Source organism: Talpa europaea (genome assembly GCF_964194135.1).
Source record: "Talpa europaea genome assembly, chromosome: 4".
Taxonomy (NCBI): domain Eukaryota; kingdom Metazoa; phylum Chordata; class Mammalia; order Eulipotyphla; family Talpidae; genus Talpa; species Talpa europaea.
This window is the reverse complement of record NC_140070.1, coordinates 112,071,379-112,215,557: the sequence shown is the minus strand read 5'-3', so window position 1 is coordinate 112,215,557 and position 144,179 is coordinate 112,071,379. Positions and strand designations below refer to the sequence as shown.

General features: G+C 38.8%; 2 protein-coding genes across 2 annotated transcripts; both read left to right on the top strand.

The window, feature by feature from the left end:
• Nucleotides 1-26,731: 26,731 nt before the first annotated feature.
• Nucleotides 26,732-129,670, top strand: TPRG1 (tumor protein p63 regulated 1; the record flags this gene model as incomplete). Its single annotated transcript, XM_084232507.1, has 5 exons — nt 26,732-26,956; nt 36,576-36,667; nt 57,205-57,381; nt 118,207-118,360; nt 129,476-129,670. 5 exons carry the CDS (start codon nt 26,732-26,734, stop codon nt 129,668-129,670), a joined length of 843 nt encoding a protein of 280 aa, XP_084088633.1.
• LOC311170136 (small ribosomal subunit protein uS13-like) lies at nt 111,347-112,064 on the top strand. Its single transcript, XM_084232508.1, is given in 2 exon segments — nt 111,347-111,596; nt 111,600-112,064. Coding segments are annotated over 2 exon segments (456 nt in total). The 5' UTR covers nt 111,347-111,368; the 3' UTR covers nt 111,828-112,064.
• Nucleotides 129,671-144,179: the final 14,509 nt, after the last annotated feature.

The following is a 144,179-nucleotide window of genomic DNA, read 5'->3' as shown; positions in this document are numbered from 1 at the left end:
GCTCAGTCCACACCGTGAGGTGACACTCAGATGGAACAGGGTGACAGCCCAAGGATACCTTCCTGATTGGCCTTATTGGAGCCAACCTCACCTTTACTGGCCATTTTCTGTGGTCTGGCTCCATTGGTCCAAGAAGAAACAGAAGAACTTTGGGGACTGGCCACAGCCTCATCAGGTAAGACCAAGTGGCTTGTCAACAGTTCTGCAGAGATGTGTTTGTCTCTTGAGCTGATTGCTCTTATCTTTCGCTAGGTATCTGATCGCCTCTACACTCGCCTGCAGTTCTGTTTAGGCTCATGGTTTTCCAGGCCCCTCTGATAGTCCTCCCTTCTTTCTTACTGCCCAGGGTTGAGGAGGTTTGTAGAATAGCATTCTTCATTCCATAAAATCAGTTGATATGCTTTTCTATATATTGATTTTGATCTTAACGGCCCTGTCAGAATGGTAGGATAAGTATAATTTTCTTCATTCTGTGGTTTAGTGAACTGAGGTTTGGTGAATTGAAGTGATTTGTTCAACTCTGATCAGCAAGCTAAGGTCAAGATTAGATTTGATTCCTCCGTTCTTCCTCCTCTGTACAACCCTGCAAGTTACACCTCATTTCAGACAGCCGAGAAAAGTGAAAGGACTATCTGAATTGTCAAATGGCAGCAGAAGGTGTTGTTTCCTTGTGGGCAGGTCAGGGGGAATATTTTGAATTCACCTGAGAGATTTTATAATGATATACAGACACTATCAAATGTTTTTGGAGAATAAATGAGAATATGTAAAAAGGGGCCATGACTATAGGAACCTTAAACTTGTTCTGGCTCTCTTGTGATAGGCTTTCATGTGGGACTAAACCGGCACTCCCCTAATGTCAGCAGCAGTGTAATGTGGCACAGATCACAGAGGCCCTGAGAACATATTTTAGCTTTTCTGTCTTACTGTGGAATGTGGACAAGCAAATCTCAGTGGGGGGAAAACACTCCCAAATCCTTTCAAAATGACTCCCCCAATTTCCTCTCGTATGACAGCTATCATTATATCTCATTGTTCTATAGTTTTAAGAAAATCTCATCCTCAGTGATTATGTGGTTTATTTTATAAGATGCTAATTTTAGCTATCTTTTTTTCCCTTCATGCTCAAAAGGTTGTATCATTCTTAGTTGGGTAAGGAAATATTTCCTCTGTGTGTACTTGTGTGTGTGTGTGTGTGTGTGTGTGTGTGTGTATGTTTGAATTTGTTATAGCATATTAATATTCATCCCCGTGGGCCCACCACAATGTACAATGTTACACTATCTGTGGCAGACTTCTGTATATTCCTAATATCTTTCTGGTTGTAAGGGTCTTGAAGATATCACTTAATTTTTTTATTCAAAATGGAGACAGAAAGGCTCAGAAAGATGACGTGATGGCTGTGAGGGCCACAGAGTCAGTGATTCATGGAGCTCAAAGTCAAGCACAGGTCTTCTCCCCGCTCAGGAGAAGCTCTTTAGGGCAGGTTTCCCTAAAGAGAAGAGTTATTTGTGTCATTTTTAGGGATTGTATATAACTGACCTTAAGATCCCTTTCAATTAAAAATTCCTTTCAATTAAATTTCAATTAAGACACAAATTCCTTTTTTCAATTAAGTTTTAGAGCACTTTGACCTCTTCTTAGCATCCAGTGGAAATCCAGTCATCACATCCTGTAGAATGGGGACTTTTCCATGGAATTCTCTTTCCTTATTAACTTGGTCCCTGAGTAATATTTCTTGCAAGAAAATTTTGGAGTTCTCCTTAGGTGTATAGTGGGGAAATGGGTAAGTGGTGGTGGTATCTTTATCTTCTAAAGAGGTGTTGCTCCATTCAGAAATTGTCAGAATACTTCATCTTTTTTTTACTCAAAAATGTAATATCTAATGATAAATTTCAGTCTATGAGTTCATTTAATCCAGGGAATCATAGTGAATTCAGTATGCAGATATGGTTATTTGTACTGCAGTAATAAACAAAATGGAATAAAATAGCAAAATAGAAAAAAAGATGTGTACAATACAAATAACTACAAAAAAGTATAAAATATGAGGGGTCTTATAAGTAGAAGGAAGAATATGTAGTTGCTTTCGCTGAGGGGCAGGCTTATAGCAACTAGGTAGGTGGCCACCAGGGATGGTTGTAAAGAAAAAAATGGTATTTGCTCCAGGCTTGGATAGATAGAAGTGAATAGAGTTCCTGGAAATAAGAATTTAAGAAAACTCATAAATCAGAACTGTCTGAAGAATTCTTGATGGACTGAGAGCATTCACTGTGGCGTTAGATAGGGTTGGGGGACTGCTTGGGGGAATGAGGCTGGAAGTTTGGGTCTGCACCCCATCATGGGTGCTGAGTTCCAGGCTCAGGATTTCAGATCAGGCACAATGTGGTAGATTTGAAGAGCACTGCAAATATTAACCAGACATTTAGTCCAAGCTCATAGCTATTCAGGTCCTTTATTTGACAATGACAGCACATCTCTCTGATTTATGTTTTTCAGCAGAATTCACAGATTAAAAAAAAAGAATTGAGCACTTCTAAGCTCAATGAACAGTATCATTCTTCTCAACTCAGTGGATTCTATCATATGCTTAGTGAGAAAGGCAAGATGTTAATACAGAGGAATTAGAAAGATGGGTAAAATAGTTAAAAATTGCACAGAGCAACTCATAAGGAATAGTTTGAAAACATATGGCTATGATTGACTTTAATATATTTTAAGAAAGTCTATTTCTCTGAGTTATCTGAAAGATAGAAAAGCGATGTTGCAAGTCCTTAACTTGTGAGATGTACAGGATTATTGTTGCTAAGCTTTATCTTTTGGTCCAGGAAATAGTCATTCCCTAAGGAATAATTATAGAAGGTTCTTAGATGTCCTCGCCCTGACTCTTCCATAACAAACACTGTTGATGAATTGCACAAGTATGTGAGTGCTCTACATTGAGTTTCAGAATTCTTGGTGGTTTAAGGGGAATGTTCTGGTCTTGCTTGTGTCCTGGTCACCAGTCACCAGGACGATGTTTACACATATGCCCTAAAGTATTTGTGTAACTAACCCGCTCTTTCATGTTTCCATACACATGGTTGTACATGAGTTTGGTTCAAAATTATACCTATATCTCAAATGTCTGTGCTTCAAGGGAGTTAGGAAGGTAGGTGATGTGGCACAAAGTAAAGTGAGGTGTTTGAACAGATCCATTTATTTAAAACTATTTATTGAACATCTGTTCAATACAAATATCAAGTCTCTCAAAGTGAAGATAGCATTGTGACAATGGAGCAGAGTGGGACAGAGATAATGCAGAGCCCTGTAAGACATAGTAAAGTCTTTCACTTTCACTCTGAGTCAAAGGGGAGCCTTTTGGATATTCTGGACTAAGGAGTGTCAACCTCTGACTTATATTTCAAAGGGCTCCCTCCTTCTTTGTGTTGAATATAGGTGAGGGTGTGGTAATGAGAGGACAGGCAAAAAAAGGAGTTATTACTAGAATTCAGATGAGCGATGGGGAAGCTTGGTCAAGTGGGTGGTCGTGGAGGTGATGGCAAGCGTGGTTGGTTGATTGAATGAGGGATAATGGGATAGGAAGGAGGCAAGCATGACTTCAAGGATTTTGTTGAGAAACTGAGAGAAAGGAGTGGATTTCACCTGTCACAGAGAAGACCAGGATAGGAAAAGGTGTTTGAGGAACATTGGAAACTTACTTTTGGACAAGTTAAATAGGAGATGTAAAGTAGTGAGTTAATGTGAGAATCTGGGCTTCAGTGAGGATATGTGAGCTTAAGAAAAAGAGTGGGAGTCATCAATATATGCGTGATATTTACAGAAATGAAATTAAATAAGCTCAAAAGAATTTGGATAGACAGAGAAGAGAAATGTAAGGACTGACTTTGGGGTCCTGTGAGGTTTTGAGGAAGTAAGGAGGATCCAGTCCATAGTACATCAAAGCGAAAGGGGGCGTGGGAGTGGCCCCACACCAGCAGAGAGGCGTATTTCAGTTGTGAAATTGTTTAGAATTCCTAGCACATGAGGATAGCAAAAGCATTTTTCATTTATGTTTTCTATAGCTAGTACCCCCTCCCCTAATACTCTTCTGGGGAGCAGAGCACTGACTCCTACTGTCTTCTGTTCCTGTTTGGCTCCATGGGAACCGTAAAAGTAGCAGGAGTCGAGGGCACACACAGTTGAGTGGGATCCAAGTGAAGACGCCTTCCAAGGAAGAGAGAGCAGTCAGGGGGCACTGATGCTGCTGAAGGGAGACATAACATTTGAGGACCGAATATACACAGTATGACTGGAGTTGGTTCAGGAGAGAAAGGAAGAAGGGGAACTGGAGGAAAGATTATTTATAAAGGACACTGAGAAAAATCCTTTATCTGAGAAAATGGACACTAGATTGAGGGAAAGAGAATTTTTTTTTTCCTTAAGAGGGAAGAAAGTTAACAGAAATGTACTTTTGTACACATTGTAACTTGATTGATACATATAGAGTATTTTATTTTATCTTTTCAACAACTCTGGAAAGCAGAGTAAGGGTGATTACATTTGTTTTTCATGGGAAGACAAGAATTTCAAGGTTATAATCATCTGCCCCAAATCACATAGCAAGTTTATAGCTGATGGGATGTAAACCTGTCTTCTCAAAGTCGAGTTTACTCTTCTCTTCACTGCCTAATGCCAAAGGATGATTTTGGAAATCACTCATAGCTTTTGAACTCTCTATAAAGTTCTATGACACCTTCTCTTCATCACTACTTAAAGACCTTGCATTAGCTCCAGGAAACTCACAGTTCCCAGTGATATCTCCTGAACTGCATGCAGGTGCATAGTACCCTATCTAGGATATAAGATGCAGATGCTTGTGATTCTGGGAGGGGAACTAGATCTCTGTTGGCAACATTGAAAATGTGCCATATTTGGAGTTTTCCAGTATGTGTGATCAACACAGGGCCCAGGCTGAACCATCTGCATGACTGCAGGGTGGGAATGTAGTTTCTTATGCCTGTCATCTTGGACTGATTCTTATCTCTCTTTCTTCCTTTAGTGGTGGATTTGTGTCTAATTATTGTTATCTATAATATAGCAACATCTATGTCTATATCTATATCAATACTGATGATTTCTTAGGGTCATCCACTGGAGGGTCAATCACTGTTAAAGTTCTTTCTGTTTATATGGGGCTCCCACCATACATGCTGGGTCTTCCACCCTGCCTGCTTCCCTGTTAGGACTTTCCTACTCTATGCAAAGGGATATATTGAATCCCAGATTGTTTGACCCAACTCTGGACAATGCACATCCAGAATAAAAAGCTGTGCACACTATTTCTTAGTCCCCAGTGGTGGCTGTCCTCTCCTTATTGGTAACTGCACCAAAAGCAACCTCTAGAATTTCTTTCAGTAGCAAACCATTTTGGGTCTGTCTAGTATTTTCCTTTTGGAAGAGCTCCTAGATTCATATGTATTAGCTCAGCATGACTCTGAAGTGTCCCCTAAAATATTCTTATTCTACTTTGCAGAGATTACTATCTATGCCTTTTCTAGCCTTTTCTAATTTCCATCTTGAAATTATCCACTTGCAGATCTGATTATTTCACAGAGAGTGTTCTCCTCGAGGGCAGAAATTGAACTCCTTTTCCACTTTCCATCTTTCTCTTTCCCCAAGCACAGTGCTTGGCACAGCCGAGTCCCTCCCCCATCCATGCGTGAGTTAATAAATTAAATGAAGCACTCTTTTGTACAATGTGGTGTGGTACTACGGAAGTTAATCTTGTAACACAGGAAAAAAGTTGCATAACCAAGTTGCAGATATTTTCACATGTAGAATTAATCAATTAGGCAAGTCAAACCTACAACTTTGGAAACTGACTGGTGTGGTTTGTTTTGCTCTGTAGTCAGGGACACATAAGCTTTTATAATTGATGTGTCCATTTTGAAATTTTTATGCTGTCATTACATGCCTGTATCCCTCAGTAGTATCAGTTTCAGCATAGACAGCTGTTGGCATCATAAATATTTGCATACTTATTAATATAGTTTATAAATTAAGACCTTTCAATCTCACAACTAAGAAAAGCAGTCCAAAATATATACATATGACTCACATTTTTTAAATCATTAATTACAATTTTTTTTAAAAAAATATAAAACCTTGTCTTGACCTTCAGGTAAAGCTTAGTGTATTCTACTAATTTAAATGAGCACAGCTTTTCTGGGAAGGGCAATTTGGCCACATATACCTACAAATTCTTTGATCCAGCATTGCCACTTCTAGGAATTGGTACTGAGGAGAAAAATGAAGGTTTATGAAACGTTTTACCCACAAGGCTCTTCAGGGAATAGTCATTCCATAAGCTGCGTGAAAAGAAAATTACATGAATAAGTAACATTAGGGCATGAGCTAAGTGGATATGGATGCCTGTGCAAGGGAACTACAACTGCTGTTGCAGACAATTACAAACTAAGCAATTATGAACTAAGTGTAACTCAGTGGTAGGAAACAGGAACTTGGGATCTGAAAGAACTTTGATCATTTTAGAGCTTTATCATTTACTGTGTGAGCCTGGGCAAATTTCTTAACCTTTCTGAGTTTGAGTCCTAATGTGTAAAATGAAGATAATTATAATACCTAAACCATAAAGCTTTGATGACTTTGAAATGAACTAATGCAGTTATGTTTGGTACACAGTGAGTGCTTAATGAGCATTGCTGCTATTGTCAATATCGGTATCTTCATCAACATGTTAAGGCCTACAACATAATAAGCAAAATTAAATGGGCCCAAATAATCATAAACAATTATCCTTACAAAAGAACATCTAGCAACACAGTCGTTCTTGGCACACATTGTCATTATTATTGTCACTGCCAGCTTGCCAGCATTTCTCCATACCACTGCCCTCAAGGACATACATCGTGGGATTGATGATGCCAGGCTGATTGCCTCCAGGTTCCTCCTGCTCCCTTGTCCTTGTGCCATATCCCATGTGGTATACATCATAAACACTTATTAGGCTCATCTATCTTGAGTGAGTTTTGGTGAGGAGGGAAATCCTCCTTAGGGAGGTAAGGCTGAGGTGGACCCAATATTACCATTAGGTGGACTTTAGAAACAATATCCTGCGTATTGTTTATTACAATATTATAATATCCTGTATTGTATTACAATATCCTGCAGGTTTCCTAATCTTTGACCAGGATGGAGCCCTTCCAGGCTCCTTTGTCACCATTACCTTGATGAGATTTCTTGGTCGATTGTCGCTTTACTTGCCAGCTTCTGGGTCACAGAATATGTTTTTATTATTATATTTAAGAAAATTCCTTTTGTATCCATAGCCCTGAAAATGACTTATAGTTATTTGGCACAGTTCTCTGAAACATTATTTTTCCTTTTTTTCCCCCCAATACAAAAAGATAATATAAAATTTAAAAAGAGAGTCAAATCATCCATAATTCAGTCATGCAGAGATAATCATTCATACCATTTTGGTGCTTCCAGTGCATGAGGGGATGATTATTAAAAATGAAAGATTTCACAATCTGTATTTCTGCTTCATAATAATATAACTTTTCATGTCATTAATATTTACTTACATAATTATTCTATGATATCTTTTATAACCTCTTTCCCAGAAATAAACTACTTTTAGCACTTCAATTTGTTAATTTATAATATTTTTGCTTCCCTATTTAGATGATCTTGAGTTTTTTTTTTAAAGATTTATTTATTAATGCATACAAAAACTGGGGTACAGGCCAGAGGTACGGGGGGTGAGAAGATTCACCAGAGACAGAGTGGGGAACAGAACAGGCAAGCTGACAGAAAACCACTGCTGAGGGGAGCTTTGGGCGAGACAGGAGAGGTCTGCTGTGCCATGTGGGTGGCTCCCTGGCTGCCGGGGATCAAACTTATGCTGCAGAGGTTTCGGATAGCTTCACAGTGCTATGCTTAACACTTGTGCTACCTGGGAGGCCCTGTTCTTGAGGTTTTTAAGCCAAAACCTGAAAGTATGTGTAACTTACAACCCTGATTTTTCACTTACATTTTTCTGTGAATTTTTATTTGTTATTTAATTACTTTAAAAATATGATTTCTAAGGGTTGTATTATATTCTACTATGAGTCCATACAAATAGTGTGATACAATAATTTCCTCTAATGTTCAATCTCTTTAATTTAGGATTAATGCTTAAGTCATCTCCTGTGTACTTAATTCTAAACTCCAGACAAGAATATCTAGTTTTAATTCATTTTTGAATTATAGTTGTGTATTCAATTGACAAGGATAAAATCCTTTATTCCAAATAAGAGGATCTCTAAATGGAAACTAATCATAGGTCATTTCAGAGATTGGAGAAGAAGGTGCAATCTACAATGTCATGGTGGTAGGGATGGGGTAGAGAATTTCAAGTCTTATAGATGAAGCTCTAGAAAGGTCAGTCTTCTCTGGAGGGCCACTCTCATGAGTCAGTCTCATGAGACCAGACAGGAAGTTCCAACCATTCAATATTCTTTTTTTTTTTTAAGATTTATTTATTTATTTTATACAAGAACAGGCGTACAGACCAGATGCATGGGAGGGTGAGAGGATTCACCAGAGCCAGAGAGGGGAACAGAACAGGCAGACTGACGAAATACATTGCTGAGGGGAGCAGTGGGCAAGACAGGAGAGGTCTGCCGCACCATGTGGGACCCTCGCCAGCTGGCAGGGATCGAACCAGTGCTGCAGAGGCTGCAGACAGCTTCACAGCGAGGCGCTCAACCACCTGCGCCACCAGGGAGGCCCACATTCAATATTCTTACTTGTTGAATTAAAACAAAAACAAAAGCAAACTAGTAACTTCTGGAATTTTTCTCTCTGATGTTCTCAAAGATGCAATGTTCTATAAATATAACCAAGAACTAGAAAGTTGTGGTTATATTACAATAAAGGTGGTAAAAATAATTATATTCCAGTTGTGCTTTTGGTATCTGAACTACTTTGTAAAGAGCCCTTAGTTCTCCATCTTTATTTATTTTTTTAATTTATTTATTTTTATACAAGAGGTGCGGGAGGGTGAGAGGATTCACCAGAGACAGAGCAGGGAGCAGAGCAGGCAGATGACAGAAATACACTGCTGAGGGGAGCAGCAGCCGTGACAGGAGAGATCTGCACACCATGTGGGATTCTTGCCAGCCTGGCTGGGATTGAATCCGCACTGCAGAGGCTGCGGACAGCTTCATAGCACAGTGTTCGATCCGCTGTGCCACCGGGGAGGCCCTAGTCCTCCATCTTGATTTAAAATGGGAACTTGTGGAAACTTAGGCTAATAGAACTGTCAGGAAACTGGGGAATCAAGTAGTTCAACAACCTCCTAAAATAAAAGAGAAAAAATGACTTAACCTGAACCTGGATTTCCTGGCTTCTCCAAGGTTTACACCACTATTTATCATAAAGTCTGCATCCAATATTTCGAGTTCCTTGACATATATTAGTAGATTCTTAGATCCTTCTAAACTTCCTTTCTCCCAAACTTTTAAAACTATGTTTTGAAACCCTACTCTATTTCACTAGGTATTTTGCTAGGTCTTTAGATCCATTAACTCCTCTAATTATATCCACTTCACATTTGTGAAAACTGAAGCTAAGGATTTTTAAATTGCTGCCTAACCTCAGGCGCTGGTAAGTGGTGGAGGCTGGATCGAAGCCTAAAGCTTTCTCTACAATGTCAGACTATTTCCTGATACAGGAATTGATTACATGAAATGAATCAATTTGTGTCTTTCCTGCTTCTTGTCCATTATCTTGTGGAAAGGTTGACCTAATTAATTATCCAAACATTTGTGCCTTTGAGTTATAGGTGAGTGATCTTGATGCATCACACACAAAGTTGTGTTTAAATCAAAAGTAAAGACATATTTCAGGCTCTGACAGAGGAAGCTAAATTGTGTGGCTTAGCTACTCCTACTGATTGGCTGAGCTCCCAAACAGGATTGAAACTTAACAACTGAAAACAAACAAGAATTAAAGTTTTGTAAAAGTCAAAAGATAAAAGCAAAAAAAAGAAGAAAAAGAATGCCATATATAAGTAACATCATCTCTATTAAGAAAGATGTATTTCAGGGCCTCCCTGGTGGCACAAGGGGTTAAGACACAACCTATGAAGCTGTCTGCAGCCACTCCAGCACGAGTTTGATCCCCTGACCACCCAAGGAGCAACCCACATGGCGCAGCAGACCTCTCCTGATTCACGGGCTGCTTCCCTCAGCAGAGTATTTCAGTAGATCCACCTTTTCTGCTCCCCACTCTATCTCTGGTGAATCCTCTCACCCCCCATACCTCTGGCCTGTACCCCAGCTCTTGTATGCATAAATAAATAAATCTTAAAAAATAAAAAAGAAAGAAAGATGTATTTCAGAGAGAAGTACTGATATCAGAAGGTACACTGGAAAGTTAGCAAGCATGAACAAGGTCTAAGGCTATGCTTTGGGATAAGCATTTTCTTACCCAGGTATTTTCCCTTGATCTTTTCTCATAGAAATGTGGGTTACGTGTCACTTGTAACTCCTTCGACAAAATGCTGAAGGAAGGAAAGACTTTTACTCTGGTTTGTTTTAGACCAATGTTTTGAAATCTGACCCATGTCAAAACCAGGTTGGTGTGGAATAACCCCCCTCAACAAGCACCCCTCACTATCCCTCCTCCAGGCTACTGTTTAAAATAAGGTCACTCGGTCGCAATGCTGCCATATCACTGATTGTATAACTGTTTCAATGCCTTGTGTTCTAATTGTCTGTTTGGCTTATGGTCATTCCATGTTGATATGTTCCTTAAGAGAATAGACTAGACTTTCCTACCCTGTATCCCCAGTTCCATGGTCTTCCTGGCAGAGTTGTGCTAATTATCACTTTTTGAATGGAGTTCAGTTTCTTTACATAGACTTTAATTAATACCAATTACTAAAGAGTGTTCAACTGAATGTTATTTGAGTTCATTAAAATCACTTGTCTCCATATGAAAATAAAATAAGATCACTGCCACCTCTTCCTTCTCAAACTCCACTAGCTACTACTTTTACTGGGAATACTAGAACTTCTGTCAAATTACTCTGTCCAGCCATCTGTAACTAAGGACTTTATTTTCATTGGCAGTACATTTGATTCATCTCTCTAAGACAAATATTCTCGGCTCCTTCCCCCGCCCCCTCCCCCACCGCCCTGTATATAATTTACATAACAAGTTTGTAACTTCTTGACCTATATAGCAGCTCTGTAACTTTTTATAATAAAACTTGCCCAAGAGACACTATCTCTCTCCATTTCTCAAAGCTTCTTTTGATTTTATTTCCTGGCCATAGCTTTGCATATCAGTGGGCAGATAAAAGTCATTGCTCAATAACCGAACTTTCCACATACAGGAAATAGGATCTACTTGGATATAAACATCAGTCTTCTGACTTTAATTTTTGCAGAATTTTGAAAAGCCAGATTTTGATTTGTTTTCTCTATGAGACAGAATATATTTTTTTCTTAATGGTGGGAATTGGAGAATGGGAAATCTGTGATGAAAATGTGTTTAAAAAACACCTTTTAACTTTTCAAATGTCTTGACTAGAAGTAACTTTTTTTTCTCATTTTATCCTTGTTATAATACTTTCATTTCAGAAAATTAGAAAATATAATTAAGCACAAAAATTATAATCTCACTATCTAGAGAAAAACATAGTTGACATTTTGGTGAATACCTTTGTAGATTTTCTTTCATACATTCATACATGTATCCATATTTTATTTTTATAAAAAATAGTATAGTGCTATGCCTTATATTATAATTTATAATATAATATAATATACCATGGATGTGGTTCTTAAAGCTACAGAATATTCAATCTAAACTACATTTCGGTAGTTTAGCTTTTACAAAAATACAAATATAGAAATGTCATTTTAAAAAGGAGTGAGGTTGGATTTGTGTCTGGAAGATAAGTAAATAGTTAGAGATACCCCTTCCTTATTTACAATGATCTCTCTCCATATTTCATATATTCAAATATTCTAACATAGCTTCCGATGATGGACTGGTTAATTCCATTTCTTTATCATCAACCCTAATTTATAGTTAGGTAACATTATTAGTTAGCCAAAGTAACTATCTTAGAGTCGTCTATAGCAGATGTGATGTTGAACTCACATGTATGTAAGTTTCCTTCTAAGTTGAAGATTTTATATTCGGTCACTCCTAATAGGAAAGTAGGTTGCAGGTACTCTCTGTAGCATCTTCTTATAGGTTTATGCACTGTTTTAGTGTTGTTGCAAGAATTACGGAGTTTCACAGTCAAAGATTAATGGTATTTGGAGCCCGGCATTGACTATTTTTCTTGGGATACCAGAGAAGAAGTAATGAATAATATTAACTAGGAATAGAACTGGTTATTATAGATTGGCCCAGATCATTAAGAAGGGAAGATAGAACTTCCCTCATAGATAGCAAGAAACATGTTTTAGAGAAATGTCAAACATTTCAATGATCTCTTCAAATGCTATGAAGTTCACATAGATACCACCAATCAGTGATACTCTGCACCAATGCTCTAACCTACTTTTGGTGACACTTATTCTCAAAAGAGAAGTTCTATTGAGTAGTCAAATGTCTTCATTCACTTGAATTTCTCCACTCACAAATAGGACTCATTATATAAACCACAGATGTTCATTCACTGTTTTTAAGTTCTGAAGGTACCATCCAGCAGCCCAGCTCTACATAGGAAATGTGTGTACAGGTGCCTTGGGTGGCAGTGAATTCTCATCAGTTTCTATCTGGTTCTCTGGGTGAAGCTGAACTCTTGCTGTCTATGAAGTATTGGCAAAATCCTGGTCTAAACAGATTGCATTTCCTAACTGTTAGCCTCTTCATCTTACCAGTGATTTTTTTTTTAAGATTTTTTAATTTATGCATACAAGAACTGGGGTACAGGCCAGAGGTGAGGTTGGGGGTGGGGTGAAAGGATTCACCAGAGACAGAGTGGGGAACTGAACAGGCAGACTGAATGAAATAATACTGCTGAGGGGAACAGCGGGCAAGACAGGAGAGGTCTGCTGCGCCATGTGGGTTTTTCCCAGGCCAGCCAGCTAAGGATAGAACTCTTGCTGCACAGGCTGCAGATAGTTTCACAGTGCTGAGCTTAACTCCTTGTGCCACCAGGGAGGCCCCTTACCAGTGATTTTGATTTCATCAAGATAGGAATCAGTCTTTTCTAAAAGCTCTGGGTGTCTTTTCAAAAGGTGGGAAGATCAAGGTATTCCATAGTTTACGAAGTACATTGACAAATATTTCACTTAATCTTCACAAAAATCATATGGAGGAAACAGGGCAGGCATTAACATGCATATTTTCACAGATAAAGAAATTGAGAGGCTTTATTACAACATGTGTGCACACTTAACAAAGGAAAATGGTGTTACTGATCACATTTAGTAATCACTGTTTTGATTGATTGTTTCCTGATTTATAATCTTACTCCTGATTGCTTTGTGATTAAAGTCATAAATTTATAGAAAGGCTGATCAAAAGCAAACATTATTCTTCCCCAGTATGCTGGGTGGGTGTGAGAAACACATTTACAGAGTTGAGGAAATGTGATTATCTCAAGTAGAGTTTTAATTTTCTCAGGGCATTTATTGTCTCTTCTGGTTGATGTTGCTCCTTGCTTTCACAGTAGTTGTAACAGGTCACATGTGGACAATTTTCCTTACTGTGTAATATTCCAGCTTCACTTATGCATGATGTGCATGTATAATTATGTTTTCATAGATACAAATATGTTTTTTGTTTGTTTTGTTTTCTTACTAAAATACTAAAAAGGGGGCCTTTGTTATGGATATTATTGTTTCTCATCCTTTTATCTAACTACCTTTAACAAGTTGAGAAAATTTTTTCCTTTTAGTTTTATTCTTTAGCATCCTGTACTGTTTTGTTTTTTTTTAAATCCTGTTAAAATGAATTCAAAGGTAATTCTTGAGTCAGAATTGATTTCTTTCCCCCATTCTTGTCTTTTGGTGCTCATTATTTAATGAGAACTATCTCCATTATTCTATCTCTTACCTTCTCTCTCTCTGGGTGGAGCTCTCTGATTCATTTAAATCTTCACAGCATCTTGTAGAACAGGTTAATTCCAGGTGTTAACATTCTCACTGAGGTGGAGTAAAAATGGATCAACTTTGTCTTAGATTGATATTGTATCAAGTTTTTGTGTCTAACTATCTTGTCAAATTTAGTGTCTAGTTTAGCAGTCACCATTTTAAGAATTTAATGTAGCTCTCATTATAATACTGCTGTCCTTGAGTTATATGACCAATAAGAGAGAAATATCTGTGTTGTATTTAAGACCTGGTCTTGAAAGGCTCTCATATTTGTCACTCACTCCTCAGGGTAGTTTCAGGCAGAAGCAACTTTTTTCTTACTCTGTCTCTATTGGCTCAGACGACATCAGTGACAGCCTTTGTGACTGAGGTCACTGTGATACAGAGACATGTTGAAGGGTTAAGCATTTCATGGACTACTACAAGGACAAATGAAGATGTGGTTCCTCTCCTCACAGATCTCCAAACTGCTCATGGAGATCCATCACAGACAATGACTACAGAATGGGTTGATGAAATATCATGGTACAGGGCCTCCCCGGTGGTGCAGCGGTTGAGCGCTGGGTTGCGAAGTGGCCCGCAGCCTCTGCAGCTCCAGTTCATTCCCCGGCTGCTCCCTGACCACCTGAGGAGGAGGGTCCCACATGGTGCGCAGACCTCTCCTGCCACACTCGCTGCTTCCCTCAGCAGTATATTTCATCAGTCTGCCTGTTCTGTTTCCTGCTCTGGCTCTAGTGAATTCTCTCACCCTCCCACGCTTCTGACTGTACCCAGTGCTTGTATAAATAAATGAATAAATGAATGAATGAATAAATGAATGAATAAATAATTCTTAAAAAAAAAAAAAAGAAATATCATGGTACAATAAGACCAGAAGAAAATGGCATTTCTAAAGTGCCATTCACGTTAAATTTGTGGAAATTGAAGCACTTAGACTATGACTTAGAAAAGTTTCTCTTGTAAAGTCTGGTTCCATCGCACCTGAGGAGAGATATCCTCTCAGCTGAATTGCCTTTACATTTTCTGTCATGGGTGCTCCATGGAGTGAAGATATTTATTACTGATCTATTTTTTCCAGCTTATTCATAATAAATGATTTTTTATGAGCTCTACTTGGTGCAGAGAATACACAGAACCCTTAGATCAGGGATTATAAGTACTAGCAGGGAAGGCAAGCTAATAGGCAGCAAGATTGTCACAGGGATACACATGATCTACCAGGAGAGGCGTATAACTCTGAGACAAGGTTTGTTAAGGAAGCCTCTACCTGCCCTCTAGCTGAGACAAGAAAGGCAGTAGGGATTATCAGAGAGAGAAAATGAGGAGGATTTTGGTGGATTTGAGATACTAAAGGTGTAGTAGCAAGTCTGAGGCAAAGAGTATGAGTGTGTGTATGAGTATGTGTTGGGGCAGCAAGAAGAAAAGGGAAGGAAGAGATGTGATGAGATGTGGACACTTACAGGTAAGTTGGGTTTCAGATTGTGAAGGTCTTGCCTACCATACTCAGGGGTTGATATTTTATTTGAATCACCATGGGAAGATTAAGTGAACAGTGACCCAATCTGACTTGTATTTTAGGAAGATTAGTCTTCTGGCTTCATGCTATATAATTTTGAGAGTAATATAATAGAGAGACCACTTAGAAGACTTTTAAAAATGATTCTCAAGAGATAAATTGAGGTTGTGGCAATAGGAGCAGAGAAAAGTAGAGAAATCAGTAGCTATTAAGGAATTAAAAGCGAGAGGACTGCTCTCCTCTTCTTGCTCAATTGTTACCCAGAAGGCAGCTTTCTGGCCTGGGAAACTGTGTAACTGTGATCTCATTCAACAAGTTTATAGGGAAAGTAAGATGATGATAAGTTTATCTTTGGATGAGATGATTTAGCAGTACCTATGGGTGAGCAAATGTGCTGTAGTAGACTCTTGTGAATGGATGTGGACTTGGGAGAGATTTGACTTGGAGATATGGTGTGGGAGTCATAGATGTTTCGGTGATGTTTCATAGATGTTTCAACAGTAAGGAAGAAGTTTGCTAAAAGAGAGAATTTGTGTGTATTCTGATAAACACCAGCTTGTGAAACATAGGGGGATCTCCATGACGGAGACTTTAAGTTATAAACAAGGAAGTAGGAGAAAAATGGGAACCTTGCAGTTCCCAGGAATAGAAGGAAATGAGAATTCAAGAATGATGATGTCAGCAGTAACAGTGCCAAAGTCATTAAGGAAGAAAGAGTGGGAAATATCTAATAAACTCAATTACATGAGCTTGTTGAGAAAATTCCATAGATAGGCTGGAACTAAAAAAAAAAAAAATTCTGTGGATTAAAGTGTTAGATAAAATTAAGTAGAGACAGCAAGTATGAACTTACTTTTTTTTTTTTGTCCAACCACCTACTTTATTAAACATTTCTCCCTCCCGCTGCCCCTTTTGCCCCTCCCTCTTAACCTGAGATACCTCACTTGGGATATCAGTGTCCACTAGTTTGCAATTATTATGCCTTATCAGTCTATCCACTTTGATTATCTATTTTACTCATGTCTATGAAATGGTCCACTATTTGCCCCCCCCTTACCTTGATACATAGACTCTAGCTGTAAATGGTAGCATTTCATGTTTCCTTATAGTTGAATAGTATTCCATTTTTCTTTACCCAGTCCTCTATCAGTTGAGCTTATTTTTTATTTTTGAGAACTTTTTTTTCATGAAAAATAAGAGATCCATTCACCCTTCTTGTGCTTTCTGTGGTCAAATGGAATCTATGTTTTTTTTTTCCCTCCTGACAAAACTTATTTGAAGAGAGTCAACTTTGCTCTCTACATTTTCTCTTTCATCTATTGAATTTCTCCAGTTCTCTCACTTCTCATATGATACAGTTAGTGGTCCAAGTCCATCCTTCTGATAACCTCTTTAGAAAAGAGGAAGTTCATCTTATAGGCTACTGGACAAAATGACCAGTGTAATAATGAAAATAGCAGAGGGGAGAACTTGTGTGGATACTCTAAAGAGCCTCTTCATTAATTCACTTCACACGTATTTTGTCATGCGCTGGGAGCCCTGACAGAGATATGATGGTTTTTGTGGCTTCTAGAGTGCTGTTTATTGCCTCTGCAACAGCTTCTCAGAGCCTGGTTTCATGTGGATAAGAAAGAGCTAACCTCAGACTTCTGGAAAAAGGAGTCCTCATGAAGAGCAGGTTTCTCTTGCTTCACTGGCTGGTTAGCTAAGACTTCTTAGGAATTTGAGATAATAGAAACAGGAAGAAGGAGCCTGAAACCCTGGCACTTCCTCTAACTTGCTTTGTGACCTCAGGAAATTCACTTCCCTTCCTGCAACTGAGTATCTGTTTTCTAGTTTGTAAAATGAATTAGAGTTGCATTAGAAGGTACATAAATTACCTGGGAGTGCCCTTGGCTTCTATCATGTGAACACAATTTAATACTCACTTTGAGAAAAATAATCTTGTCAGCACCCAAAATATGGTATTTCTTGATTTAATTGATGGGTACAAGGGTGTGTTTATTTTATGATAGTTTTGATTTTATTGATTTGTACATTTATAATTTTTTGAAAGCTTGTCATACTTCAATAAACATGTTTACTAGAATAATGTCAGTAAAATAATAAAGACTGTGTTTTTATTTGGGAAGGATTACTATTGTCAGCATTTGGGTAAATGCCATTTCCTAAATTTTGTGAAACTCATATGTGAGAAGGCACACTTCCTGGCAGACACTAAAACTGGGGTAGGACTTCCTTAAACAAATCTCCTGGCACTGGGATTAGTGCTGGGGAGGTGATAATCCCTGGTACCCATAGTCCCCACCCTCCCCAAGGATGTCCTAATAACCAGAAAAAAGTAACTATGTTCTAATTTGTAAGGCAGATACTACTTCGATTGTGAATCAGCAGCGTCAGACTCAGGAGTCCTGTTTACTTTGGAGAAAGATGCTAAGAGTCTATGCGGGCTGAATTGATGGCCTTGGTTCATTCTTTCAATTTATTTGCTCCTTTCTTTTTCACTGGTACATGGAGAAAATATTTTAGAGTTTATAGATTTTTTCCCCAGCCCCTGACCAAAGCACATCATCAGACCCAAAATCTCTATCCTGGCCAGTTTCTGTGTGTTGCTTTTTTTTTTTTTTTTTTCCCCTGGGTGTTTTGGGGAGGCTAATAATCTAGCCTTAAGTTTTTTCTTTCCCAGGAGGGCAATTTCACCACTTTTCTGTCCCTTCCCTGCCCTAGACTCTTCATGCTCAGGCCAATTGTAAAGCAAGACACGTCTGCCTGGATAAGTCATAAGCCTGATTCCTGCCTTACTCATTGACTTTCTTCTATCTGCTCAGATACATCAATTAGGACTCTGCAGACTCATAAGCCCTTTTGCAGGTTGAAATGAATTGCTACTTTCAGAATTTATCTTTGTGAAGGAACTCCATTTGCTTTGGGAGGTTGAAGGAGAGAAACAGAGACTTGGATATTGGGTGAAATAGATGTCAACTGGATGTCAACTGGTAAGCACACAGAACACTGAGTTAATTGTTACCTTCCAATGAGAGAAACAGATGAATGATCTAGTAATTGGACTATAGGCAATGTAATTTCTTTAAGTCTTTCATGAAGTTGTTAATCTCATCAAGTTCTGGAGGCAAGTGGAATTCTTAGAGCGCTCAGCCCAGACTCAATATTTGGGTTGACTGTGAGAGCTGTCCCAGCAGAGTGGGAGCTGTAGTGGCAGAGAGGAGGGAGGCAGAGCAGGTGTGAGAAGAACCTCAGATTCTCACCCTGCTGAAGAACAGTAGTTGTAACCAAGTGTTACTGGCCCTTCAAAGGATGGGTGTTGGAGGTCGGCAGCTGATGTCAGTTATACATAGTACCTGACATCTTCCAAACACTTGCTCCTCCCCACATCTCACACCTCTGCCTGAATGTCCTCACCGGGCCTCTAATATGCAGTTAGTGCAGAGGAACTTTTTCTATACCTCTGACTTTCCACATCTGTAACTCTCTCTCTCCTCACCCTGTTATTCCTAATTCCCATCCCTGGTATGTTCTATGCATATTCTTCTATATACAGTTGTCTGCTCATGTTTCATCATTTTCAATAGATCGTGAGTTTGCACATGTCAAAAACTATGTCACATGTTTCAATGTGTGTCTGTGTAAGTGAGTGAGTGTGTGAGTGCAAATACACAGGTATTTCCACTAATGCCTCACACAAAGCTTTTTTTCTCAGTGCACTAAACTTAACTGAGCACTTGTGTATGAGTTTTGAGGAAATGTGTAAATAATGATGGATCCCACATAGGCCTTGCCCTTCCTCTCTCAGACCTGAGAGAAAACCAAGTGGGGCATCCATTCATTTGTTGGAGAACTTGCCTTAGCACCTTCTCTGTACCAGGTCCAGGCCACATGCTGTGCTATTAAGATGATCCCAGCACAGTTCCTTTCAGTGCTGGAGATCCTCACTGCCAAGAAATAGAGAAGAAAGTGCAGGATGATTGAAAGAGCAGCATGACAGGTGCTGCTGGAGTCAGGAGCTCCAGTGCTGTCATGGCCCCTGCTGAGTACGGAATGGAAGTATTGACAGAAACATGAAAGAAAAATTAATCTCAAGGAGTCATGAGAGATTGTAATCTCACAAAATTCACTATTCAACATGCCTGTCTTTATCATTTATTTTCTTTATGTATTTTTCAGAATACTTCTCTGAAAATTAATACCTGTATGAAGAGCCCAGAAAACCTCTGATATTTTTACTTTGCAAAGACATCTGTAGTTATTGAGGTTCTAGTGTTTCTCTTGTGCTGGCCTAGGGGAGGTGCCCAATGCTCTACCAGAGATGTTTCTGGCAGCTTGGTCAAGGTGGATATGCATTTGCATGAGAGGAAAGTCAAAAACCCAGAATCTTGGGCTTCCCTAGTGGCGCAGGGGATCATGCTCAGTGAAATAAGTCAGAAAGAAAAAAAGAAAAACACCTGATGGTCTCACTCATAGCAGGAATTTAGAAAACCTAAATAAGGGACCAGGAAAAAGACTAATTAATAGAAAGTAAAAATCAAAATCAACAAGCAACTATAAACCAGAGACACACTATGGGGAGGGGGGGTGTTGGGGAGAGGAAGGATTGGGGTCAAAATAAGGAGGGATGCAATTGTATGGGGAATATAACCAAAATAAAAATGTATACATTGTGCAAAAATGAAAAATGATGTAAGAATTATATAAAATAAAATATTAAAAAAATAAATAAAAACAAAGACAGTGCTGTCAAGCTATCACCAACCACTGCAGCACGAGTTCAATCCCTGGTGGCCAGGGAGCAACCCACATGGTACAGCAGACCTCTCTTGTCTCACCCGCTGCTTCTCTCAGCAGTGTATTTCAGTACATCTGCCTGTTCTGCTCCTCTCTCTCTCTGGTGAATCCTCTCACCACCCAAACCTCTGGCTTACACCCAATACTTGTATGCATAAATAAATAAATATTAAACAAAAAAACAAAACAGAATTTCCATGATGGCCACCCAAATTCAAGACTGCCTTCACAGTCCTCTTCTTCTATTGCCACAGCATTTGAATTACAAAGGAACTAACTTGTTCGGGGGCAGTTATATAATGGAATCATATGTGAGTGACCTCCATAGGTTTAGATTTAAAATATTTTGGGTATTGGAGAAAAGTTTATCTTCTGGAGTGATTATGCTGGAAGGAAGTTTAGGGGTCACTTAATCCAATAGTTCTTAAACTTCAATACCCCCACTCCTGCCCACACACATGAAGCTTCAGCTGCTTTGATTGTAGGAGGTTAGTTTGCAGGAGAGCAAGGGCTAACCATCAAGTCTGCCCCTCACTGCAGAGATGAGGAACCTGTAATGGAGAGAAAGAGGAAATTGTCCAGGGTCAATTGTCCAGAGTGAGTGAGGGACCCACATTACCTTATTCTTCCTGGGACCTCTTCACCTCTGCCTGCCCTGGGAAACCCTAGTAGCAGAGCAGAGGCTCTGCCTGGCAAAGGAGGAGGAGGTGGGCCGGAAGAGAATCTCCATCAATTCTACTTCCCCTGGGGACACAGAGCAACCTCGCAGGCAAGTTATCACTAGTGTATAAAATGTGAAATGAAGAATTGTTTGCCAATTTCCTTATCTCTACTGGCACAGAGGAGCGCCTGTTGGAGAGTTTCGAGTTGTCGGAGTATTGTTGCTAACCCGCCGCACATCCCTCGGCTGTTCTCACAAGGAGACTCAGGAAAGGCCGCACACATAAATTCACATAAATTACCTTTACAAAATGTCAAAATTAAATGTGGATTTTTATTTTAGGGATATATGCCTTGAGAATGTTAACCCCTTCATGAGGATAGAGGTGTCCTATCAGAAAAACACTGTAGAAGTTTCTGAATGCAGCACAAGTCACAGAAACTAACGCACCCACTCTTTCCCAGCCCAGCAGCAATCCGCCTGCAAGAGGGTAACAGCATTTGTTAAAACAAATACAGACTTTTCTAACCTCTTGTGTGCCACAATAATCCCTCTGGATGCAATGTTTTCAATCCTGTGATGGCTATGACATGAGGTTCAGGGGTGACATACAACCCATCTGGCCTCAGTTTCCTCATTTGCCAAATGTAGCCATTAGAATGATGAGTGTTCCTTAACTACACATTTTGTCTTCCCAGGGACCCAGAGATGTAGTAGTGGGAAATACACAGTAGCTATTAATATTCAAAAACTTTGTGGAAATCTCAGATCCAGCCAGAGGGTCGCATGGGTAGAAATAATCCTGAGGAAACTGTTGGCGATAACTGAAGAGAGACTAGCTGTGCAGTCTCACTAGGAAAGCAGAGACAGCAAGGAACCAAGAAAGGGTTTTTTTTTTTTTCTAAAGATTTATTTATTCATGGATACAAGAACCGGGGTATAGGCCAGATGCATGGGAGGGTGAGAGGATTTACCAGAGACAGAGTGGGGAACAGAACAGACAGACTGACGAAATACACTGCTGAAGGGAGCAGTGGGAGAGACAGGAGAGGTCTGCCTCGCCATGTGGGATTCTTGCCGGCTGGCCGGGATCGAACCCGCGCTGCAGAGGCTGTGGACAGCTTCGCAGCGCAGCACTCAATCCACTGCACCACCAGGGAGTCCCCACCAAGAAAGGTTTTTTAAAACTAGGTGAAAAGGGGGGTTGGTAATGCTAAATAAATGGGGAGTGGTGTGATCCTTGAGAAGAGGATTACCTTGAAACAGACTTGAGTTTTACTGGGACTTCTGCTTAATGTCAATTCTTTTTCTGGTGGAAACTTTGACTTCCTTATTGAAGTCTTGTGAGAAGGAGACAATCCCCTATGTCCCTGTTTCTCTGCTTCTGGTTGGAGTCATGGTCACTCAGCATGGTCGGTCACTCTTGTCAAACCCATTAGAACTTACCAGGGTAGGTAGTGAACACCTTCTGTAAGAAGCAAATACTTACTGGGGATCAGCTGTATAGATTCTTGCTTTGATTTTAAGAAAGCAGAAATACCTTTCTTAAGGTTGCAGTTTGTCCAGAGGACAGAACTCTTTAAGTACATAATGGAGAAGAATCTTTTTATGACACAAGATGGGAAAGCCCTGCCCCAGGGGGCTGTTTCTCTCTCTGATGTTCTAGGATGGAGCCCCAGAATGGCCAATTATTCAGGGCACATGAATAGTGGGATGTGCATTTCAGTCACTTTATGACTTTTGTGAGCCCCAAACTGTTGCTTCTATAGACATCTACACAATAATATTGATGATATTATTGACAATATTATTGATAACATTCATAACAACATAATATAATGATGATAATATTAATAGTATCGATACTAATCAATACTAAAATTGATATCTTTATAACTTTAAAGAGTTATTTTTTCAGACAAAATGTAACAGATTTTATGTCATATAATTTTTGCTTTTATTCTGAAGAAAAATAATTAAAACATTTTCCTTGACCATAAAATTCGAGTTTTTTTTTTTAAACTAAACATTCCCTGGGTCCCTGAAAGTTTTGTGGACCACAGATACAGTGCCTCCTGGACAATCAGCCTCCTGTCTGCAAAGGGGAAAGCTTCAGCTTGCAGCGCGGGGTGCAGGTTGCTGAGGTCCAGGAAGCTGATGTGAGCCTGGCGTCATAGGGGCTCTAATTCTAATTCCAGAATAAAGCTGACTAGCTACAGATATTCTGCAGCCTTTTACTGATGTATACGTGTGTTAGCTGTTTCTTTGCTTTTCTTCCAAACACTACAACTTAAAGAATTACCTCAAATCCAGAGTACGGTGTCATGTTGTGATTCTATTCAGCTGTGTGACCTTGGGCAAGTCCTGTCCTTCAGTTTTCCATAATTTGCAAAAAGGAGAAATTGCATTAGACGATCATTCTCTAATTATTATGTACACCTTCTATGCTTCTGAAATATCATTAGAAAAAAAGCCAAGAGAGAGTAAAAGGAGGCAGGTGTACTTAGACCAGAATTTACAAGTGTTACTTACTGTAATACAGTTTAAAAATTAGCTCTGAACTTGCTGCAACTGAGAAATAGACAGTTGTTATTGCCTGAAGAGAGGAAAGATAGAGTTAGGTAAATTTAGCCACTCCTTGACCATTAGATGTTTAGTCGGTTTCCAATATTTCATTATCCCCCAGAATAAGAAACTAATAAAGTCATTTTTCTCTTCTTTGGAACAATTTTCATTATGTGAATTCCCTGGAATGAGGTTAGGTCAAAAGTATAGATAGGACCTTTTTCTAAGCATTAACATTGTGGTTCCCTTAGAAAGTGTGCTACTTTTATATTTTTGAGTGTAAATACTAAGATAAATTTCTGGGAGACTCTTGGTAACAATGATCTGTTTTCAGTCTGAAAGATTCATATACTCATACCCATATACTAGCAATAGAAATGTGAATTTAGCTGGATTTGTTACCAATACTAATATGAGTTTAAATTGCAATGTGTACTGCCCCTTTATGCAGGGAATGAGTGTATATCTTAATGAGTCAGGAGCAAACCAGTTGGCCAAGGGTCATGGGGAACAGAGTGGCCTCCTTAGACCTCAGGGACCCCTCTTACATGCAGGAGGTTGTTGTGGAAGTTATATTTCTGGTAATTGTAAAGATGTCCCCTTGACTGGAACAGAGGTGGATTCCTTCTGGATTGAGTTGGGGGGTGGGGGGGCTGCTCAACATCCTCACTGTTCTGGCTGTAAGGATAAAAGTAGAGCTGAGTTTCCTTTTCCTGGATCTCAAACAGCTTCTTCTGAAAGTTCTCCCCTTTTCTTCCCCAAGTGCTTCCAAAGAAGACAGCCTGAGGGAGAGGAAGTGGTGCTAATTAAAACCTCCCTCTGTTTTCCAGGCACAGGAGACTTTCGCAGATGTCTGTTGTTAGGCTCGTGTTCACAGAGTGTGGCAAATACAGAAGCAGGCTTTCCTTCCCTAAAGGCACAACCCTCCCTCACAGGTTACAGCGAACTCTAGAAATGACTTCCTTCCAACACCCACTGAAGTAGAGGTGGCAGACCCACAGAAACAGCTACATAGCTTCCAGGGAGGCCAAAGCGCTCCTCTCTCTCTCAATCTCTCTCTCTCTCTCTCTCTCTCTCTCTCTCTCTCTCTCTCTCTCTCTCTCACACACACACACACACACACACACACACTCACCACACCACACACACACAATTTCTCCTTGTGTGTTTTATATTTTTCACAGACCTTTCTCTGCCATTTGTATATCTCACGTTTAAGAGATTACCTGAAAACTCTGTAAAGCCCTTCCAGCTGTAAGATGGCATCATCACAGTGGACACCCATGGACCACTGTACAAGTGGTGATTCCTGGGTGGGAGTTCAAGTGCTGCCATCACTATCCAGCTGTGCCTGGGTGAGTCCAACCAACTCTGAACCTCAGTGAGATGGCAATGACATGCTCCTCCTCAGGCTGCTGGGGGAATGGGATGAGATAACCTGTATTATGCACTGCAAGGGGATTTTCATCTGAGAGTTCTCCCAAGCAGTTGTGTCTTTTCCCACATTCAGACTCCTCAGGATGGCTATCTGTGTCCACTTTGCTTGAGATAATCCCCAGTTTCACCTATCATGTTGACTTAATTGCCAACAACTCATTGATGTCCCAGTTTAAGCAATAAATGATATGGTCATACTATCCTTCACTCCCTTGAATATTTTCATTGATTCTAGTTTAAAAAAATGTAATCTTGTTGGAGGTAGGAGCTCTTTTTCACTTTCTGGTGTTTCATAAGTGTGTAGGAAATTGCAGGGAAACACCTCTGCCTGATGACGAAGACGGAGGCAATCCTGGAAGCAAAACAGCACTCCCTGCCCACATAGTCCATAGTGACACTGCCGTGAAACACTTCTTTCACCCAGCATTGGCCGTGACTTTGCGCCAGGAATGGCTCTCTGTCCCAGCTTAGAAATGACCACCTAACTTAAGGGTACTTTTGTTTGAATGAATATGTGTCTTCTGTTTTGTTTTATATTTACAAAAAAGAAACAAATTTATTGTTTATATTTATTTTAATCATATATATGATCCTTGTAAACATCCAAATGCTTAAGAAGCCAGAAAATAAAAATCATCTGTAACTATCATTCAGCAATAACCACTGTTAATATTTTATTTATTGTCAAATATTTATAACCTCTGTTTTTATAACAGCTGGTATATCATGTGTGTGCATATATATATATATGAAAGTCCCAGAATTCTTCCTTCCCTCCTTTCCTGCCTTTCCTTCTTTCTTCTCTATTTTCTGAAATTTTAACAAATTTGAATAACATTATGCATCAGTCATTTTATAACTGACTTCTAAAAATAGTGTATTTTGGACAGTATAAAAATATTCACAGGCATTTTTAATGCATGCACTGTATTTCATTGTATGGAAAAACATATCTTATTTAACCAAGTACTTATTGATTAATAATTAATTTCACTATATACTTTTTGATCATAGATATTTGATATCGTGTTTATGTTATGTACAATGTTTAGCTATTAGATATTAAACTGTGCATCTTTTTGCTATTAGATGTTATCAATAACTTTCTGCATGTTTACCTTTGGTCATCATCTAAATCATTTCCATAAGATAGATTTTTAGAAACATTATGTTTCACCTAAAAATTATGCTCAGTTCTAATACTCTGTGCCCTATTGCAACCCAACAAGCACATAGGAAGATGTAGTATCATTGCCTTTAACTTTTAAGTAAGCTTACAATCTGATGTGTATTCAAATGTTATGAAATCTTAAAGAGACATTGTCTGATAATTTTTTCTTACTGCTCTTCCTTGTTCAGCTTCCTAGCTGGTCCCTGGGATTAAAGATGGAACTACTTGCAGCCTTCTTTTCTCTGTCCAGAGCGACTCTGGTTCTCCCCAGTTGATTAGCCCTGCAGGACTGTGGAGTCTGTTACTGGGCTGCATTCTCAGGGCCTCTGTGTAGTTAACAGGTGGAGGCTCTGTTGGTTTTATGAACATCATTTGCTCACAGCAAGCAGCCTGTTTGCCGAAACTAGGACACAAGTGACTTTTTTTTAATAAGAAGCTTGTTTCTCCCTATGTTTTAGGCTGAAGAAATGTCATCATTTGGAAGTTTTGAAGGATTCCAGCCTGTGTCTTTGAAGCAAGAGGGAGATGACCAACCATCTGAGACTGATCACCTGGCCACAGAGGAAGGGAACTCAGGGAAAGAGCCAGTATCACCAAGGTCTATTTCAAGGCAGCCAAGTCTAACCACATCAACACTTTATCCCAGTCCTTATCACCAGCCTTACATCTCACGGAAGTACTTCGTTACACGGGTAAAAAGATAAAATCCTCAGTGCTATTAAATACTTAAATGCTAAAAATTAATAATATCCTTCTATATAGCACATTTTCCCATATGTTTCACATTTGTTATCTCATATAATAGTCACAATAATGGTCCAGCCCCATTTTACAGGTGAACAATGTGAATTTCAGAGAAGTTGAAGGTCTATTTTTGTTCGCCATATAGTATCAAGGAGAATCGGGTCCTCCACCTTCACTGGTCTTTAATTCCTTAGTCCTGTGTTCATACTAAACCAACTTTAAAGTATTAATGTTCTATGGAGAGAGCAGTAGAACAACTAGACTGTGCTTTTAAGGCTAGGATTAACTAGGATGTTAATCTAGGAGCCCAGAATGGGTACTTGTTGTGTGTTTGAGAAGACATGGGTGATGGAGTGAGCTGAACTTCAATCGTCTCCAGCGGGATGTGGCTATCAGGATGTGGGAACAGGCATTTTCAGATCCCAAACCTGTAGCTTCTACCTGGAACTGAGTTGTTTTCCCTGTGCATTGGAACTGGGAACATAATTGGATGGGTGACTAATGTGGTTAAGTCTTACATATCTAGATATAAAAATCATTATTTTAAAGTTCCGGTGTTTGGATCAAGTAGTGAGTGCTTCATTGGTACTGTAGTGGCAGGAATGACACAGTGCAGGTTTTCTGATCCCATGCAGACCAGGTAAAGGAGGAGTCAGAATCCTCAGTGGTTTTGCAGGTCTTTTTATTGGGATTTACCCAGTACACAGCAGGTAAGAGTGCTGGGGGGCCGGGAGGCTGGCAGGCCTCCCAGCCCCCACCAAGTCTTCATTCTATCTGGGCTCTCCGGCCTTGTCTCAGCTTCTGCTTCTCTGGCTTCTCTCTCGGCTTCTCTTTTGGCTTCTGCTGGCGTCCCCGTGATGCCGCCTTTAAAAGCACAGTCTTAGCCCAGGTGAATCCCATCTACCTATGCCCACACCCTATTCCAGGTGCCCGCCATCAGGCATGCATTCAGGACCGCAAGGATCCATCATCTATCCTGATGGCAGGAGGGCAGAAAATCCTGACATTTTTCCTTACCCTACAGGTACCTAATACATTTCTCTGTTTTGATCTCTGCTTCCTCCTTACAAGTCTATCTCAATCCTTCAACATTCCAAATAGTAAATACAGTAGTGATTAGATCATAGGCTACATCAGTTTAGAGTAAAATGAGAACTTGTGCATTGGGGTAACAGAGACCATCTCATTTGTCAAGTATACATGAGACATTTCTTTGCTGGGCAATTTATTTCAGTTCAATCTCATAAGTATGTAGTGGTAAGACTTTGTATCTATTTATAAACTTTAGCTAATGACTCCTGATTTGGTAGCTTTTGAAATATATATATATATATATTTGGTTAAGGTAAAGTTTTAACAGAAGCAATTGAACGTGAGAGAGAGAGAGAGAGAAGGTAAGTTTCCAGATTTATACTCGTATCACTTATATTCAGTAACTCATGCAAGGTGATTTGGTAGGTGTTATAATATGTATGTGTTTGTGTGTGTTTTAGCATATGTAGAGCATATGGTTTGTTTTTCAAAGTATATGAACTTAATTACATATGTAATGTTAAGTTATAAGCTACAACTGTGAAAGAAATTCAAAACATTTTAGGATTTTTGGTCTTTGTATTCATGATGTGTCAATCAGAGTTTGGTGAAAGAGAAACAACTGTGAGTGATACAGAATGAGGGATTTATGATTAGAAACTGGTGCAATTATGAGAATTGACTAAGGACTCTATACAAAGTTGTCTTTGCATCTGGTGAAGGATCCCAAGTTGCTATAGGTCAGCCAATTGGAACTTGTGAAGCAAATAGAGAAAAGCTGGATCCTGTATAGACAAACTGGAATTCCTCATGATTAAATGAAATTCATGAGTTAAAACTAGGGCCAGAGTCTGTCTCCCACTAAGTTGAAACTTGAAAAGAAGAACACTTTCAGAAGAAGCTAGTCCCTTTCTCCACTGAACTGCACAGTTTCCCAGCCCAGGGGTATTGGAATCTGAGGAGAGGGTACAGCTATAATACTGTGAGCTGTAGGTCCAGGTGCTGTCCCATGCCAGGTCAAATGAAGCAGGAGATAAGCAGCTCAGAATACAACTTGCCACAGAGCTGGGTGGCCTGCATGGCCACCCATCAAGGATAATGACTGATGCCTATTTGCTGCTTCTCAAATCTTACACAAATATCTCATGTGGTCTATACTAAATTAAAAGTAGACAGGACAAAAAAATTCTAGAAAATGTAAGCCCAGCTTACTTAAATTGATGCTGTCTAAAGCCACAACAGTGGCTTTATTTGTTTGCAGGAAGTTATTATTTGTGTGATCTGCATAGCTTATAAAACAAAGGGCCTTGGGGCAACACTGTGAAGTAGGCAGAGAAGGGCTTATCACTTGAATTTTAATGATAAACACATTGAAGTCTCAGCGGCTGGATGTGACCTGTGCAAGTCACAGAATATCAGTGGAGGAGTTGTAGCTAGAATCTGAATTTTCTATCTGTAAGCCTAGTGCTTTTTCTACCAGCTTACCTCATTGATTTCATGGCCTCTTTATAAGGGTTTTTAATGACTGACTGATTTATGTGAAAAACAATGTCTTCTCCATCAGATGTATAGAAAACAACCTTAAGCTCTCAAGAGTTTGGGTAGGAAAACCTTCTAATCTTATTAATGAATCTAAAGTAGAATTGAGGACTCTTGAGAAGCTATGAGGGCTACATCCCAAGGCACTCAACATTTACTCTTCTTCACATCAAGAGGTATAATATAAAAAGTTATTTTTAGCATATGGATATGCTGAATGTTCTTTAAAGCAGATGTGGATAATGAAAATCTAAATGTTGGTTCAACTGACACTTACAATGAAAAATATATTTTTGAATAAATGCAGGGATGATCCAGTTTTATACATTGTAAACACCAATCTGCTAATATAGTGCTTGGTAGTTGAGATAATGGCTGGGTGAATATATGTATGTGTGTGTGTTTGTGTATTCCTATATTTCCTCATCTGCAAAGTATGAAAAAAAGCCTAGTTTTATAATGGGGAGTTAAATTTCCTATCTTTACAAGAGTTCTTTGTACAGTTCATGACACAGTTATTAAAATTTCTTAAGCGGCAGCTCATTGTTATTATAATAAATATTTTTCTCTCTTTTTCATTAATTCAGCATTCACATTTCTGTCATTAATGTCATAGAGGATGCCATTAATATACATGAGATATAAATGTAGATGTGTAGGACCTATAGCAATAAAAAGTTCTAGTGGAGGATGGTAATTAATTTTCTCAAAGAATAATTAAATAAGACCAAGGCTCTCAATGATTCAGGTCTGAGATTCATCAAAAGCACTACTTCTTAGAATTGAAATGAAATCTGTAGATGTTTTACTTCTGGGCTTCTCAATCTTTATCATGCAAACAAATCACCTGGAGAGCTTATTAAGATGCTAATCTGACTTAGTAGGTCTGAGGTGAAGCCTTAGATTCTGCATTTATATAAATCTCTGGTAATACTCTCTGTCCACAGATCACAGTTTCCTCCAAGGGGCTAGTCAAGTCTAGTTTTCAGAGGCAACTAAATCCCTATGAGGGATTGTGGTTTGCCCAGTGTCTTACCAGATAGTGGTCACTGACTTGCCCAAGAGACCACCAAGCGGCAAAGCTAGGATTATAACCAAAATTTCCACATTCCCAGATCATAGTTCCATGACTCTAAGCAGCAATTAAAAATAATTTATTACAGAGTAAGAATGCTTAAAGCATATATGGTGCAAATTCAGGAGAGCAATATATAATTGAATGGGGGTATTCCTTGGTCAAGCATTTTATTTGCTTAATGTTTTAAAATTGTACCAGAGAAGGTGATTTATTGAAAAATTTGGAAAATGTGAATAAGCAAAATAAAAGACACCATTAATCCCACTACTCAAAGTTAACCACAGAATATTGAACATGCTCTTAAACATTTTGGTGCATATCCTTTCTTACTTTTTTTCTTACATGTGCAATGTATTGTGTAAAAATATGATTACATGCCAAATATTTCCTGTTTCAGTAAGTATTCCCATAACACCATTTTTAACAATTTTGTGGCATCCCACTATAGAGATGCACTGAAATTTAACTTTTGCTGGTTATTTAGGTTGTTCCTATTTATATCTTTTAACTGATAAAGGAAAGTTATTCCTTGGTTTGTTATGGCAGGATGACATTTAGTTTGTCAAGTGCCATGAGTAAGCACTCAATCCCATAAGTAGGATCAATTGCATGAATTTTAAATGTAAAGCTATTACATGGAAATATAAATTAATTCAGAACAAATAAGAGATATTTTTAGCAACATAATCTCATGCATTTGGTGTATTAACACTTCTGAATACCACATCTTAAAGAAGTAATTATAGACGTATTGTGTTCATTTATGGGTTCATTCATTCTAGCATGTTGCTTTTTTCTTCAGGCTATCATTTATTTATGGAAACTGTATCCTTTTGAGATAGCTTAGCAACATTATTGCTTAGAGCCAGAAGGCAGTTTAGATAATATCTAATCCAACCCCACAACACACAAAGGCAATGTGACTTTTCCAAGGTCACCCAGCAATTTGGGGATCATGTGGGGACTGGAAACTGAGATTCCTGGCACTTTCTACTAACCTGCCACTGCCTCTAACCTTGGACAATGAAAGAAGTGTTATAGTAATGAAAATCTGAACCACTAGCTATCAGTCTGCTTAGATAACCTTTTTTTTCCTATTTTAGTTCATCAGCTATTATTGCTTAGCTGTATCTAAAAAGGGGCCTAGTGACTTCTCAGAACAAAAGTACCCCTCAAGGCTAATAACTCGAGGTATATTATGATAATCACTTTAGTTGTGGAGACTGATATTCAAAAGCAACTTCTTATGAAAGGAACAATACTTGATCTGCATGGGGAAAGATATTTTTAAACTCCCTGTAGGGCTCTATATTTGCAGATACCTTATCAGAAAGTTGAAAGCGATTAAGGATGGGGAATTATCTCTAAATTTATACTTAAGAATGTAAATTACATACAAACTAATGGGACTAAAACTATTTGATCTTTTAATATTTAATTAATGGTTCCCCCTGGCCTTTTTATAGCCTGTGTTCTATTGTGAGCAACGAGACTGTAATAAGCAGGTTTGGGACTTCCCATTGTGTAGCAAGATGTCATTGCATTCATGACACTAATTTGGCTTTCAAACTTTCTCCTTTTCCCTCTTCTCTTACTATAGGGTTCCCTGTGTCTTGCTTTTGCATTGGGAACAACTAAATATATTAGTTGTATTGTTATTGTCTATGTGAGCTTCTTTCTGATCTAGAAATTACATATCTCACTGGGCAAAAGATTTCTCAATGCCTTTCTTTACACTCATGTCCCTTAAAGGGCATAATAAAAATGATATTTTTTTCTCAGAGACGACACTTAAGAAAAATGAAATAGGGTGCATTTCCTTCATTTTCAGAGAAAGACAAATTTGCTTGAATTTTACAATCATATAAAACTGAATGCTGGTATTAGTGCTTTTTGTGTATACCACAAAGTGATCCCTATGTGGGCACGATGAAACCTACAAGAGAGATCATTTTGTGTCCCAGTCCCTAGGAACATTCTCTCTTATACTGGCCCCTTCTTTATTGTCTAGTTAAGAAGTTCAGTATGCAATAAAACATGAGCAGAAGACATGAGTATTGGTTGTGTGGTAACTCTCCCAGGCTAGCTTAACTCAAGGAAATGAGGAAAAATATACATATGCCTTTGAAATGCCCTCAAGCAGGTTTATTATGACTGAAGATATTCAGTGCGAGACTATTGGAGGAGATAAGACCAGGAAGGCGCATAGTGACTTACAAGTGAGGATTTCCCCCTAGTAATTTTTCTTAAAATTTAGAGGTGTCAATACTGCTTAGTTTTCTTTTATCTGTGATGAATAATACATATTTCCCTATTAGTTTAAGCTGCAAAAGTATAAGAGCTAATTGCTCAGTGTGGTAGCCATTTGATTCCCAAATTCTGATACCAATATTTTTCTTTCTTTTTTTTAAAGATTTAATTATTTATACATATAAGAGCTGGGGTACAGGCCAGAGATGTGGGGGTTGAGAGGATCCACCAGAGACAGAGTGGGGAATAGAACAGGCAATCTGACCAAAGTACACTGCTGAGGGAAGCAGTGGGTGAGACAGGAGAGGTCTGCCTCACCATGTGGGTTTCTCCTTGGCCGGCCGGGGATCGAAATCATGCTGCAGAGGCTGTGTATTGCTTCATAGCGCAGTGCTTAACCCCTGTGCCACCAGGGAGACCCTATTTTTCTTTTTTATCTCATATAAACAGTAAGGATGATAATAAAATATTTTGTCCTATGTTACCAAGTGTTTTGCCATCTCCCAACAACTCCACTACAGTTAATCTTATTCATGTAACAGATCAGTTCACTGTTGTGTAGAATGAGAAGATGACTTGAGTTGCACAGTGAGCAGAAAATCAAATTTAAACCTTGTACTGCACACAAGTCAAAGTGTTCATATACTTTATTTTATTTCCAACACTAAATGACTAAATTTATTGTAGTAACTGATAATAACAAATAAAGGAGAGTAAAAAGCTTTATAGGAGCACAGTGAGTTACTATTCCATAAGGGCATAATCAACATTTCTATTGAAAGTAAAAGTATTTGGTAATCATAGACAGTGAGGACATTTACAGAGCTCTAGCCATTTACAGAGAATTCCAAACCATTCTGTGAAGAACACACTTTTTAACACTTTTTAAAAAGTGTAGTGCAAGGTCTCCATACTCAATGCCTGTCCATCAAGTTCCCAACCTATGACAAACCACTGTGAACAGTTTCTAGATATTCCTCAATGGTTTCTATAAAGCTGATCCTTCAGGAATATACAAGCAAACACAAATATTTGCTTTTACCCTTCCTCTTCCATTTTACACAAAGGGTGACATAATTACTTTCGGAACATTTTTCTTTTGCTTAATGCATTTTAAAATCTTTCCATATTAGTGTAAATTTGCTCATTTTTTGGATATCTTCATCATAGTCTATTTTATGGATATGCCCACAATATATCTAACTAATCTCTTATTGATAGGTATTTGGGTTACTTCCATTTTTTTTTTTTTTTACTATCCACAAACAAAGCTGCAAAAAACACTTTATACGCATGTCATTTTACACATATGCAAGTATATCTATAGAATAATCATAGAGGTGTAATGTGTGGATCAAAGAGTAGATCAATTTTATAGATTTTGCCAATTGCTTTTCATAGAGAAGACAAGTTAAGTTTTTGAAAAATTTTGCATTATTTTCCTTCAAATATTTTTGGCAAAATGTCTGGCATAAAAGTGTTCAGCAAAATGGTTATTTTAGGATAATGTCATTGTCCTCCAATTCCACTTATATATTTTTTTCTTCTAAAAGTATTAGTTTCACTACTGTGTTATATTATCTGAGGCAGAAATTATGTGAATACAGAAAAGGAGACAGGAAAAGTACCCATGATGAGTCATCAAAGAAATTACCAGTTTTGGGAAAATTTGACCAGTGGGCTTGGTGGTGTCAGGTGGCAGTACTGAGGATGGACGGAGAGGGGATTGTTACGGAACAACAAGGCACTTCCTCTTGGGTAGTTCAGTCCTGCCAGCAGTAACAAATGATTCAGGTACAACTTCCTGTGTTAGTAAGAACTCAAGACATATTTGATTAATGTCCTAGAGCTTACTGATTTCATGCCATTCAGGTTTCAGTAGGCTAGGATGCCATATTATGCTTCTGACAACCTTTCACCAGCATCAGAGGATAACAAGAAAGCCAGAAATCATTCAGTCTACTAAATGAGAGTCTGATTCAGCAAGAAATGTGTTAAAAGAATAAAATCAGAATCTCTTGGTATAAAATCTGTGACCATATTTTTCTTAAAGAATTCTAGGAGGTTTAGACCATCATCTTGGCTCAGAAAACTTTGGTCCAGTTTACTCAGATGAAGAAATGGAAGTGAACGAAAAAGGTAGTTGACTAAAGTTTACAGCATTAACTCATGATAGATATGGCCTATGAAACCAAGTCATTCATCTCTGTTCAGGGTTTGTCTTGCCCATTTTCTAGAAGGACTGGGTTTGTGTGGAGTGTATTAGAGGGGGTGAGGAGAGATAAATAAGGTAAGCTCTGTATTGTTCATCCCCACTCCACTGACACAGCTCCATTCTTTTCCTGTTTTTCATGCATGGATTCCCACATAGGATTTTTCTTGACCGATGGACTCTGGCCAAAATGCTTAAAGCCTTTTAGCATAGATTGAAAAGCCACATCTTATCACCACACCATCTTTGAGAGGAAAATGACATCCCTATTTCCTTTTATGAGATAAGGATCTCAGACTGGGAGGATTAAGATGTTAATATTTGGCATCAAAGCACTACTATAAAGAGAAGGTACCAGATTTTGCGATCTACATGTTAGTTGCATAAGGTTGAGGTTGAGGGCAACTTAATGTTTTGAAATGAAGAAATGAAAGATCTGGTTTCCTGTCTGTCTCTGCCATTTCTAAGCTGAATGAAGTGGAAAATGACTTCTCATATTAGACCCTGTTTTGACACCTATAAATGAAATGGTCTAGACTAGATAAGCTCTGAGTTCTACCTTTGCTACACATTGGAGTCATTTGGGATGCTTTTAAAAAGTCCTGATATAGTGATAGTGAGTCCCATCCACTAAGTTTCTTGTATAAATGGTCTGGTCTGTAGCCTTAGCATCAGGATATTTTTAAACCTGTGCTAGTTATTTTGATGTAAAGTCAAGTTTGGGAATGATTACCAAGAACAATGGTTCTCAGTAGAGTTTCATACCAACACCCTGATGTGGGAACTTGTTAGAAATACAAATTCTCAGCCCTACCCCAACCTGTTTAATCAGAAACTCTGGCTACCATGCCCAGAAATCTGCCTTTCAGGTGATTCTGATATGCACTGAAGTTTAAGAATCACTGAGTTGAACTATGTATTTCTTATCAGAACCAGTGTTAATCTACCAGAGGTAGACCCATAAGTAGGAAGATCTACTCAGAAAAGAGTGAAGAAAAAAGTGAGATGACAAAATAGTTTATTCCTAGGGATAGCTGAAATTTATGATCACAACATTAAAGGAATTTATTAGGTTTAATGTGATGTGCTCTTTGAAGAATGGAAGGTTTGACTCATTCATGTATAGATTTTTAAATGCTCTGAAATTCCTTTGGTCAGAAAAATTGTCCCCTGAAAATGTTTGTGTCTTCATTTCTGTGGGAAAGTATCAGTAAGATTATGAAAGACAGTTCTTGTGTCACTTTTGTCCCACCCAAGAAAGCTGCTCAGTAAATAAATACCAGAATTCAAGACTTTGTCTTCAGCAGGCAGCGCCAAGAACAAATATTAGAATGCAAGATCTAGCTTTCCCTTTTCTGATCAGCTTTCTGGAGGAGCTGCTGGGATATACAAACTAATTATAACCAAAAAACAGCTTAATCCTCTCTAAACTAGATCTCTTCCTCTTCTTATACAGCCAGGAGCCATTGAAACTGCCATGGAAGATTTGAAAGGCCACATAACTGAGACTTCTGGAGAGAATATTCAAGGGTTCTGGCTGTTGACTGAGTAAGTAGTTGTGATTAAGTGAAGGGCAGTGGAAAACTAGCATTTTTTTTTTTCTTGACACCATTCAGCAGAATAGAAGATGGACCCATGAAAGAATTTCTCCAGGTTGCAGTGTAAGATAGTTGATTGTTATATCCACTTAGAGAGTAAAGTGTTGTGGTCAACTTTGCTGATGGTATGACCAGGTTTGATTCCTACAACTGTTTTCTTGACTAGTTGCTTCACTCAACTTGACTAGCTTAGGTCAGGTCCTCATTATTGCTCTCCAGTACTATTGCATAAAACTCCTAGCTCATCTTTCTGGTCCCAACCTCTGTCACTTACAGACACTCTTCCTTTAACCACATCAGGCCATGAACCATCTTACTCTGAATACACTGGAAAGGAAGATTATGAAAGAGGATGAATGAAGTCAGCATATACAGTTTGAATTTTATCTTATATACAATAGCATGAGTAGTTGAAATAGGAAAATCATGAAATATAGGGAAGGCAGGATTCTTATCCCAAAGTAGGATAAAAACTAAGTCTAACACTGAAATCCTTATCACTTTAATAACTTTACTCTTTCATCCCCAGACTTCTCTTAGAAATAAGAACCTACATTGCAAATGACAACATGGACATGATCATCATTTTGACATGCCTGAACTCTTTTGTCTGTGTGATCGTTTATTTACTCATCAAGAGGGTGTTAGGAATGCCATAGTCTATACAATGATAAGTAAAATAATCACTATATTGATTAATAATGAGAAAGATAAATCTTTTCTTTTTATAACTAGGATAGTTTTCTTTTTTATTGTATATTATTTTTTGTTGAGTAACACTGGTTTACAGACTGTATGTGATTTAGAGGTATAAGTTCACCTTCTTGAAATGTGTATCATACCTCACCTACAACCAAGGCATCCATAGTTCTCCACCATAATCCATTGGGTCCTCCTGCCTTTTTTGGTCCCTACACCACAGCTGCTCCCACTGGTAACTTCAATTCTACTTGGATTTGGATCAGTTTAGTTTTATCTTTTCCTTTGTTTTGTTTTTCTGTATTTCATATATGAATGAAATCATTTCATTAGGAAGAACAAACCATTGGTAAGGGCTATCTGGCAACTGTTTCCTATTTCTCTTTTCATTTATAATACACATTTATATAAAGAACAACAATGATGTGTACATTGTGTGAATATGGAATTTCAAGTCATTGTATTATCTTGTTTGCTGTCAGACTTTCTTCCTTTGCACCTTGGAATCCATTTATCTTCTTTAGATGGTGACTTTTGTGTGTTTTAGTCTTCCTCTCTGCCAAATCCTCTTGCACTTCCCCACTTCCTGCTGCCCCTCATCAAAAACTACTTTCATTAAAAGTTCTGACTGCAGTCATGTCTACTGTAGGAATCATTTTCAAGTTCCTTTTGTTGCATGTTAGGCCTTAGAGCTGGCTGAGACTGTCTTCTTTGAATGGAAAGAGATGCCGGTTGTAAAAAACATGGCTCAGGCATCTATAGTAAATGAATAAGCTCCAAGTCACTGTAACTGTCTAGGCCAAAAACATGAGAAGAGTTCATAGATGTTTTACACTCAAGTCTTGTTTGTTTGCATGTTTGTTTGGAGATTATAGTGGATTAACGTACTGAAAGACAAAACAGTTACAGCAAAAACAAACAAGAAATGCTCCCCCTCACCACCCCATGACAACAGCAAAACAAACTATACAAACTTATAAATGCACAGGCCAGAAAAATGAGAGCCTAGATAATTCTTGTCCCCTTTATTCTTTTTTTTACAATGAACTGAAAGCCATCTATGCAGGTCTTATGAGTTAAAGGGACTGCAAAATAGACCAACTTCGCCAACCCCACCAACCATTCAAGACTTTTCAAACAAAGCACTCTGTGTGTGTAGGAGGGAAATCACTGGTCTTTATGCACATCAACCCTCAGATCCTTTTATGGAAATGAGAAAACCCTGGCTGCTTTCAAACTCACATTCAGATTTTAGAATGATGGGATAAAAACCCTTTGATGTTTATAGCACTTTCCAAAGTATTTTCATGCCCATGAACTTGCTTTATCTTCACTATACTCTTACTGGTTTTGAGATTTTCATTTTATAGATGAGAAATGGAGAATAAGGAGAAGTGGCCAGAAGAAGATCATGTAGTGATATAGTAAGGAAGATGAACTACACCCCTGCAGCAGCTGGGTTCTGATTCTTTCCCAAAGATTTATGGTACAGGTGAGGGATGATTAATGATCCCAGCTCAATCTTTGGTCATGCTGCGTGAGAATCCTAGAAGCAGGTTCATAGAAGAGGACAAGGTGGGAAATGCCAATGGGGAGGCACTGATGGGGGCAAACTGTGACTGTATTTATACTTTAGGAAGATGACTAAAGGTCACAATTCTTTATTCAACACGCTTGGGAACAGTTAGAAGTCAGATTGATACTTTTATAGATTTTAGAAAGGTAAAAAAAATGCATATACTGTGTTTTTTTTTTTAATGCCCAACTGGAGGTCTGGTTCAGCCTCCTATAATCAATTACATTAATATTTTTGTAGGGGAACATATGATATTAAAAATAGAATACATAGCTTTATGAGGGGTGAGGTCCAATTTTAGTACAATGTAAGTTTGCCCTGCAGTAGCCATCTTCAGAACTTTGTTGAATTTGGTATCGTGGGTGAAGTTTTGTGACCTGTCTCTATCTGAAATGTGAAGGGTCAGTGAATGCATGGGTGACAAGTTAGATACATGTACAATATCAATGAAGATTGGATCCAGTGGTGTGCTGGAGTTGGCTCACACAAGCTCAGAAGAGGCAAGTGGTACAATTTCAGGAATTTTGATAATCAGCTGTTAGTAATTATAATTAATTATGTAGTTTCACACCAAAATAAATAAATTTTTTTAGATTTATTTTTTATTTATGTATACATACAAGAACTGGGGTGTAGGCCAAAGGTGTGTGGGGGGGTGGGGTAAGAGGACTCACCAGAGACAGAGTGGGGAATAGAACAGGCAGATCTACTGAAATACACTGCTAAGGGGAGCAGCAGGTGAGACAGGAGAGGTCTGCTGTGCCTTATGGATTTGCTCCCTGGCCAGGGATCTAACTTAAGCCACAGTGGCTTGACAGTGCCTAGACTTAACCCCTTGTACCACAAGGGAGGTCCTAAATTAAATTGTAAATAATGATAATACACTCCAAACTCACAGGACTCCACAATGCATTACACTGCCCTGATTTTTCTTGATAAAGCTTTTCCCTCTTGTGCAACGATTCCGTGTATGCCCCTGAGTAAAATGTAGCTGTGGATCCTCCAGCAGGAACATGTTGGGGAAACTCAGAATTCTTTCTCTTGGGCTTGGTGGAGCCACTAAAAGTGTGCAGGACAGCTCTGCTTCATTTAGAAGGGTCCTCCAGAAGAAAGCTCTGTACTAGATGTGTAAGTAAAAAGAAGCATCTTGAGAGATAAAGGAATATCAAGAAATAGGGACTGAGGACTATTTCCCAGGCCCCAGGCACAGGGGCCTCACAGAAGACAGGCCCCAAAGCAGTACTGTGTGTAAATGATCTCACACCTGTTATTACATTTGATCCTCTAACAGACCCACAGAGAAAGGCAGGAGGAACTATTGGCTTTATTTTATGGATGAAGAAACCCAGAGATTAAATGACCTGTCTAAGGGCAACCACTTATTAAGGGTCACAGGAGGGCTTGACTTCATGGGAACTCTCTCCCAGCCTCGCTGTCTTCGCGTCACACTGCTCTTGCTGCCTTCAAGATTTTTCATCTCCCAACACAGTGATCACTGCAGTTTAAATGGTTCAATGATCTTTGAGCCTGTGTCTGGTTTCTTTGTTGATTGTCTATTGTTCAAGGGAGGAGGGTCAGAGATTCATTGAGCAGGTTTAGAAACCTTTTCCTCTCCTGCTTTCTCAAGTTTGTGCTGTTCATCTAACTTTATTTAGACTTGTCCCAGAATCAACTGAAAAGTCAGATACCTAGAGGGGATGGTGGGGACCACTGATGGGTTAAGGTTAATCATACCATTTTCTTGTCACAGTTAATTATGTTATGAAGCAAGATGGATTACTTCCCTCATAGATAGTATTGCTAGTAATAATTAAAATGTGAAAAGACCAGGCCTCCCTGGTTGCACAAGGGATTAAGATGCACACAACCTATGAAGCTGTCTGCAGCCACTGCAGCATGAGTTCGATCCCCGGCCAAGGATCTACCCACATGGTGCAGCAGACCTCTCCTGACTGGCCCGCTGCTCCCCACAGCAGTGTATTTCACTCAGTATGCCTGTTCTGTTCCCACTCTGTCTCTGGTGAATCTTCTTACCCCCCCCCCACAAACAAATTTTTTTTTAAGAAATGTGAAAAGACCAATAAACCAATAAATTAGGGATTCCTGATCCTTTTTAATCATGAATAGTAAAAGTACTGTGCATATTATCATTCTGAATTAAATCTTCTACCTAACCCTATGTCAGCATATTCTAAACCTTTGTTGTGGTCTTGGAATCTGCATCACCTGGGAGCAGGTTAGCAATGCTGTCCTTGGGGACCCACCCCACTCACACCCGAATCTGCATTTTCACAAGATCCCCATTTGGTTCCTAGGCCTATTATAATTTGAGGAGCACTGGTCCATATCACTCTCATTCTCATGAAGTCTGAGGACTTCCAGGGACTTTTACTGTCTCCATGCTGTCCTGTTGCACCTTTAAGATCCTGCATGCTGTGGTGTGAGTTTTCCTCTTTGGTCTTAACTGTTATGTCCCTTTATAAATTCTGCTATTCAGATTGAAATGCCTGTCATTCCCCCAAAGTTCTTGGCACAGTTCCTTGGCTGCATGGCTGTACTCATCCAATTTGATCTGTTTTGTTTGACTTTCTGTCCTTCCAGACCTTTCCTGTCCTTCAGGAGAAGTATGTCCATAAAGCCTTTCCCTATTGATTTATCCAAAATAATCTGTTCTCTTTTCTTTGTGCTCATATCAGACTACATAACATAGTTCCCTGGGCATTTTGTGAGGAAACATTCCTTGAGGCAGGGCCCAATTCTGATTCACGTTTGTCCAACCCCCTCTCTGCCCAGTGCTTAGTGCAGACTCTGGCCATAGTAGAGTATTCACACATGCCACAGACTTAATTTGGATTTTTTCCCCAAAGATTTGTTTATTCATGCATACAAAAGCTGGGATACAGACCAGAGATGCAGAGGGTGAGAGTGCTCACCAGAGACAGAATGAGGAGCAGAATAGGCATATTGACTGAAATACACTGCTGAGGGGAGCAGCAGGTGAGACAGGAAAGTTCTGCTGTGCCATGTGGGTCACCTCCCTGGCTGAGGATCAAATTTATGCTGCAGTGGCTGCGGATAGCTTCATTGTGCTGTGTCTTAACCCCTTGCGCCACCAGGGAGACCCTGATTTGGATTTAATTCTGATAGAGTCATGTAGTATTTGAAGCCTTTCACCAACACTACCAGGGTCCATTGATGAAGTCCTGCCTCCTTACCCTGGGCCTCCAAGCAGCCCTAAGCCCAATGAGACTTGTCTCCATCCTTGGATGAAAGCACTCAGGCTAAAAAGAACCTCAAATCTATCAAGATGTTAATGACCTGTGGCAGGACTCTGGCAGCAAGAAAAGCACCTCTGTTGCCAGAATCCATTTATACTGGGTGGGTGTTTTCGACAACTACTTAATTAAACGCATTGCTTTTCTCTATAAATTCCCCATGGCAGCAGCCTCATCCAGATAGTTAATGGTCCCTGAGTGACCTGAATTATAGGACAGTGAGGGCATTTAGTTACTGCAGTCACAAATGTACTTGGAAGTGTTGGTTTTCCCAAGACTGCTACCAATTAGGGTGGAGTCAGGAGCCTAGAGGAGAAAAATGTCTGAGGTAGCTAAATGCCTCCAACAGTTACTAGTTATTTGACCTTGGTTGTGCAAATGTCTTCATCTTCTGGGCCCCAGTTTCATTGTTTATAAAGTGGAAATACAGAGCATTATTAATTTAAGGATTCAATTACTAAATATAAATATATATGTTTACATATATATATAAAATGCTTAAAATATTTGCAATTTTTGCATGTGCCATGCCTTTTTTAATCCTTACTGTTATTGTTATTATTAATTCATATTCATTTATTCACATGTTCATTTATATATTTACCAAGCTCCATCTGTAAGACAGACTCCACCATAAAGTGTTAAAATACAGAGGCAGATAATTAAAAAACAAGATTTCCATCTTCAAGGAACTCTGGAGAAAGAGGGCATGTGATTGAAATCTGCATGCACATGAATAGACAGTCCTGCACATGATTCTATGGGAAGACAGACCTCACTGTGGCTGTATTGTTGACTTGGGTTAAAGGGCCCTCCAGAATTAAAAAAAGGATGAGAAATTTCTTTCTTTTCTTTTTTTTTTTTAAGATTTATTTATTCATACATATAAGAACCAGGACACAGGTCAGACATGGGGGAGGGTGAGAGAATTCACCAGAGAGAGAGTGGGGAACAGAACAGGCAAACTGAGTGAAATACACTGCTGAGGGGAGCAGCGGGTGAGACAGGAGAGGTCTGTCACACCATGTGGGATTCTTGCTGGCTGGCCAGGATCGAACCTGCTCTGCAGAGGCTGCAGACAGCTTCACAGTGCTGCGCTCAACTGCCTCCGCCACCAGGGGAGGCCCAAGGATGAGAAATTTCTTAAAAATATGTAATGGAAAGGCATTCTAGGAAGAGGAAAGCATACGTGCAAGTAGCAGAGAAAGACTTAGGTAACCACAAAAGTTCAATGTAGCTGTGTTATAGTGAACAAAAACAAACTGGAAAAGTCGAAAGGAACCAGAAGCTGATGAATAGAGAATGCCAGGTTAAAGAGTTTGGATTGCATTTTTTTTTTCCAGAGTCACAAAATCAGAGCTCCATAGGTCATTACCATTCTGCTTAGTGTTTTTCAAAATTTGAATTTTAATGGAATAAATAGGGTATGTACTCCCAGTTTGCCAACACATTGCCTCTGTTCATTGCTTTACACTGCCCCTTCTTCGTTCCCTTGATGCAGGAGCCCAGCTCTTATCCACTCATGACAGCCAACAGAGTACATCTCTTCCATACATGCTCGATGACCTTACCTTGGTATCTTGCAATAAGGGATGGTAGGAAAATTTATATCAATGAAGTGGAATCTGGGTTTCTTCTTCTTCCTCCTCCTCCTTTTCGTCTGTACTTTAAAATTTGTTCAATATTTGTCACACACCATAACCTTTATGTTTCATTCATAATCACTGTAGGCATATCTGTCTTAAGCAACTGAAAGACATCAACTAGGTTGTTGGCATTATTGGAAGGGCGTTAGGGTCTGGAAGTAACTCCATGGTAATTTAAACTTAGTCTTGATTACTTAGGGGCCTGCCAATGTGTGTTATTAAAGCAAACAAATAAGACCTCAGTCTTATTATTGGGACTAGCAACATGTTTAGACCACTACAGCTGTTATACAAACAACTATTATAACATCTTATAAATAAACATGCTGCTTAATTCACAAACAGTACATTAACTCCACTCTGTGGGCTTCTAAGGTTGTCCCAAAATGCCCTGTTTAAGGTAATGTAGGGGGGGTCTAACTTGAAGAATAATCAGTGTGAAGGGGAGGAAGTCTTTGATTTCACTGGTCTTACCTCTAACTGGAGTGCTACTCTCCCCCCCCCCTTTTTTTAATCATTATAAAATTACCGCTCTGTCCATGGCAATTTTCTTTGTTCACAAATCTATATTTTTATTAATTTGGCACAGCATTTCAGAAGTTAAAGGATTCTTAAACTTTGGAGTTCTTTCTACTGGGCTGACCAGTGAGATTTTAGAAAAGATTAATTTTAGATAGAATAATCTTTTACTATTAAAAATGTTGTCAAAATGTAAAGGAATTGGAATAGCTAAAACAATTGTGTAAAGAAAAGCCCCTTGCTAGTAATTATAATCTTCTTCTGTGTACTCCAGCCCCTGGCCACAGCTGATTGGACAAAGAGGATCCAACCCACTAGTTGGCCTGAGAGCCAAAAGTAGAGCTTAAAGGAATGATGGGGTCAAAGAGAATCTTCTATTTTGAGAATTTGAACAGAAAGACACACAAGTATAGAGGCCAGTTAGTTATGAAAGCAGATCTGAAAATTTATGAACAATCAGGAATAAGGAGACAATTGGCATAGGCAAGCAGACCCAAAGTGGAACAAATAATACTAGCAGTAAGCAGAAAGAACACACCAGTCTAAAGCAGGCAGATGAGATTTGTAGAGAGACTCCTGGGACTCATGACAGAGACTGGCCCTTCAAGAGGACCCTGCATTCCTTGTAACTTTCCAGGTTTCCTAAATCCTAACTGCGCTTTGGTTCCTGTTCTTGGATTTCTGTGGGATTCCTCAGAATATTTTAATAACACATCGCTTCTTCTTGGACTTGCCTGATCTGGGCTGTATCTCCTGTATCCAAAGAGTTATTAACTAAGATAGGACAGTAAGCAGACATCTCTCCCATTTAAAAAATAAAACAATGGCGGTGGCAAGACGTGAGCATTTGTTGTATCTTGTCCCTCTGTTCTTCCCTCTCTGCCGCCTCCTCAAAATTAAGCCTTGTTCTCCTGCCAGCTTCCTTGGCTTCTGATCAAGTGAGTCCCCTAAAGTGAATTCAGGGGAGGAGAGAGCCCCTTAGGGGGTGGGCCTCTTGTTAGTGCATGGTGTGCTGTGGATGACTTGAACTATTCAACAGCTATTCAATCGTTTTGTGGAAAAGAGAGAGAATGGGGTGTACCCAGTCTTCTCTTTGTGCAGCCTTTAAAATAACCTTAGTGATGGTACTGTGATAGGGAAATCAGGGTTGTCTGGCTGAGTAGAAAAAGTAATTGGGAGAAGCAGTTAGCTGGAGTGCACAAGGCCCGGACAGTGGGGTTACACAAGGTGGATGCTGGACTTGGCTCTATCTCATGGTGATACATGCTGGTCATTTTATTTTTTTTAAAGATTTATTTATTTTTATACAAGATCTAGGGTACAGGCCAGAGGCGTGGGAGGGTGAAAAGGTTCACCAGAGACAGAGTGGGGGGAGAACAGGCAGAAAGACAGAAATATACTGCTGAGGGGAGCAGCAGGTGAGACAGGAGAGGTCTGCCACACCATGTGGGAATCTCCCTGGCTGACCGGGAATCGAACCCACGCTGCAGAGACTCTGGACAGCTCCACAGCACTGTGCTTAACCCGTTGTGCCACCAGGGAGTCCCGTCTGTCACTTTATTAAGGTGAGATTTTTAGAAGGGTTGGTTCCTCCATCTGTGAAGTGGGGAACAATGACCATATAATGTGAAAAACATTCCTAAATTGTGAAGAAATGGTGGCTGTTCCAGAACATGATCTGGCTTCTGTTTAAATCTCCTTCTACCCTCCTCCTTGATTCTTTACTTCAGTTAAATGGGCTTCCTTGCTGTTTCATGAAACATAATGGATCCCATACCTTTGTATGGACTCTTCACTTAACTTCAAATATCATTCCCATAGATTGCTCTGCCTCCTTTTAATCCAGGTCTCTATATTTATATGTCAATTTCCCTCTATATTTATTTGTCTGTGTCCCTTTCTGGAATGTATGTATGAGAGAAAAAGGAGATGGTTTGGTTCACCACTATACCACTAGTCTGGGAGTGTGATAGCTATTCAATGAGTATTTTGGATCATTAAGGAGTATTACATCTGGATTGTCTACCTGGTATTGCTTTTCTAAGAAACGCCTTTCTTATGCCACATAAGAGATTCTGTTGCAAATCAGTCATGTACAGCAAAAACTCTTAGCTACTGTCCTTGTGACTTCTGGTTTGGGCTCATGTTTGACTCTACTGTTGGCTTCTATGACCTTGTACCTAAATAAGTGTTGGGTGACTTCTGCAGTTGACATTCTCATGTTTTCTGCTAGGTTTTTATTTCAGATACTCTTGGTTCTTATCTTTGAAGGAAGCCACCTACAAAGTGATCTCCACATATAATGGTTTATATATTTTAAGTCAGAGTAATTTAAACATAACTTATAATTTCTTTCTTTCTTTCTTTCTTTCTTTCTTTCTTTCTTTCTTTCTTTCTTTCTTTCTTTCTTTCTTTCTTTCTTTCTTTCTTTCTTTCTTTCTTTCTTTCTTTCTTTCTTTCTTTCTTTCTTTCTTTCTTTCTTTCTTTCTTTCTTTCTTTCTTTCTTTCTTTCTTTCTTTCTTTCTTCCTTCCTTCCTTCCTTCCTTCCTTCCTTCCTTCCTTCCTTCCTTTCTTTCTTTCTTTTTTTAATATTTATTTATTTATGCAAGCACTGGGTATAGTCAGAAGCATGGGAGGGTGAGAGAATTCACCAGAGCCAGAGCGGGGAGCAGAGCAGGCAGAAGGACCGAAGTACACTGCTGAGGGGAGCAGCGGGCGGCAGGAGAGGTCTGCGCGCCATGTGGGACCCTCACCCCTGGGATCCCCGGCCCCAGGGATCGAACCGGAGCTGCAGAAGCTACCGGAAGCTTCGCAGCCTAGTGTTCAATCGCTGCGCCACCAGGGGAGGCCCCATAACTTATAATTTCATGAAAAAAAAAATCCAACTGTGTCAAACAATGAGGCAAAAGGACAGACTTTTCACATTGTATGTAATTAATGATTACTCTTTTAATTTTTAGAAAATTAAAATAGAAATATTTTGTAGAGCAGAGAACAATAATAAGTCTAAGTTCTCTTTAAATGTATTTATTCCATCCATCCATTAATTAATTTGGGAATTCAATAAATTGTTGCACAAATATTTAAGGGGAATTAGGAAGAGTCCTCCCCCTCTCTTTCTCTCCTTCTTATTCTCGTGATCATGGCTATCATGTTAATAGCCTATAATAATCGAGTATTTCATATCTACTTTGTACTATACCTTGTACTCCACATGTCCTATAATACTCTTTTAGGTTCACAACAACCCTGTGAGATATATACTATTGTTTTCTTCCTCGTGGAGATGTGGAAACTGAATTTTAGAAATGGCAAGTACCTTTTGCAAGATCTTATAGTAAATAGGGGGCCATAGCTGCATCTCTAACTCCAGACATGTATGATGGAAAACTCACCACTACCCAGGAATCAAATTCTTGAAATCTAAGAGGAAGATAAAATATAAGAAGGAAAAGACTACTTTCTAGTTTAAATGAATCTTAAGATACTAGAAATCTTGACAAGATGGTCAAGTTCAGTTTGCTTTCAGGGAAAGGACATAAAAAAGAAACTAATTTCATGATGCAGATTCTCTGTGCCAGGACTAGGGTAGACTAAGATGTGAGATAGCGGTGCTCTCTAGTCTGAGTTATGCTGGCTGGGCAATAAGTGGCACAGGAAGCTTCATTCTGAAGTTTAAAAAGCTTTTGATAAAGTGAGGGTAGGAATAACCTGAGGCATTCCAATCTGGACTGCTGGGTAAATCCACACATATTTTTCCTGTGCCACCAAAAAATTCTTCAGCTCTAGAGTCGAAGAAGGTCTGCCTGAGTGACTGAAAACTGTGCGGTAGATGTGACTCAGATTCTTCCATTGACTCCTGAAAACACTATGGCCAGAATCTTAGTTCTGCCATTGCATAACTTTTGAAAGGGTATAATGCCTGGGATTTCATCTCAGAAAACCTGAATCAGAATCTTTGTGGGTGCTATCCTCCATTTAAATTTTTTTTTAAGATTTATTTATTTATGCATATAAGAACTGGCATACGGGGCCTCCCCGGTGGCGCAGCGGTTGAGCGCTGGGTTGCGAAGCTGCCCGCGGCCTCTGCCGCGCCGGTTCGATCCCCGGCTGCTCCCCGGCCACTGGAGGAGGGGCCCACATGGCGCGCAGACCTCTCCTGCCGCCCGCTGCTCCCCTCAGCAGTGTACTTCGGTCCTTCTGCCTGCTCTGCTCCCCGCTCTGGCTCTGGTGTATTCTCTCACCCTCCCGCTGCTTCTGACTGTACCCAGTGCATGTATAAACAAACAAACAAACAAACAAACAAATAAATAAATAAAACATGCCTCTATTTAAAAAAAAAAAAAAGAAAAGAACTGGCATACAGGCCAGAGGTCCAGGATGATGGGAGGATTCATCAGAGACAGAGTGGGGAGCAGAACAGGCAAATCCACTGAAATACACTGCTGAGGGGATCAGTGGGCGAGACAGGAGAGGTCTGCTGTGCTGTGCCATGTGCATAGCTTCCTGGACAGGTATCAAACTTGTGCTGCAGTGGCTGCAATTGCTTCATAGCACTGAGACTTAACCCTTTGTGCCACTAGGGAGCCACTCCTTTGCCCCCATCCTCCATTTTTAGCGTAATCCTGTTTTCACAATTTTCATTTGTATTCTATGCAAATGATGGAGGACAAGAATAGAAAAACTGGAAAGGAGATACAAGGTCAAGAAACTAACTCACACAAGGAGATAGGGGTAGAGGGGATTAGTGTAAGCCATTAACCCAGTTACAGAAATCAAAACCCTTAGGCATCAAAGCCCAGATCAGGAGGCACAACACCCAAAAACTATCAGACTGCTATAGGGAGTGTCAAGAGCACAAACCATCAACCCACAAAGATGAGCCCCTCCCTGAAGATGATAAAACCTAACTGCTGCTCACCTGTGACTATGCAGGTGCTTCTTTCACCAGCTCTCTCCCTTTGCAGGACAGCAGCCTCCTACCTGCCCGCAGCTCTCCTCAAGGCCGCCCGCCTGCATGCAAACCTGTCCCTTTGGGGCACCTCTTTCTCCTGCTTGTGTCTATGCAAGTGTCCTTCATTCTTCTGCCCCTTTCCCTAATAAACCTGCTCTTTAAATATAACTAACGTCTCTGTCTCATGGAGAAACTTACCTGGGAAACTTGCCTCGTGCTATTGAAAGGGGAACTCTGGTGAAACCTTTCCCAGAGTGAACCCAAGGACCCCGCACTCCAAATCCACAGACTCCAAAAACATCTTTCATCTCGTAAGTCATCCTCTACATGTTCTTGTACATGTTTTCACATACACGTCCTTGTGCATGTCATTCCCTCTTTCTAAAAGTAATTACTTTGTCTACCTTCTGCATCAAGCTCTCTCCTGCCCATCCTTCAATCCCTTTTGATAGCATGCTGCATGTAGAGCCTGGCCTGACTTTGTACATGGGTTTAGATTCCTTTCTGTAGAGCAAAGCAGTTAGTGAAAAGCATGAAAGAAGACTCCCTCAGTTTGAATTCCAGTTTCAAAACTACTGACTGTATGACTTTGGGGAAGTTATTTAATCTTTTAAAGTTTTAGTTCCTCAACTGTAAAGTTGCAATAATGATGCTCCCTTCCTCACAAGGTTGCTGTGAGCTGAGTTGAAGTCATCCATGTGACGCACTTAGAGTAAAAACTCAATGTAAGCATTCAGTAAATGTTAGCCAATGATTTTGAGAGTACTGCATTCAAATTTGCATCTTATTATTTATTGCTCTTTACTGTAATAATAATTTACTTATCTTACTCCCACATTAGATTTTAATTTTCATAAGAGCAGGGACCATCATCAAGGACTTTATGAACACCTATATACTGTCTTTAATATAGCATGAACACTACTCATTATTTGTTGATTAAATGGAGATATTTCATTACCTAACCCATTGGTTGGAGGTTTGGTAAAATAGAGAGCTGAAGAGTTTAAAGAAAAACATGCCTAGGATGAATCCTGACAAAGTTATTTAGAACAAGCTAGCCTGTGTTGGTCAGCTCAGGCTGCTATGACAAAATACTATAGACTTGATTTTGGAGGGACACAAAATCAACTTCTGAGACTCAGTTTCCTCACCTCAACCAGGATCGATTGGTGAATATTAAAAGAGACAATATGTTCATAATACCTAATCCAGAGAAGACATCAGTAAATGGAAGCTTTTATTATTTAATTAAGAAACAATTCATAGCAACTATTCGTATATTAAATCACAGAAGTTTCAGGTCTGATATATTACACACACGTGCATATCACACATATGTGTAAATACATGTATACACACATAAACATAAATTACATATGTATAGCTTTCCAACTAAAATAGATTTTTTTTTAGTTTCCATTATATTTTTAGGGCTTATAAACACTTTTGCTTTCTGGGGAAAAAAATGATTGTTTTCTTTTCTGTAATCAACTGGATTTCCATGAAACTCCATGGTGGAAATTATCATACTGAAGAAAATACAGTCTTTGTGGATACATATGTGGATGTTTATAGGTCTGTCCTGTCTGTGGTTTATGGAGAGACTCTGTCTGTTTTGCATTGAAACACAATAAAGAAGTGTTGAAGAAATGGATGAATTATCCTGAGGTCTTCCTTTCTGTACAGTCGAAAGGGTCATCTATATTTTGCAACTTGTGCTTCTCCAACACTAAGGTCTTTACCAAACAGCTGGCAATGAAGTATTATAAGAGAAAGTTCTTCATGGGCATCAAATAAGTGCCTGAAGTTTCTTTGTCTCAGGCCTGTACGCAATGGGCTGGGAATCTAGAGACTTGAGTCTGTAGACTTACAGACGTGTGTTATTATCAAATCTCATCACACCTTTAGGTGGCTTCTTAACTCTTCCCTATGTGATCTCACCTCCTAGAGAACTGTGTTTTCCATAAGAGTTGGGTGTATTTCCCAGTATTCCCAATAGCTAGCTCAGAGTCTGGCACAGGACTGACTGAATGTGGTGGTGAGGAGGTAAATGAACCATAGGATTTCAAGTCAGGACACTTGGGAACTGGGCAAGTTCGTGGACATCAGGTTTTTGTTAGAACATTGTGTTTAGTTAGAGACCCCATTTTAAACAAATTGAAGAGACTCAGGGAAAGAGTGGCCAAATGATTGAAAGAATTGTGTGTAGCTTATACAGCTAAAGCTTGTCTATGACTTCACTTACTTCAGGGAGAGGGAAATTGCTTTGCTTCACTGCCATGCATTTTTCATCTGTTTGTGTTTGAAGCGTAAACCCAAATTGGATTCTCTTCAGGTCCAGGAACTAGTGGATGCTCAGGGAATATGTGTGGAATGAATGATTCAGAACTTTCCTCCTGGACTGATGGTTTCTGGCTAGCCAATATGCTGACTTCTTTCAGGGCCTGGGCTATGCTACAAGGCTGAAGGGGTATGTGAAGGAAGATTAATTTGTAAATCAGGTGTAGTCACTTTATTCAATATCAGGGAAGTTGTCTACAGAGTGGGGGGTGTGTGTGTTTGTGGGTATGTACGCACACGCACGTTTGTGGCTGAAGCTGTTTTGTGTGGTAGGGAGATAATATTAGAAGAAAATCTTTTATGAAGGAAATCATTTCCAAACCACAAATTAATATGACACAGCCTTAAAAGAGCAACTGAAAGCATTGTTAGGCATAGGATGGGGAGCCACTGGAAAGGCATCTGGGATATGTGTAATTGGGTGAGGGTCCTTGAAACTTGCTCTGATGTGTTCTGCCTGTCATTGTTAGTTCGCTGTTGCCCTCTGCTGGTGAAACTGTTGTCATCCCAAGAAACTGAAAATCTCATTTTGGCATTTGTGACAACATGGATGGAATTGGAGGGGATTATGCTGAATGAAATAGATCAGGCAGAAAAAGATAAAATCCTTATGATTGCACTCATTTGTGGAAGATCAAAACAAAACAAGCAAATAAAAAACAAACTCTTAGATTATAAAAACAAAATGGTGGTTATCATAGGGGAAAGGGGATTGGAAGTGAGTCGTTGGGTACAGGGGATCAATTGTATAGGGGTAGATGGAAATTAGGCTTTGGTGACAATCATGATATGGACCATACCCTGGTCAAGTTATAATGCTTTATACCTTAAGTATAATTAATGTTTTAAGTCAGTGCACTTTAATAAAACTAAAAAAAAAAAGAAATGAAATAAAAGGCACCTGAAATATCACCACTCAGAAATAATAAGTGTTAACATTTTAATCTGTGTTTTCTTTGTTGTTACAAAATTGGAAGTATACTTAAAGGTAACATCCTACTTTCCCACAATTTTGGCATGAATATTTTCCCACTGTTTCTGATTATTTTTTGAAAATGTGCTATTTTATGTATATTTCAATATATAAATCTGAGGATCAGATTCCACAAACAGCATGAACTAAGGCATATCGGCAGCATAGCACAAAGATTATTCATTCTTCAATAATTCATTTCAGAAATACTTTTGGACATTTACAAACTTGGAGACACAATGCTGAAAACTGACTGTCTCAGGAGAGGAGATAGGCATTAATTTGGCAATCATAGAAAGGAATAGCTTTAAAATTGCAGCTGGAATAAGGACAAAGAGAAATATGCAGTTTCATGAAAGTGGATATAAGAATGAAGGTAAGTAGACAGAGGTCTGGGAAGACTTGCCAGAGTCTGAGCTCTCCATGAGTTAACTAAAAGAATGTCAAGGAGAACGGAATAGAGAGACTTGGCCTGAAATGAGGCTGAAGAAGTAGTTGGGACCTGATGCTGCAAAACTTCGTAGACCAAATGATGAATTTCTATCGTTTCTCATAAAAGGTCAAGGGAATTATTGAGCTGTGGGAATTATTGAGTTGTGGGATCCCCAGGTCCCTAGTTCTCAGGTGTAGGGTGATGCAGGGGGCCTCTCACCGTTGGCAAAAGTCCTGGTATGAGGAACATACAGGGAAACCAGTATCTGCTGAAAACGGCAGGCAGAAATTAGAACAGAGATAGTATGTTAAGACTGGCAGGAATAATGGAGCTCCCCCTGCCCCTCGCCCGAGGCAATATATCCCCTGGTCATTCCACCCTAGTTTATGTCCCCAAAAACTACTTACCCCAAGCATGTACACTCCCTGTGTACTTACCCCACCTTTGTACTCAACGCTAAGAAGTAGGAGACTGCCTTTGGGTCAGGCTGCACATACTTCCAGTGTAGCCCCTCTAGGCTTCTCATTCATCCTCACAGCTTTGAGTAATCTTTTCCTCATCCTGCACCACTTCCAACACTGCCGCTCCGCGAGGGGACAGGGAATTAAGGCTATATTTGTGCGTGTGTGTTTTGTTTTGAAAGGTCCACCTCATTTTAGCATGGTGAGGAGGTTGCACAGGAACAAGAGTAAATGTAGGTCAATCAGGTCAAGGAGGTTATTGCTCGAATATAGTGAGAGGGTGATTATGATGGAGCAGGCAGGAGATAAGGGAAAACTAGATCAGGACGATGAAATTGAGGTAGAATGGAATATGTGATTTTTTTTTTTTTAAAGATTTATCTGTTTATTTATACAAGCACTGGGCACAGTCAGAAGCACGGGAGGGTGAGAGAACTCACCAGAGCCAGAGCAGGGAGCAGAGCAGGCAGGACCGAAGTACACTGCTGAGGGGAGCAGCAGTGGAATATGTGATTTTGAGAGCTGTTTTGTGAGTAAGATGTTTAGGACTTGGCAAATGAGTGGATGCAACAGCATGTGCTGTCTAGAATGGCTCCCACGACTCTAGCTAACAAAACAGGATGGAAGGAGGGGTCTTCCTCAAGATGGGGGACACTGGAAGAGAACACAGTGTGGAAGGGACAGTCATGAGTGTTTGAAAGAACACTTCCAAGAGTGATATCTAGAAGTACATCAACTCCTGTCAGAAGTATGTTTTTTATATTCCCCATACAATTGCACACCCATGTTTTATCACATTTAAACACCACACTGAAGGGTCTTTTATTTGAACATGGGTGGTAATGAGGAGAAAGCCAACACTGCCTGGATTTGATGTCTTCATGCCTGTTTCAGGTACATACACAACTGCTTGTGTAAACAGTGGGCAAGTCATTTTAAGGGTCTCAGGACTTTAGTTTTCTTGTTTTAAAATGAGGATTATAAAAAGGAACTCTCCTGCACTGTTGGTGGGAGTGCAAACTGGTCCAACCACTATGGAGAGCTGTGTGGAGATTTCTGGACCTACTAAACATAGAGCTTCCATATGATCCAGCAATTCCACTCCTAGGTATTTACCCAAAGGACACAGAAACATCAATTCCAAAGAGCACCTGCACCCCTATGTTTATAGCAGCACTGTTTACAATAGCTAAGCTTTGGAAACAACCCAAATGCCCAAAAATAGATGACTGGATCAAGAAGATGTGGTACATATACACCATGGAATATTACTCAGCATTCAATAAAGATAAACACATGCAATTTGCAGCAACATGGATGGAGCTGGAAGGGATCATGCTCAGCGAAATAAGCCAGGAAGAAAAAGAAAAATACCGGATGGTCTCACTCATAGCAGGAATCTAGAAAACTTAAATAAGGGACCAGGAAAAAGAATAACTATAAGAAAGAAAATATCAAAATCAACAAACAACTATGAACCAGAGACACTCTATGATGGGTGGGGGGTGGGGGGAAAGGAGGGCTTGGAGTCAAAATAAGGGGGTTGTAATTGTATGGGGAATATAAAAATAAAATTTGAATAAAAAATAAAATGAGGGTCATAATTGAGAGCATTGATATTCAAGGGCTTTTAAATCCCACAAGCTTTGCAAACAATTCAGTATTCTTATGTCTTAAGTTTGTTGTGACTATTATCACCAAATTTCACTTATTTAATATTAGGAATATTAGATTCAATGTTTTCTCCATGAGTTCTTTGGAGGGGAAAAAAGTATGATAAAAGTCCAAATAAATAAATATACCACCCAGGAGTTGGAGGAAATGGACCCAAATTATTTATAAACCTGTGTGTTTACTTGAATTCAGACTTTCCCGACATGTAAATTATGCAGATTCTGTGTCATAGCAGAGCACTGTGTGTTCCTAAAAAGAATTCTCTTTTCCCCCAAATCCTTTACCTTTTAAAATAAATCTCATTATGGAGTGCTGACATTTTCAGTAAAACCATTCAACCAAAAGCTGCAGTTTTTTATATACTAAAAACAAGTCTGGTTTATTAGGCAGCAGCTTATAACTTGCTGCTAAGTAGATGCAATCTATTTAGAGAAATTTATGTAGATATTTGATAAGACATTTCAGAATCCCCGTCTCTTTCTGACTAAGGCTGAGAGTGTTAAATAGATTATCAAGCACCCCTCCTCCCTCAGTGGAGGGATTGAGTATTGCAGAATGTTGAAGTGACTAGAAACTGAGGAACCAAGATTTAAACCAAATCCTGCAGACTCTGCATCACTATTATCTCTACCATCGACTACCTGCTAACTCTACTATTTTATTCTGGCTCAGAGACTTTGGATATAACCTCCAAAGGGTTGTGGAGCGATGTGGAGTGAGTATTTATAAATACAAAATGGCTTTCATGAAATCATGCCTTCATCAATGATCTCAGCTTTCTTTTCTTCCTCTCTTTCTCCTTTGTGCACCTTCATCTTTTCTTTTTACTTCCTTCATATCTCCTTTGTTCCTTTAGCCACGAATTAACTCCTACTTATTCTTGTGTATCTTCTGCCTTTGTATTACACTGAGGAATGTGACATATTCAGGTTACCCACGTTCACTTAGTAACTTAGGTCCCTGCCAGTGATAGTAACAGCTAATTTGAGGAGCACAAACTGAGAATTATTTCCCTTCATGCTCTCCTGAAAATTATGAGTTAAGTACTACTGTTGTCTACATTTCAGAGAAAGAGGACATGAGCATAGTTAGGTTTAATGTCCATTCTTACAGAGTAAGTGACAGAGCTGGAAGCCCCCACCCATGCCCTTACTTAGTGCAAAGGGTTCCAAAATGATTATGATTGGGATTCATCTGTTCTCTCAACCGATCTTTACTTAGGGCAGGCTAATTGAAAGGCATTGAATGAATGAGTAGTCCAACGGACACAATCTCTGCCCTATGGAACACACACACGAACACACATACACACACAAACACACACATACTCCCTCCACACACATACTTACACATAGGAATGATGCTCAGTCAGCACTCATTGGAATTGCTCTACCCTCTGTATTTTGCTATTCTGATCTATTCTGGGAAGATATAAAGGCTCATGAATTAATTGGTTGCTAACATGACATATACTTTCAATACCCTTAATGGATCCTATCATGGGTATGGATGGTAGTGATCTCTGATCTCTGTGGTCATAAAACATTTCCCGTAATCTCCACCTCCCTTCATCGCTTAGGTTGTGGGGTCAGACTAAAACAGAGGGAATGGCATTAGATAGTCTTCAGCCCCTCTTTCTTCTGAGCTGATCAAACTTCACTATGTTCTGTGTTAGTAGAAATTGTTCAATGAATGCCATTATTATTTTTTTTAATTTAGTTCAATTCTTATCAAAGTAACATTGTATTATATGAGTTTCAGGTGTGCATCATCTAGAATGAACATGTACAGGGGAAAGGATAGGTTAGGATTTTTAGCAGAGAACTTAATATAGTTGAACTACCTTTTAACTCTCAATGAAGCACATTTGAAAGCCATTATATTTTACTTGGGAAAATTACATCAACTTTTCTTCCCTGTGATGATTCCTACAGGATCGACCACTGGAATAATGAGAAGGAGAGGGTATTGATGGTCACAGACAAGACTCTTCTCATCTGCAAATATGACTTCATCATGCTCAGTTGTGTGCAGATGCAGCGGGTTCCCCTGAGCTGTCTCTATCGCATCTGCCTGGGCAAGTTTGCCTTCCCTGAGTTGTCACTGAACAAGTGAGTCTGTGGTCTTAGACTTGGGAAAGTGCACAATGTGTTTGGCTGGGGACTGACGGGGGGCGGGGGGGGGGGACTTGGGCACAAAGGCAAAGCAGGGAGAACCCAGGGGAAAGCAGTGAAGCTCTACAGTTGAATTCATCAAACTATCATTGAGTTCCTACACTAGGTCAGGCAGTAGGGATAGAAATTTAAATAAATTTGCATTTTAATATGAGAATCTAACAAGCAAATGGTTAAATATAAACTGGAGTGAACGGTGAACATATTAAGGAAATACTCTTTTTTTTTTATTGTGGTATTGTTGGTTGACAACACTGTACTTGATTTTTTTTTTTAAGATTTATTTATTTATTTATACAAGCACTGGGTACAGTCAGAAGCATGGGAGGGTGAGAGAATTCACCAGAGCCAGAGCAGGGAACAGAACAGGCAGACTGACGAAGTACACTGCTGAGGGGAGCTGTGGGCGCGGCAGGAGAGGTCTGCTGCACCATGTGGGACCCTCTCTGGTGGTCGGGGATAAACCGGCCACCAGAGAGGGTGCGGGCAGAGGCTGTGGATAGAGGCTGCGGGCAGCCTTGCTGCGCCACCAGGGGAGGCCCTTAAGGAAATATTCTTAACCTAATTTGTTTTTTGTTTTTTTTTTTTGAGAAGAAAGCATAGTATACTTTATTGGGAACCATTAGATATCCAGAGAAGCTTTGCTTGAGAAGCACTTGAGACAATATTTGACATTGTGTAGAAGTCAGTCAAAGAAGGAAAACAAAAGTTTAAGAACAGGGCCTCCCTGGCAGCACAGGGATTAAAGACAGCTCTGTCAAGTTATTGCCAGCCACTGCAGCAGGAGTTCCATCCTGGGCCGGCCAGGGAGCTAACCCACATGGTGCAGCAGATCACTCCTCTCTCGCCCACTGCTCCCCTCAGCAGTGTATTTCAGTAGAACCATCTATTCTGCCCCCCACTCTCTCTGGTGAATCCTCTCACCCCCTGCACCTCTGATCTGTATGTCTCCTTTACAGAAGCTCTTTGCCCATTTTTTTTGATTGGGTTGCTTTCTTTTTGTTGAGTTGCATATGTTCTTTATATATTTTGGATATCAACACTTTGCAGATTATGTTGTGCAAATATTTCCCCCTATTCAGCTAGTGTCTTTGTGTTTTATTGAATTTCTTTCGCCACACAGAAGCTTTATAGTTAGGCATAATACCATTTGTTCATATTTTCTTTTGCTTCTCTCGCCATTGGATACAAACCCCCAAGACATCTCTGAAGCCAATGCCATGGAGGGTTATGTCTACTTTTTCTTCAATGAATTTTATAATTTCATGTTTATAGATCCATGTATATTTTAGAAGGTGTAATGTTTAATTTCCAACTATTTTCAACTTTCGTAGATATTTTAATATTACTGAATTTTTATGTCATGGATAGTAATTCTTGTAAATATAGTGTGATTTGTTCTAGTGATGAAACAATAGTATATCTTTGTGAATATACCAAATACATTTGAAAATAATTCAAAATGTAGCTTTCTATAAATATCAAGTAGCTCATTGTTTTTGATACTGTTATTTAAATGATCTATGATTTTACTGGATTTTATATAATATCCTAACAGGAAAGAAAAAATGTTAATATCTATCACTGTTATATTTTCTCATTTCTTTTATTAATTTTTGTTTCATGTGTTTTCAAAGCTCATTATTAGTTACATACACATTTTTGAAAGGTATGTCTTCTTGATGAAGTGAACCTTTATCATTATGAAATACTCCTCCTTTTCTCTGGCAATTCTTTATGTTTTGAGCCTATTTTTATATTTAATATCATAGCCACTTTATCATTTGTATATATTTTATACTTTTTTTACACAATGTGTATATTTTTATCCATTTCCTATCTCCATCTTTTATTTTTTTATTTTTAGTCTTTTTAACATAACATTGGTATGTGACATTATATAGGTTTCAGGTGTCCCAAATTAAATTCAACATCTATGCAATATGACACCATGGTAAGCACCAGAAGACTAGTTTCCATCCTCCATCAGTCTCTATCATTGTACTTAAAATGCATTTCTTGTGGGGATCACAAAATCGTGTCAAATAATTAATTAATTCTGATAACCTCTATCTTTTAAGGGGAGAGTTTAGACCCTTACATTTTATATAACTTTGATATGATTGAAGTTAATCTCACCTATTCTTTTTCTGTTTCCCTTCTGATGTCTTATTTTACTATTCTCTTTTCAAACTTCTTGAATGTTTTAAACATTCATCATAATTCAATTTTAATGTGCCTATTGGTATTTTAGCTGTAACATTTTGTATAATTTTGTGGTCACTTTAGGGCAGTATCTCAATCTCTGAATTATTTCCATTTTGGGCAGGATAATTTTTTCATGTGGGAAGCTATTCTGTGTACTGTGGGGTCATTAGCAGTTTTCCTGGTCTCTACTCACTAGATGCCAGTAGCATCTTGCCTCTGCTATGGCAATCAAAATGTCCTCAGACCTTGAGAAATGGTCAGGGGCAAAATCACTGTAGATTGAACACCACTGTGCTAGAATTATATGTACTTAATATTCACAGGTTACTTTGAGCTATTATCATAGTATCCCATATAGGTAAAACAGAAATATTTTAATCATATTATTTTAAGAATGAAAATATTGGATATAGTCTGAGGGATTCTGTGTGGCCACATGAGAAAACAAGAATAAGACTTGGAAGAAGTAAATTTACTGGACTCAGTGATCTGAGAAAAGGGCTCACCACCAGCCATGCAGGGGACCGGGGGAGGGAGGCACCAGTGCTTGTCAAGAGACAGAAGTGGCTGGGGCTAGGAGAGAACCAAGACCATGACCTTTATTGGATTTTCCATAGGAAAAACAAGGCAAGAAAAGAAAAACAGGTTAGGATTGGCTATTTTGAATACTTTTGGTAAGCTTTATTTCTTAAGGGTGATTCCTTGTTGCCTAGTACCTGATCCTGGAATGATTAGGACAGAGAAATATTTCCTTATTGTGTATTTAGACCAGAGTGGGGCCTGGCTCTTGACTGTTAAATTTGCATATCAATGTTGTGCCCTGGGCTGAACTAGCTCTCTCTGAATAGGCTAGCCCCCAAGAGAGTCAGGTTCTTCCCAGCCAGAGGATTTTATTTTTCAGATGTCAAGACATTGCAATATGTACAAAATTTTAAAATGTATACTATATATAGAGATCCATTTAGGTTTATCACTTTTATGTGCATTTAAAATTTTATATGAAAATAAAAATTTTATTTTGAGAAATCATGTGTATTCAAACCAAACAGGATAAAAAAAAGTATTATATTTATGCAAAGGTTTCATTTCTGAATGCTTATCATTTATTCCAGAAGATTCAAGTTTCCTTTTGATGTCATATTCTTTACACATGAAAAATTCAATAAGTGGCACTTAGATAAACTATTGTTATTTATTTATTTTTCTCTGTTTTTCCCTATTTATTTATTAAATTATTTTTTGGCTACCTGATTGGCTATAAACTGAGAGGAGAATTAAATGTTTCATTATATGACTCTTATCTTGTAATTCTACTTTTGTGACTTTATATCATGAATGTTGATATTGTATTGTTTGATATAGAATCATTTATAAATATTGAATCTTTATTTTAGATTATATAATTTTTCATTATATAGCTTATCCCCTTTAAGTTTTAATCTATTTTTAGTCTTATTGGCTGAGTATTGCAAATTCTTTTTCTCTGAATTTTCCTCATATATTTTTTGCCTATTTTTTTACTTTAAACTTTGAGTCTCTTTGTTTTTCATGTGTTCTTTTATTAGGTATGTGATTGAATTTTCTTTGTGATTCAACCTGGGGGTCTTTATTATGATCCTATTTACATATATTGACAACATTTGTGGTATTAATTCTGCTATCTTGATTTCCATATTGTTGTAGTTTTACAAATTAAATTACTATATTTTCTATATTTCTTTTGCTTTCCATTGAATGTATTTTTTTAAAAGACTTATTTTTATTTATACAAGAGCTGGGGTACAGTCCACATGTGCGGGAGGGTGAGAGGATTCACCAGAGATAGAGTGGGGAACAGAACAGGCAGACTGACTGAAATACATTGCTGAGGGGAGCAGTGGGTGAGGCAGGAGAGGTCTGCCTCACAATGTGGGATTCTCCCTGGCCAGCCGGGAATTGAACCAGTGCTGCGGAGGCTGTGGACAGCTTCACAGTGTTGCGCTTAAACCCCTGCGCCACTGGGGAGGAGGCCTTGAGTGTATTTTTCTTTTAACATAGAAGATTTATCGTTTTTTTATACAAATGTTTGTGAGTATAACTTAACATAGCATTCTTGATCTTATCTTTTTGAATGTCATCTATTGAATTTTTAATATAAATCTATTTACATTAACAACCCCTTTCATCTCTTTTTAATTCGCCATCATTCGTTCATTTTTTAAAAGGCTGCTTTCATAACACTTTTAGCTCCTTTAATGGTTATTTACTTAAATAATATTCTTCCTTTTCATGTGCCATCTTAGGGTATATTAAAACTTCATTCCTAAAGATAAGTAATCTGCATATTCATAATATTCCCACATTTTTCCATCCTTGACCTCCCTTCTTTCATTAGTTTTTATCAGAAAAAAATTATTTTTATGGAATATTTTATTTTATTTCCCATGAGGCACCCAATTATTACCACAGAGAATTGATGTAATTCCAGCTTTCCTAATTAACTTGTGTGGCTTTTTCCAGATATGTATGCAGGGGTTAGAATGAGAGAGCTGAGCTGCGCCAGCCCCTGGCATGCTGGTAAATGTTAAAGGGCTTCCCTTGGGCACCCAGAAGTAGGAACAGCATGATGAGGGATTTTTTTAAGCCCTGCTCAGTTTTCTTAGCAAACCTCCGTAGCAGATTTCTGGGTTACAGGTAGAATCCTGGTTTTCATCCCCAATTTTACAACTGTTAACTTTGTTTCCTCATCTACCCAAAGGTAGCATTAAACATCATTCTGCTTCATTAACAGACTTATTGTAAGACTCTAATGAGATAGTTTGAAAGCAATTTTAATATGCTGTATAGATATTGAGTGTTAACAAGTTCTGATTCTCTCTCAGATAAAAAGCTTTGGAATAAAGTAGATTAATTTGATTGCGATCTTTGTTACCAAGTCAGTTGGCCCTTCTTGACTGGGCATTAAGTCACTGTGATGAGGTCAGAGGTCAGGAAGCAGCTGGCAGAGGAAGGAGAAAGAGGTAAGGCAAAGTCAGCTGCTCAATAATCATAAGCTGACTCAGGAGGAACATTTGGATCGAGTCTGAGCAAATTCACTTGTAAGAAAATGCAATGCTTTATCATTAGCACCTGCTGGCTAAAGGTGGTAATGCTGACAATCTTTACCAAGTGTTTTACCTCCCCTCTGCTATTTGACTTTCAACACCCAAGACTAAGTAGGGCAGGTTAACTACATGTGGAAGATAAAGTGAGGTTAAAAGGGTCATTCAAGCTCCATCCCTGTGTAGTAGAAGCGTTAACTTTCAAAATCAATTCCAGCCTGTCCTTTTCTTTGCATGAGCAATATTTTCTTTCTTTCTCTTTCTTTCCCTTCCACTCCTGTTTCTCTGCCTCTGCCCCTGCCTCTGCTTTTTCATCCCCTCTTCTCTTTCCATCTTCTCTGGATGAAGATAACCTCTCCTGTTAATGTTACTTCTGCTTTTCTCAAGAAGCCGTGAAAAGGACTGTAGAGACTCAGCAGACATGTGCCAGCACATCCCACACACTGGTGCTTATAAAACAGGGTTGTTTTGTTTTATTCACTGTTTGCCTTTGACTTAATGTGAAGGGAGGAGATGATGGCATAAGACAACTAAAGGTTATGGATCCTTCATCCGTGAGATAAAGGCAGATTCCTGGAATTAGAGCATTCACCAGAGACAAAACCAGGAAATGCTGGAAGGCCTGGTTATCCTCTGTGGTAAAGAGTTGCTGGCCCATATCATTTGTCATGGTTCCTTAACTGAAATGGGAACCCTAATCTTAATTTTATCATAATTAGATTCATTCCCCAATTTTAATTAAAAATGAATTTTCATAATCCTCTCATGTCTGAAATCTCTCAGAAAAGAGAAGACTAGGCTTCTATGAGAATTAAACATAAGGTTAAAGCCATGACTACTCTTAATCACGTCAATATTTTGCTGTTTGAATTTGGATAATTCACTTTAATTCTTGGGCTCTCGATTTCCACTCTAGAAAATGTCAATATCAAAAATCCCTTACAGGCCTAATTCACAGGACATGGTAGATTTAAATGATGAATGTAAAGTGTTTTATAAATTGTAAAGTGCTAGAATAAAGTAAGTTGCCCCTTAAAGACTTCTAAAAATTCATATTTACTTGTCAACTCTCCGTTTTTTTATATACCTGCAAGAAATAATGAGGAGGAAAGTGAGACTCAGAGTATTGGAGTGCCTTGTATTTAATCACGTCAACAGATGGTGGCAAGGGATGAAACGAGAACTGCTCTGATTTCAAATCCTCCCTTGTCACATAACTAATTCCTACCAGCACTCAAATGCATTGTAATTTTTGAAAATAAATAGGTTGTTTCTTTGCCTCTGTTTCCAACTGAACTCTGTAATGAGGAGGTAGTGGGCATACAGTCTAGAGATTAGAGAGCTGGTTCTGAAGTCAGACTGCCTGGGAGCCAGTGCAAGATCTGAGTGACCAAGAACAGTTCACTCAGCAATCCTAATCCTCGCCAATGTCTCCTCATTTGTAAACTGGAGAGGATAACAGCATCTATCTTACTGGTCTGTGTGGAGGATTAAATCATTCATATAAATACTTAGAAAAATATCTAGCATGGAGTAAGCCCTCCAGACAAGCAAGTGCCTATAATAGAATTGGTAGAAAGACTCTGGTTTAGGATTCAGAGACCTGGGCCTTGACCCACTTTCCTGATGTAAGTCTTCTCCCTTGCTGAGTCTCAGTTGACTCATTCATAAAATCATCATCATTTTATTGCTATTATTATTATTATTTGGTCTTGATATGCTGTGCTTTTATGATACTCTATTGTTGTAGCAATTTTCCCAATGTCATTCATCTTAGGGGTCTAAGAGATTTTATCTAATCAATTATGTCTGTGAAAAATGCCTCTAAAGGGATTTTCTGCTGGAGAATATTGTTGCTGTCACCTTGATAGGTCAACAAAAGCTGAGCTGGAAGGTCAACCCAAGAAATGTCTTCCTGCAAGAGTAGACATTGCCCATTTATCTCTCTACGCTGTAAAACATTTACATTCTGCAAAGCACAAGGGACAGGCCATGGCACGGAAGCCAGACTAGGGACTCCGTGAGCAGGGTCATCCCTCATGCTGCGTGCAGAGACTGCGTGCAAACAGCTGCAAGGAGCCTCCCTGCTACCTTTGGGTCAGACTGGACAGCAGAAGCAGGCATCCCAGGCATGACTCCCTCTCCTCAGTCATGCTCCCTTAGATCCAAAGGCCAGAAAGCTGCTCTGTGACTGGAGAGTTCTAATTTGGCTTTTCTTCCTCAGACAACAGCTTCAAAGAGCCTCTGCTCTGCTCTGGCAGAACAGGCTCATGGCCCAGGTCCATTCTGCTGGCTTTGCGTCTGAAAGTACGTTCTAATCACTGTTATAAGCGTGGTTCTGGGGAACACCTTGTAAAATATTTTCCTATTGCTCCAGCAACATCTCCTGTCTAGACAATCTAATTATGAACACAGAGCAAACAGTCGAAGTGTATGCCACCCCCAAAGGTTGCCCAACTCCAGGAGTGGGCTTGGGAGGACTGGGGATGGGGTGTGAATGGTGCTGGTTATTTTCTGTCGGCATGACCAGAAAGTTGAGTGCACCCAAAGAATCCAGCTAACTTTTAATTAAAAAGGAGCGATCTGGTGGAAGCTGGCATTTTGTTGTTTTCCCAAACCCAGTGGAGGATTAAAGGTACCGATTTATTTCCCCAATCACATCTTTTTCTTGGCTTCAAAGGTGGTTTGTGGTATTAACTTTAAAAAATAAGGCCACTGATTTAATAATCTGTCTTTCCAGCAGCATTTTGAGGATAAAAAGCCACTCGTAAATATATGTTCTTTCCCCATAGTAATTTGATCACATCCAGGGAGCCTTTCCCGAGCCATGTGGCAGGCATTGCACATGACAAAATGATGAGACATGGTCTCTGTCCCCAAGGTGTCCGCAGGCTCGTAGGAATGCACACACTGGTGCTTTAACCAAGTTTGGTTAGTGCTCCAATGGAAAACCATTGTGTGGTTACCACTGTGGTAACCACAGCAGAAGAGGAGAGAATTTCTCATGGGAGTTATGGGAAGGTCTTATGGAGAAGGTGGAGTCTGAGCAGCTCTTTATAGGATAAGCAGAATTTAGCAGAGAAATAGGAAGGAGCAGGGCAATCCTGGAACAATCAGACAAAAGTCCAACTGGTGTGATCAAGTCAGGTCTCCCATGAAGCTGGCTCCCAATTGTTGGAAAGGTTTGGTGGGGGTTTCTGCATGGCTTTGAATGATAATATGAGCATGGGATAATACCAGATTGGGAAATGGTGGAGATTTAGGGGAAGGAACCTCAAATGATTGCCACTCTGCTTCAGAAAAACAAGGGTGGTTACAATGTAAAAGGTGGTTTGGAAAAAACAGAGAAAGGTTGGGCTAGGGGAGAGATCTTCTGAAGGTGGTGTTGGGGAATTGTAATGCATGGACTGGGTGAGTAAAGGAGATCATGGATGTGAGAAGACTTGGCTAAAGTAGAATCTCTGGCATACGTTAGCTATATTGGGTTCATGGTTCACTGTGTGGGAGAAGGAGGTGGGAGGGGCTATGGGCAGATAAGTGGAAGATGCACTTCTTGTTTATTATTTGCAGTGCTTGATTGGCTATGGGAAAAAGATGATGATTGAGATAAACTAATCATTCAGCTGGCATTTATTGAGCACTTGCCATTGTAAGGTGCTGTGTTGGAGATGTGATAGCATTGTGTTAAAGTCAGAGTTGCTGTCTTCATGGAACTCGCAATCAAGGAGGGAACAGAAAATAATCAAATAACTGCATGGATATGTATAAAATCACAGCAGTGATAAGTGCTTTGAAGGAGAGATAGATGGGCTGTGAGAATTATCTATTGCTATGTAACAACTTACCTCATACCTTAGCATAAAATAACAAGCACATATTATCCCTGTTTCTGGGTCAGGAATATGGGTGTGAGTTCGCTGGGTCTGCTGGTTCAGAATCTGCCACAAAGCTTCATTCAAACCCAGTGGGTCTGTGGCATTTCAACGCTCATTCAACGAAGGATCGCTTTCAAGGATCACTTTCACTCATGTAACTGTCAGCAGACACCAGTCCCCACTGGCTGTTGGTCAGAGATATTGCTTTCTACCATATGAAAATTTCTTTAAGTTACTGACAATATGGCTGCCAGCTTCCCTCAGGGAGGAAGGTAAAGTGTAAGAGAGAGCAAGGGTCGTTGACCAAGCTAGCAGCCACAAGCTTCAGGTCACCTAATCTTGGAGGTGACATTCATTACCTGTGCTACTCCAGCCATGTCACTAAATCCAGTTCACACTTAAGGGGATGCTATCACACAAGGGCATGAATGTCAAGAAGGAGGCATTATTGGACATTTTTGGAGAGGTACCATGTGAAAGATATCAGAGCATTTATCACAAGATTTGGGGCTAGATTGGAGGCTGAAGATCAGGAAGTTTGGTCTGAGGGAGGGATTCTGGAGCTGGGATTGGAAGGATGAGAAGGAGTTGACAAGGTTAAGGGGATTATGGAAGGAAAAGGGAAAAATATGTGCAAAAATGTCAGGGAGTCCGATACTTCGGAGGCACTAAAAATTGGCCAGTGTGGAGATGAATTTTGTATTTAGACTTCGATGAACCATGCCATTATGGAGTAGTCAGAGTAATTCTGACATGTGTACTGGCATTAACGAGAAAGTGAAGGGATTCATAGTTAAAAATAATGTGAAATCCCTTGCTTTAAACAGTGGGTCTGTCTCTGGAATTGCTGAGAAATGGGTCTTATTCAGTGTATAAAATGAAAAAAATTGCCCACTTATCTCTTAGGATAATTACTTATTGTGTAATGAGAAAATGTCCATAAATCTCCCTGAGCTTCTAGAAGAAAGGTATTATATTAAAAGACACAGCTTTATTATGATGATGGAAACAGATTTGGAGAATTAAAATCAGATGTGCATTTTGATGCTGTAGCATTTTATGCCAAACCAAATCCTATGAAGTTCACCTGATTCTTGAGAAATGTTTTAGGTTAGGAAATGGAAGCAGCAGGAAATTGGGAGGTGATTGGAATGGATGTAGGCGTGCAGAGGCAGGGCAAGCTTGGAGAGTGCTCTCTTTTGAGTTCACCCACTCTGATAAGGAAGAGCCCTCTCTCCCTTGTGAATCTTAATTAAGTGGGCATGAGCATTTAGAAATGCAACATGGCCACATTATCTGAATTCTCGTTCTAATTCTGCCTATAATTTTCTGTGTGTTGTTGAAAAAAATTTCCTCTCTCAGAGTCTTAATTGATGCCCTTGTAACAAGAAAGGAGTTAAATTAGAAGACCTTTGAGGTCTCTATTTTCTCTTGGACCAATGATTAACCAAGATTTTATAATACTTTCCCCAGTTTACTCCTATAAAATGAGAACAATCAGAATGCCTTGCTAGCAGTCAAGAAATACATTGGCCAATGAAAGTTTTTGTTTTGGAAAAGTTTAATATTCGTTGCATAACTTGAGCATTTGTGCACATATTTTGCAGATCCAAGGGGAAGATGGAATGGGAAAAAAGAAAATAGGTTAGAGTTGGAGTTTGATCTACTTTTCCAGCTTCAATTCTTCTTATCTCTTCTCTTTTTTGCCCTTGCTCTTCTCTCACCAAAGAAAATACTTTTAAAAAAGGAAAATATTTGTTTTACATGGAAGGGAGGTGAGAAGTTATTGAATAAGAGTCCAATCCGCTTTCTTTCTGGAGGAGTAATTCCTTTGCTTCATATCCCTCCCTTCTTTCCCCAAATAGTCTCTCAGTAAAGAATCTAAGGTGATTCAGTACTTTTCTCCCCATGTTAATCAATATTTATGGAAGTATTCTGTACTCCATAAGATACAGATTAAAAGTCCCTGGGAGCAACTAAAATCCAAAATTGTATATGTATGTGTATATGCGTGTTTGTGTATATACATATGTACATATGTGTATATATATGTATGTATATACACATACTTGTATACATATGCACACACAGAGCATTGGATTATACAACAACCAGAAAAACACAGGCATATAAAAATAGCAGAACACAGCTAACAGTGACAGAAGTTCAATATTAATGTACTTATTCAAAGTTTTAAAAATGTAAAACTTGAATGAAACTTTTATTTCAAGAAAAAAAGCAAATGAACTAACAAAATACAAAAAATTCAGCTTTTAGTCTCTGATAACTAAGTGGCAGCTGCCATAAAGGAAAGGGAGAGAAGTAGAGGAGTGGATAGAAGGGGTCAATTTGATCTTGATGAATGACAATAGACTTTTGGTTGTAGGGGTGGTGTGGTATGTGCATCTATCAAGATGTGAAGCTGTACTCTGGAAAATTAAATTGTATTGTCTTCTTTTTCCCTTCTACATCAGAAACCTGGAAATCCTGTCTTGAAAACTTCAATTTAGTATTGGTCCCCAGTAACATCTCCTACCTCCTCATCTAATAGTTATTAGAGGGCCAAATACCTGAGACACATTTCTCAGACTCTCTCAAAGATCAGAGTGTCCATTTGACTAAGCTTTGGGCAATGAAATATAAATGGAAGAAATGGGAGGATCTTCTGGGAAGACTCTTTAAAAGACAAGGAAGCACTTGTCTCTATTCCTTTCTGCTTTCCCTTCTTCTGTCTGCAAGATGGATGTAATGTTCCAGCCAACATCTTGGACCATGTATCCAAGAATCAAGCATAGGAGTGACAGAGGAAAACTAGAAGGAACCTGGCTTCTGAATGATTCTGTGGAACTGCCTTTCCACTCCTGTGCTGCCCACTTCTGAATTCTTTTACTATTAGGAAACGTGATTCATCATCAGTTGGGATTTGTCTATTATCTGTAGTCAAAACTCATCCTAATAGAGCCAGAGAATAACAGAAGGCATTCTGCCAACTCTTGAAGGTGAAAATGTTGAGTGAGTAGAGTATTCAGACTCCACAGACCACAGTTCTAATACAAAAATGTGTCACTTATTGGCTTTTCTACATAATTTTTTGGAGACTTCTTTTATCTTTTTTTTTTTAAGATTTATTTTTATTTATTTATTTATGCAAGCACTGGGTACAGTCAGAAGTGCGGGAGGGTGAGAGAATTCACCAGAGCCAGAGCAGGGAGCAGACAGGCAGAGTGACAAAGTACACTGCTGAGGGGAGCAGCGGGCGGCAGGAGAGGTCTGCCCGCCATGCGGGACCCTCCTCCGGTGGCCGGGGAGCAGCCGGGGATCGAACTGGCTCTGCAGAGGCTGCGGGCAGCTTCGCAACCCAGCACTCAACCGCTGCGCCACCGGGGAGGCCCCTTGTTCTTTTATCTTTAAAATGAGTTCATAATATCAACTCCATGGAGATGTGAAGATTAAATGAGAACACTTGAAAAATGTCAAACTGGTGCCTGTTCTACATTTATGATGATCCAAATATATCAGCTTCCTTTTGCTTTCTAATTTTTGTTCTGCTTTTGTTAGGAAGATACCTCTCTAGATGCGTCCTTTGTTGTATTGCAAAATGATTATAGAGACCCAGTGCCTCAGAAAGCTACTGAGTCACTCAGTAGGGCAGTTAGGACAATATGTCTGTGCTGTAAGTTTTACAAGAAAAAGTATTAATCATTCCTTTGGCCTGTTACTTAGTGGCAAACTAACAGACTGGAACTTGGAAATAGAACATGATGAGCTGCTTTGAGACAGTGTAACATTATTATTGGGAGATAGAAGCTATATTTCTTGGAGGAGGGAAGGTGCATTTCAAAATATTCCTAAAAATAAGATTGCATACTTTAGTTCGGACTAAACAGAAGGCATGTGTATTACAGAAGGAATGACTCTACAGGTATGCACAGAGAAGTGACCTTTAACCCACTGCATGGACACCTATGGTTATATTTCTACCATTTGATAATTTGGTAGTCCTGAAAGAAACTTGGTTCTAGTGCAAAAATCTAACTTATGATTAATATTAATTAATATTCCTTGATTTTTTTACTTAAAAAAGTTGTTCAATTAATTTATATAGTTACAGTCATTGTGTGTTTTTCTTGTCCTTCATGTATATTGAGTATTATTGTACCCAGATTGTGGAAACAGGGTTAATTGTGTTAGTATTTTTTAAAAGATTTGTTTATTTATGCATACAAGAACTGAGGTATAAGCCAGAGTGTGGGGGGTGAAAGGATTCACTAGAGAGAGTGGGGAGCAGAACAGGCAGATCTACTGAAATACACTGCTGAGGGGAGCAGCGGGCAAGACAGGAGAGGTCTGCTGTGCCATGTGGGTTGCTCCCTGGCTGGCTAGGGATCAAACTCATGCTGCAGTGGCTGGCAATAGCTTGATAGCACTGTCTTTAACCCCTGCACCACCAGTGAGACCCAATTGTGTTAGTTTTAATGCAATGATTCAGGAAAAGGAGGGTAACAGCCCAATAGACTCTGGCAAGAAAGAGAGATGAATTCTGTATTATCTTGACCTCAGGTGGCCCGAGATTCAATACATAGAAAATACATAAGTACTGGGCCTCCCCTGTGACCCAGCGGTTGAGCGCTGGGCTGTGGGGCCACGACGTTGCTCGCAGTCTCTTTAGCACTGGAACGATCCCTGGCGGTGGACGAGAGTCCCACATGGCACTCAGACCTCTCCTGCTGCCCGCTGCTCCCCTCAGCAGTGTGTTTCATCCATTTGCCTTTTCTGTTCCCCTCTCTGGCTCTGTTGAATTCTCTCACCCTCCTGAGCTTCTGACTGTACCCAGTGCTTGTATAAATAAATAAATCTTTAAAAAGAAAAAGAACATTTATTAAAAAAAATAAAATACATATGTATTGAGTAAATATGTAGAAAAATAGTTGTCATATAAGATATAACACGATAAGCCCTAAAAGATAGAAGCAATGTATTATGGAGCACAGAACAGGCAATCACTCTTTTTAGGTCAAGAATTGTCATAGGGCCTCCCCGGTGGCGCAGTGGTTGAGCACTGGGTTGCGAAGCTGCCCGCAGCCTCTGCAACGCTGGTTCGATCCCTGGCTGCTCCCTAGCCACAGGAGGAGGGTCCCACATGGTGCGCAGACCCCTCCTGCCGCCCGCTGCTCCCCTCAGCAGTGTACTTCGGTCCTTCTGCCTGCTCTGCTCCCGGCTCTGGCTCTGGTGAATTCTCTCACCCTCCTGCACTTCTGACTGTACCCAGTGCTTGTATAAATATAAATAAATAAACAAATAAATAAAAAAAAAAAGAATTGTCATAGATGATAGATTGATGTGTTTTGGTAGAAAACAACAAGGTACCTGATAGGCTGGGGAAAGAGATTATCAAGGACCCAATGCTACACAAGCGTCCACACGGTAGTTTCAGAAGCCATGACTATTCTGGCCACTGGAGGGAAGGAAGAGGGAGAAAGAGAAGTGAGAGACACAGGGTTGAATGGCAGGATAAGGAGGGTTCATATATTCTGATTGGCTAACAGAACTCATACAACTTTTAATGCAGAAAGTCTTTGTTTTTGTGTCCCTACAACCCATAGCACAAAGTTAGCATGTGGCAGGCACATTGTGGTGCACTTAATGAATGGTGAGTAAATGACTGAAATCAGTAGTTGTGTGTACTGAGAAAACTTTAATTATATCTTTGAGTCAGTTCTAGTGAGAGGTGCTGGCTGCTTGATCCAAGTGTGGACATGGGAGGTCATTTATGAGATTCTGAGTATTACCTGGTTGTGAGCAACACTGATTAATGACCTCAGACTCCAATGGAGCAAAGTGAATTGAGATTTGCTTGAAGGGAGATAATGTCTGAAAATAGAATTGCCTTGGGATTTATGGACCTACCACCCTCAGCACAGATCAAGTTACATCACATTCTGTGATGAACCCAGTAGCAGGCAAGGATTTTGTTGTCATGCATGCTCTTGACTTTGACTTTGGGACTCTGTGCCAAGAATGCCCTGGACTTGATCTTGGGTGCGGTGCTGTCCACTTTCTCATAATGCCCAGGGAGGCGTGTTGACAAGGATGGGTGGATGGTGGGGGATTGCTGAGCTATTTCTTGGCAAACCTCTGGGAGGAGGCGTTCCCCAAATTCCACAATCCTGTTATTTTTGAGTAATGGACTAAACCCAGGTGCTTGATTGGACAGGGCCACTCCCAATTTCTTCTAGATAAATATTTGGTTGCCAGGAGGTTTATATTTAAATGAGAAATACTTCCTTGGGAAGTTGTTGCCTAGGAATTCCTGCAGAGGGCAGGATCCCATCCCTGTTGGAAAATGCTGAGAACCACCCCCAGATTTAAGTTGCACTCTCTATGCCCTTTGTGGGAGGGTATCCAGTTTGGGGTTCTATAAAAATCTGTTGCTCCAAATAAAAAGAAAACCCATAAGTGTTTAGAGACTCTGTTATTTCTTTGGGACGTGCTTCTGGTCTTTAGTTCATAATGACAGGATTTATATATATATATAAATTTACATATATATTATATATATAATATCATTCTTTTTTGAATGATGTTTGATTGCTCTACTCCTAATGACAGGATTCTGAGGTCCAAATGGAATCTAAGTCAGGAATTTAGCTTTGAAAAGAAAAATCAGTTCTCAGAAAAATATCTGGATCCTTTATGGAGCCCAAAGTACAAAGCCTGGCCTGGGAGGCTAAAGAATTTCAATCTTTCTGACAATCTTGACTTTGTTCTTGCTGCTTGTAATCAATGTTTAAATTTTAGTTTCTTTGGCTTCCATTAATTTAGCTTTTCTAGTCTTTCTCTGGAAAAAAATAATCTTTTCATGTATTTTCTTAACATTTTCACTGAATGAGACTATTAAGTCTCAACAATTAAATTTTATAGTTTTTTATCATCCTCTTTTAGAGTTATACAGGCCAACATCCTCAGCTTTTATTAAAACAAAGAACATAGCACAAACCACAAACAAAAATATAGCAAAAGTAAAAGCTTAAGGCAAAAACACAAGTCAAAAGACTATGAACCTAACTTGCCCAAAGTTCACTGTTTTTGGGTCTCCCATCTATAAACATACATTCTCCATTAACAATGTGTGGCATTAAGATCAGATGTTCTGACTGTCCCCATGATTTCTGAATACTCTCTTAATCACTAGACATATGTTATTATTTTTTAAAACTCTTTGGACTTCTTTAAGGGTTGTACTAATACCCACTGATAGAGATCCCCTCTGAGAAGGGAGTGCTCGTCCTTGTGCACCAGCTTAAATACAAGTGGGAAGAGGCATGTTCAACAGATTGGGCTGAGTCCTGCGTTATGGAGGGTCTGTCCAATAAGAGAACCTACCTAGAGGAATGACATAGGCACTGGGTTCACTTGGCAGAAAATGAAAGTTCAGAATTTCGTTCTTCTTATTCATTGCAGAAAAAGCCCTGCTAATTACAATGTGTTTAAATTCTTCTATGGTGCTATTATTTTAATTCAATAATTGAGACTAGGTGATAAGAAACAGGCTTTTGGAACTCAGAAATTTAGAGTATCCAGCTGAATCTCTCTCATTTAATAGACATAAACTGTGGTCTTAGGGAAATGTGGTCAGACCCCTCTGCCCCAATGGCAAAACTGAGAACAGAACCTTAAAGATAGTTAAACAAATAGGGGGGTTATTCACTGACCTAAATTTATATAATCTAGAGATTTTAGATTTCCTTTATGTCCTCAGAAAACAGAATCTACTCTGTAGAAGGATCTAGGAGATGGAGCACTAGGCAGGTAGGTAGTAGACATGGAATTAGAGCTTTGACTGACCAGAAATGAGTTTCCTGACATTGAATATTGACTATCATCACTCTTTTCTGGATTACTTTCAACATATACAGCAATGAGAGTACAAACAATGATCTTTTAGGTGTCCTTCACAGTTGTATTCTGTCACTTGAAATTGTTATCTGGCTACACTTAATAATAATATTAATAATGATATATGGAGGAGAAAAAAATGTCCACGTGGTTTTACAGAAAGTTTAACACATGAAAGGGAACATGCTTGCGTATCATTGTCAGGAGATTTGAATTTGACCCAATCCTAGCATTCAAACACTCATGACTTTGCAAATTATCATGGCTTGAAAACAGGCTTTCAAAAAAGATTTTCCCTCATTCCTTCAAAAAAATTCAAATAACTATTCCTTTAAATTCTACTTGTAGGAAGTCCATGTGCAGTTCCCCTGGGCAGATGCTGGGTGGCAGCAAAAGTGCTAAAGAGGTGGCTCATTGAAAAAGTAGAATGGCAAAGCGGTCATATTCCCATGTGCACTTAGCACTGAGTGTGCGCCTTTGTCCCTATAGCAAGTCAGTGATATAATCAGAACAGCTGGTATCGCTGGGATAGGCCAGCAGGGGGATCTTTCTTTTCCCATAGTTTTATCCTGGGCCATTTGAAAAATTAGTAGATAATTACAGTAGACACACAACTTATTAAACAGCCTCTGCAGACCAGACACTGTATTAGACTCTTTAGATTGTCATTGTGAGTTAAAATATCACCAGTAGTCAGTGTGATTATCTTACCTTGCAGATCTGGAGACTGAAGAAGAAAGGGATGGATGTACTTAAATCCACAGTCACACACAGTGGTTTGCCTGGAATGAAACACATATACCAAAGCCACCTAAATCCATCTTTTCCTATCATGGGGCTATCAAAAAACTTAAAGATGACAACAACAAAAATCTCAACCCTGTTTTTTAGTTGAGTGACTCAATGGAAAGAAAGTTTTAGGCAAAATTTTGGATAGAAATCATGTTGGCAGACAGTACATTATGTCCTGGAATCTGCAAAGTCCTTGCTCATTCATTGTTTGGGTACACACACACACACACACACACAATCTCATAGTCAATGCTGGAGGAAAATGAATTTTGAATTTTATTAATGAAGAAACTGAGGATCACCGAAGTAATTTAACCAAAGTCCTTGGTTAAGAGAAAAAAATGGATCTTTTGACCCATAGCTGAGGACATTACAAGGCTTGAAGAGGTGTGTTGTTTTCTCTGCAGACAGTCCTCTCAGATCAGTTGACTCAAAGGTAAAGAGCACCTTAAGGGCTCGTTGGCCTAGGGCAGACTGATGGTCTCATGTCCCCATCCACGTGATGCCCCCTGTCTTTTAGCACTAGCTGACTCTTGCCTGCATTTATGATGATGTCTGTTTTAAGCTGCAGCCTTTTACTGAGTCTGACAGATGTCTTACTTAAGCTCGCTCATCGTGCACATAAAGAAACTGTGAGCATATTTCTTCTTCACTGAAGGTCTCCATTTGATGCTAGTTAAATGTGCCATAGCAGAAAACAATGAAGACAGGAATCTCATATATTGTGTATGCTTATGTTTTACATTATTTACTTTTGAACATATAAAAGAACTTCTTTTTAAATCTTGGATGTTTGAGGTTGTATTAAATATTCTGGCACTAAAATGGATCTTGAAAATTATCTAGCACTTGAAGAGGGTGAGCTATTTAGGTAAAGTGAAGCTTGTTTACAGAGGTGTGGGCGAGGAGCGTCCTGATCCTTCAGGATGGAGTCTGGGCTTAGGAACGAAACACAGGCGGATTTGGTTCCTGATTCTGTCATTTACAAGTTGCATGAGAACAAGTTAAAAACTTGCTGTCTCTGACCCCCAGCTTTATTTTTAAAATAGAGATAATCATAACTACTTTGAAGGGTATTTGGTCAGTCTGAATGAGCTGCTCCATTGAAAAGCCCAAGGCAGTGCTTGTGTGCCTTGCCTTTCATCTACGCCATGATGTCCGATGCTTCTCCTTTGGTTTGGATTCTAATGAGATCATGTGTTTTAGAGTTAACAGCACAGATGACCCACATGATATAGTATAGGAGCACAACTCCAAGTCCTTGATGGGAAAAATGCAGTGCAATCAATCCCTTTATAATTTATTCACGTCATAGGTTAACCATGTTATAGCATGCTTTTCCCATATGTAGTTTTAGCATCTATTATTACATTTGGGATCTGCTTTGACTTGTATTCTTGAACCTGTATAATTAAGTGTTATATTATAGTGGGCTTCACAGCATTGGGTAATGAAAAGAATTCTGGCCTTGTAATCAGCGGAATTTTGTGCCAACTCTATGTGAACTAGCTGTGTGATTATGGATGTCTCCTTTTGAGGCCTGAAATTGAGCAAATAGTTCTGGTGATCTATAAGGTTCTGATAAGTTTTTAGATTTTATTTCTGTATTTTCTTCTAAGAGTACATATTGAAACCCCTGTTTATTGTGTTTCATAATGCTTTTATGGGGGTAGATATCATTATTCTTACTCAAATCAACTTAATAGTAGAAAATTAAGCTCACTTCCCAATCAAAACCCTCTCCTATTAAATGGGGTGAGGGTTTTTTTTTTGTTGTTGTTGGTGGTGGTGGTGGTTGTGCTGTTTAAAAAAAAAAAACAAAACTGGAGACTCAATATGAAATAAAATCAGCAAGTTTACTCATCATCACTGGCAAGGGTAAACCTTTATAAAGTTCCCCAGGTTACAGGAAGGTGGCACTAGAGACTCTTCTCTCAGATAAGTGGTGTGATTTGGGGTCTGGAATAGAATACAACCATAAAATCACTAAATTGGAGACCACCCAAAGCTGGCATCATCTCTCCTGTAAGTAACCCTGACAGGTAGTTATCCAGCCTCTGTTTGAAGGCTTTCAGTAAAAGGATTCACTGCCTCATGCCTTGCCTGTCCCACTCTGGGAGGCTCTGGTTAAAATGGCCTTTCCCATAATGAGTTGAAATAAGCTCCTTTTGAAGTTGTCACCTGTTGGTCTAAGTATTTTTCTCTGTAGCTGCACAGAATCAAGAGTCAGGCCATTTTCAACTATTCAGTTTCTACTAGAATAGTAGCAGAACTATTGCTTAGTAGTAGACATTGCTCAAAGTCTGGAGAGGTGAAACATGCCATCTCTCTTTTCAAAGGTTTACAGTGTGGTTGCAAAAGCAGAAAAGTAAAAATGTCACTTTCAGTATGATATGGCAAGTACTGCTGTATGTAAGAATGAGAACTGGGGAACACAAAGGAAGGCTTCTTACTTACATAAAGAGGAGGAAAGATAACCCAAGGTATTTGAAAATCAAACGTTTTAATGTTCTCCTTCACCCCTCTCTTCCCCTCAGACTAATTGCGCTTCTACTAGGGATGTGATAAGCAGTGTCATTTCAGAAATCATAGAAAGACTCAGGAGACTTATGTTTTAGTCTGGCTTTTGCTGCCATTGTCCCTATGAGACATTGATAAGCCAGTCCATTTTCCATAGTAGATGATGCCAATAATGTCCATTCATGCTATAAGTCCTTAATAGTTTAAAACAAATAATTGATGTGTTTATCCTTGAGTCTGGTCCAGTGTTCCCTTCTTTCTGTCTGTTCCTCACTGTTCTGTCTATAGTGGAAAATCAGCACTTAATTCTTCCTGCAGCTGACCTCTCCAGGCCTCTGAGTGCCTTCTTTCATGGTATGGGCCTGCATTAGGGTGACCCTTAGGTTGTGCCTGAAATGTTCTCAGCAATCATTAAATTAAAAACACAGAGAAACCCACAGAAATTTTGAACATGCCCAGGCAAATTAGAAGTTGCCCCTGGGATCTTTCCATTGACCAGCAAAAAAAAGATGACTAAGGCAGTGTCTGCCCACTCCTATGTGGAAATAATGTTGTGTTTGTCTGGAAGCCAGTGAAAAAATGTATATTGAAAATGGCCTGATGACAAGTTATTTTGTACCCCAAATGCTCGACACCTCAAATCCTTTATGTTTAAATTTTTGCACTCCAATTTTTTTCACTGATCTTTGGAAGGATTTTTAAAGAAAGAGCTAATGGGCTAGACTGAGAGCTCTGAGAATTCTGTTAGAAATGAGATCAACATTACGCTTACCTCCTTTTGTCAAACTCTGATCATTTGCTTGGGACTAAAGTTAAATGAAAATATTGGGTAATTGGGTAAAATCATTGAAGGGAGGTCCCTTAGGGATGGGGCATGGAATCCAGTCTCCTAGTCCCATAACATAAAATAATATTTTTCTTGGAATAGGAAAAAACAACAACTATAATTCAGATAAATTTAAAGATCAAAGTTAATCTTTCTTGAGAACTTTTTTTTATACAAAACTTAACACAGACATACTCAAAATGACAGTGATATTTAGATCTTGGATGACTCTCTCATGTGTGTGGTAGGGAAATTAGTAATTGAGGCTTGGGACCCAGGCAGTCATACTGAGATTCTCTAAGGCCATGACATCAGAGTATATTTATAAGGAAATTTCAATAAACTTACATCAATGATTCTTTTTTTTTTTTTTGCCAAAAAAATGTTCCCAATACCAATTTTAAAAATGTTGGAGAGAATTGAATGATTTTGATCATATTTGACAGAACGTAAGTAGTTATCAGTTCCTACATTTAATTTAGTTTTGATCAATGTTTTCCTAAAACAACTAAGGACCATTAAGTTTTCTCAAGAGCATATCTCAGGAATTTAGATAATTGTATCAACTGAAATTATTTTTGACTATAATTACCATGCACAAAATCATTCATTTATCAAATATGTATTATGGTTAAGGTATTATACATATTTATGTCTTTTGATTGCCCTAAGAAGAAAATAGAAAATGTATCCCCTGTAGGGAGGTTTGAAACCTTTTTTTTTTTTTTCACTGAACTTCTTCAAATCAGTTTCTACCTGACCCTTGCCTCAGAAACCAAACAGCAGTTTTAAAAGTAATATTTTAAGCCAGGTTCAAATAATCTGCTCCAATGGAATAAGCATGTGTGGGGTACACATATGCACATATCACCGTTAGGTATTACAATAACACAGGGCTAAGTAATGCAGTCCCTGTCATAAATAGTACATATTCTAATAGCAGAGATTAACCAAGTACATGGACAGCTATACCTTAAGGTACAGTAAGGTTATGCCATCAGAAAATAGTTAGCACCAAGAGTAAATTCATATAGCTATGGCTACATCTGGGGAACAAAAAGAAAGTGCTATATGACATGATGTCTGAAGGAGGGATTTAGAGGAAAGACACAGCGAGAGTAAAGCCAAGTTGTCAGGAAAGACCAGAAAAATACAGAGAATAGTGAGTTGGTGCGGTTTTGCTTAAGCATAATGAATGTACAGTGGATGAAACATTAAAAATGGGGTCACATGAAGGAGGGAGGCTTTGTATTGTGGTGTAAAAGTTTTGTACTTTCTTGGTGATAATGAAACTGCTGTTGAATTTTACATTAGGAAGTACATCCATTTATAATTTTTTTTATATGCCCTCTCTAGGTCAGGCATTATATAAACTGTTGAGAATTTACAGTAAAAGTAGACAATCTCATACCGCAATGTCTTCAGTGGGGCAGAGAGGCAAATATAAGTATTTTAATATAGTTATGTACTGAGAGGGGCACCTTGTTCAGATAACCAGGGGTTCATTGAAAGTTCCTTTTTTTTTAAGATTATTTGTTTATTTATACAAGCACTGGGTACAGTCAGAAGCGCGGGAGGGTGAGAGAATTCACCAGAGCCAGAGCGGGGAGCAGAACAGGCAGAAGGACCGAGGTACACTGCTGAGGGGAGCAGCAGGCCAGACAGGAGAGGTCTGTCGAGCCATGTGGGACCCTCGCCCAGCGGCCAGGGATCGAACCAACGCTGCAGAGGCTGCGGGCAGCTTCATCGACAAGTGCTCAACTGCTGCGCCACCGGGGAGGCCCACATTGAAAGTTTCTTAATAGACATGAGGCTTCAGCATTGGGTAAGGTGGAGAAAATCAGAAATGATACTCCATTAACTCTTTTAGAAGAGTGTGTGATTGCTAACACCAGGAACATGGGAGGAGAGATTCCAGGAGAATGGGGCCAGAAACAGGGGAGGCAGGGAGATGTCAGGAGACTGCAGCAACAGAACAGGTAAGAGAAGATGAGTCTGACCTGCTGAGATGGCTTTGAGGATGAAAAGATGGAGACACTTATGGAAGGGCAGTAGACCAGATCTCAGTTTGATGTCAGAAGTGAGGGTTTGGGGGAGGAATTTCAGAACAGGAAGGCCATGAAATAGGAGTTAAAAATAATTATGAAGTCTGGGTGGCAGATAGGATAGTGCTACTCTTGGTAAGAATGCAATGGTTAGGAGATGCTGGTTTCAGGGGCAATGTGTGGAATTCATTGTTGGGCGGCTGTGAGAGCAAAACAAGGAAATTCCCATCAAACTGAACCACGAGCAACATTTATTAGGCTTTGATGTCATAGTTTCTCCCTTTTCTGTCCTGGAAAATTTCATGCCATAGAAGTACCCAAATAATGCCGGAATAACACTTTATTGATAACTAAGGCAAAAAAGATCATGTGTAGTAACTGTAAAGTATAACAACCAGACATTGTTAGCAAGTCCTAGACTCTTGGACTTGGCTTATGGGTGTTCTAAATAATCCCTCAGATTACTTATGAGGAGAGTTGGACACTCTTCTTGGAACGTATATGTGCCCCCGTAAGCAAGCTGCTCCCTTGGGAAGAGACCAAGGGTTTTCTCAAAACACCTAATTTTCATTTCTTCCTTCTTTCTTTTAGTTAGTGGGTAGAATTAGTGATTACTGGACCGCACATATGAATATATATTTTTAATGACCCCCACATGCTTTAGGGATGAATCATGGTAGGCTCCTTTCTTTGCCTCCTCATTACTTCATTTCCAACTCCATTTCTGTCTCCACTGTAATTGCAGCACTGGGTGAGACGCTGCTCGAGGAGGAATTAGCTGAACTATGGTGGTTTGGCAACAGAAGGACAGAGAGGAAATAACATGGAATAGGAGGTCTGTATGAAACATGTATTCTGGTGGCTTTCTGCCCAACCAAGGTAACTTCTCCTAGTTTCCAGCTCTCCTAGAGATCTGAAGGCATTGAGTATGAGGTGGGGTAAACCCATATGCTGCATTTGCTCCAAACATAATTATCTGGCTATGAATAGACATCTTAGACAGACACACAGAATGCCTCATAGCCTGGGATTCCAGGGAACTTCAAGTGTTTCAGAACAGTATACTCAGAATAAAAGGAGGAATTGGTTTGAGTGGTCTAATCATTTGGTGGAAAAAATGCAGGTATGATACAGTTAAGAATGGGAATATATATAGCACAACTCCATTCTGCAGAAGCAAGCTTTTTATTAATGTGTTTTTTCATTGTGACTTAAGTCTCCCAAAATCAAACTCTCACACTCATTAGGAATTTGCAGTGGACACAGGTTTGACTAATGGACAGGAAGTGAAAGACTAAATGTAAATGCTAGTAGAAATTAATTAGGCAGATCAATTTGGAAAACCATGTGCAGGAAACTTCAATCATATTGAGGAATTTGGGCAACATCAATCCATGACTTAGAAAGTATTTAAGCTATCTTAGGGCCTCCCCGGTGGTGCAAGGGGTTAAGATGCAACCTATGAAGCTATCCGCAGCCACTGCAGCATGAGTTTGACCCCCGGCCAGGGAGATACCCACATGGCACAGCAGACCTCTCCTGACTCACCGGCTGCTCCCTTCAGTGGTGTATTTCAATCAATCTGCCTGTTCTTTTCCCCACTCTGTCTATGGTGAATCCTCTCACCCCCCAAACCTCTGGCCTGTACCCATAAATAAGTAAATTAAAAAAAATGTATTTTAAGCTATCTTAGTACAATTCCACATTTTATGTTGGAATCACTGTTTCATTAACTGCCAAAGAGGAAACTGGTATCTGCTCCAACATGCTCAGAAATGGGGAACCCACTACAAGTCTTAGAAACTCCTTCTGTTTTTGCCAAATCTGTCCTGACAGTGTTTCTGTCACCTCTGAAGTTATATAGAAGCCTAATTTTTCATATCCATAAACATGTTTCAGATTGGGTAGTTGAATAGTTTTCTCAGGCTGATTGGCGCTCTTCACAGAGGACATTCACTTACATCAAAAACCCCATCACCATGTCCTTCCTGGTACCCTTGGCTACTTGATTTAGGTTGGTGTCTTTTCTTCCATGATGTGATGTCTTTGTTAAACTGATGCTGTGAGCCCCAGACAGGAGCAGTGAAGAGCCTGGTTAACCTATCAGCGGGTTCATCATCTCCAGTGTTCTCTGGGTGGGCATCTGGGTAGTGGCTGCCATTCTCCTGCATGGTGAGGAAACAAGAGGAGGCCAGAGTTTGAGAGGAGACGGGGTCTTTGAGCCCAATATGTAGTGCTGGAAGCTGGTAGTGGGAGGTAGATTGATTTACAGACTGCACAGATCACTTGTCCACATTCATAATGCCTCATCTCACAACGTGGTAAATGATGCTGTGAAAAATGTCCGTTTCTCTCCTTCTCTTTATAGTCTATGTGCTAATTAAATAAGGTTGACTGTGGCATCATGGAAGGAGAAAAATGCCAAGCATCAATGCTCAGTGTTTCTAAGAAGTGTAACATAGTATAAAATCATAAAATTCCACAAGTCTAACCTTTCAGGATATATTCAAGGTCAAGTATGTTCTAGACTGGAAATCAACAAACTACTTCCCTGAAGAAATAGATAGCAAGTATAGTAACTTTATAAACCATGCAATATCCATCATAATATATACCTCTGCTGCTTAAAGTGAGAAAATTACAGTGTGTGTGTGTGTGTGTGTGTGTGTATGAATGTATATAACTGTGTTCCAGTAAAGATTTTTTAGAAAATAACAGTCAGTGGGCAGATTTGGCCAGAGGCCCTGGTTTGCCAATCCCTGCCCCAGAGGGTGGACAGCTAGCAACGTGGAGGACAGTCCTTGGCAACTTGTAGCAAGGTCCTGTTCCGTCCTGCTCAACATTCCTTTGCATGAGTCAGTTGAAGGCAGAGGGCAGAACTCATAAATTATAGATTTCAGGATATCAAGGTCATTCTTTAAAATGTTTTCCAAAGTGATTATGGTGCAAAAAGAGACTAAGAGCTAAGAGCATTGCCTTTTTGGACCTGCACTTTCCCTTTGGAGCAGTTGTCACTGTGTGCTATAAGTCATTCAGGCTCTCTGAGTTTTATTTTCCTTATCTGTAAAATGGGCATACTTTTGTTTGTCCCAAGTGTCATTGCAAGGATTAAGTTAGGTGATGTATTGATATATCAAATATTGAATACAATGTCTGATATATAGGCCTATAATGAAAGGGCATATGAAAAAGCTCAATCATTTGCAGATAAGAACAAAAACAAAAACAAAATTCTGTTTGGAAGAGAAATGGCAGAAGCTGATTAATTACTGAGGCAGAACACCTGACTCTTCTCTAGGCCGTGCTTAGAGACTATCAATCTGTACATTGTGACTTTGGATACAGTAGCACTTTGGATAAAGATGTGACTTTTGATAAAGATGTGATTCCCTCTCTCGTGAGGTATCTGTGGAAAATCACAGAGGGAAAGGTGTGAATGAAAAAGTAAACCTAATAAAATCCATCAAATAGGCAGAGGCACTAGACGAACGGTCACTAAGCAAGGAATTAGAATATTCAGGTAGATCACTGTTCTATCCAGAAGATCTCTGAGCTGGGTCTGTTATCTCTGTGCCTGGGTAGGATTCCTATTGCAGAGGACTAGAGGGAACAGGGATTTTTACTATTACTATAAATACACCTTAGCAAGAACTGTTTTCAGACCTATTACTGTGCTTGACTAGAAGATATTTCAGACTATATACTGGGTCTTCTTTAGCGCTGGGCCACTCTTACCTAGCAGAGTATGAAAGAAAATGTGTTTTTTTGTTTTAAGTATGAATGTCATGAATGAGAAGACTCAAACACAGTTCATTTAATACATGTATTAATAATAAGAACTCAAGAACTTATGGATTCTTTTGTATCCTTCATACATACTTCCTATTCCATTTTCTACTTCTTTAAATTTTAATATAGGGACAAGCATATGAATCTTTTCTTTATGCATCTCCATAAGGCCAAGCAAAAGCTAAGTAAATGGAGATGTGAAAAACCTTAGACCTTCTCTAAAGAGAAGGTCAAGCCTGACTTAAAGTATTAACCCTACTGTTGCTATTTCTATTATCTCCTGTTTCATGTTGTCACTTTAGGCAAGTTAATAACTCCTCTGAGCCTTAGATTCTCTCTATAATATAGGGTAGATAGAACCCTACATCATAGGGTCATAATGAGGATTAGTGGATATGATATATATATATATATATAGCAGAATATATATATAGATAGATAGATAGCAGAAAATGTGGACCTCCTTCCCAGCATCCACTTACTCCCTCCTTCCATTCTAACCAGAACCAGTTCTCTTTCCTTATCAACAATCTTCTGAGAAGTCATGTGATTTAGGGAAGGTGATCTCCATCCCCCTAAGATGAGTGATTGGTAAGTTCTCTCCCTTGTCAGTTAATGCTTTAGGTGTGAGTATTGAATCCAATTAAGTCCAAATAGCTAACATGTCCTAAATCTTACTATGAGCCAGAAACTATTATAAAGTCTTTATGTATATTAACTCAGTTAATATGCTATGAGGTAATTCCTATTATCAACTTTATTTTATAAATGAGGAAGTAGATGAACAGCGAGGTTAACTGGTCCCAGAAAACACACCTCATGAGATAGAGCTGAGTTCAGACTCAGGCAATTCACCCTAAACTCTTTGTTTCTTATCACTTAGCAATCTACTTCTTACAGTAGTGAAATTCTACTAGGGAATTGGGGTGGGGCGGTGGGGGGGAAATTCTGGTTGCTTCTCCTATGCACCATTCTAGCACCTTTATCTGCCTGGACTTGCAGTTCAAAGGGCAGAGAGAGTTGGGGAGAGGTCATCAAACATGTGACAGTGTATCCTATTTTGGTTTTGTCTCATATTTCCTTCATTTCTCTCGTTCATTTTTCTGCAGTACCTCATTACTTCTCTCTCTTTCTCTCTCCCCACCCCCCCATCTATTCCTTTATCCCTTTTCCCTCTTTCTCTCTGCTTTTCTTTTGTAGTTGCTTTAATGAAATAGTATTTTATGGATTTTCTACCAAATTGCTTTCTTCACTGATTAAATAAATGGAAAGAAAGAGCTCTCCATTGTTGAGTTTGACTGTGAAACCTAGTATATAGAGCTTTAGCAACCTTGCTACTCTGAGAAGACTAAAGGGAACTGGAAAATGGAAAGATGAAAAGAACCTGGTTTTAAAAATGACAATTAGTTCCAGAGCCAAGAACCCTGGAACTGTGTTATTGTGGATTTGAATGTCTGTTTGTACATGTACTTGTGTGTGATTTTAGGACTTTTTGGGTTCTATTAGCTATGCCACTACAATATTTTATAAATGTAAAATGAAAATGAAATTGGTATTTTTCTTCATTTTTTAATTTCTAAATACAAACTCAATGTTCATTTAAGACAGGTTTCACAAGGATTGAGCATTAGTTGAGTAGGTAAAGTGTGTCCTCAGTGACTTTAACTTTCCGGTTTGGCTCTTTTTCTAGTATCTACTAGCTTCATATTTTCTCCTTTTACCCCAGGGTTCAAATCAGCACCCAGGAAAGACCTTGAAAGGCACCCATAAGATTATAAATGGTTTCAAACAGGCTGAAAGAGTTCCCTAACCCAGGGCAATGCTAGCAGACATCATAACCCTTTCCAAAATAAATGAAGCATCAACAGTGGAATTTTAAGCATTAGCCAATGGATAAAGTGGTGTTATTTTGGGCAGTGGGTCATCCAGGTGCTCCTGAAGTCATATCTTGTAGGCGTTTGTCTGTTCTTTCAGCATGCCAGGCCAATTCTGGTTGCTTCTCCTATGCACCATTCTAGCACCTTTATCTGCCTGGACTTGCAGTTCAAAGGGCAGAGAGAGTTGGGGAGAGGTCATCAAACATGTGACTGTGTATCCTATTTTGGTTTTGTCTCATATTTCCTTCACTTCTCTTCTTTTGTTCATTTTCTGCAGTACTCTCATTACTTCTCTCTCTCTCTCTTTCTCTCTCCCCCGCCCATGTATTCTTTATCCTTTCCCCCTCTTTCTCTCTGCTTTTCTTTTGTAGTTGCTTTAATGAAATAATATTTTCTAGATTTTCTACCAAATTGCTGTGGGGCACTTCAAGGGAATACCATCCCCATCTCCTTGTTTTGATTACTTCAATAGGCATACACAGCTGGCCCCTTTTCTTTTCGAGTAAAACCACAATCCACTCAGCAAATCACTGCTTTTTATTTTGCTGGCTGGAGGGAGAAAGGATCAGATAGACGAGATGAGGATGTGGAGGGGGGATGGGAAGATAATGACAGATTTGATGATAATTAATATTTTCTGTGTCTGAATAGTGAAAGTCTCATCCAAGTTCCCCAGCCAAGCTGAAGTTAAACTCTTGGTGTGTGGGTTTAAATGCTCTGCAAGCCGGCATGCCGGGACTGGTTGAGAGGGAGTGATGCTGTGTATGTGGAATTTTGTGGTTCTTTTTTATTATTATTACTGGGTAAACCATGCATATCTAAAAAGGAAACTTTAAGTCAACCCACTCTCAAGGTGAATTAATGTATTGGATCTGAGTTAACTCACTCATAATTTAAGTTACCAGAAGGTTTATGTATTAATTATTAAAGTCTTTGGAGGCTCATTTTCATTTTTCTATCAAATCAGAATGATTTATGGCTCATGTTTGTACCTATTTTTTAAGTTAATAGGACATCTTAGATCTGATGGCTGTAATAATTTTCAGATCCATTAAATGGGCATTCAACTTCCTTCAGAGTTCAGGATTAGGAATTACTCTTTTGTGACTACCAGTCACATAGTTTTATTCTACCTTTATTTTTTTCAAAATGCCAACCAATCATTCCTAGTACATAGTAGAAATAAATAAAAAAATATTTTCTTATAGTGTGATTTGTTGAAAATTTAATGCTTTGAAATCAGGGGGTATAGTGAGCAGGATGGACACTGAGCAGGTTTTCTGTTCCAGAAGATTGGGTGAAGAAGGAGTCCTGGAGCCCTCAGTGGCTTTTGCAGCTTTTATTGGGATTTACCAGGTACACAGCAGGCAGGAGTGCTGGGGGTGCTGGGAGGCTGGCAGGCTCCAAGCCCCCAGCAAGTCTTCACTCTTTCTGGGCTCTCCAGCCTTCTCTCTGCTTCTCTGCTCTCGGCTTCTACCGCTTCTCTTCTTCTACTGCTTCTCTTCTTCCACTCGTGGTTTTTCTTTCATTCTTCTCTGCTTCTGCTGGAGTCCCTGTGATGACGCCCTTGAAAGCCCAGACTTAGCCCAGGTGAATCCCATCTACCTATGCCCACACCCTACTCCAGGTGCCCGCCATCAGGCATGCATGCGTTCAGGACCGCAGCAGTTCCGTCATCTATCCTAATGGCAGGAGAGCAGAAAAACTTGACACTTTTACCTTACCCTACAGGGGGCTTTTTTTTTTTTTTTTTTAAGATTTATGTATGCGTACAAGGCTGGGCTACAGGCCAGAGGTGTGGGGGTGTCTCATCAGAGACAGGGCGGGGGGAGTAGAACAAGCAGATCTCCTGAAATGCACTGCTGAGGGGAGCAGCGGGAGAGGCAGGAGAGGTCTGCTGCACCTTGTGGGTAGCTTCCTAACCAGGGATCGAACTCATGGTGCAGTGGTGCTGCATCTTAACCCTTTGCACCACCAGGGAGGCCCCCAGGGGGCTTTTTTTTTAATGGATATGCTTTATTAGAGAGTAGTTGAATGTAGTTAGAGTTTATTTACTATGAAATTGATATTTTTGACAGTGTCTTTAAAAATATAAACAGTACCCTATAAAATAATATTGCATAGTCATGGAAATTGAGAGACAAGGTACTTTCTTGATGTGAAATGATCAGCAGTGACCTGTTACCCATTCCATAAGTATTCGTTAAGTGTGACAAGGAATTGCCACATCCATTGCTTTATTTATTCTTCATGATAATTGTGGAGGTAAAAATTATTTTGTATTTTTAAAAACAAGAAAAGGAAGGTATGAGAACATTAAGTTACTTGTGTAAGTCACAGCACCAGTAACTAGCAGAATCAGGCTCGAAACCTGAATCTTGTTTTAAATAAATCACAAATCTGTACAGAGGGATTAACACTTTACATTTACTTTGCTATTTTCATGTGTTGCACAGACATGGTGACTAGAATTGTATTAAAAACCAGGCAGATCAATGATCTTTTAAAAAGCATCAGATTTTGGATGCACAGTTATTACAAGTACTGGTGTCCATGGTCTTCCCACTTATTTTCTCTAGTCCTTGGTAATTATTATCTCCATTAACTGCAAGAGAAAGTACAAGAACCACCACCTTCTTGCCTGTCCCTGACCCCCATTTTTTTCTTTCTCTTTCAGATTCCTCACTTTTTCTCAAGTCAGCTTCAATATTTTTCCATAATACACTTTGCATATTGCTGGGAGAAGAAGGGTGTTAAGGCAGTTTGGAAATGGTTGGTGAATTTTGACTTGTGGCGCTTTCCTTCCAAGACTTGCCAGTCTGAAAAGTGGGCCGTGAGGATGCAGCAATAACACTGCTGTCTTTCTGTGTCAGAGCCGGAAGTGCCCTTTGATGACATTTGGCCCAGTATGTTGCATGGAATCACCTATATAAACAAGGTGTTCCATGCTCCATAAATGAGGAAATATCAGACTGTAGGAAGTTAAATAGGTTTCTTATCAATGTCCTTCCAGAATACTATAAGTCTAACATGCATTGAGAATGTCTAAAAGAGAGCTTTGCCCCAAAGTTCTTTGATCACAGAACTGTTTCTTCATAGACTTTCTGAATACAAATATTGCCACTGTGCCTAATTTATCTTATTTCCCTCTTATTATAATCCTTTAAGTAGGCATTAACCCTGTTTTACCTGAGGATTAAAGATGCTAATTCACTGGTCAAGAGACTGCAATTATAATGGTCCAGGGAGGATTCAAATTCAGGTCTTTTTGACTTCAAAGCCCGTGATCTTTCCCTTATGCAACCCTCTCTTTATCTCTACAGAGACTTCTCACACACATTGGTTTCTTTGTTTTGAGCAGACTAGTCTACTTAATTTGGTTTGTAATTGGCTTTTTTTAAGGACCATTGTGTAGACCCCTTTTGTATTGTTTGGACAGGAAATCTGATCTCCAAGGAACAGCCCCAGAATGCTTTGGCCTAACACTTCATTTGACTTACCTGCTATGACTGCCCTCTAGGCACACTTTGCTGAAATCTCATGGCTTCTTTGGTGTTTACTTAAAAAAATACAAAAACAAAAACAAAAACAAAAAAAAACTGAGCAAGTTCTAGCAAGTTCTATGGTTTCAAGGTCTTGGAAACCTAGAACACCTTTCCCCAAATTACACAAAAATCACGCTTCCATTCTCTTCACCTCTCTGTTCAAATTCCACCTTCCGCACAGATAAACAGCTGGGACTACATCAAATTAAAGAGCTTCTGCACAGCAAAAGAGACAATAACAAAAACTAAGAGAAACCCCACCAACTGGGAGAACATTTTTGCACACAACACTAATGATAAAGGACTGATCACAAAAATCTGCAAAGAGCTGATGAGACTCAACAACAACAAAGAAAATAATCCAGTCAAAAAATGGGCAGAAGAGCTAAAAAGAAACTTCTCTGAAGAGGAAATGCAAATGGCCAACAGGCATATGAAAAAATGTTCAACATCACTTGTAATCAGGGAAATGCAAATCAAAACTACCATGAGATACCATCTTACACCAGTGAGAATGGCACATATTAAAAAAACTAGCAGCAACAAATGTTGGCGAGGATGTGGAGAAAAAGGAACTCTTCTGCACTGTTGGTGGGAGTGCAAACTGGTCCAACCACTATGGAGAGCTGTGTGGAGATTTCTGGACCTACTAAACATAGAGCTTCCATATGATCCAGCAATTCCACTCCTAGGTATCTACCCAAAGGACACAGAAACATCAATTCCAAAGAGCACCTGCACCCCTATGTTTATAGCAGCACTGTTTACAATAGCTAAGCTTTGGAAACAACCCAAATGCCCCAAAATAGATGACTGGATCAAGAAGATATGGTGCATATATACCATGGAATATTACTCTGCATTCAAAAAAGATAACCACATGCAATTTGCAGCAACATGGATGGCGCTAGAAGGGATCATGCTCAGCGAAATAAGCCAGAAAGAAAAAGCAAAATACCGGATGGTCTCACTCATAGCAGGAATCTAGAACACTTAAATAAGGGACCAGGAAAATGAATAACTATAAGAAAGTAAAAATCAAAATCAACAAAAAACTATGAACCAGAGACACTTTTTGGGGGGTGGGGGGCGGGAGGGGAGGGATTGGGGTCAGAATGGGGGGTTGCAATTGTATGGGGAATATAAAAATAAAATTTATTATTTAAAAAACAAAACAAAACAAAACAAAACAAAAAAAAACACAATAAAGCCCAATTACTAATTTCTCTTTCAAGTCCTATTGTGGGATCCCCAGCACTTATAGGATATTACAGAAAAAATATGGCCTTTGGGTTCACAAATCACATTCTGCTTTGCCAACTACTCTGTGGGCAATACTGACTCTAGCAAGTCACTTATCTCTCCAAGCCTCTGTATTCTCATCAGTCATAACCAGGTATAAATAGTAACCCTGCAAGACTGCTTTATATTTGGGAGTCAATGGAGTTATATATATGGCATACATTATAAAAGGTCTATCACACAGTCACAGCTTAAGAAAAGTGAAATTTCTTCTACCTTCCACTTATCCAAGGTATAGACTAAGAGATGGGGGTGATGGACAGTGTTAAGATCTTTTGCGGTGATCCCCAGATTTTTGGATTTTTGATACAGGGAGCAATTAGGACTGCTAAGAGTGTTTTTTTTTTTTTAAGATTTATTTATTTATTTATACAAGCACTGGGTACAGTCAGAAGCACAGGAAGGCGAGAGAATTAGAAAAAAAAAATAAAACAAAAACAAATTCCACCTTCCTAGAACCTTTCTTACACCCTATTGTAATAATGATTGTAGACAATCATTTTCCCTGTCATACCACTCTTTTGCTGTATTCTGCTTTATTCCTCTTTACGACACATAGTTCTACCACATAGTGTATTTTTGTTTGCTTCTTGTCTGTCTTCATGAACCACGGTGAAGACTATTAGAGCTGGGATTTCTTTGGTTTACTGCTGGTGTCTAGAATAATGCCAGCCCCAGAAAGGAGCTCAATAAACAGTTGACTGCAATGTAGAGGGACAAAATGTTTCTTCCATGTTACCCCTTTCCAAACACCCAGAGAAAAATAGTTGATACCTCTCTGAAACAGAAGCAATCAAATTCTCTAGCCCAGGGATTTGGAATTAGTGCTAAAAGATTCTAGTTGAGAATTGGGAATTGGAGTTGGGAGGATTAGCACATGATTGAGGGGCACCCAGGAGCCCCAAACTGTTAAGGGGGTGCATGATCTAAAGGGATTGGCCATCTTTGAACAGAGGCTATGGAAGAAGGCTCTTAGTGTGATAGAACTTTAATAAATTAGTGCACATAGAGAGAGAGAGAAGACAGAATGTTACTAATGATACTTTTACAATAAAACCTTGAAAATTACCCATCTCCTTTGGGCAATTGCCTACCAAAATGGAATCTGCCCAAAGAGGAGCTGCTAAGTCTGAAAGCTTGCCACAAGTCTAACCTCTGGTGGGGAATAGCAAGGGGATAAAACAGATTAAAACAGTAGAGTGCTGGGGCAAAAGTAGATACCACACCAAGTTAATGATTGCTGTTGTCAGACTCTCCACATGTCTCCCACCCACATAGCTCTTCCAAGTGTCTCTGCCATGTCTCCCCTCCCTCTCCCCAAGTCCTTGGGTATAAGTCAAAGCCAGGAAAGCAAGAGACCCCCAGAGCCAATCTTCTTTCCATGTTATATAGCTTCACCTGGCAGTTTGACACTTTCCTTATTTCCCCTCCTGGTAGCTCCCTTGCTCAGGAAGTTTGGCTCATGATATACTGGTATTATAGTCCAAGGTGGTTGCATGTAAGTAGAGGGAGAAATGGCACCATTTCACTATGCTCATAATCAGGACTCAGTACATTCATAATAAGTAAAAATACATGTCACTGAATAGCAGAGCTCAGAATTCTGTGTCAGAATTCAAATAAAAGCCATGTGTATGATCTCCCTATAAATACCACCAAGCTCTAAAGATTCTCTAAAAATAGAGATTATGGACTTTACTGAAAGTTAGTAAAATGCTTGTAATCTGAAAATTTTGTGATGGTAGACACTGGGTATAAGCAAAAATGAGAGGGAAAGTAGAAGTCAAGAGATAAGACCAGAAAAGAAACAAGAAATACCTTAGAGCCTCCAGGCAGTTCAAAAGGCATTGTGATTTTTCCAGGAAAGTGTTTCTAATCTCTAAGCAATTTGCTCTGGATGCTGATGATTTCAAAGAAGAAGTATTCAAAACTGAAGGTGTTGCTTTTTCAAGTGCTATGAACTTTATAATAGCTGTCAGTAAAAATGTAATTTTGTACTGAGATAATACTGTCCAGAAAAATGACTGAGATTTTGTCATGACTGTCTAAAACATCAGCATTTTCAACGAAGAGTCAACTCTTGAAGCATAATACAAATGTGCTTATCTTTGGATAATTTCCCTCTATTTAGGGTATGATTATTAAAGGGGAAAATTCTATGTGGGAGTGTGGGGAAATAATTTAGAGAACTGAGAATCCACAATGATGAAATATGACTTTATCACCCCATTCTAGAGTCATTGAAATTAGCATTTTGTTTTTAACAAAATATTTATTTTAGAAACAGTAATAGAAAGGACAGAGAGGAGAGAGATTATGATGTGTGTGTGTGTGTGCATGTGTGTATACACATTCCAACTTCAGTCAAATGATAAAATTAACCCTCAAAATTTTTAAATTGGGACAAGTAGCTATTCACTTAAAAAAAGTTGAGTAATTTATTATACGTAAGGAGCAAAGTTGCTATTTGTGATGTGACATAGCAAAGTTCATATATTCTGTTTTTTTAAGATTTATTTATTTATGCATACAGAAACTGGGGCACAGGCTAGAGGTGTGTGGGGTGAGAGGACAGAGTGGGGAGCAGAACAGGCAGACTGACTGAAATACACTGCTGAGGGGAGCAGTGGGCGAGTGAGGAGAGGTCTGCTGCATCATGTAGATAGTTCCCTGGCCGGGGATCAAACTCATGCTGCAGTGGCTGCAGACAGCTTCATAGGTTGCGTCTTAACCCCTTGAGCCACCAGGAAGACCCTATATATTCTGTTTTACTCTTTCCAAAGCATGTAGTGAAATTACAGTGGAAAATCAGAGCAAAACTCCAAAGATTAACAGATATTGGAGGAAAGGAATGACTAACATAGCATGAAGGATCACTATGAAAAGTTGTGTACTATTCTCTATGTCATTTTGGGATAATTTGTTTATATTTTAGAAAGGGAAAATTCAGTCAATACCATATCCATAGATAACTGAACCACAGAATCTGTGGTTGTGAATCTGTTTTGTGAGGATCCTGGGGTTCCGTATTCCATTTCTTCTTTCTTCTGCTAAACTCTTCTCCATTGTCTCCTTCTGCTTTTCTTTTCTCTTCCCTGTTTAGCTGGGTCAGGGACTCTCTTAGGCCTAACCATTGGCAAAGGAAATCATTTAGAGTCAAGCTGCACTTCCAAAAATTCTAAATAGACTTCATTGTCATGCAGGAGCATATTCACCTTTATAGAGTCATCTTGCTTCAAGGAAGAAAGGAATTACACAGCTGTTACTGCCTCTATCTTCAAGCCACTGATTTGTGTATCTAATACTTTGAATTTAGAAAATAAGCAGCTTAAGATGCTTTTGCAAAAGATTCCAACTTGTTATGAGATGGATGAGTTTGTGGGTGTCTATGTATGTTTATGAGCCATTTGTTTTTTTCAACTCCAAGCATTTATGGAAAATTCTATCCTGCATCACTCGCTAATGTGCAGGATCAGTAATAGTGAAAACCTAGACTGAAAATAGCTGATGGGACCTTTAGCAAGTTTGGGGGCCCAGTAATGGGAAGCAGTCCACACCTGCATTTCTTCCCCTTGGCTGTCTCCACCTGTGTGCCCCACAGGCATCTCAAACTCAACACGTCATCTTCCCCCTACCTCAACCTTCTCCCAACAAACCTGCTTCTTTACTGTTGGCCTTTATTTATGAGGAAAGCGTCATTATCTTCCCAATTATCCATGCTTGAAAAATCAGTCATCTTTGACTACTACTTCTTTCTCCCCAATCTACTCAGGCTGTCAAATTCTGTCAAATCTGTCTTTGCCACATTTCTCAGTTCTCACTCTTTCCATTTCTACTGTCATAATCTTACTCTGGGCCATTATTACCTCTCACCTCAGTGATTATGATGGTTTCCTGACTTTTCTTCAATGTAGTGGTTCAGAACCTAAATTCTAGAGACATTTTGGTCTAGCTTAAGCTCAGATTCAGCTACTTACTAACTACATAATCTTTGGAATATCTATTATATTTTCTTCCCTATGGTTTATTACCTGTAAAATGTGGGTGATCATAGTTTATATTTCATAGGATTGTGAGGATTAATTAGACTATCTGAAGTATCTAGCACAGCACTAAATAAATATTTAAGTTCTATGAGATTATTAGATCTTCCTGCTTCCAGTGTGCATTGGTGCTCAAAATTCATTCAATTTTCTACTCTAAGATTATCTTCTTGATCAATTCATCTCTCCATTCAAAATTCCACCAGTAATGTCCCATTATCTGCTTATGCTTCACAAACTGGATTACAGAATCTGAGGTAACAGTTGTGCTAGGAAGTCTGAAAAACCACAGGACAGATGTGCCTAAAGATTACTACCTGAAGTCTACATTTTGACCAAAGTTAAATGATTTCAATTGTAGAATATAATTTTTATTAAATCAACCCATGTAGGGCCTCCCTGGCGGCACAGGTGGTTGAGCGCAGCGCTGTGAAGCTGTCCACAGCCTCTGCAGTATCAGTTCAATCCCCACCGGCCTCGGAGCAACCCACATGGTGAACAGACCTCTCCTGTCTCACCCGCTGCTCCCCTCAGCAGTGTATTTTGTCAGCCTGCCTGTTCTGCTCCCTGCTCTGTCTCTGGTGAATCCTCTCACCCTCCTGCGCCTCTGGCCTGTACCCCGGCTCTTGTATAAATAAAATAAATCTTTAAAAAAAAAATCAACCCATGTAGATGAAATGCAATAGAAAATATCATAAATAAAACAAGAGTAAAACAAGAGTTTGCAAATACCTTTTGTTGTTTGCAGCAAACAGCTTTGGTCATATGCATTGGGAATAATCAACTGGCAATGTATGAGAAACAGTAAAGTACAGGTTGATTGTTTGACTTAACAAAGACTTTTGCAGTATGACTTTAACCTTCTTTTCTAGTCCTTGTATCCCTAGATTAAATTCATATAACTTGAAACTTTCAAATCAAACATCAATATTTTCTACACATACCCTGTCATTCCTCTACCAGTGAATGAATACTATCACATAGTTTCTTCCTCTTGAACTCTCCTAAACCACCCAGTCACTGCTCTTCAACACACTGCATGTACTTTCCTTTGGTCTCAATTTATCCACATTTTAATGCCCAAGTCTTTTCTTTTTTTGAAGATTTATTTATTTTTTATACAAGAACTGGGGTACAGGCCAGATGTGTGGGAGGGTGAGAGGATTTACCTGAGACAGAGCAGGGAACAGAACAGGCAGACTGACTGACTGAAATACACTGCTGAGAGGAGCAGAGGGCGAGACAGGAGAGGTCTGCTTCACCATGTGGGATTCTCGCTGGCTGGTTGGGATTGAACCCACACTGCAGAGGCTGTGGACAGCTTCCCAGTGCGTCGCTCAACCGCCTGTGCCACCAGGAGGCCCTTAATGCCCAGGTCTTGATAATGACTTGATAGAGTGTGATGGAGGATGAAGTATAAAGAAGCATGGACTCGAAAGTTTCTTTCACTGAATGCCTTAGCACAAAAGGTTTTGTTGTAAGCCCTGTTAAGGAGAAACAATACACACACACACACATCTCCACACATATATAAGATATATAGTATATAAAAATGACATATAGTTTATATATTATATAATAATATATATTATATATGGGTATAAATATTATACTATTGTACTATATATGCACACAAACACATATAGGGAGATTGAGTCTCTTTCTCTCTCTCTCCACACACACACACACACACACACACACACACTCTCACTCACACTTATATAATATGGTCTCATCAATGAAATCAGTTTCTCAGGGAGAGCATTTATCAGACAGTTAATCACTGTCTTTGGAAAGAATAAAATATTTGGAAGGAAAGAAAATCTCTGATTAGATCCATGTCCAAGAGCCTTGGCCATGTTTGATTGTAGATTGACTTAGAGAAGAGATTCAGATGAAGTCGTTTTGGGGAATCTTTGTGGATATGTTTAAGTTATATAAGATTAAGTTATACAATCTTATGTTATATAAATCAGGTAAATTTCCTCTTGGAATAATTAGCACAGGTGCTGGCCTTGGGGATTATGGTGCATTAACTGAATGAGGAAATTTTCCGAGATTATATGACCAAAATCCAAAGCAGCCACAGTTTGGTTGAAAAATTCTAGGTTGACTCAGTTATATACCAAGATTTGACAACTTACAAATTTTGTGACAAAATTAGGCAAACTGAATTCCCGAGTTATAGTTCTATCATTGAACAGAACTGATGCAATAAAAATGAGATGATTTGTTTATATGTAAGAGAACCTTGTAAATTTAAACAGTGTTTATCTGTTAAATGGAGGTAATGATATATCTCTGCATAAGGTTATTCTGAGGATTACACAAGAAAGCCCTGTAAACCATTTTACAAAGTGCTCGAGAGAGTGATACTAACAGGAGTAAGTATTAGCTATCACCATTACTATCATCATTATTATTACTATTCATTTTACACCTATGAAACGGTATGATATTATGGCAGCATTTTGATTATGGTTTTGCCACTAATTTATGGTTTAATGCTATAAGGGAGAACTGTCATGATTCCTTTAACCACTTGGCAACATCTTTATCTCACAATAGAGTCCCTAATTATTACAGATTATGAATATTAACTTTCATTTGCATCATGCTTTGTTTGTTTCAAAGGGCTTTCATAAATATTTATATTATTAACTCCTGAAAACAGCCCTGATCATTAAGCAGGGTAAGAGTGATGGATGTCAAATGGCAGCTGGAAAACTGAAGCCAGGGACACTTTTTTTGGCCATGGTCACAAATAAGCTTATGAGGTAACAGCAGATTCCTCTGGTTGCCCAGAGCTGTGGCTGTGCCTCTGTATCCATAGTGTAGGGTAAGGAAAAATGTCAGGCTTTTCTGCTCTCCCGCCATCAGGATAGATGATGGATCCTTGTGGTCCTGAATGCATGCCTGATGGCGGGCACCTGGAGTAGGGTGTGGGCATAGGTAGATGGGATTCACCTGGGCTAAGACTGGGCTTTTAAAGGCGGCATCACGGGGACGCCAGCAGAAGCTGAGAAGAGCAGAAGAAGCTGAAAGAGAAGCTGAGAGGAACAGAAGCCGCAAGAGAAGCCGAGAGAGAAGCAAAGAAGCAGAAGCAAAGATCACCGGAGAGCCCAGATAGAGTGAGGATTTGCCTGCCAGCCTCCCGGCCCCGCAGCACCCTTGCCTGCTGTGTACCCGGTAAATCCCAATAAAAGACCTGCAAAAACCACTGAGGACTCTGACTCCTCCTTTACCCGGTCTGCTGGATATTAGAAAACCTGCACAGTGTCTATTCCTGCCTCTTATACATGGCTACTGTTTTAGATGAACTTCTGGAGAACATGTCCTAAAGAACACAGATGCCTTCACTTTCTCCACACACCAAACAGCCTTCAACTTCATGACTTCTCAAATTCACTTTTTAAAAAATGTAAAAATATCTTTCCTATATTTTTTTCTTGATGATTCTGAATATAACAAAAAGATGTAATGTTTTTGAAAGCTTTCTATTGCATCAGCATAGAAGCTCCAAAAAGAGAGTTAAAACTTCTGCAATTGCAGGATTTACAACAGAATATTAAGAGTGATTACCTCCAGGTGGTGGGATTAGATGTAATTTTCCATAATTTTGCTTTTTTTGCTATTTGTACTTACTACTCCCCCCATCTCCTTAAATTCTGTTTAAAAATAGCAATTATATTAGGTTAGGAGAAGTATCACACCTTGAAACTAGTATATATCTTTTTTACTTGCTACCTGGGTGATCTTGGAAAACTTCCTATGCCTCCTAGATTCTCAGTTTCCTTATCTATGAAATATTAATATTAATATTAATACATAGCTGCCAGGAGTGCCAACGGATTAAAAAAATAAAATTACTGGCATATGTTAGATGATCAGTTAATATACATCTATGGCTGCCCTTAGCTGGTTGTCCCTACAATTCAACTTATAATGATTTCAGGCTAGAAAAAAAAAAAAAGTAGGTTTACATTTTATATGGCATGAAACATATTTGTAAAAACAACTAAGTGAAACCTTAAAGGAGATGAGATATCCCAAATGTCAGTGCTTTTCCACACACCCTTTGGTGACCAGCTCTTAAAAGATACTGTAGTTAATCGCTCCACGGCAATGAGCAGAGAAACCTGGACGGAGTTTGCAGCAAGATGGTCGGAAAGCACTGCTTGCAATGATACCCTTAGATGTACAGGTGGGAATCCAGGCGTCCCAGGGGCCATGTCTGTTTACTTTGGCTCTTGTTCAGATCACTTTGCCAAATAGGAACCTGCCGCCGTGTTTCAGCGCTTGGACTTGGTTTAGGCAGCTCTCTAATTGGTTTATGTCATTCACTAGGAATTTCTCTTCTTAAAAGTTGGCAACTTGAAGCCAGATTGTGAGGAGAGATTCAGTACCACCGTGTCTGTTTTGTTGTTTTGCGGCTTATAAACAGGTGATGGAGGGGGGGAGAGGGAGGCCTCTGGCAGTGTGCTTAGCTGGGCTCCCAGTTCCCATAGAATGGGAGGCCGGGTCTGTTTGGATGGAAGGCCCGCACCTTTACCTGCAGCTTCACAACCAGGGAAGCTGGTGACCAGGGGAATGCAGAGGCCAGACACTTCTTTCCTTCTGCACTTAAAACTGAGTGCCTCCTGATGTGGGGCATGGATATTTCAAGAGGTCTTTCACTTCCGAAGTGGGTTTGGCAGAGGGAAGGTGGGGAAAGGTGAGACAGGAAAGGGAACAAAGAAATGTCAAGATGGGTTTGCTACATTGCACACTCCTCAAACAGACCCAGCAATAAACCCCATTCCCTCCCGGATTCCTGCTGATGGCTCTGATTCCGGCTCTCCTGTCTTTTCTTTTACTGAAGAGAATAACCTCAAAACCATGAAACAGTGGAGAACAGGGTACACCAAACAGTTTTTTAAGGACATTTCCAAAGTGACATCAAGGTGCTGTTGCTTAGTCTCTGAATTCTACCTTGCCTTTCTTTTTTTTCTTTTTTTCTTTTTGAGATTTGTGTATTTATTTGTACAAGAACCTGGGTACAGTCCAGATGCACGGGAGGGTGAGAGGATTTCCCAGAGACAGAGCAGGGAATAGAACAGGCAGTCTGACAAAATACACTGCTGAGGGGAGCAGTGGGGGAGACAGGAGAGGTCTGCCATGCCATGTGGGTATCTCCCTGGCTGGCCAGGATCGAACCAGTGCTGCAGAGCCTGCGGACAGCTTCACAGCACTGCGCTCAACTGCCTGCACCACCAGGGGAGGCCCTCATTTGCCTTTTTATTCTCGTTGTCCAAGTCTCGTGATTTCTCCACACCCAGGCTCCTAACTGGTTTCCCTTACTTTACACTGCCCAAGATTCAGCCTACCTCTCAAGTTCTGATCATTTAACCTTCATAAAGCTGAACCCATGGTCAAATTCATATCTCACCCCTTATGTAAAGTTTTCCTCAGCCCCTAGATGTTTGTTTATAGAAAAATGTCTTACAGGATAAACATAACCTCTTTAACCAGGTTTCCAATATTCCCCATCTATCTGTCTAACCTCTCTGTTGAATTCTCCCATATATGCCAAGTTTAAGTCACACGGAAACATTAAAGAGTGCAAATTTTTACAATTTTTTTTCTGGGAATAGGATATCAAGTTCTAAGAATTAGAGGTGACTGGATATATAGATAAGTAAATGTTTCCTCCTCAGTTTACCCTCCCACCAGATGGTTATGCTTTTAGGGTACTGATGGTCGTTTTGAAGATTAAAGCCTATGTTTGTTGATGAAAATTTACAGATTTAGGATCCATTATTTAGATAATTTGTTACTTCTGCAAAAATTTGTAAGATCATAGGTGGGGGGATGGAAAAGAAAAAAATAAAGCAAGTTCTTTCTGGAATCAATTTAAATGATTAATGGCATAAAATTACCATAGAAGATAGTAAATATGTGCTAGAGACCCACTTTATCATTGAGTAAAAAAAAAAAAAATATCCACTTGAGGGGAAGAACAAAGGTAGAACTGGGATGATTATCGTTACTGAAATGTATAAGCCTTTTTAAGATTATTACTGCATCTTATAAGCACTTTCTGGGAAGATTGGCTGGGAAAATCCTACTATCCACCAGCCTCTAGCCCCCTGAGATGGAGGCCTACTGCATTCCAGGGGAAATACTTGGGACCTTCAAGCAGACCAAAGACTATACATTGTTATTTCTAGGCAGATTCTTTGAATAGTCTGGGTTTCAGGTCTTCATAATTATAGAAAATAATATCTGCTTTGTAAGATTGCTCTAAGATGTATAGATAACAAATGTAAATTTTCTAATTAACAAACGGAAATTATACAGGCCATGTCTTACCAGAGTTTGTTGTTGTGAGCAAACTACATGCTTCTTTACATGATGTGAATGTTCCTCTTTTCTATGCCACTTCCAACCATTAAACACACACACACACACACACACACAGAGTGATAGGGAGATGAAGGGAGGAGTAGGGTGAGGAGAAGGGAGAAAGAAGAGAGGAGACAATAGAGATGAGATTTCTCCCTCGTACTGGCACAGTGAGGAACTGGTTATAAGACTTTAAGAACAATGCAACAATAAAGAAATCCCAATACTTTCCCTACATCCCCTGCCTTTATGTTATGTTCTCCTATTTGGAACAACTTTTCTTCTCATCTTAGAATGCCCATTTCTTACATTTTTTTTGTTCCATTGTTCCAGGTGACTTCATTCAGGGTGCACTGGTCCCTAAGTTAGTTGTGGAATCTCTCTTGCTGTTTCAAGATAGCTTCTCTTTTCACCATCTTCTCTTCTTATTGTTCTTATACTATGTCTTTCCAGTAGATCATGAGCAACCAGAGCACAGAGGGATTTACTTGTTAATCTCTGGTGAGTGCTATTGGGGTAGTTTTTTGAGCACAGCTCCACTGAGCACACATTTATTGAATGAATGATCTTACTGCTAAGATAAAGTTCATTACATCTTTAAAACTATAATCTTTCTGAGAATTCATTTGTTGTTGTTGTTCAGCATTCAATACCTATATAATATAAACTTTATTGAGCATTACTCAGATTGCAAATAAGGCCTTGGTTTCTTTGAACTTGAAATTATAATGATGAAGTGTCTTTGGTATTATGCATCTCATTCTTTCTGTGCTCTCTACAGAAATATATGAAGGTGTTGTAGCAGTAGACTTCAGTGGCACTGAACATGTCTTTAGAGATTGTTTATACATACAAATTTCACCTTCAATTATTAGATCTTCCCAAGGATGTATGCTGTTGTCCTAGGCATGATGCAGGATTAATTAAAGACCATGCTCCAACTTTGCCTTTGTGACTCTCCTAGCCTTTTGGATAATACTTATAATGTAAATAATTAATTTTGCCAGACACTGAAATGTTCTGTCACTTCCTAATTATGTTGTAGAAAAATTATTTATTTGGCTTCATTTATAAAGTCTTAAAAAAAAAAAAGACACAAGCTAGTTAAACTTTGGCCAGGGGAGGAGATTAGGAGATCTTACCCCCCTTCCTATTTGGGGCTCTACCTTCCTTGATTCAGGAACTATTTCTTAATGAAGGCACATTTTATGCTGAGCTGGTTATTCAGTGCCTGTCTTAGAAGGATATAAGGATTTGCCTGAGCATCTAGCCTAAGTAAGTCATCAGAGAAGACTTTGTTTATTCTCTCTTATAGTTTCTGATTGAAAGTAGTTTCCTTATGAAAGATCAGGTGCCAAAGTTGGAGTTTAACTATAGGATATATCTTCCATGTCTACTTTCTTCAAAAGTCAGCTTGAGAAATGTACTCTTCACCATGCATTTGAGCAGCAACATCAAAAAAGTGTTAGAAATTTAGAAGCTGTATTTGATGATGAACTCCAGGTAATTGGCAGCATGGCAAGTCACCAACGCAGATGATGCTGTTTTTGGGTAAATTTGGTGATTCTCAGCATCTAAAAGGAACAAAGTGGTTGTCATGGTACATTCCACAGTAATTGGATAACTGGTGGGAATATTTCTTTTTCTTTTCTTGGCTACCTACATTAATAAGGACATTAGAAAACTGGAATGTGCTTAGGATAGGATAACTGAGCTACTCAGGGAATTTTAACTTTATCAAATGAGGAATGGTTGAAGGAACTAAAGGAATTAGGGGCTTGATATTGCTGTTATTTAAATGCGTGCGCGCGCACACACACACACACCTCTGAAGAGAGAGGATATCAACGACGAAAAATTGTTACCCCTGCACACATTCAATAATCTCCAAGCAAACCTAATACAACTTTGTTTTTTAATGAAAAACAATGTTTATAGAGGACTTCTCTTTGATAATTATACTAGTGATAGGAAAATTGTCTAAATTGCAGTTTTTATAACAAATTTTGCCTTTCATCATAGAACATGATAGACTTTTCTTCACTTAGATTCCTGGTTTGCAACCTGCTACAAACCATTGTGCCTATTATCAGTCAACCAAGACCCTACCCTAAGAAGTGAACACTGTAGCCAGCCCCCTTTATTCCTTATCAAGTGTGCCACAGGGTGAGAAGCCCTTAGGCCAAGTGGATATGCCCATAATCCCCCCCAACAACCCCCAGCTAGTTACTAACACCAGTGCTATCAGAATCACTTGAGCACAGAGTTCAAAGCCAGAAGACACACTCCACCAACTGAATGGGAATCTTTGCTTTAACAAGGTCCCTGGGTGATTCAAATAGTGAGGTTTGTCAAACATTATTCTAGTTCATACTCTGGGTAGCTAAGATCCTAATAGTCCTTGTGCAAATGGCCCTATATCTGCTTTCAGGGCCTGCCTGAGCTCTTCAATAGGTTTGTCCTTCATAGAGCAAAATATTCTGCCATTGGACATTTGCTGTGTCATGCCTGAATGGTGACAAAGAGTGACCATTGGAGGAGTGGACCTGAGAAAGGAATTTGGAGATGCTGGATTGATTATTCTTATGTTTATAGGCAAAACTGCCACACTGAGGGACAGAGCACCAGGACTGAACTATGAGAAGGGTCCCAGTTCTCTAACTGTATTGTTGCTCTAGGTCTGGATAGAAATATCAAGCCCTGTAGTAGAGACAAATCTTAAAAGCAAAATCACAAAACCCAAGCTCATACGTATGCAAAGCAATGCTATTGCAACATGAAGATAAAGCAAAAGCCTTAAGTAAACTTTTGTTCACTTACCCCAAAGCAAATATACACTGTGGAATGTAGGTAAATCAATTCTAGTTCAGGAAATGACTGGAATTTCTTAACTTTGTACATAGTTTAGTATTTCACACCATGTTCCTTCTTTGTCCCCTTCCCACAAATTTGAGATTTGGCAGTTTCTTTGGTGGCTGCAAATGAAGCTAGTAGGCATACAAGAAAATTTGCAAACTTTTTTCCTGTAATTTACTTTTTGAATTCTGCTAAAGGAGTGCTTTCAGCCTTCAAAGAGAGGTACTAGGCATTTTTTATGCAGTTCTACCATAGTTAAGCTAAATAGACATCCTCAGCTTCATTTTGCAAACAAGAAGGGTAAAAAGCTTTTGCAAAAAAGCTTCTGAAAGGTAAAGTGACTTCCTGACTATTACTTAAGTAAGTGAAGACAGCCTCACCCAGGTCTACATTCTCTAATCGCTACAAATTCTGTTATATCAAAGAATCTCATGAATAACATGCTTTTGTTGTTGTTGTTGTCCAAATTTTACCTGTGACAGGTAAAATATAATCACTTTGGGCAAGGATGGAGGGGTCTCCGAACACCCAACTCTTCCTGAACAGTTGGGAAGATTTCCATTGACCGTGGCCAAGAGGAGAAATGATGCTAATTATGAACCACATCAGTATGTGAAAGCAGGAGATGGGCATTTGTGCTTGTTCACATAATATAGTAGATGAAAGACTGTAAATAAACTGGGAAATATTTTCATAAATTTAAAGGAAAGAACAAATAGGTATATCGCATAAAATCTCTTGAAGTTTGTTCCATTTCAAGGTTCTCCAAAGTGGAGAAAGCAAAATGCTTCCCTCTTCGGAGCATGATTGTAGGGAGTTGGGAGAGAAAAGTGAGGTACCTGGTCTATAAGTCAGAGCCCTTGGTGCCTCCTGCCTCCTGGGGCAGCCTGGCTGTTTCCCAAAGGACCATGGAGAGTTGGGCTAGAAGTTCGTGGAAACTGGTTTAAGTGTCCTTGTGTGTCTTCCATCTACCCTCAACCTCCCTTGAGAGGAAGTGGAAATGGATGAGATTCAGAAAAATGTTTCCTCAGAAGAAGCTTTTTTTTTTTTTTTTAACTTCGCTACTCAATGCCTGTTGAAACTTGATTATTTGGAGTGCTTGAATATAACTTCCTTTTAAGAGAGGAGACGAAAACTAACACAAACCCAAGGCCAATGTGATTTGCCAAATGTCCCATTTTTATAATGGAGGGAGTTTCCTCAAAATTGCTTCCTTTATTATGTGTCATGTTCTCTGGTAGTTTTGCAAGAGTTGCCCCCTCCTCTGTGCCGTGGCAGCCTCTGGAGGTGGCTTGTGTGCAGCTGCAGCACAAAGCTTTCAGAGAAAGGTCGTAGACTCCCTGCTTGCAAAGGTACAGACTCTTGGATCCCAGGCCCTTCTCTAAAAATCTCCTTTATGGATACCTCATAACTGGAGTCTCCTACTCCCTTTAACAAACAGGAAGCACTCAAAGAGGTCAATTTTAAACAAAATAATTCAGAAAGGTGAATGAATGAATGAACGACAAAAGCAGCAGCTGGAGCAATCTGATCTGAGAAATGAGAATTTGGAACTTCTACTGCTTTGTAATTTTTACAGGAAAGACTACTATTTTATTCACTTCAAAACTATTTGGCCATGCACTACAAGACAGATATTGTGGGGTGCAATATATATGATTTAGATGTGGACCCTATTCTTGAGCAGCTTGTCATTTCTTTGATGATGCTAGAGAACTGTACGGAGTAATTTCATGTTGGTGAAAATATTACAAATGTTGTAAGACAGGCTCGGCCAGTTAAATCATTTGGTGGGATCCCTGAGGATTTGGCTTTGAATGTTGGAAATTCATGCTACAGCTACTGTGAAACACCTTAAGTGCCAGGCTGGGAAAGTGTTTCTGAATTTGATAGGCAACTAGAAACCCCTTCAGGTTTCTGAGCTGGCTGGATCAGTACTGTAGAGAAAGGCAGGGGGTAGATTAGTTGAAGTAAAGACAGACTTCAGATTTGAGTGTGAGCTCTCAAAGGACTGTTTTTATTTTATATAGGCATATGGTGGGGGCGGGGGATGAACAACAGTTTGTTATAAGTGATTTGTCTTTCCTTGTCCTGTACATCCATTGGGTATCATGGAATTATCAGGGCCTGTGGAAGCAGAGAGACTTAAACTCTAATTGCAGCTCCACCATTTACTATTTTGAACTTAATTTCCTCATCTACAAAATAGGGATTGTACACCTGCCTTGTGAGCTTGTGGTATGAATGAGATGTAAACATTGAAGTCTTAGCACACTACCTGGTGCTCTTTGCTCTGGTTATGATGATAACAATATCTAAAATCTGCTGTGTATCATCTGAATGTAAAAATAACCCATGACCTGGCAAGAAATTAAGAATTTTTAATAGAAGAAAAATAACTTGTATTTGCATTGATAGTGCTAATATTTTAGTATGTTTCTTTCAATCCTTTTACAATAACCATATCGGATTTATACTAAGATAATGACCTTGAAAGGAAACACATTCAGTATTCTTACTGAGACCTTCTGGCCACTTCTTCCTGTTGCCAGATTTGCTTTGCTATTTGCAGGAAGATCTGAGCACAACCAGCTCTCCATTCTTGCCTCTCTCCCATAACTGTGGACATAGTCTGGTCCTCCAGACCTGAACAGTGGGAGCTACCTGTACAGTGGGAGCTGTCTGTACAGTAGGCAACCTCTGCAGCAGTGCTCCAAATGTCCTCTTTGTTAATTAAACCTCACGTTTCTTCAACACATGTATCTTTTGAGTAGATTTCAGGGCCATTTATGGGACACCTATGACAGAGTCCTTGCTTTGGACTCAGAAGTATCCAAATGCAGACCTTGGCTTTCACTAGCTCTGTGTTTTTGAGCATGCCACATCTTTATAATTTTCAGATAACAGTTTTATGAGTAATAATGGGTTCATGAATGAGAAAATTTTGTGTATTTTATGCCACTGAGCAACTAACAAATAATGAGGGCCTATTATTCACTAGACACTCTTTTCTGTTTGCCTCTATGTTTCTTAATGGCACCCAGTAGGAACATGATCTAGGCTCTGTTCCATTCATGGCCTGGAGACCAAGGAGGGCAGATGGTTTAGCCTTATGCCCCACTCACCTCTGTACACAGGACCTTCTCTTTCTGTAGTTTTCAGTGTGGTGGCCAGAGACTGATTCCCCAGCAGCTGCTCAACTAGCTTCCATGTTAGGTTTAGGGTACTCCAGAACTTTCACTGTTGTGCTCAACCACCTGTATCCAAACCACCAAGTTTTGTAGACTTCTTCTGGCCTATGTTCTTTCCTTCTCACATATAGCACAAATGATAATAAATAAAAACATCATAAATATAAAAATCATGGCTCTTACACTGAATTTTCTGTCTTTCTCCCCCCACTGATCCCTCACATACACACAATTGGTTCTTTACTCTCAAGATTTCCTCTATTTTTATTGCACTTAATCTTATTCTTTTTCAATCACCATAACCTAGCAAAACCTTTGCCTCCATTGACCCCTAGCTAAAAAGCTACTCTTGCACCCACAATACCACACTGATAAGGAGAAGAAACAGGAGTTGTGGAGCAGGCTATAGGATGCAGGATGCCACTCAAGAGCAAGATCCTGGCCTTTTTATTGATGGAGAAAAGGGTGGGTCAAACTGAATCCTGGATTTTGGCTTTAGGGAGGGTGAGTCCATTGATAAACTCCTGACTCCTACCTGTAGCTCCAATCTTATTAGCAAGGTATTCCACTGACCACTGATCAGTCCCTGGTGTGAAAAGCACATCAGTCAAGGACCCCTTCCGCCCCCACTGCCAGGCGTTTCCAGTCATACCTCAGATGTATATCCCAGGATGTATACCCCAGGATTTCCCCAGGATGGTCAAGCTTCCAGCTCTTGTCAAAATGGAAAGGAGCCTTGTGCACAAGCTACCTACTTTTTAATGCCATTAGAATTCTCTGAGTTTCTTGAAAACTTGTTTAGTTTGTATCATTTAAGACTCTTGCATTGGTGGGCCTCCCCAGTGGCGCAGCGGTAGAGCACTGGGTTGCAAATCTGCCCGCGGCCTCTGCGTTGCCGGTTCAGTCCCTGGCTGCTCCCCGGCCACCGGAGGAGGGTCCCACATGGCGCGCAGACCTCTCCTGCCGCCCGCTGCTCCCCTCAGCAGTGTGCTTCGGTTCTTCTGCCTGTTCTGCTCCCCGCTCTGGCTCTGGTGAATTCTCTCACCCTCCCGCGCTTCTGACTGTACCCAGTGCATGCATAAACAAAACAAACAAACAAACAAACAAATAAATAAATATGCCTCTATTAAAAAAAAAGACTCTTGTATTGGTATAAAACTAAAGATCACATGCATGAATGAATAAATGAAGTCCTCGATGCCTTCAATTGTAAGATGTTGTTCTCGTATCTAAAACCCCATTATAGTATTATCCGGAGCAATTTCTCTAGACTTCATGAAGGAATGCTTCCAGGAATTTTCCAGTAATGTTGCCACTCAGAGTAACTGCTAATATTGTGGGGTTTTGTTCCAAAAGCTGTGGAGAGATCAGAATAGGAGTGTCCCTGTACAGAATACCACAATGTCCATCAACCAGACTGTGACTTTAAGGAATATGTGCTTTCATTTTGTCCCTATCAGTGGAAAGAAGATTATCATTTCTAATCCTGGTGTCAAATTTATTTCATTCTAACAGGAATGGAGCTCCAAATGGACCTTGAACATTTTGATAGCCATGACTAAAAATCCTGGACAGTTTCTTCTTCTTTAAAAGTTATTTACATCAACCTCATTGGATTAGTTCTCCATTTAAGTGGAATCTATGAACCCAAACTTTGCTGTAAAGAGGATGTATTTTTCTAATAGGAAAATAACTGAGAAAGAGGATTTTTTTTTGGTCTACCCATGACATTAATAACAACACATCTCTAGTATCTATGTTAGTAGAAGTTTAGAGAAAACTATTTTAGAGACCTAATGAGGTCAGAAACATTGATAGGGTCAAAAATTGACAAGCTGATGGTGAAGGAAGAGGCATAACAACTTGTAAACTTAGCAGTCTGTAAGGTTTTAGAACTGTAAGGTTTTAGCCTCACTCTTCATATAATACAATTAGTTTTAGTAAATGAAAGCATCAAATATAAAAAAAGTATTATTGTTCTTGAATATTTATTTAGATAACTTTCTAAATTTCAATCTGTTTTGCTAAAATTAGGGTTTCAAAGATGTAAGACATGGATAATTAGTAATAAATCCTTTCTTTTTTTAAATATTTATTTATTTATTTATACAAGCACTGGGTTTAGTCAGAAGTGCAGGAGGGTGAGAGAATTCATCAGAGCCAGAGGGGAGAGCAGAGCAGGCAGACTGATGAAATACACTGCTGAGGGGAGCAGCAAGCAGCAGGAGAGGTCTGCGCACCATGTGGGACCCTCGCCTGGAGGCCAGGGATCAAACCGGTGCTGCAGAGGCTGCGGGCGGTTTCACAGCCCAGCGCTCAACCGCTCCGCCACCGAGGAGGCCCAATAAATCCTTTCTAGTTCTGAAAATCTGGGGTTTGTGATGGATTTTATTAAACTATAAGAGTTAGTTATTTGTAACATAATCTGTTTAAGAATATGAGTATATAAGTTTTAGAATGATCTTCATCCAAATAATCCATTCATACCAGTTCTGGAAAACAAAATTTTTCTATCTGCTATTCAAGTAACACCCAAAGGTAAGTAATCCTTGGATCTGATGAGTCAGATGTATCAGATTTGTGCATAGTTTGAGTGTCCTCAAGACAATATCTAATCCAAGGCCTACATTATTTTATAAGGTGGTGTCTTAATCCAGTTGGGTGGCTATAACATAGTAACGGAAACTGAGTAATTAATAAAACACAGAAATGCATCCCTCACAGCTCTGGAGAGTGGCAAGTCCAAGATCAAGGCACCAGCAGATCTGAGGTCTAATAAGAGCTTCATGTGGTTTTTCCTGGCTAAATTTTCACATAGCAGAAAGGACACATAGGTCTCTGGATGCTCTTTGAAGAAAGAACGAATGCTATTCATGAGGATTCTGCCCTTATGGCCTGATCACATCAAAAAAGGCTGCACCTCCTAATTCTATCACCTTGGGAATTCGGATTTCAACACACAAATTTGAGGGGGGGACAAAAACACTCAGATAGTAGCAAAGGAAATGGAGATCCAGAGATGCCATGTCTAGCTCTTAGCTGCACAAGAAGTTCATACTAGTGCTAGAATTAGACCCAGGTTTCACTGACAGTTTATCTAGGGATCTTAACTACCATTATGCAGAACATTTAAGAATGGAAAAATTTACCATTCAAACTTACAGTCTTCCTGACTGTTGTGTGAATTTATTCATTCATCTTCATTAGGCCAGGAATAAGTGATTACTATGTATCTGACAGTATAATTGCCATATTTATTTAAATCCAAGTAGTTGCTGTGTGCATGCACACATACACACATAAACACACGCACACACACAACCCTGAATACTGTGAGTCACAAAATCTTAGGTTGGACCTTTCTTTGGTTTGGACCTTAGTCTTCATTACCTCGTCTCTGAACATGACCACTTCTGGAACAAGCATATCTAAACTTTCTCAAGCAAATATCTTTGTAAAAGATTTTCAACTTAGAAGCTTCCATAACCCTTTTCTGTAACCCGTTAGTATTTATATATCATCACTGTTTCTGACTTCTACTGTTGGTTTAATCTTAGGTCTTTTATTCTGCAGTTAAAGATCAGTCCTTCCTCTGGGAGATCAGGTCTCAGCAACCTCTGAGAATATCATGTTCATTAAGAAATCCTTTGGAGCTCTTCCACAGGAGGCCTACACGCCGCCGCTTGGCCGCCGCCATGTCTCTAGTGATTCCTGAGAAATTCCAGCACATTTTGCGAGTACTCAACACCAACATCGATGGGCGGCGGAAAATAGCTTTTGCCATCACCGCAATTAAGGGTGTGGGGCGAAGATATGCTCATGTGGTGTTGAGGAAAGCAGACATCGACCTCACCAAGAGGGCTGGAGAGCTGACAGAGGATGAGGTGGAACGCGTGATCACCATTATGCAGAATCCACGCCAGTAAAAGATTCCTGACTGGTTCTTGAACAGACAGAAGGACGTGAAAGACGGGAAATACAGCCAGGTCCTGGCCAACGGTCTGGACAACAAGCTCCGTGAAGACCTGGAGCGACTGAAGAAGATACGGGCCCACAGAGGGCTGCGCCACTTCTGGGGACTTCGCGTCAGAGGCCAGCACACCAAGACCACAGGACGCCGTGGCCGTACTGTGGGTGTGTCCAAGAAGAAATAAATCTCTAGGCCCTGCAAATAAATAGTTTATACGGCTAAAAAAAAAAAAAAAAAAAGAAAGAAATCCTTTGGATTTGTAGTTAATTAGTACAAATAAATTAATTATTCTTTCAGAACAGATATTAATTTGGGAGGGGAACAAAAATGACCTGACAGATGATCAAATTCATCTATAGATAGACAGCCTGCGGCCTAGAGAAAAAGATACAATTACCCAGCCAGTTAGTGGCAGATCCAACCTTTGAACCCAGGCCCCCTAAAGGTCTTTCAAGGCTCTTGCCAAGGCATCAAGCTGCTCCTGAATTCACTCTTCATGGAATCTGCTGACCTTTTTTTATTCATCACTCTCCTCTCCCTCAAAAAAAAATAACCCAGAGAATTACTTGATTACCCATGCCAATAAATGGTTAATCTCACTAAGCCCAAAGCCCTGGAAACTTCTGGGAGGGAGCCAGGTGAGCAAAGAGAGTAGATAAAGGCAGCACCTGCCTATGGGTTTGGAACAGCCTGGGGACACGAGAGAATGTAAACACATTCTGCAAATCTTATTGTCTGACACTGTGCCAGCGTCTTTTGGGTTCTTGTCATGGAAAATATTTCGTCTGAGGTCATTCAATGAGCAAAGGAGCATTGAATACCCTCCAGGGTGCCAGCACAGTCCCCCCTTTTGTCCAGATTAAATAAGCAAGGGACTAACATTTCATGGGCCTGGAAGGCCAGCCTTTCAACAATACAAGCTGTTAGGTAGGGAAAAGGAGACATTAAAAAATATATTGTGTTGTTCTGAACTTCTCTCTCCCCCTCCTGCCTACCCTCCTCCCCACTGCACTGCTCCCTCTGTTTGCTCACCCATACTTACAAGCACACGCCCTGCATTTAGAGCAAGAGTTAATGTCTGTGCTTCCTCATAAATCTAGGTTTGGTGCCTCAAGCTATGTTTTTAATTCTGTGGTGGAGCTTTGAGATTTGAGATGAGTAGAAAGGAGGGGCAGTGGACTGAAGTAATAATGGAAGCTGCTATTTCTCTTTCTTGGGAGCTTGGCATCCTCATTAAATTCTTCTAACAAGTAGTTTAGCACCTCCACACTGTGTCTTGTGAAGGCCAAGATGGAAGGAGGGTGGGAGTCAAGGGAAAGGAAGTGAGGCATAGTATGCCTTACAAAAAGATGAGTGACTTCACCCTGAAGAGATAAAAATGTGTGGAATGAGTAAACTATCCCAGTCTGATGACTGGTTGGCCTAATTTTCTAATTCAGCTAAAAATGACTTTAAGGAGAGGAGCCTTTTTGACATAAATAATTTCTTGTTATATAAAATATGTTATTGAGAGCAGTTTTCCCTTCATTCAACTTGGAGCTCCTTTGTGTGTGTGTGGCTAAACCCCATTTAATTATCATGATCAGGTTTTTCTTGTATGATAGTTTCTTCTGTATAAACCTCATTGTTTCAACATGTGTTTGCTTTCTTTTTTTTTTTTTTTTTGGTGTAAAAGGTAAAACTTCTTTTGAGTTGCTATGATGGTTTAAAGTAGTAATTGTTTAGAACTTCCTCCATACCAACGAATTTGAGTAGAAATCTGAATGAGTCAGTGAGCAGAACATGTAATTAACATGACTGAAGGAAGAACTCTGGTCTTTGAAAATTTGGATGCTCACTTTATATATATCTATAAAACGAAGGAACTGGAAACACCTTCTAAGGGGCATTGCAATGCAGGCTGTTAGGATCCTAAAAATGTCTGGTTTCCATAAACCCTCTTCTTTTAAATTCTTAGGAGACCTTCTGGAGTCCTTCCTCTACTTCTATCTATACCTTTCTGTGAGGCTTTCAAATATACCAAAAATTAAGGACACATTGACCTTCTTGCCTCCACTAAATGTGGGGATGGAGAACGCTTCCAGCTGACTTTCTTGAGGATAGAAAACAGCAAACAAAATAATTTGTAGTAGTTTACCCTCTGTGTCTACAATGAGACTTGGGGGTTTCTGCTTGCATCTGTTTGAGGTCTGGGAAGGAATAACAGGAAAAGACTTAGAGATCATCAGATCCAGAGCTTCCATAGTTCAGGGATTGAGCCTTTTCATTTTCTCCACTTTCAAGTATACACTACAGGGAAAATGTGCTAAGTCAGTGGTGGAACTGAAGTTAGATAACCTTTTTTTTTTTTTAAGATTTATTTATTTATGCATACAAGAACTGAGGTACAGGCCTAAGGTGTGGGGGATGAGAGGATTCACCAGAGACAGAGTGGGGAACAGAACAGGCAGATCAACTGAATCACACTGCTGGGGGGAGCCGTGGACAAGTCAGGAGAGGTCTGCTACACCATTTGGGTAGCTCCCTGACTGGGGATCAAACTTGTGCTGCAGTGGCTGCAGATTGCTTCATAGGTTGTGTATTAACCCCTTGTAACACCAGGGAGGCCTGATAACTTATTTTTTAAGGAACCATTTCTGAGATGACTTAAAAGTTTATTTTAAACTTGGTAAAGTGTTACAGAAACATGCTTATTTAGTCTGAAGAAACAAGAATTGAAAGGGTGGTTTCAGCTATCTGAATAAAAGTCTCTATAATGGATTTAAGTTCAATTAGAACATGATATACATCAAAATATCGAGACTGATTATAATAAAGTAAAAATAAAAATCAACAAGCAACTATAAACCAGAGACACACTACTGGTTCGGGATGGTGAGGAGGGAGTAGGATCAAAACAAGGGGGGTGGGAATTGTATGGGGACTATAACCAAGATGAAAATGTATACATTGTGCAAAAATGAAAAATGATGTAAAAATATATAAAATTAAAAAAAATTACATTAAAAATTATTGATGAGAAACAGAAACTGAACGCTTATATCTTGGGGCATAGAGTCAGGTGGAAGAAGAAGGACCAATAAGTAGATACAAACATAGAAGACCCTGCACCTCCTCTCTGCTGAAGATTTGATTTTCTAGTTTTGTCTGTGTCTGGCATTCATGGTGTTTCTCCTCATGTTTTTTATTGTATTGTACTAAAGATTCTTGACTTAGTGATCTTAATAAACTTGGTAATATTATTCATCTTATTTCCTGCTAGCTGCATCTATTTCTACCAAAGAAACTAAAATATAAATATAAGGGTTAATAAAATTAAAAAAAACATATAAAATCTCCAACAGTACAACATTATGGTACATATTAGACACTTAGTATTTCTAATGGGATAGTAACTGACTACAGACAAACATTTTTTTCTTTCATTTATTCTCTTGTGCTTCATGAAATTATTGTTGCTTAAAGATCAGAAAGATGATATGAAATGCCCAAAGACACAGAACTAGTAAAGGCTAAGTTTTACATTTAGAGTATGATTTCAGGAAGAAAGACACTAAATCTTTCTCTGTGTAGAAATATGATGTTGGCATTCTTTACCTGGGATTGACTTCCACTTTGATTTACTTGATCATAGCAGCTTAGCAAGAAAGATGCCATCTTCGTTCCCTAAAACTTAAGTTTTAAAAATTCCCCCTTCACTTCAGTGCTACCTGATTCTCCTACAATCTCATAATTGCTAATATTAAGTATACATAAAAATCCACAGTTCTTTTGAGACAGACATTTTCTTTTTGATCTTTAGCCAGGATACCTAGGCAAGTTCTTTGCCACAAATAACAACAAGTTCCTTTGGATAATTATTTTAACAGTGTGTCTATTGGAACTAAGGCAGTGTTGTATAATGACAGGACTTTAATTTGGAAGACATTTTGTGACAGCAATTTAGAAGGGTGAAATATTCTCTGTGAGCTCTTTGAAGAAATGCTTGGCTCTCACCAGCTCAGCCCTGTCTGTAAAGATGCTAGAGAAAAACCCTTTCTGAGTCTTTGTTTTCTCATGTCAAGAAAGAAGGCACTGGGATATAGCTCCCAAGAGCCCATCTAACTCAACTTTCTACAGTTTATAATTTAAAACTACTCCTCTAACACAGACTGGCTGATTTGGGCTTTTGCATGTTTGTGAGATTTCATAGCAGGCACCAATGTTAGGGTGATGCCAATGTACCTTTTGTAGCAGAGGATGTGTGCCTCTTAGGTGGGTTCATTTGATGGCTTCAAACTGAAGAAACTCTAACCCAGTGGCTTCTTACGGATTTTAATGGCATCAGGGCTATAGCTGTTTACACCATTCAACAGAGTTACTGCAGTCATGGGATGTCACCACATGGGAACTCCCTAAAGAACATATGGGAAAACTGAGATTCAGTAAGAGAAATGGGCTTGCCCACTGTCAGACTTTAGTAAGTATGAAAACCACAATTCTATTACAACACTACATTGACATCTTGTTAATTGCATTTTTTATTCCACTCTATTACCTTATATGACTTCTTTCACCTTAAGTACAAATAAACTGTTCAATAAAACATTTTTGATCGCCAATGGTCTATAGTCTCCACGAATGCCTTAATGATGTTCCATAGAAGATAATACATTTTCATAGCTGATATGAAAGACTTTTGTGGGAAGCACCACCTTAGCTTTATGTCTGGAGAGATCATTTATTTCTTGGTTTATATTCCCAGTCACCACCTGAAGAGCTAGAGAGGAGGTTGGCTGAACCTTCATATTTAGAAGTATTCTTGTCTCTGAGAAGGGTCATTGCCAACCTCAAATTGATTGGTTATGTAGCAATAAGGTCCCTCTTGAATTTTATGCTTAAACTTCATTTGGGGCTTCCCTAAGATGAAAGAATATGAAATGTACTTATTAGAGAAGCTATCTTGGCAGATTTTCATCCCCTTTGGATAAAAACAAAATTGCACCCAGCACATAAATTGACATATGAAGCAGTAAATAATTCCATTGTGCAAGTTGATTTAATGGACTCAAGCCAGAATGCTCCATTAACCAGCATGCATAGAACATTCATTGAGCTTTGGGCTTATTACCAGGGCAGATAAAAAATAATAAAAATGAAGAAAAATACAAGGGGGGAGGGAAGATGATAAATGTCAACATCTCAGCTGAGAAGATGAGGGGTTAGAAAAGGAACTTTAGAGGTATGTACAGTATTTTTCTTTTCCTCTCTCATCTTTTTTCTTCTCTATCTTTTGTTTTTTTTCTGAGCAAAGGATTAAGCACAAAAAAATTGTTGGGTGTCAGCTTTCAAATTTAATAGTCAAAAATTTGAGAACCGGGCAATAGAAAGTGCCAGTCTCTTTTCTTACTTTCCTTTTGTAGAAGACAATTAGGGATTAGCCAATGGGGGAGAGGTTGCTTATATGCATATATGTAAGAGTGTGTTTATACACATCTCTACATGGATAAATATTGAGAAACCACAATAGCATTCTCAAAGGAATCCTCCCTTAATACAGGAAGTGACAGCTTTGTAAAGGCACCACAATTAAGCTCCAGTTTTTCATTTGAGATGCCAGGATTTAATTTCTAGAAGAAATGAGACCTCTGTGATGTTCCATGGGGTGGCTGTATAAAATTATAGGCAACTTAGTTTTACATCTTATTGAATGCAAACCACCTGAACTTGGCTTAACCTCCAGGGATGTTGTTGTATTCAAAGATATCTAAAACCACAAACCATAAATTCTAGTGGGCACATGCAAAAGAAGAGGCCATAGAAATTACAACTTTGTTATTTAATGTGAACACTCCCCTTGCCACAACTTCCCCCCTACACTTCTCAACTTGACATCCTCTTGCTCTGCTCTTAGGTTTGCCAGATGACCAGACCTGGGCTTTACCAGATACAGGATATAGTCCTCATATTATGTGTCAGAATTACAAATTTAGTGGGGAAGGACAGGTATTTCTTGATGTGATTCCACTGGATAGAATGTGCACAACCTTGAAATACAGAAGGTGAAGTCATATGACATTTTGAAGCTCATCATCTGCTTTAAAGATCATACACACCTTCCCATTTGGACTATTCTATGTATTTTCTGTCTGTTCTTCCTTGTGTTTACTGCTTTGTGGAAACTGTTGCTATTATCGTCTCTCTTCTCCTTGCAACTGCCTCTCACCTTGACTTGCAGTTCCTGTTCCACCACCTTGACTTTTCCTTCTCACTTTCTCTTTTAACTCTTCCCATCAGAGTTTTGGCATTAGATAAATACCCAAACTTCCAATCCTTTCTTTTGTCCTGAGTACCAGTATCACATTTCCAGCTAGACATTCCCATATGGAATTCTCAATAACTCATTGAAATCATCATGTTTGACAACAAATTCATCATTTTATTACACTGCCTGGATTCCTTAGAACAAAGTCAACTCAGCATCAATATCCAGCTGGCTTAGATACAACGTTCTTTTTTCATCCCTTTCATTTTGTTTTAATCTAGTTGAAATGGCCAATCTAAATGTAAAATTTTTGCTGTAGGAGACAAGGAGAAGGCCTTAGAATCTTCTGGGGGCGTTCAGACCAGGTATCTCTGCTGTCCCGCTGGAACCCGTGGTCCACTCAGATGCCTTATGCTACCTTCACTGAACACCCTATGAAATATACCAGTGAGAAGTTCCTTGACATTTGCAAGGTAGGTGGCAGCTTGGACACTCCTTAGATTAACTCTTTTGGTGAAGCTATGTGATAGTAAAGCACATACTGTTAAAAAGATAAGATAACAACCTATGTATATAGAGATGAAAACTTAAACAGGTTGACAGAACTTTTTAAAGTAAATGTCAAACTGTTTTATATATGAAATTACATGCAATATTTATATTAACCATATCATGCTTTTCCCTTATTGCTAACTCATAACAAGAAATTATAGTCAAAGCTTATTTAAATAGTGCAACACTTGTGCTTGTCTGATTATGTTTATATCCTACAGGGTGCATATGATTTTTTTGTATATAATTACGTTCTGATTATTTTATTTGGTGAAGGAATGAAGAACAGTATGAAATATGAAGTCACATATGACTCTGTGGTCTTATTTAAATCATTTTCCCTCTGAGTCTTTGTAGTTTTATCTCTGAAATGGACATAATGAATACTGCCTTTCCACCTAAACTTATTGAAACATTGTAAGGTTAAATAAGGTAATGGGTATATAAATTCTTTATAAACTGTAAAGCAATTAAGAGTATTTTTATGTCTTTAAATCTCATCTCCCTAAGTAGATTTTAAATTCATGAGTAACAAAGAAACTTTCTTCTACTATTCTTTCATCTTACCCTAGGGAAACTTAAGCAGTGCTAAGATCCTCTAAGCAGTCAAAAACTAAAACAGTTGGAAATGTTAATGCTGTGAAAGATTAAAGTTTGTATCTTCAACAAGTCCAGATAATATATATATATATATGACTGTGCTTATTGACCTACAAATTCTCCCTTTTCTGTAATTTTTATGTTTACCTTTATAAGCTAACATTCATTTTACAAATCACAATTGTTTAATTGCTATAAATTCAAAATGTGACAGCTTGCATCAAAAGTATTTGTGGTTGGATAGTATACCCTGAATCTCTTACTTTATTTGAGTACACCTATTCATATAGTGAATATGCATTTTTGTGCAAACACGTGTTCTTGTTTTGATAAGTCCCATATTGTAAAAAGGACTTGACACAAAATATGTTTGACTCAAAGTTAGTTGGGGGTCTTCATGCACCCCAATATGTAGTTAGAGTTGGCTCAAAACCTATTCTGCTCTCCAAAGAAGTCAGTGGTCTCTCATAATGAATGCAGACACCTTCAGGGGCTTATGGTCTCAAGGTTTACCTCTGAACCCAAAGTTTTGCAAGAAGTGAATTAATTCATTGTATGGATCTTGTTGCTATTCTCCATGTGATACTCCTATTTCATCACACCAACCCAGGCATAAACATCAGGCCCAGTCTGACTTCTTACCACCCAAAGTCAACACAACAATAAAAATGAAAACCTATAAAAACAACACAGCACTTACACAGAGGTATTTATGTGACCATAGATACACTGAAGGCTTCAGGGTTAGAGAGTGGGAGTTTATATCATAACAAAGCCCAACCTCAAGTGGAGTATCAGATCTCCTGGTTTTTAAAAATCTTTATTAATAATAATAATCTGATATTTTGTTCTACAATCTTCTCTTCTTTCCTCTTTATCCTGCTCTTATTCCTTTCCAAATTCCTTTCCTTTTTTTCTGATTAACCATGCAGAGTAGTTCCTCTAACACCTATTAATCCCACTCAAAGAATTTAATGTATTTTTCCAAAGTTATTTTCCATCTTCAAAGGAAATTTGGTTCTAGCCATTAAAATAATATATGGTTTATTTATTTATTTATTTATTTATACAAGCACTGGGTACAGTCAGAAGCGCGGGAGGGTGAGAGAATTCACCAGAGCCAGAGCAGGGAGCAGAGCAGGCAGAAGGACCGAAGTACACTGCTGAGGGGAGCAGCGGGTGGCAGGAGAGGTCTGCGCGCCATATGGGACCCTGCTCCCGTGGCCGGGAGCAGCTGGGAATCGAACCAGCACTGCAGAGGCTGCGGGCAGCTTCGCAACCCAGTGCTCAACCGCTGCGCCACCGGGGAGGCCCTAAAATAATATATGTTTTGGGGCTTCCCCTGGTGGCACAGGTGGCTGAGCGCAGTACTGTGAAGCTGTCTGCAGCCTCTGCAGTGTGGGTTCTGCCTGTGAGGTACTCACATGGCACAGCAGACCTCTCCTGTCTCACCCGCTGCTCCCTCAGTGGGCACAGTGTATTTTGGTCGGTCTGCCTATTCTGTTCCCTGCTCTGTCTCAGGTGAATACTCTCACCCTCCCACACATCTGGCCTGTACACTGGTTCTTGTATGCATGAATAAATAAATCTTAAAAAAATACTTTAAAGATAATATATATATTTGAATTAATAGTAATTATATTTTATTTTAAGTCAAAATGAATACGAACTACCTTCTTTATTACACCCATCACTTCTAGGCCAAAATCTTTTCTCATTACTCATACCTGGTATATTAAGTACTTATTCCCTATGTGTCCTATGTTGGAAGAAGTTCAGGGTGAAGGATTAAAGAACATGCTCTATTAAATACAAAAAAAACATGCCACTTTGTCACTCCAATACCTTATAATGTTTTGTTTTATTCAGCTGCATATACATACAATGAAATAATTTTAAAAGAAATAGGAAAATATAAATATTGTAAGGGGCTGGAGTAATTGTTCCCCAAACACCCTTGAATGTAGTCAGTAAATTAAAACATTAGCTTTTGTCCAAACCATGCTGTTCGCAGAGGCTTAAAGGGAAACTTGATGTTCATATCACTCTCATTGGATAACAGTAGGAACAGCAAGTATGTGGTGTGTGCACATGTATGGGCTTGAGCATGATGAATGGTTGGTTAGTTGATCTTCAGTCAATCAATACTCTAGAGATCTGTTATGTGTATTTTCTTAAAGGATTTTTTTACTTAAAGAATTCTCCCAAAGCCTTTTTTTTTTTCCTTCCTGGCAACATTCTGCACTTCATTTGCCAAATCATTTCTTATTAAAAGGCCACAGCATTTGGTAGGATGGACATTTTAATAAAGTTAATTCTTCCAATCCATGAGCAGGGGATGGCTTTCCATTTCTTTGTGTCTCCTTCTATTTCTTTTATAGTGTTTTATAATTTTCTTTGTATAGGTCTTTCCCCTGTATACCTATGTTTATGGCAGCACTATTTACAATAGTTAAAACCTGGAAACAACCCAAATGCCCAAAAATAGATGACTGGATCAAGAAGATGTGGTATACACACACAATGGAATATTATTCAGCAGTTAATAAAGATAAACTCATGCCATTCGCAGCAACGTGGATGGAGCTAGAAGGAATTATGCTCAGTGAAATAAGCCAGAAGGAAAAAGAAAAATATTGGATGGTTTCACTTATAGCAGGAATATAGGGGAACCAAATAAGACATCAGTGTAAAAAAATAATAATAGTACAAAACAGAACAAAGCAAAAACAGACAATTATAAATCAGAGAAATCCTGCAGGGGAGGAGGAGGGAGAGGGATCAGAGGGATGGAGGGAGGAGCACAGGGGACTGAGGTGATGGTGCACAGGTGCGTTGGTGAAGGAAACTCTATGGGGACTACATCTGGGGGTTGGGAGGAAGCAGATATTGTTTAAAAATGAACATGATGTGAAAAAAATTAATATCAAAAACACATTTAAAATTAAAAAAAAGGCCACTGCAAGTCCCATCTCTCTAGGAAATCAAGTGGTCTCCATCTGGGATGTTAGAGGCTGAATCAGTGATCCAGTTCTTTGAGTCTTGATTTCTCATTTTTTTAAGATTTATTTACTTATGCATACAAGAACTGGGGTATAAGCCAGAGGTGTGTGAAGTTGGGGGTGTGGGGGTTGGAGGTTGAGAAAATTCACCAGAGACAGAGTGAACAAGTAGATCTACTGAAACACACTGCTAAGGGGAGCAGTGGGCAAGAAAGGAGAGGTCTGCTATGCCATATGTGGGTTAGCTCCCTGGGCAGAGCTGGAACTCAGGGCACAATGGTAATAGCATAACATTGAGACTTAACCCCTACACCACCAGGGAGTTCCCTGTTGTTGGTTTTATGTCACAATATTATATGTGTTAAGGACATTTTCCAAGATTGGCTTTGATAAATACCAAGTTACACTGACATGAAAGAATAAATAAAAAGATAATTCTAAGGCTATAGAATGTCTTTTATATGAATGTATTTACACAATATAAAATTTTGAAAGAATACTGCAAAACACTTTTTCCATTTCCCTTGTGAATGAAATAGGAAAAAGTAGGATATGAATATGGGGGTAAATGTATAACTAAATTAAATACCTTAACTAATATAATTCACTTTTGCAAATCTGTTAAGACACAGTGAGGTTCAGAGCTGTTATATACAGTCAAAATTTTCAAATTATTTATAACCTAATGAAATATTTTATTACTTAAAAATACATTTAAAAATCCAAATTTATTCTTATTCAGACAGTTTCTTCCATAGCATCTGTAATCTCTTTATTTAACAAAGATTTCCCGATACAGGCATTATAATTCTAATTATTGTTAAGGATGCAAATATAAATGAGACAAGATTCATGTCTTTATGGAAGGCATTGTTCAATGGAGGGGGCAGATTTTCAATATTGCTAATTGATGAAAACAAAAGTTTGGATCAAATAAAGAGTGAGGGTATATGAAGGTACATGGTGTGCACCTTAGACACAGAGTGACTCAGTTGACCTTTAGTTTAATTTCATATATTCCCCACCATGGCTTAAATCATAGGCATAAGGGCTTTACCTAAATTAGGGGCAGTAAGGAAAGAGAGAAAAGGAAGAGAGTTTGAGATGATCAGGAGATAGAATCAATGGAAGCAGGTAACTGACAGGATATAGTAAGTGAAGGAGAGGTCAGAGATGACAATGTTTCTAGTATGGGTAGGTGATGTTTCCATTAATTTGAATGGGGAAAACTGAAAGAAGAGAAGGTTTAGAGGTTATGTTTGGGACATGTTGAGTTTGAAATGTTCACAGAATGCAGGTCTGAGTTGTTCATCAGGAAGTTAGAAATTTAGGCAAGAATGTCAGGAGAGAAAGCTTAGCTGGTGGGTGAGGTTTCAGAACCTACAACTTTGGACCAAATTGGAGTCATGACATTGGTTGGTTCAGAAAGCACATACCCAAAAAGTAGTATAAATGGACACAATTGCTCTCAAATTAAAATGTGTGCTTATCTCTAATCTCCTAACACTTACTTTGGAAATCACTATTTAATTTATGGAATGTGGTGCCAAAATGCATTATATTTTCTCTTATTTATCTCACTAACTCAACTTCGCTTTGACATCTGGTGTGTATATGATCATTGACCAATGATCTCTTTCCAGAAATTCTTTCTTCCTTCAAGCTTCATCAATCTTTTCCATTTTGAGCATGCACATGTTTTGTATTCTATAAACAGTTGTGGAAATAGAAAAAAATAGTTTTGTCATAGGCTTATCACAACTCATTAAAATAATATTATGTAATATTACATAATTTTGTTTTAAATTTGTTGATTATAGTTTGCATTTATTCATGTAATTCACCTAGCAAAAACTCAGTGAGATCAGAATAGTTATCTCTATTTTTAAAATTAGGGTGCTAAAGTGATTAAGTGAATTGATTAAAGTCATATAGTGATAGTTCTATTTCTATACCAAATTTGCTAATGCTCAAGAGAAATGGGTCTAAATATGAAGGAACTCTGTGTGTGTGATTGCCTGTATATGTGAATTCATATTCAGTGATATGATATGATGTGTTATGACCAGGCTTACTTATCCTCAATTGCTTCATTCACATTACATTTGCAACTTGTAGTTTCTTTTCTTCTCTTTGCACCATAGTTCTGCTGGGTTTTTGGAATATATAGGGAGTTCCAGTGACCGAGCCCCAAGGGAGGTACTAGTGACCGAGCCCCAAGCTGGTGAATAATAATGAATGGATCATGGATGCTCTATAGCCAATTCAAGTGATTTATAGACCAACACTTTTCATTCTTCTTGGACTCTTAACCTGTCTTTTTTTAAGGGAACTATGAACATTAACCAATATTTTAGCATCAAGTGTAACTTACATCATTAGATACTTGGCTCCCCTTCACATCAATTCAACAAATATTTATTGAGTGCCTATCTTGCATTGAATACTACATGATAGCAATGTGCTAGTAACCTGGGGTATCAAGAAGAAAAAAAGAGTTTGACCTCCACACAGATATAATGTAGGCAAAGTAAAAGTAATTAACATATTATAAATAAATGTACTCTGACTTTCAATAGAGATACTCACACAGTTTTTATGGGAATCCAGAAAAGGGAAAAAATAGATCCAAAAGTTAATAGGTATAATGACATTTGATATAAAACTCCAGGTTCAAATGATTGAGGCATCAAAGAAGGTGCAGTAAGAAATTTTAAATAGTATTAATAGGAATATGACTAGAAGCTGCACCTTACAAAAGGATACAAAGTGTTCTTGGATATGAAATAGTTCATTTTAGCAAGAGCAAAAAGATCTTGTGGTGTATATGTATTGACAAGGGAGAGGAGGAGAAAGGATGAAGATGAAAATTCGTAGTTATAGAAACCTTTTTTTATGGGGAACAATTGCCTTATCTTCCTTTTTCTCTCTCTATACTCAAACACACAGTCATCGGCTCCATATAGGATAAATTCAGGTAAAATGTACAAGGGTAATATATATCTCTGCTCAACTGTATGGCTTTCCAAATGGTTTCCAGCATTGAATATTGGTTAGACATACTCTCAATCCCAGCATGCATCACTTCTTACATATGCAGGTTGAAACATATAGCCTAAAGGCTTGGAAAACCTGCTCAGCTGTGGAATGTGGGCCTGCAGGCATGAACCTGGTCTTTTCACCCAATGTAAACAGGAAGCAAGTGATGGTTGTAATAAGGAAAGCTGAGACTCTAGGCAGTGCATTGCTGGCAAACAGCACCTGAAGCAAACCAGGGGCCTAGTCACTCAGCTGCTAAATAATTGCTGTAAAGTCAAGAACATTCAACACCCTCACCCCACAACACACACACACACACACACATACACACATTGCTATACCTTAACCTTACCAACATACAACCCCCCTTTAACCGGAGTTGTTAAAACTTGACCCTCCGTTTTTGAGACTGGAATAAAAGAAGGAGCCAGGGGTGAGTGTATAAAAGCTTTTAGAGAAAAGTATGTGGCTGGTGGCATTCATATCAGATGACACCACGTTCCTGTCACACAGATTGAGTTCAGGTGCTTGAAATGCTCAAGAGCCAGCTTGGGGACTTGTCCTTTTGTCTGCCTATCCTCCAACACATTGCTTGCTGCTGTGTTTTCTTGACCCTTCCTTCAGAAATGACTGGCAATGAATTACATCTGACTCTAATGAAATGCCATGTTCATTAAGTATGAAGTAGTGTCAACTTTTTGTTTGCAGCACTTAGATTTTGAGACCACAGAGAATTCTCATGAAATGAAGATGATGAGGACTGGGGAGGCATTCAGTATTCCAACTGACAAACATTTATTGATTTATGAAAAGGCATCTTGAAATCCAGAGAGTGTTGGCAATGTTGGAGTGAATTGCACTTTGGTTTTTAAGCAGTCATGGTTTGAAGATACTGATGATGATCATGTCAATGATTTATTGATTATTAGCAACAGTCTTTCTTTGTTTTTTTGCAATATGATTACAAATTTCAGTCTCTTTTCTTTCTACTTTTCTTAATCTTGAAGATATTAGTGTGTACACACACACACATAGAGCTCATATAAATATCTCATATTTATTAAAGTTATTTTGTCTTTGCAACCACCCTATGAATTTGATTCTATTAATGATCTTTTGTGGAAAAGGAACAGTAACTTCCTGAGAGAATGGATGTCATTTCCATAATCATACATACTTGAAATGCCATATTTGCAACATGTTTGTAGATGTGTTTGATCTTAATCCTTAACTTACATGATATTATATGCTTCTTTTATTTCAGTAGTTCTCAAGAAAGGAAGATTTTGCCTTCCCTTCAGTGGGGGTGTTAATGGTTTCTGAGTAGAATTTATTATATCCTTTAGGATTCAGGGAACTATTTATTATCTAAAAAAGAAAAATAAAGTGCATATAACAGTTTCTTTAAAAAATGCTTCATGGAGTATTTCTATGATGGATACTAAAGAAATTGCCATTCAAAGTATGAAATTGAAAGGAACAAGATTGAGGAAACAAGTCTTTTCAGTCTATTAATAATGTTCATATCTATCTATAGCATTAATTATAACATAATTTTAATAATTCTCTTAAATTCATACAATAATCTGATGAAATTTGTATTTGCTATATTATCATTCTTGTTATTTTCCTATTTACAGTTATATAAACTTAGCAAGATTAAACTGTTTTTTCCAGATCTCCCCAGCAGTAACTTATAGGGCAAGGATACATTCCTGGCCCTATCTTTTTAAGTCTAGATATAACTTTCCTATGGTACACAGTGATAGAATGGACATGAATAGATTTCAGTCAGCTCCAAATCATAGATTATGTACATGTAGAGAGGTGTGACTTCTCAGTTTGGTTGTAGCAAGACAGATAAAATAACAGATGAATGGCTGGAATTGATAAAGTTTAAGTTGACTTTTGATTTTGAGATTTAATAATTTTAAAACACAGTGATTAAATGTTCATGTTATTAATTTATCCTTTTCTGTTTGCTTTCCTCTTTTGGAAGCTGAAGAAAGAACAAGTCTTTCTGAAAATCTTATCAATAAATAAGTGCACTGGTGGAATTCATTAAAAAGAATGTCCTTTCCAGAAACCCAGCCTATAAGTATAGTTTGTTTCATTCAATAACAAAAAAATATTTTGATCCCTACTAAGGTCTCCAAGAGAATGTTGCGACAGGGAACAAATAAAAACAAGTAGCTTCTGTCTGTTTTTGCTGTTATAGAATCATGGACACCAGGAAAAACTACTTGTTTGTCAACAAAGCAAATCTATTTTTTAAGGCAGTGAGGCTTGTAGAAGGTAAATGCCTTACTTACAATCACCTTCACTTTCTGCATCTTAGTGAAAAAAAGAATATTAAGAATAAAGGCCTACCTCCAATGACAGCCAGATCAGTTTCCTAGGCAACTCAGTAAAATATCACCTTAAAGTGGAGGGAAAAATACCTAGTTTACTTTGAAAATCCACAGATATTGATTTATTCTAGCAAAATCTATATTGTTGTATCATGAAAAACACTATATTTTTTTACCTCTGATATTATCTAAAACTATAGATTTCAATGTCTCTTTTCAAAAGAGAAAACTGGGCTCAGAAAGGGAAAGTGAATTTTCAAGGTCACATAGCTATTAAATTATAGATGCTTCATTTGCAAGGCTGACTTATTGATGACTTAGTGATTTGTTAATCAATTCATTTATTTTTGCTAATGGTTTAGGTCAACTGGTAAGGGTGTTTTAGAATTTTCTCTTGCTGAAATGGAAACTAAATCAAAAATTGAGAAAAGTCTTTCCCAAGAGCAATTTGGTATACAATAAGAATTCAGGATAAGTGCTATATAGAAAACTGGATGACAGTGAAAGACTACAGGCTTGCCCTTCTTCATTGAATCATCACTCTTGCATTAACCTTAAAACAACAATTAGTTTCCTGATGAAGAAGTAGGAAAATGATTGTAATTTTATATGGTTTTCTTAACAACTTAGATCAATCCTGGAATATACTCCAAGAGTTTTAATAAAGATTAGTGAGTCAGTTGCCTAGGAAACTGATCTGGGTGTCATATTGGGTAGGACTTTATTCCCAATATTTTTTTCTTTTACTAAGAAAAAGTGAAGGTGACTGTGAGAAAGTCATTGACCTTCTATAGACCTTGGTTTTTGAGGCAAAATTATGATACCTTTTATTTTACTTATCTGATATGTTTTTATTGGAATGAGACAATGGATAACAAATGGTTTGTTGAAAATAAAAAGGTATGAGTGTTTGTAATTTATGTCATTCCCTATATCTCTGCTTGGAATGTTCTGAAACTACCCTTCCCTTTAAATGTCAACTATAATAGATCAATTCATTTTGACTTGACCAAAAGAAGGACATTTTTTCATTCATTTTACTTAAAATAGAGTAGACTGATCTAAAAATTCAAATAAATTTGTCAAATATTCATCTGTCTCCATGAATTATTTTTTTTTTAACCTTTCTTGGCTTCAGTCAGGTTCTCAATCTATGGCAAAAATAATGAGAAGTAACTCCAGGCTTGTGTTCTACTAGTTTTTGTGACCACATTGGTCATGTGTCCATACCTGAAACATCTCTGGCAGAAAAGAATGGATTCCATTGATTGGCTAGACCTGAGTCATGTGCTAAAGTCACCTCCACTTATGCTATTTGGACTAAATGAAAGAGGGGTGTTCTCCAAAGGACAATTCCAAGTAATTTTATTTGAAAGAAGAATCCCAAATGGTGGAAGAGATGCTGGCCTGAAAAAACAAATAAGCAAAAAATCCAGTAGCTGTTAACTATGTTCTCCCTAACCATTTTACCTATTGAAATCCTACTAAAACTTTAAGGATTGTTTCAACAGTCCTTTTAGAAGTCATTCTGATCCTCTATGATTTCTCCCTCTTCTGTGTTCCATAAGCATTTTGTGCTTATTTTTTGCTCTTTTTTTTTTTTGGAACTATTTTGTGAAATTTATTTTGTGTAAGCATTGCAAGCTCATTTTCTTAAATTATTGAAGAGCCACTTCCTGGATGGCAGAGTCTATATCTTGTCTTTATATCTTCAGCATCAGCTAACAGGTGTCTGATATATAATGGACTATCAGCAAATATGTGTTGTGCTGACTACCTAATGTTGTACAAATTATGAACAAGAAAAATAAACAAGATCAGGCAGTTGTTAGCTTTACTATGTACATGATTTATTGACTGATTAATTTGTTAAAAGATTGACAGAAGGTGTGTTAGCAATTCTGTGAAACAATATCTGTTTAATAAGTAAAAGTGACAGCACCCCAGAGGAGTGACTAACTTTGTGAGACCTGACTGGGGAAGAAATGTCTCTGCACCGTCTCTGCACTGGCTAACTCTATGCATTTTCCTTTTTCCTCTTCAGTTGTCTGGGTTCACGTCTAAGCTCATTCCAGCTATCCAGAATGCCCACAAGAACTCCCCTGGATCTGGAAGAGGAAAGGAACTGATGGTGTTAACTGAACCCATTTTGATTGAAACCTACACAGGACTAATGTCATTCATTGGAAACAGCAACAAACTTGGCTATTCCCTTGCCCGTGGGAGCATTGGTTTTTAAGACTCTTTTTAGTGTCTAAGTACATAGTCCATAGATATGTCATCAGTGAAAGCTCCTTTTTTTCAGCTCACCACATTTTTGGATTGAAACACTTTTAATAGAATAACCAAATTTCCTTAAAACCAGAAAGTAAACTATTCTGATCCCATTAAATAATGTTATCAAATGAATATCTGATCATAAACTCAGGGCAGATTTTCTGGCCTCTTCTCCTTTCTAGTCTCACAAATTTATTATTATATCAGGCTATTAATTCTGTTTTGGGTAATTTTCATTCCCTTTTCAATGGAATCTCCATTCTCCGTTGAGCTCATTCTACCCAATCTTGAACTTAATTGCCAGCGTCCTGAAACAATTTTGTCATATCATTCCCTGCTCAAAAATTATAAATGTTTGTCTTCTTTTTTTTCCCCCCAAAACATTTTTCTTTTAACAGCAAACCCTTTCCTTCTAGTGAAATCTTTTCTGATTCCCAATATGTAAAAGAGAAAGAAAGATGTAGGGTCACTTGTTTGAAATGGAAATGCCACTGACCTCTTTTTGTGGCTCAGAGTTTCCCCTGTGGTGTCTTTTGAGGAGTAGTTTCACTGTCCTAACTTACTCTGTTTCCACTGCTCTTTACTTTCATTTCCTCTTTGTCTCTCCCAAATGAACTCTAACTTTGAATAACTCAAGAGATTTCTCATCTGTTCTCACTAGTTAATTTATTTTCTTTCTAAATATTTTGTTTTTAACTTATTTGAAAAGAATCTTTAATGCTGAACACCAGAAACATTATTAAAATCAACTTTTTGCCTGCCCCAGCATCCCAAGTTAAGACACCATAGTTGGTTTTAGCTAAAAATTCCAGCCAATTAAAAAATAACTGGCTTTTGTTGCATCTACTATTCAAGTTTTTTCTTCAAAAAGCCTACTTCCTCAGTTCCAAAGATTTGCTTGTAATACTTCACAAACATCAATTTGATGCAGACATTAAAACCCCACACCCCGGGTAATCTTTATTTCATTTTACTTTTGTTTACCTCCATTAGAATTTCTGTCTCCCTCACTTCCCCCTCCCCAGAACCCACTTTTCCCCACACGATGGCAAATATTGCTACAGTGTCCTCAAGGCGGGGAACTTCTATTCAGACTGTAAAAGGAAATGTTGAAATCCTTTGCTGTCCTGTCAACAGTAGTGGAATGAAAAGTCGTTGGATTGTTTTGGCAGTGGTTCTGAAGCAGGCATAATTGGCAAATTGTTATATAACTCTGCTGCCCAAAAATCCCCATTTGCCTCAAGATAGTGGCATTTCTTGGCAGAAGTCTCTGAAATGTCCAGCACATTCTTTCAAGTTACCATTTAAGGATCAGCCTGACAATTGACTTCTCTCTGCACATTTGTCTCCCTTGTTACCTATGATGGACGGTTCCCAAATGACCTTCTAAAGGACACAGTATAGCATTGTCAGTAGAAGCAAATTATAAATGTGAGGAGAGGGAAATATCTCTAAGCTCTGAGTTCCAGTCTGAAATAGGGAGATAAGCATTTAATAACACCAAAGCTGTTTACTGTAGAGAAGAATGAACTCAGAGATGACATGACATATTTCTTCATATTTCATAGACTGCCTGGTGGGTTATGCCATAAACTGATAAATGGGACTGAGAAAGCAAGGTCATAACCAGAGAATGGGAAGATTTGGGAATTTTGGATGACAATATAAGAATTTCTTATAGAGGCCTCCCTGGTGGTGCAGGGGTTAAAGTCTCAGCACTATGTAGCTATCACCAGCCCCTGCAGCATGAGTTCGACCCCCAGCCAGGAGCTAACCCACATGTCACAGCAGATCTCTCCTGTCTTGCCTGCTGCTCCCCTCAGTAATTTATTTAAGTAGATCCATCTGTTCTGCTTCCCACTCTGTCTCCAGTGAATCCTCTCCCACCTAACTCCTCACCTCTGGCCTATACCCCAGTTCTTGTATGCATAAATAAATAAATCTTAAAAAAGAAGAATTTCTTAAAGTTAGAAATGCCCACAAGTTGGGATGTGTTGCTTCTTGAAGTTGTTGTTCTCCCCATCACTTGATACGCTCACATAGGAACTAGATAAAGTGGATATTGTAAATAGATTACTGGAGAAATGATTGATATAAACATTTGAGCTTTGAGTCATATAATTCTTCAAATAACTGTTGATACTGATTAAATAATCAGACTTCCTTGGTTGGAAAAATTAAATTAGTCATGTGAGATCCTGGAAAATTACTTTAACTTTCTTAAGGTTTAATTTCTTCATTTGCAAAATAGAGACGATGATACCTCTTCTGCCTACTTCTTATAATATAAGAAATCAATGAAATAAAGTTAAATTATTTTACAAAATAAAAATCATTTAGTAACTGTCTATAGAGTGGCATGGCTTTGACATCAGAAAGAGAAACAATAGCCAAGGGAAATAAATTCAGTTTCTTCTGAGAACTGAGTCTACTGATCATCATTGTCTCATTTGACATTTGGGCTCTCATTGGGGTCCTTGTCCTTTTGCTCAATGGGCAAAATCAAACCAGAGGAGCTGTGTGTATTCTAGGACTTTTTCAGATTGTTACCTGAGCTATACCAAAAAATATTTGCAAATGATCACCGTAGGTTTGACTGGGACTAGAATTAGAAAGAAGAGGCATTTCGTACAAAGCATATCATTATAAAATATCATGTTGGCCACCCTTATATGATATTTATCCCATTGAGAAATTCCCATTAGAAAATCCCCAAGAATTCTCCTTAACAAACTGCCTGATCAGCTCGATCAACAGATTACTCATAGATTTCTGATGCATCTTAGGCTGTTCTAATGGTCAGAAAATTTTCCTTCTGTTGACTTACGCTTTGCCACATCATCTGCCATCTCTTTCTTTTAAAAAAATTCTAATGCTAAAATAGGTTCAGCTTGGGTTTCCATCCAAATATGTGAGACATTTGGGTACAGAGCCCAGGTTGATTGAGTCTCTACAATTGCAAGATGACAGCAGTTTAGACTCATCATGCCTTTTCCTAGAGGGTAGTTAGGCCTCTTTAGAGGTTAGGCCATCGGTCATCCTCTAAAGCAGAAAAAAGAAATAGATTTATGAGTTTTGGATCCTTTGCCTTGAGGCCAATTCTTATTTTACCTTTAAGTCTTTCCTCTAAGAAAGTCTTTTCACAGGGCTATGGGTCTAAGGAAGCATAGAAACCATATAATCCAATACTTTAATTTCACAGAACATGAAGCAAAGACCTAGAAACTGCAAAGAAATTGTTCAAAAAGCAGATGGTGATTTTTTGATAGTATTAGGACTAGTTTGTAAAGCTTCCAATTTCCTATTCCTGGCCCACAGCTCATTCCATATATCTCCATGCCCAGGGAAATGCGTAACATCTAAATCAGTGCATCGTAGTTGCTGGGTTATTTCTGAGGTAAGAGAACAATAGATCACCATTGCTTAGGGGGGATTTCCAAAAATTACCTGTGTTTTCTTAAAGGCTAAGGTCACTCATAGAGTTCTCTGATTTCCTATCTGATCGAGAAGCCCAAACAAATCTGCGGAAGCCAGCAGAGCCAGCAGCTATTTTGTAAAGCAGCTTTAGCTCTGCCTGGCATTTTGTGGGGCAGGAGAGGGGAGGGCAAAAGTATTAAATTTAGGCTTAAAAGCTCCTCAGAAATTCTTTACACAGAAGAGACCAAGTAAGAGAATAGCAGATGACTCGTGCCAACGGGAAGAAAGAGAGAGACTAATGCCTGTGGTTTTCAAAGGTTAACAACAAAAAAAAAGTCCAAGTATTTGCACAAGGATGAATGCATTGGCTCTTAGCCAACAATTATACAAGGGTTTGTGCCCACATCCTGTAGCTGTGGTTTAGGGACGCTGCTCATGAGTGACTTCTTTGCTTAGTGGCAGGAAACTTTAGTCACTGATGTGTAAACTCACCCTAGGTCTGCACCTCCCACAATGTGCTCCTAAGGCAGTTAGGGTCAGACCTCCTGATTTCCTGGGAGATACCAGTTCCTCAGAGGCAGAGGATGAACTCTGAGACCTTGATGGTAACTGAGCATGGATCAGTACTTACTTTAAACCTCTCTATTATGGCAACTCCTAAGAATAATTCTGTAGCCATAAGGAGGAAATGTGGTATCTATCCTCTTCTAAACCCTTTCTTTAGCCTCAACCCCAATACAAAAAAAAGAGTGAGCTCTATTTCATTTCTGGACTGAAATCAATGTGAAATATGAGAGGTGAAGTCATGAGGTTGCTTTTAAGTCTAGATCTTATATCTAATGAGCTATATTACACCCATTTTTTTTTAAAGGTCTTAGTAAATATCTTACAACTCCCCTTTTTCAGTAAAGCCAAGTGGAATTTGCAAAAATTTACTCAAAGAGCAGATGATTTTTTGGGGAAGTGCTGGGATTAGACTCTAAACCTCCCAATTTCCTATTGCTGGCCCACTGCACTTTCTACATATCTCCATTAATAATATGGAAAAAGCATGCCTCTGAATTTTGTATCCTAAGCCAATTTGTGGTGAGAAAACAGTAGGTCAGGTTCAATGAACTCTTGTGTTTTAATGCAGATATGAGGGGTCATGACACTAAATTACGGATGAGGATACACTGGGATCTGAAGCACCAACTTGCCACTCAGATCCTGTCCATTATGCCTGCCCCATGCATCTCAGAAATCCCTTTAAGACTCTTTATGGAAGCATTGAAACTGAGATGGGAAGGGACTTTAAAGGTCATCTAATTTAGCCTCCTACCTCTTGCAGGAATGCACTCAACCAAATGCACACCGCAGATACAGATTCAACTTCTGTAGCAACCTTCTCAGAATGTAGAAACCCTTGTTTTCTTTCCATAGCTGCTAATTCTACTGCTAAGCAGCACAGCTAGCATAGCTTTTCTGAATATTGCACCCAATATTTTATAAATACTTCAATGGAAAATTATCCTTGTTACTAGATCTTATTTTGAGGATTCTCTAAATGCATTCACTTCCTGTTTCACAAGATCACTCTTTAAATAAAGGCAAATTGTTGCTCACACAAGAAAATAGTTATGTTTTTCTTATTGACACAAAGCTGCCCAACTACTAAAATCATTCTTTACATAATGGATTATCCAGGATCCTTATTGAAATAATCTCTTATATACAGGACCATTCTGTTTGGCTAACACTTCTTAAAAAAATATATTCAGGCCTCCCTGGTGTTGCAGGGGTTAAAGTCTCAGCACTGTCAAGCTATCACCAGCCCCTGCAGCATAAGTTTGATCCCTGGTCAGGGAGCTAACCCACAGAGCACAGCAAACCTCTCCTGTTTTGCTTGCTATTCCCCTCAGCAGTTCTACTCCCCACTCTGTCTCTGCTGAATATTCTTACCCCCCACACCTCTGGCTTATACCCCAGTTCTTGTATGCATAAAAAATTTAAAAAAAATAAATCTTTGGTGGGGAGAAGCAAATATTGTTTAAAAATGAACAATGATGTAAAAAAAAATAAAATATAAAAAAGAAAAGAAAGAAAAATAATAAAAAATAAATCTTTAAAAACATTGTATTCAGGGTCTCCCCAGTGGCACAACGGTTGAGCGCTGGGTTGCGAAGCTGCCCACAGCCTCTGCAGCGCTGGTTCGATTCCCAGCTGCTCCCGGCCACCAGAGGAGGGTCCCACATGGTGCTCAGACCTCTCCTGCCACCCACTGCTCCCCTCAGCAGTGTACTTTGGTCCTTCTGCCTGCTCTGCTCCCCACTCTGGCTCTGGTGAATTCTCTCACCCTCCCATGCTTCTGACTGTACCCAGTGCTTGCATAAATAAATAAATAAATAAATATTAAAAAACAAAAAAACAAAAAACATTGTATTCAACATGGCACAGGAGTTCAAATATAGACTGACTAGTGCACATTAGAAAGTAGATTCTTGTCATCTGCCAATAAATTTTCATTAATGAAATCCAAGTTTTCTTTATCATATTATTTGCTAACATGCAGTTTATAGTTAGCTTCAATATTCTACAAATTTTTTCGCATATTCAAAGAACAAATGAAATCATTTTAGTATGAGTTATTCATACTCAGTAATCTCTAGTAGTGTATTAATCCTAGTAATCACTGCTTTCTTTTTCAACATTTAAATTTATTTGTTATTTTCCCCCTAAATTATTTTTTTCTGTATAACATTTTATCTTGTAGTTCTGCCTGAGTCAATGCCATTTTTTTTCTTCTATAGTATCTAAATCCAATATTAATTTTCAATGTTGTTTTTTTTTCTTCAGCCTGGAAGACAAGGTCATGGTTATCACCATGAACAGTTGAGTCAAAGCCTTAATCAGAATGGTTGATCCACAGAGATCTTGGGTATTGGTTAGTTGATTGTTTTGTCTCTAGAACAAAAATAGATGGGCAGCCCATTCAAGTATTATTTGAAGTGTAGAAGCAGATGTGAACTGAAGTCTGACTTGGATCAGCATCTGTCACCCCTGGATACCATTATTCTCAGTCAACTTAGTATTCTCTCCCCCACTGCAGACAATAACCACAATGGAGCTGTTTCAGAATATTAAGATCCTCTCTTTACCCTCCCACCCACCAAAAAAAGAATGTATTTCTCATGGCATTGGTGAAAGAAGTGTCTCTGGATTTCCTTAGGGGACATAGTTAGAAGGTAGGTGAGAAGTCTTTAAATGCATATTATCATCCTGGTCTCCCTAAGCTTTTGGATACCTTCTAAAATTTCAACTTCATATATCTCATTTGGGTTCATGTTTTAGTCAATTGATCAGGAAAACTATTAGAATTATTCTAATAGTTCAGTGGTTCAAGAACACTGAATCCAGAATCTCAGTTTGGTTCACTCTTATCAATAAATTCTGTTGACCCCAACACTCTTCCACCCAGATTTAATACTCTTTGGATTAGTTTCCATACATGCTCTCCAGCTCTGTATTGGTATGAACTGGCAATTTTTTTATAATTATTTGGGGAGATACTAACTTTCTCAGTAATCACACTATTAACTTCTTTTTAAAAGACTGAATTTGGTTAGACATCTAGAAAAATTGCAGAATGAGCATGGAGTACTGAACACTTAGTAAGGTGCTAATGTAAACTGCAGCTATTAATCAGATGTAGTTTTGTTGCTTAAGCAAAACATTATATTCTCTGGCACCTGATGCATATACAGTAATCTATCTAGTAAGTGTAATTGATTTTTTTTTTAATTTTTACCAGTTTATTTTTAGCCATCAAGACCAGAAATACACTCAGGGTTCTATCAACCTTCCAAACCTATGTCATATTCGAGTCAACAAGGAACTTGATCATCTCTCCATTCCATAAGAAGCTACATTTGTCTTTTTCATTGATAATATATTCATGTAACTGGGTGAATAGGAAGTAGTATCTATTCTAACACTTGTTTGACATGCATAAAAATATATTCCCCAATTCTCAGGATTTTTATCATTCTAAAGTCACATTGGTGACTTTTCTAGGGAACTAGTTGTCTAAGATATGTCAAGACACATGAGTAAAGGAAATGACAAATTCCTACTCTTCTATGACTAAGAAAGTTCCACATATATGTCACCGGGGTGTGTTATTTGAACCAACTGGCCAAGTAATCATAAAATTAACAGTTTTGAGTGGGATCCAGAACAAAAGAAGGGACTGAACAGGTCCAGTCTGTTGTATAAGATACTTCACCACTTGGGCTACGTTACCTGAAGATTCATTGTGTGTGAAGTATCTGTGGCAATAGAGATACTATATAGAACCTGAGGTCATTTGTTCTTGGTGAATCAAAGTCCAAGATCTTAGGACATTAGGCAAAGATATGCCATCCTCTTTGGAAAACTGTTATCATATTGAGAAATGTCTTTTGTTTTTCTATTGGGCCCTAGTAAAGACTAAGTTCTTGCCCATATAACATCAAAATGCAATACAAACTCAGCTGCCTATAATGAACTGATTATTGTCTGAAACATCAAGTTATAAAATTAGAAATGCGCAGCAGCATTCTATCACACACTGGAGGAAATACATACACAGATAATCTCAGTTTTGAGGGCACAAGTAAGATTATTGAAAAAGTTTCCCAAAGAACCATGACACCTATTCCTACTACAATTTTTTTTTTCTCTTTCAACCCATGTCTATGGCTTCATGGAAGTTTTAGGGAAAATGAATGGACTTATGAAATAAGAGTTGATTTATAGAAGGCTCTGTATGATATGCTGATTATCTGAGAGCTGTCCATGATGGTCCTGCAAAATAGTGGTGAAGGAAATTCTTCCTAGTAGGCAGAATAAGAAGAATGTCATTTCCATGTCCTTCTTCAGAGCTGCTTTCCATTTTATAACTGAAAAAACCTAAGATCTGAAGTAGTGATTGGTCTATTACTGTCATTCATAAATCACAAAACCACCATAGCTTGCTAATAGTAGAGACATGATACCCTTTGTCCATTCTGTCTATATCAGATTGGGTTTGGTTTCACATAATAAAACCCATTTCATTTTTAAAACATATTTTCTATTTTAAAATAGCATGTTTTAATATATGGAATTGAGTCCTTATACTTCATTAGAAAGACTGGAGGCACAAACCCTAAGTAGAACTCTGAAAGTGACTAGAGTTAAGGAACCACACAGCAATATTTCTTCAAAGTAAGATCCATTACCTCTGCCATACAGAAGAATCTAGGCAATAAGAAGTTGCTATCCCAATAGCAGGTGCCAGGACCACTCAGTCTTAGAGAGGACCCAAGGATCAGAAGTTTCCACTAGAATTGCTGGCTCCAGTGCCACAATGCATCTGCTAGATCTGACCAACAAAATGAATGTGACACATTCTACCCTCTTTCTCCTTACTTATCCTGGAACAGTGCACTGGAAGGGTATTACTTCATTTTTTCTTAAAATTAACTGCATGAATTTATTGAGTGTTCATAGGCAGTGAGCTAAGTTCTTTGCATTCACTATACTAATAAATTCTCACAAACTCAAGAATATAATGAGGAATGTGAAGTACAAGAAAGCTATGAAATCTGATGAAGATTGTGTGCTCATTGATTGAGATAGAACTTTCTCACATTCAGAATCAAGTTACCAAAGAATCTGAGAATTTCAATATTTATCTTTCTAATTTTTGTAGTACAAAATGTCCATTAGGACAAGGTTGGACCAGATCTGAGCTAGTCAAACCACTGGATCCACAATCTAACTTACGTTAACTATAACTGTTAAGCTATTTCTCCCTCATTGACTATGAGCTCCTCAAAGGTATCCCAATTTCTCCTTTAGCATAGACACTTACAAATACTAGGCAATTAGTAAATGTGTTTTATGATACAGATGCTATAGGCATTTTAATTTCAACTCATTTCAGTAACATAGGCTTAAGCTTCTGTGAAACCACTGACTTTTTGTGGTCAAACAGAGGACCAAATTAGGCTTTCTCCCTAAACTTAGAAAGAAATAGTATTTTCATCTTATCAAAAGTCTTTATTTCCTAACTTTGTTGTGGTTACATCAAAAACACATAGCAACACTCAGAATGTGTCATGACTACAGAAAGTAGGGAATAGCATTTTGCTGGGTTAAAAAAATCATAAAAAAACTAGCTGAGTGATGATTTTAAAAAAATCATAAAGAAAACTAGCAGGTTGCTAATCAGAAGTGTGTGGGTTTTAGAATAGAGATCAGTGAGCATAAGTAAGCTCAGTAGGCTAGCCCTATAGAAAGTAGAACATGATGACCTGGTAGATGCTCTGGCAAAAAGAAAGTGCCAGGAGGAAGTGATAAGCTGAGGTTCAACTGGATATCAGCTTCAGATGAGTGAGCTACAAGCTGTAGAGAACAGTCTTCTGATTTCAGACCATTGCAGATGATGGTTCCAACTACAAAAGTAGAGAATGTAGGAAATAAAAATGACATTCATGGGAGATGCAGCATGTTTGAATCTGAATACAGTCACAGTATCCAATCAAATCTGGACTGGAGAACATAAATGAAAATATTTTTGTCTGATTAACATGTGCCTTGATGACATGTTGCTCAGAAGACAGGATCTTCAGCTAGAGGTAAAGATTAGGGAGTCATCCAAGAATAAATGGTAGTAAAAACCTTAAGTGTGGATGAGTTTGCTTAGAATGAGGGAATAAAAACTTCAAAAACAATGGAAAATTCCATGATTTTATGTTGTTCCACACAGTACCTACTAGCCATGAAAAATGGCAGATTGAGACCTAGGACCTCAACATTTTTATTTTGTTAAATTAATTTAATTTCATAAAGTCACATTTTGGCATGGTTGCTATCATGTCAAATAACACAGGTGTAGAATGAAAGAAAGAGATAGCTGAGAATAAAATTCTTAAAAAGAAAAATATTGAATAACAGGTTATCTTGATGCCATTGAAGATAAATAAGAAGACCTGTCTTTTTGAGTTGTTTGCTTTTTTTCCCTTCCATGTTTTATAAAATGGTAAGACAATCAAATGATACAGAAGCACTCGTATTGGAAACCAACGGCTTCCTAACTCATACCTTCCTACTTCTAGCTAAGTGGAAAATTATCTTGAGCCATCCTTTTGCATTCTGATGTTAGTTATCTTCAGAGTTCTGAAAAATGTTTATGTTTTTTTTATGTATCACTTTATCAACGTTAAATGTTAACTATGAGCTTCTTTTTTAGGAACAAACCATATTTAGTTCACATACACTATATTTCATTCCCTTTCTTCATTAAATGTTTATTGTGCTCATTTTTCTATTGATTATATTTGTTACTTAAATATACTTTCACTTTCATGTCTCTTTCTATCAACTTTAGTTTCTATTTCATCTCCCTTCCATGAAAATAAAGATGTTAGTGAGGTAACCCCAGCTTTTCTCCAGTGACTCTTCCGTCTATTCTTTTGTTAAATATGTATAATGTATTTACTTCTACGTTATCCAAGTTATAAACATTTACTTTCTGTTCTGGAGTCATAATAAGTGCTTGGTGTTGTCTGAATCCACAATTCTTTTTTTTTTTTTTATTACTACAAACACTGGGTACAGTCAGAAGCGCGGGAGGGTGAGAGAATTCACCACCAGAGCCAGAGCCGGGAGCAGAACAGGCAGAAGGACCGGAACACACTGCGGAGGGGAGCAGCGGACGGCAGGAGAGGTCTGCGCGCCATGCGGGACCCTCGCGGGCTGGCCAGGGATCCAACCAGCACTGCAGAGGCTGCGGGCAGTTTTGCAGCCCAGCGCTCAACTGCTGCGCCACCAGGGGAGTCCCTGAATCCACAACTGTGAAGAAAGTAGTAATGTGACTTTTGGGAGGAGTAATGTGAGACATTATCTGCTGGTCTCCTTTCGTTCTCTATCTTATTTTGCTGGTGGAAAAATAATATCTCAAATCTATATGTCCTCAAATTTATCATCTAGTCCACTATTTGTAATTTTCTCATAGGATCATAAGTTATTAATATCCTTGTTCTGCAGGTAAAGAAATAAACATGGGGCCTCCCCGGTGGCGCAGCGGTTGAGCGCTGGGTTGCGGGGCTGCCCGCAGCCTCTGCAAGGCCGGTTCGATCCCCGGCTGCTCCCCGGCCACCTGCGGAGGGTCCCACATGGCGCGCAGACCCCTCCTGCCGCCAGCTGCTCCCCTCAGCAGTGTACTTCGGTCCTTCTGCCTGCTCTGCAACCTGCTCTGGCTCTGGTGAATTCTCTCACCCTCCCGTGCTTCTGACTGTACCCAGTGCTTGTATAAATAAATAAATAAAAATAAATCTTAAAAAAAAAAAAAAAGAAAGAAAGAAACATGGAGGGCCTCCCTGGTGGCACAGGCGGTTGAGGGCAGCGCTGTGAAGCTGTCTGCAGCCTCTGCAGCACCAGTTCCATCCCGGCTGGGATAGCACAGTAGACCTCTCCTGTCTTGCCTGCTGCTCCCCTCAACAGTGTATCTCATCAGTCTGCCTGTTCTATTCCCCACTCTGTCTCTGGTGAATCCTTTCACCCTCCTGCGCATCTGGCCTGTACCCTGGTTCTTGTATAAATAAAATAAATCTTAAAAAAAAAAGAAATAAAAATGGAAAAACATAAATGACTTGACCAGGGTTTTGTAACAAAAAAATGGGTAAATTAAAAGTCAGTTAAGTTTCTCATGATGTATCACCTCATAAATCTATCCTCGGTAAGATTTCTGAAACATGCAAGTTTGCAAAAAGTAATGGGGGGCCTCCCTGGTGGTGCAAGGGGTTAAGGACCGCACTATGAAGCAATCCACAGCCTCTGTGGCATGAATTTGATCCCCTGCCAGCCAGGGAGAAACCCACATGGTGAGGCAGACCTCTCCTGTCTTTTCTCGCCCGCTGCTCCCCTCTGCAGTATATTTCAGTCAATCTGCCTGTTCTGTTCCCCACTCTGTCTCTAGTGAATCTTCTCACCCTGCCCCCACACCTCTGGCCTGTACCCCAGCTCTTGTATGCATAAAAAATAAATCTTTTAAAAAAAAGTAATGGGCTGGGTTTCCTGCTTCAGGTTTATAATCCGTGGTTTATGTTGGAGCAGAGAAATTTGAAGCTTGTGTACTGTGACCACATTTTCTTTCGAGGAACTACAAAAATACCTTCAGGCACCTGGTGCTTCATGAAACCAAGCTGGCAAATGCTTACCTATGTGTAAAGGATCCTCCAACATTAAACTAACTTTTATCGAACTCTCATGTGCTAGTGTCTGGACTATGGTATTTCATTGACACAACTCTTTAAGTAGAGAATAAATCAGAGATGGAATTGAGTAGTTAAAATTTCAATAATTCATTACAATGTTTGAATCCCTTCTGTAAAATGGGCTAGAACAAACTGTGCTTCGGGTATAGCTCATAAATTTGCATATTCAGAAGATGATTTGAATTTAGTAAATGAGGTTAAGGAGTTTTGTTGCTTAGGAGCTAGGTTTACAAACATAAAACTAAAGCATAATGATGAAATACTGTTAAACTTTGTTCCTGTTACGAGCAAAAGAATTGACCCAATTCTTGTCACTGGGGATGTGTTTCCATGCACAAAACAAAAAACTCTGAACACTCTTCTAAGTTCCTAAATTCCAATGAGGATAGAGCTCCGGTAGCTACATAGTAAAGATAGGCTCCTGAACTACAAATTCCACCCCGAATAGCACAGTCACTTTTGACAATCCTGTGATTAACGTAAGCTTATTAAATAGGTAAATCAAGTAGGTGGCAGATCCAAGTTAAATGAAGATTATACAACAGGGGGACTCTTTAAGAAAAAAGAATATGATGTTATAAATGCAACATTAAGCTCCAAAATAAATATTTTGAAAGATAAAATATAGCTCAATCAATTATAAAAATTACAGATATTAAGCTCCCAACAAATGCTACAAACTATCCAGAAATTAACATATCTTTATTGATGAACTCATCTATATAATACCATGTTTATACCCATTGTTGATTGTAAATTGGTTGGTCACAGCTTCCCATGGCAATATATTTTTGATTATAACTTTTTCTGTGAAGAAAATGGAAAAATAATTCATTTTTTCTTCAGTTGATTTTATAAAATTATTATTGGTAGTTTACAAAAGTTTTATTCAACTTCACAATTTATTACTGATAATGAAAATTGTCTCAATTTTCTTACAACATGAGATAATGAGGTTTGGTAATTGGTAAAATTGTGCCAGACTACCTCACATCTCCACAGAACTGAAATTTGGCTATGACTTTCTTTTGGTGCTAGTTGGTTGTAGAAGTGTTTTTGGAGATCAGTCCTACAATAAGATAAGCAATGACTTAGTTACTTATGAAAATAACTGGGAACTGTATAATTATATCCTACTAACCCCCAACTAAATATTAGCTTAGATTTCCCAAATGCTCCTGTGCAGCTAAAATATTAAAAAAAAAAAAGAAAAAGAAAAATAACCACAGAAATATCTTCCTAAGACCCCTTTCATGGCATCAGAAGGGACCCATAAAAAGGAGGTAGTTTGAAACTTAATCTTCATAAACTTCACAGTAAAATCCACTCTGACCCCAGGATTATGAAAGGAGTAACAGATTTAGAATGCAAGACCTAGATTCTCACTTGGATCTCCCACTGATTTCCTATTTAGTACTGGTACAATTTTTTCATCCCTTGACCCCTCAGTGATACCTTTAAAAAGTGAGAGTTTTGATTACAGAACACCCAAAGTTCTTCTGCTAACATCAAATTGTAGGAAATAAAACTGGCTGCAATAGCAGAATCCACATGGTAGGAGTACTCCCTGCTGCCAGGGACTCTGAATACATAGCATCTTGGTCTAAATTCAGGCGACAGAACAACCCTAGCCATTCCACTCTGTTTTGAAGTGGCTGCCTTGTTTTTTAAGAACATGGTCAGACAGCTCTTTTCAAGGAAAAGGTGTAGTCTTTCCAGGGACTCTAGAGCCCTCTGAATCCCAGTGATCTCTTATGAGTCACTAAATGATTG